This window comes from Dipodomys merriami, unplaced genomic scaffold, assembly GCF_024711535.1.
Source record: "Dipodomys merriami isolate MVZ:Mamm:240054 unplaced genomic scaffold, mDipMer1.0.p SCAF_271, whole genome shotgun sequence".
NCBI classification, from domain to species: Eukaryota; Metazoa; Chordata; class Mammalia; order Rodentia; family Heteromyidae; genus Dipodomys; species Dipodomys merriami.
Genome location: NW_027204171.1, coordinates 1,050,604 through 1,153,618, shown reverse-complemented (window position 1 = coordinate 1,153,618; position 103,015 = coordinate 1,050,604). Strand labels below are relative to the sequence as shown.

The window sequence follows — 103,015 nt, the reverse complement described above, 5'->3', positions numbered from 1 at the left end:
GGACAGTGCTCAGGTCCTGAGTTCAAGCCCCAGGAGTGGCACAATAAAAAGGGGGTTGGAGGCATGGTGCAGATGGTAGAGTGCCAGCCAATAAGCAAAAAATGTTGGCAAGTTTGAGTCCTGGTCTTGGACAAAACAGTGAAAGCCAGGCGCTGGTAGCTTCCACCTGTCATCCTAGCTACTCAGGAGGCTGAGATCTGAGGATCATGGTTCAAAGCCAGCCCGGGTAGGAAAGTCCAGGAGACCCATCACCACATTAACTACCAGAAAACCTGAAGTAGAGCTGTGGCTCAAAGTGGTAGAGAGGTAGCCTGGAGCAAAATAGATCAGGGATGGCTCCCAGGCCCTCAGTTCAAGCCCTACCAATGACCAAAAAAAAGTCTGAGTAAGAAGAGGTGTTTGGCCTGTCCTACCACATCCGATAGTGATGCTGGGTGGCTTTCAGGATTGCACACCTCTAAGGTGTGTGCAAGACCTCACATAAAGTGCACTCTCCCCAGCCTTTTTTGGCTTCAGTTATTTCTCCACCATCCATCCTACCTACCTACACCTTCTTCCCACACAGCTAGGATCATTGGGATCAGTTTGGATAACCCAGCTTATTTCATGAGGTAAGAGTCTCACTTTTTGCTCCACTGGCCTGGAACCAAGATTCCCTCCCATTCTCCCACCTATTCCCCTTTCCCCTGCTCAAGAGCAGAGAGGATTATGACTTAAGTAGATAGAAGGACTGAAACCACTCATCCCACACCCTGCCTTCCATCCTGTTTCAAAACACCTCACATGCCACCAGTTCAGGCAGGCCTGGTCTGAGGGGGGCCAGTCAGGCTGTTTGGGACCTCTCTGTGTAGCATAAGAGAGTGGTATGCAGCAGGGCGCTGGTAGCTCATGCCTGTCATCCTAGCTACTCTGGAGGCTGAGATCTGAGGATCACGGTTCAAAGCCAGCCTGAGCAGGAAAGTCATGAAACTCTAGAGGTAGAGGTGTGGATCAAGTGGTACAGCACTAGCCTTGAGTACAGGGACAGCATCCAGATCTGAGTTCAAGCCCCACAACCAACGGAAAAACAAAAACAAAAACAAAAAACAAAAAACAGGTATACACAGCTATCCTGGAGGAGGAGGTTTGGGGACCTGGGGTTCAGTTCAAGACAAAGCTAACACAATGAAGGAGGGCAGGGCCAGTAGCTGGCTCCTTCACTGGGCAGGAAGCAGAACTGATCTGGGGTGGGACCAGAAATACGAGTCAGACCATGATACACAGGCCAGGTCTCCCAGCAAGCTTTGGGAGGAGAGCAAGTGGAAATGCTATACAGAAAACCAAGGTAAGACAGCGATGGAGAAGAGCGAGGAGGCTGTACTACAAGAACATGCAAGCCGTGGCTAGTGCCATCAGGCAGGACCCTGCCCTGGCAGGGTTGGTATTCTGTGGCAGCTCCAGGGCGTGGCTGGGCTAGGTAAATCCAAAACCATCAGAGAAGCAAAATGTCCAGGTTGGAGGCGTGGCTCAGTTAGTAGAGCACCAGCCAATGAGCAAAAAGTGTCCGGAGGACTGAGTCTGAACACCAGTCTCAGACAAAAAGAAAAAAAAGATGAGGGCTGGGAAGGTGGCTCAGTGGTAGAGCGCTCGCCTTGCATGCCTGAGGCCCTGGGTTCGATTCCTCAGCACCACAGAAGCAAAAAGAAAAAAGCTGGAAGTGGCGCTGTGGCTCAAGTGGTAGAGTGCTAGCCTTGAGCTGAAGAGCTGAGGGACAGTGCCCAGGCCCAGAGTTCAGGCCTCAAGACCGGACCGAAAAAAATAATAAATAAAATTTAAAAATAGATAAAAGATGAGCAAAATGTCCATGGTTTTATTCTATGTACAGATTCTATTCAGGTAAGGCCACCTCTGTAAACACAGCCAAGTGTGGGCTTTTCTGAGACCCAGAGAATAGGGTAGTTACTCCTGTGTGTGTGTGCACCCCAATAATCTGATTCCACAGAATCCGACCAGTCTCATCTGCAGCTCTCCACTCCTTGCCTTAAAGCCTGATGCTGGCTTCTTTGGTGCAGAAGGCGTACAGGCACGAGCCGGTGAAAGCCAGTCACTCCACGTCCATCTTCCTATCCTGCAGAGACTCGCTGAAGGCTTGCCATTCCTCTGGGTAAAATCGCTTATAGACGTTGATCTTATTCCGAATCTGTTTGGGAGTGTCTTGATAGTAATTCTTCTCATCCCGGGCCATGGCCTAGGAAAGAAGGGGGACCATCACTGAGGAGAGCCGAACAGGCAAAGGATCAAACCCTAGTTTTACCTGAACTGAGTGAGTCACTTTTTAGCCTTGAGATCTGAATTCCTAGCCTCAAAGTCATGGTGCATGTGAACCACCAAGGCCCACCTAGCAATTTTCATTTAAAAAGAAAAAGGCTGGGCACTGGTGGCTAATGCCTATAATCTTATTCAGGAGGCTAGATCTGAGAATCGCAGTTCAAAGCCAGCCCAGGTCAAGTCCCAAGTCTCTTTATCACCAATTAACCACCAAAAAGCCAGAAGTGGAGCTGTGGTTCAAATGGTAAGAGTGCTAGCCTTGAGCAAAAAAGTTAAGGGACAGTGCCCAAACCCTGAGTTCAAGTCCCAAGACAAAAAAAAAAAAAAAAAAAGCCGAACATTGTGGCTCACGCCTGTAACCCTAGCTACTCAGGAGGCTGAGATCTGAAGACTGAGGTTCAAAGCCAGCCCAGGCAGGAAAGTCAGTGCCTCTTATCTCCAATAAACCACTAGAAAACCAGAAGCGGCGCTGTGGCTCAAGCAGTGAAATGCTCACTTTGAGCTGAAGACCTAAGTAAGGGACAGCACCCAGGCCCAGAGTTCAAGCCCCACGACTGACGAAAAATAAATAAATAAAAACATGGAAGGAAGATGGCCTCTGTGCGTGCTGGGAGCCTTGGGCCGCTCCCTCTGTCCCTGCTACCAGCCTGTGTTCACACTAGTTCCCTGTCAATGGTTCCAGGCTCCATTCCTGTCTTCCTCCTTTCTACTCAGTCTCCAGCAAGCAGACCCGGCCACAGCAGTCCTGTGTGTCTTTCCCAACAAGGCCCAGGGCTTCCCCCTGCCTGCCCCCAGCCGCTCACCTTATAGTCTTCTCCGTGGTTCTCTACCATGTAGCGGACATAGTCAATGAGATCCCGAGACAGCGTGTTTCCTTTCTTTTCTGGAAGGCTGGCTTCTGCCTCCAGATCTGAGGCAGGAGGAGAGCAGGAGACGGTGTGAGGCATTGCCTTCTAGCTTATCTGAACTGTCCAACATGCCACAAGAATCGCTACCCCAATCCATTCCCAAATTAACTTGAACCTTTCTCTTCAGCCCTAGATGTCTCCCTCCTAAGATCCAGTATATTATTTTAAGTGTGCTAGTTCTTGAAAAGGAAGTCACTTTCTCCACGCCTGGGAGGGTTTAAAAGGCAGACTCCTGAGCTGGCTGGGTGCTGGTGGCTCACACCTGTCATCTTAACTACTCAGGAGGCTGAGATCGGAGGATCATGGCTCAAAGTCAGCCCTAACAGGAAAGTCTATGAGACTCTTTATCTCCAACGAACCACCAAGAGAGTTGGAAGCAGAGCCGTGGCTCATGTGGTAGAGTGCCAGCCTCAAGCACAAAAGCTCAGGGACAGAGCCCAGGCCCTGAGTTCAAGCCCCAAGACCAGCAATAACGAATCAGTTCATATTTACTGGTTTCTTTTCCATCCTCCCAGGGACCTGGCTATGTCCTCCCTGAGTATCTCTGACCATAGCTCACATTTAGGTTCAGTCAGTTCTAGCCTGAAAATGTCTCAGCCAAGAACACAGACCTAATTGTGATCCCTGAACCAGCTCACGCCTCCTCTTTCAACCTTCCTCTCTACTGCTGTAAAATGAGGACACTGAGGACCCTTTTCCAGTGCCACTGGGACCGGAGAGCGAGGAATCTAGGCCACACCCACCATTTAGCACATAGGGCTTCCGCACAATGTCATTGGGCCTCTCCTTTCCATCCACCTCCATGGGCTTCACCTGCAGAGAACAAAGCCTGTGAGACCAGCAAACCACACAAAGGACCTTTGATCAGGGAGGAAGGTTTGACTGGGATCAGGGAGGGATCCTGTCCATCCCACTATAACTATACTACAAATAGGGTAACTGTATTATATAGTTTACAACTATGTTGTGTACATTATACAACTATATTATCCCTGAGAAGCCTTGCCTTTTGGTCAGGCAGAACTAGCTAACAGGGGACACGGAGCCCTGAAGGCTTCTACAACAAATATTCACAGTTGCCTTAAGAAAACACAGCAAGTAATTCGCTTCTCCAGTGACTACATATAAAATCCATGAACAAGCTGGGAGCGAGTCCGCTCACACCTATAATCCTAGGTATGCAGAAGGCTTGAGATCTCAAGGTCATGGTTCAAAGTCAGCCCCAAGCAGGAATGTCCATGAGACTCTTATCTCCAATTAGCCACCATAAGCCTGGAAGTGGAGGTGTAACTCAAGAACACCACCCTTGATTGAAAAAGCTAAGGGACAGGGCCCAAGCCCTGAGTTCAAGCCCCAATACCAGCAAAAACAAAGCACAGATAGCCAGTGGCATGTACTAAGGTGTGGACTCGGGGAGTAATGCTTTAACGCTTTTCCCCTTGCTCACTCCCTTGGGTTAACTGGGTGCAACAATCTTCACAGGAAGTGTTTGTACACTTCACTGAGGAAGAGATGTCAGGTATCTTCTCTGTGAGGAGTACTGGAAGTCCTACTGCTTTTCCCTCTACTTTCACATTTGTTTATGAAACTGTGCCAGGTGCTCATGGCTCATGCTTGCTCTAAATAGAGCAAGGGTGAGACCTGAGAATCGTGGTTTAAAGTGAGATTGAGCAAGAAAGTCTGTGAGACTCTTATCCCCAATGAGCCACCAAAAACTTGGAAATGGAACTGTAGCTCAAGTGGGAAGCGTTAGCTTTGAGTGGGAAAAGTTAAGGGATGGCATCTGAACTCTTGAGTTCAAGCCCCAATACCAGTAGGAGAAGAGGGAGGGGACAGGGAAGGAAAGTGAGGGGTACCAGTGTCCTCTGGTAGGAAGGCAAGAAAAGAAACTTGAATAAAGATAATTCATTCAGAAAGCCCCAGCAGCAGGTGAACTAACCTGGGAATTTAGCAATCATACCCAAGGAGATAGTAATCACCAAAGGAATTTATGTTGGGCTGTGAAGAGGCATAGATAAGAAGCAGATATGCAAATAAGCAACCCACCAGCATGAACTTAACAGCCACAAATTAAAGCAGGGAAGAGGTAACTGGGTGAAGTCAGAACAGAAGACTTCCTGGGGAGAAGCAGGGGTTAGAGAAGCTTCAGCCCAACAATGAATAGGAGGGCTGGGAAGGTGACTCAGTGGTAGAGAAAGCCAGAAAAAAAAAAAAAAAAAAAAAAGTAGAAAAAGCCTGAAGTGGCACTGTGACTCAAGTGGTAAGAGTGCTAGTAGCCTTGAGCTGAAGAGCGCAGGGACAGAGCCCAAGCCCAGAGTTCAAGCCCCACGACCAACCAAAAAAAAAAAAAAGGAAACAACAGTACAAGATCTCAAACTCCAAGGGTAGAAAAACATCAATTATGGAAGATCCTACTGAGATGCCAAGGTGTGAGGAAAAAGTATTTTCTGTCCAACTAAAGTGTATTTGGTATGGTCTACTGACATTTCCTGGAATTATTTGCTTTATTTACTTCAATTGTAACTATTATCTGTACTGCTGGTTCCGAGTGAGTGATGTTAGAGACATTAAGTTTTGTGTTGAAGAACTTAAAACAATAAACCGTAATTGTTAAATGAAAAAGAAAAAAGTAAGCCTTTGACAGGAATCAAAAAATGGTATCCTTTCTAACCTTGGTAGTCCATTATACTTAGACTATGAGTCTAACTCCTTGAGAAGGAAGAGGGATGGTTTGAATTGTAATCAAAGACTATTGAATTGCCCTGCCTAGCTCTGGATAGAGTAATGGCATTGCACCCTTTTGCGCCAAAGTAAATTGCCTTAGCCGGGCACCAGTGGCTCCCGCCTGTCACCCTAGCTCCTCAGGAGGCTGAGATCTGAGGATCGTGGTTCAAAGCCAGCCTGGGCAAGGAAAGTCCAAGAGACTCTGATCTCCAATGAACCACTCTGAAAACCAGAAGTGGTGCTGTGGCTCAAGTGGTAGAGCGTTCCCCTTGAGCTGAAGAGCTGAGGGACAGCGCCCAGGCCCAGAGTTCAGACCCCACGACCGACAAAAATACAAATAAAAAAAGCAACTAGTTTCAGAGGAAAAAATATTAGAGTGGAGAAGGAATGGAGACTCCAAATGCGGGCTGGGGGAGATGAGGTTGTCAAGAGAGCGTTGATCACAAGTCAATGAGAGAGAGAGGAAGAGAGGGAGAGAGGGAGGAAGAGTGGGAGGGAAGGAAGGAGGGAGGGAGGGAGGGAGGAAGAAAGGGAGGGAGGGAGGGAGGATGGATCAAGGTCTGAAACCCAGCCACTCACAGGAGGAAAGGGAGTTCGTCAGTACCTTTCTCTTCCGGAGGGGGACCGCCTTGTTGGGGTCCATGGCCAGCCCCATCTCCGCCAGGTTCTGCCGCACCGATTTGCTGTGGTCCCAGGCATGTCGGATGTGGGAGCTACCACCGGCCCAGGAGAGCGAGATCGAGGCCTGTCCGTGCCCGGTGGGCCGCCCGGCCCGAGATCCCCCCCCCCCCCGCCCCGCCTCGCCCTCCGCCCCCCGCCAGCGAGCACTGGGCCGAGACACGCCCCCCCCCAGGCCCAGGCCCAGGCCCAGGCCGCGCGCCCGGCCTCCCCCCCCCCCCAGGCCCAGGCCGCGCGCCCGGCCTCCCCCCCCCACCCCCAGGCCCAGGCCTAGGCCCAGGCCCAGGCCGCGCGCCCGGCCTCCCCCCCCCCCCCCAGGCCCAGGCCTAGGCCCAGGCCGCGCGCCGCTCCTCACCACTCGATGCGCGGCGCCGCCTTCCGCCGAGCATTGCGGTTCAGACGCTTGCGGTTGACATTGTAACCGAACTTCTGCCTGCGGGTCTTGCCCTTGGCCTTGGGCATGGCGAGGAACACGGCGGTTTCCCACCCGCCACGCGCTCCGCGCTCTCAGAACCGCGTGTTGAAGCGGACTTCTTCCGGTGGGCCAGGCCTCTTCTGCAAGGCTTCTTGGGAAACGTAGTCTTTCCCGGATGACTTTCCGCGCTGAGGACTACCACTCCCAGGATGCAACGGGAGCCGCCCCCCCCCACTCCACGCATGCGTACTCTGGTCAATTCGTTGCGTGTTTCTCTTGCTCCCGCCCCTTTCGTGACCTCATCAGGAGGCGGAGCGTGGCGTCCCGGTATTCTCCGACTTGGGTCCTCCAGGAACATGGCTACTCCGGGCCCTGTGAATCCGGAGATGCCCTTTGAACCCTCGCAGCCCCCCGTCATCGAGGGCTTCAAACCCACTGCGCACGGCCAGACGGAAAGCTTCAAGGAAAAGTTCATCCGCAAGACCCGCGAGAACCCAATGGTGCCCATAGGTAAGTGTGTGTCGTGGGAACCTTCGACCCGGAGCTGCCATCGTGTCCGGGGGGGAATGATATAGGGGCGGGCCGGAGGTGGGAAGGCTAGAGGTGTGGCGAAGGGGCGGGGCGATTAGGGATGGGACCAATCGGAACGGGAGTGGCGCGACCTTAGGGGCGGGCTTAGGGCGGAGGGGGCGGAGCCTGGGCCTAGGAAGACACACCCCCACCCGCTGCCCGGCCGCCGCGTCCCCGGCGCTGTCTGGAGGGGGCTCGGGCCCAGGGCGGTGGTGGGGATGGTTACATCCAGAAAGGATCCGGCAACCCGGCCTGTTGTCCCCTCCCCAGGATGCCTGGGCACCACGGCCGCCCTCTGCTACGGCCTCTACTGCTTCCACCGGGGCCAGCCCCACCGCTCCCAGCTCATGATGCGCACCCGGATCGCCGCCCAGGGCTTCACGATCGTGGCCATCTTGGTGGGTTTAGCTGCGTCCTCCGTGAAATCTCGGGCCTGAACTCACGCCCGAGCCTTGCAAGCTCCCACGGAGAGGATTCCAGAGTCTAGGAGCCAACCACCAGCCCCGATGGAAGACATCAAACAGGTCCCGTTGTGGAAGGATGTGGCCCGTTGTTGTCATCGACAGGTTTTTGGTTGTTGTTTTTGTTTTCTTCAGAAATCCCAGGTTTGGTTTAGTTTGGGTTTGCCATACTTGGGTTTGTGCCACATCCCCTCCACTCGCTACTGAATAAACTCTAATCCGCATGGAGTTTGGTGAATTCTATTCTCCACGAACTATAGGTTGGTGATCTTTTACAAGTCTAGTAGCCCATCTTCATAACTGTCACCTGGGGCATTGGGTCAAAGTACTGATTCCCAGATGCCCCTTCTTTAAATTCTAGTTCAGTGGTCCTGGTGCTATTTGGAGATCAGGGGGAGATCTATCATATCAGTAGCTTTCAAACTTCAGTAGCCTTCTGGGGAAGTCTGCCACCATTGTGTCAGAACAAGGGTGTTCTGGCCTTCCATCTCTTCACACCACTCCAAACCTCCTGAGAGGTTTGATCTAGACCATCCCACATTTTGTTGTTTTGTGCCAGTACTGGGGCTTGAACTTAGGGCCTGAGCGCTGTCCCTTAGCTTCTTTGCTCAAGGCTAGTGCTCTACCACTTCAGCCACATGCCTCCACTTCCAGCGTTTTCCTGGTTTATGGTGAATTTTTTTTTTTTCTAAGTCTGGGAGATTTCTCAGGCTGGCTATAAACCATGATCCTCAGATGTCAGCTCTTGAGTAGCTAGGCTTACAGGCATAAATCGCCGGCCCTAGGCTCCATTCCACGTTTTGAAGTCTTCAGCAGGTTTTCTTGGTCCTGCTGTGAATTTTTGGACCTAGGACCCTCCCATGGGTGACCCCTTTTGCAATACCAACTTCAGGTTGGCAGAAGGGAAGAGGGAATGAAGAAGATGATCCCCTCTTGAGGCCCTGACAGCCTAGATATGAGTGAAAAGTGTGTGTTCGAAGCCATCTAAGTTCCTTGACTCCTTTATGATCTCAGCTGGGAGACACTGCAAATGGAGAGCAGTGCATTGTGTTCACCCTAGACCTCAAGATACAAGGAAAGGCTGGGCACCAGTGGCTCATGCCTGTAATCCTAGCTACTCAGAAGGCTTGAGATCTGAGGATTGCAGTTGGAAGCCAGCCCAGACAGCAAAGTGCAGGAAAAAAAAGAATCATTGTCAACCAAGCAGGAAGTGGAGATGTGTGCCCAAGTGGTAGAATGCCGGCTTGAGTGTAAAAGGTGACAATGCCCAGACCCTGAGTTCAGTTCCCCAGCACACACACACACACAGATGAGGACTGGGGAACATTTAGAGGGGATAACCACTATTGGTTAAGTATTAGTTTTATGGTATCTTTCCCCAAAAAGTGCTTACTCCTTCCTGAAAATGTGACCATCTTTGGCAATAGGTAGTGTAGTTGAATGAGGTCATAAGGGTGAGCCTGAGTCCAATTTTCACAAGGGAGCAAGGGGCCAGTGGCTCACACCTGTAATCCTAGGATTACCCAGGAGGCTGAGATCTGAGGATCACATTTCAAAGCCAGCTCAGGCAGAAAAGTCTGTGAGACTCCTAGCTGCAATGAACCACCAAAAAAGCCAAAAAAAAAAAAAAAAAAAGGGTGTGGTAGAGTGACAGCCATGAGTGAAAAAGCTAAGTGAAAACTTGGCCACCGTTCCATATGAAGCCAAAGGACATGGGGACACCAAGAGGCCCTGGGGAGATGAAGGGGCCATGTGACAATGGAAATATCTGCAAATCCAGGAAAGCCTGAGCCACTGGAGCCAAGGAAAGAGCTAAGGATCCTTCCCTAAGGCCACCAGGGAGAATGGCCCTAATGACAACTCCATCTTACACTTGAAGCCTTCAGAACAGAGACAGTGTTGTGAGCCAACCAGCTTGTGATACTTTGTTACGACGGCTCTTGGGAATAAATACTGTTGGCAACTACTCAGACATTTTTTTTGACATGGTACAGATCACAATGGCTTCCTCATCCTGTTTACTGACTGTACTAAAGGAGAAGAAGGTGTGGTTGCTGATTGTTTATCCTAAATCTACAGGAGGACTCAGCTTGAAAGGGAGACAACTAGACACAGCTATAGACCTCCACATCTACAGGGTTCTGGCCAGCTCCAAACAGGAATCTGGCAAAAGCTACCTTCACCAGCCTCTCAACCCAGGCTTAGAAGCCACTACTAGGCACCTCTGGGTTTATCATTTCCTCTGGGGGACTCTTGTTGTCTTTGGCTGTATTTATTTGGTTTTTGTACTGGTACTAGGGCTTGAACATAGGGCCTGGGCACTGTCACTCAGCTTTTACCCTCAAGACTAGTATTCTAGGGGCTTGGGAATGTGGCTTAGTGGTAGAGTCCTTGTCTAGCAGAAAACACAGGAATTGCACTTTGGCTCAAGTGGTAGAGTGCTAACCTTGAGCAAAAGAAGCTCAGGGACAGTGCCTAGGACCTGAGTTCAAGCCCCAGGACTGGCAAAAAGAAAGGAAAGGAAGGAAGGAAGATTAGTATTCTACCACTTGAGCCACTGCTTCAGGCTTTTTGGTGGTTAATTGGAGACAAGAGTCACAGCTTTGTCTGCCTGGGCTGGCTTCAAATCAGCATCCTCAGATCTCAGCCTCTTGAGTAGCTAGAATGACAGGTGTGAGCCACCTGCACCCAGCTGTCTAGATTCAGTCTCTGGCTCACAGGTGGTTAAAAACCAGGCTGCAGTAAAGCATTCAGTACAAGGTGGGCTTTCTCCTGGGGAGAGAGGCTGCAGACATACACAGCCCGGGACTCCCCTTCGGGTTGTTGCCCAGGTTTCCAAGGGATACATCCTCACCTCTTAATGCCATGAAGCTGGGGGGGAGGGAGGGGGGAAATCTAAGCACAAACTGAACCCTGAGACCAGTTATGGCTTCCAGAGAAATGAGGATGATAATAAATACGTGTAAAAAGAGTTAACAACACACCCTTTAAGCCAAGAAGGAAAAAAAAAAAAATGTCAGGAAGGACAGTCACAACTGATCGGACTTGGGGGGAGGCATGGGGGCCAGAAAGGAGAGAGGGATGGGCCCCCCTTCCCGATCCCAGGAGATGGAGAGGAACCAAACCAGCTGTGCCCAGCAGCTGCCAGGGGAAGAACTTCCCCGGGGCCCCAAGCAACTGCTTCTCCTCTGGCCCTTTACAGCTCACACTCTATGGCCCAGCTACCCAGCGGGCACCTAGCGGGACAGCGGCGTCTGCTTCAGAGACATGAGCACCGAACGCAGCCGTGACACGTCTTTGCACTGCTTGCTACTCTTCGGGTTGAAGTCACACAGCTGGGCCACCTTCTCCCATTCTGTGCCGGGGGTCTCTTCCTTGGATTCCTTCACAAAAGCCTCTTCAGATGCCCTGTGGCGGGAGAAGAGACAGATTCCATGATGGGGGTGGGGGGTGGGAGGGGGCTGCCGGGTCAGTACCAACCTATAAGAGGACATTATTCCGTCCTTCCCTCCCAAACCCTGTAACCATCACATCTTTGTCAGCAAAGGAAACCCAAGTGGCTCATGTCTGTCATCCTAGCTACTCAGGAGGCTGAGATCTGAGGATCACGAAGCCAGCTGGGGCAGGAAAGTCGGTGAGACTCTATTCTCCAAGGAACCACAAAAGGCCGGAAGTGGAGATGTGGCTCATGTGGTAGAGTGCTAGACTTGAGCACTAAAGCTCAGGGACAGCTCCCAGGCCCTGAGTTCAAGCCCCACCAAGACTGGTACAGAACAACAAAAATAGAGGATTGTTAGGGTGAAAAGCTGGCTGTGTCCTCTTGGGTCAGCAAGGATCCCTGACGAGCCCTTTTTCTAGGAAGACTTCTATTTCACTTTTTATTTTTTAGTGCCAATCCTGGGGCTTGAACTTGGGGCTTGGGGCACTGACCCTTAGCTTTTTCACTCAAGGCTAGAGCTCCGCCGCTTAAGCCACAGCTGCATTTCTGCACATGTTTGGGGTGTTAAGTGGATAAAAGACTCTCAAACTTTCCTACCTGGGCTGGCTTTGAACTGCGATCTTCAGATCTCAGCCTCCTGAGGAGCTAAGATGACAGGCATAAGCCACCACTGCCTGATTCCTTCTCACACTTTGAAGTCCAGCTGGAGGTAACCGATCTTTTGGGTGGGCCCTGGGTGGTATCCAGAGCCCTGAATATCATCTCACGTGACTCTTAGCAGAATGCACTCCAGACCAAAGGAACGTGAGGTAGGGAACATGTGTATCTTATTCCTATTTGATCGGATAGTGGTACAGGGTCAGTACCAGCCCGGAGGAAGAGGGAGCAGAAGGAAGGAGAGGAAGATGCTGTGCTGTGCGCTAAGTTGTACAAGGGAAAGATGAGCTCAGAGGGCAGCAGAGGATGCTTGGAAGTACTGAGCACACATTCGTGTGTCCCACAACAATCAGAAATGCCTGCATTTCCCCTGCCAATTCAGAATCCCCAACACCACCCTCCAGACTGCCATAGCAAACAATGAGGCAGCACCGAGGAGACCTGTGTATCATCCCAGCTCGAAATAGTCACAGATGGGGTTGGGAAGGTGGCTCAGTGGTAGAGCGTTTGCCTTGCATGCATGAGGCCCTGGGTTCGATTCCTAAGCACCATATAAGCAGGGGAAGTGGTGCTGTGGCTCAAGTGGTAGAGTGCTAACCTTGAAGGAAAGAAGTTCAGGGACAGTGCCCAGGCCCTGAGTTCAAGCCCAAGGACTGGCAAAAAAAAAAGTCACAGTTGGAGCTGGACTTGAACCCATGTGAGTGAGGTTCCTGGTTGGGGGAGGGGGGAGGGCGGGTCCAAGTCAGTCTGTGCATTTGAGGATGGAAGGGAGGAACAGCAACCTGTTGCTAGGAGTCAGAGGCTCACACCGATCATCCTAACTACTCAAGGAGGCTGAGATCTGAGGATCCTGGTTCAAAACCAGCCTAGGCTGGGCACAGATGGCTCACACCTGTTCCTAGCTTCTCAGGAAGCTGAGATCTGAGGATCGTGGTTCAAAGCCAGCCTGGGCAAGAAAGTCCGTGAGACTCTTATCTCCAATAAACCACCAGAAAACCGGAAGTGGCGCTATGGCTCATGTAGTAGAGCGCTCGCCTTGAGCTGAAGAGCTGAGGGACAGCTCCCAGGCCCTGAGTTCAAGCCCCACACATGACCAAAAAATAATAATAAAAATGAAAGCATCTCTTAGCTTTTAGGCCTTCAGTGCCTCTTGCTCCGTATTTATTTTCTCCAATAAAAGATCCCTTTATCCCACCCACCCCCAAAGGCAGCTGAGACCAGGACCTGGGTGGCCCTGCCCTTTCCCTCTCCCACGTAGGGCTGACCAGCATATTCTTTTCTCTGCCCTTGCCCTGTGGTTGGATTCACAAAGCTGCTTCTAGATTGCTGGAGAACATAGAGGGACAGAGACCAGGATTCATGCCAGCGCTCATTCCGGGCCCTGGCTACATGCACTTGAACCGTACAAGCAGATTCCAGCCCCCTGTGTTAGCTGGGTGCCACACCTGTAAGCCTAGCTATTCAGGAAGCTGAGATCTGAAGACCAAGGTTCAAAGCCAACCTGGGCAGGAAAGGCCCTAAGATTCCTATCTCCAGCTAACCATCAAAAAGCCCAAAGTAGCCGGGCACTGGTGGTTCACGCCTGTCATCCTAACTACTCAGGAGGCTGAGATCTGAGGATCCCAGTTCAAAGCCAGCCCAGACAGGAACGTCTGTGAAACTCTTATCTCCAATGAACCACCAGAAAACCAAAAGTGGAGCTATGGCTCAAGTGGTAGAGCATTCTCCTTGAGCTAACAGCTCAGAGACAGCGCCCAGGCCCAGAGTTCAAGCCCAACGACTGACAAAAATAAATAAATAAATATAAGTAAGCAAACAAACCATGTACCACACCCCCACCCCCAGCTTCCTGTCCCCTTTTTGCAGCTCCCTGAACAGACGGCAAAGTAGTCACGTACACGTAGCCGATGATATCAGCATCTGGCTGCTGGTAGAATGCTTTGTCAGCGATCCTTGAGGGAAAGAGGTTAGGTGGGGGCAGACAGACATCAGGACAAGCAGACAGAGGGTTAAAGAGAAAGAGAGACAGCGTTAGTACCTCCAGTCAGTAACATGTTAGGAAGCATGGCTTGGGAAAATCAGCAACTCTCCAAGGCTCCAGAGATGAACATGGGAATCTTACTCTCTCCCCTGGCCATTGTGGCCTAGCTAGAACTTAGTTCTGATTGGACAACTCTCCTGTTGGAAACCTTTCAAGGCTCTCCATTGGCCAGGTCCCTCCCAAGAGGACGCCCCTCTTGACCTATCCTACTTTCTGATATCCTCCAATTCCTGTGGCCCAACACATATATTTTCTTTCCTACCAGGCCTGGAATGCACTCTTTTATACCCAGCCCTTTCCTTCAAATGCACTCCTACTCAGCTTTTAAAGCCCCAGTCTCCAAATGCATGCATTTCTCCCCAGCCTTCTCCTTTCTTCCCTTGCTTCTGTGGCCCCTCTGTTTCCAAGATCCACTTTACATGTTTGAGATTCTCCTCTCAGCCCTTTGAGGACATGGTGGGTACTCTTTATCTCTTGTTCCCTAGTGCCCAGTCCACAGCCCAGCATGCCACATTTCTGAAATACAACTGTGGCAAGTTCCTAGTCTTTCCAGAAAGATCTAGTACCATGAAGGTTGCACAGCCCCCACAATGGACAAAAAAAAAAAAAGTCAAAGGAAGTCAGGCAGTGGTGGTTCATGTCTGTAATCCTAGCTACTCAGGAGGCTGAAATATGAGGATCACAGTTCAAAGCCAGTCCAGAAAGGAAAGTCCATGAGACTCTTTTCTCCAATCAACAACCAAAAAAAACCAAGTGGAGCTGTGGCTCAAAGTGGTAGAGCAAGCCAGGCGTAGATGGCTCATACCTGTAATACTATCTACTCAGGAGGCCAAGATCTGAGGATCGCAGTTCAAAGCCAGCCCAGGCAGGAAATTCCATGAGACGCTTATCTCCAATTACCCACCAGAAAACCAGAAGTGACACTGTGGCTCAAGCGGCAGAACGCTTGCCTTGACCTGAAGAGCTCAGGGACAATGCTCAGGCCTAGAGTTCAAGCCCCACAACTGGCAAAAATAAAAATAAAAATGTGGTATAGCACTAGCCTTGAGCACCAAAGCTCCAGGGACAGTGCTCCAGACCCTGAATTTCAAGCACCATGACAGACAGACAGACAGACAGACAGACAGACAGACAGACACACACACACACACACACACACACACACACACAGCCAAAGCCAAAGAGTAGTGCCCAGGCCCTGAATTCAAATTCAAGCCCCATTATTGACACACACATACAATAATAATAATAATAATAATAATAATAATAATAATAATAATAATAATAATAATAATAGGGCTGGGAATGTGGCTTAGTGGTAGAGTGCTTGCCTAGCATGCATGAATCCCTGGGTTCGATTCCTCAGTACTTCACATACAGAAAAAGCCAGAACTGGCGCTGTGGCTCAAGTGGTGGAGTGCTAGCCTTGAGCAAAAGAAGCTCAGGGACAGCGCCCAGGCCCTGAGTTCAAACCCCAGGACTGGCTAAAAGTACTAAATCCTACATTCTCCCAGCCAGGCCTATGCCCACTCTGACCCTAACCAGGACACAGAGTGCCAGAGATAGATGGTGGGCTGCCCGAGGATCTGCCCACCCAACCCTGCTTCCTCCTGTGCCCCAAGGGCCCTGACCTCCACGGGCACACATGGCATTGACCCTGGGGCCCTGAGGGAGAATTTCCTCCCAAGATGCTCCTGCCTCCCCTGATCGCCTCCCCAACGCCATCCATCACGCCCCGCAATTCCTCCTGTCCCCGGGCCTCCTCTTACCGGTTATTAATCTTGTTCTTCTCCACTTGTTCGCTCTGGCGCTGGTTCCACTCCTCCAGGTCCTTCTTGGCTTTCTCCCGCCACTCCTGCTCGGTCACCTTCGAGGCCGCATCTGCCACCCAACCCGAGAATGAATGGCAGCTTCGCTGTGGGCACGGCTGCCCCGGTAATCATCCCTGAGCTCGCCCTCCCGCCACCCCCCATCCACACTAGGGCAGTGTGGGGTTCCACGACCCCCAAGCCTTGACCCAATAGCTAACCCCGCCGAGCCAGCTCTCCAGCCCCGCCCACTCCCAGCACACCAGCCAACCCGTGACGCCGGCTCTCACCAGCCCCGCCTACTCCCCAGCACACCAGCCAACCCGTGACGCCGGCTCTCACCAGCCCCGTCTACTCCCCAGCACACCAGCCAACCCGTGACGCCGGCTCTCACCAGCCCCGCCCACTCCAGCACATCAGCCAGCCCCGTGACGCCGGCTCTCACCAGCCCCGCCCACTCCCAGCACAGCAGCCAACCCGTGACGCCGGCTCTCACCAGCCCCGCCTACTCCCCCGCCCATCCCCAGCACACCAGCCAACCCGTGACGCCGGCTCTCACCAGCCCCGCCTACTCCCCATCCCCGCCCATTCCCAGCACACCAGCCAACCCGTGACGCCGGCTCTCACCAGCCCCGCCTACTCCCCCCGCCCATCCCCAGCACACCAGCCAACCCGTGACGCCGGCTCTCACCAGCCCCGCCTACTCCCCATCCCCGCCCATTCCCAGCACACCAGCCAACCCGTGACGCCGGCTCTCACCAGCCCCGCCCACTCCCAGCACACCAGCCAACCCGTGACGCCGGCTCTCACCAGCCCCGCCCACTCCCAGCACATCCAGTATCCCCGCCCTCACCCAGCTCTTGCAGGCGTTTCTTCTGTTCCTCCCTCCATTTGCGGATGCTCTCTGGCTCTTGAGTCAGTCGGTCCGCCTGGGCAATTGCAGCATAGCCATCTGCAGGGCCATTAGCCTCCTAGGACATAAATATACACAGTGAGCCCGGTCAGTCACACCTGCCCTGCTGTCCATTAGCTCCTGCTGGGGAACCAAGATGCCTCCCACATCAGGACAACGTGACAGCCGCAGATGACCTCTTGCTCCCCTGTAGCTGTACCTTTTGTCTTTCCTCTGCCAGCCAAAGTACACCCCAGAAGCCTGGGCTGGCTTCAGAGTAGAAGATGATCCTCAGATCTCAGCCTCCTGAGTAGCTAGGATTACAGGTGTGAACCAGTGGAGCCCAGCCTGGGAAGCATTTATTTATTTTTGCCAGGCCTGGGCCTTGAACACTTGGCCTGGGCACTGTCCTAAAGCTCAAGGTTAGTGATCTACCACTTGAGCTACAGCACCACTTCCAGTTTTCTGGTGGTTCATTGAAGATAAGAGTCTCACGGACTTTACTGCCTGGGCTGGCTTTGAACCGTGATCCTCAGATCTCAGCCTCCTGCGTAGTAGGATGACAGGTGTGAGCCACTGACACCCAGCCACTTCCTGCTTTTTCTGTGAATAATTGGAGATAAGGGTCTCAGGGACTTTCCTGTCCAGACTGGCAATCCTCAGATTTCAGCCTCCTGAGTACCTAGGATTATATGTGTGAGCCACCAGCATCTGGCTGGAAAGCTCTTTAAGTATAGATGCCACCAGATGGGGGAGGAGACGGTGGAAGAAGTTGGCTAGGAAACAGCTTTCTGTGTACTGTGTCCTAATGTTTACTCTCTCCAGGAAGCCTGCCTGACCTGAAATTATGATGGCACTTACAATTAAATAGGTAAGTGTCTTTGATCTTTATAATTCTTACATGGAGATTTTTATTACTCTTGTTTTATAGATAGAGAAACTCTACTTCCTGAGTGCCAAGGTCACTTGGCCAACAAGAAGCAGAGCCAGGATTCCAAGGGAATGACTGGGTACGAATATCCTCACTACAGAGTAAACAATACGGACCCAAATTGTTTGACTTGGGAATGGAACCTGGGAGCTTGTCCATGCTAGGAAAGAACTGCACTACTGAGCCACTCCACACCGTGGCCCTTCTTCTCTCCCTAGTCCCTGGTCCTGGGGCTTGAACTCTGGGCCCAGGTGTTGACCCTGAGCTTTTGTGCTCAAGGGCTAGCATTCTACCCTTTGAGTCACATCTCCACTTCTGGCATTTTGGGGCTAGTGGATTGGGGAGAAGAGTCTCATGAACTTTCCTGCCTGGGCTGCCTTCGAACCATGATCCTCAGAGCTCAGCCTCCTGAGTAGCTAGCATGACATGTAAGCCACCAACAATCATCAGAGACTGGGCTTTAAAAAGTCCCTATTTTACCACTCCCTGGGCGATAAGAGTTGAGAAAGTCTTTTCCTTGGCAGTTTGCATGTCAAGCATGGCAAATGAGAGTAATGACTATATTCCACTCCAGGAACATAGCAGGGAATCGCAAGAAGTGGCAGCCCACGGAACTCACAAATAAGCCTATGTGCGGGATGGTGTGGCTTTTGTGACTCAGAAAGCAGAAGGCCAAGCAGGACCAGGTAATGTTGGCCCAGCTTTCTGGGTCAGCTTCTGAGAGCCTCTGGGCTGGCCATGACCTAGAGAGCCACACCCCCCACACACACACACACACCATGGATCATGTTGGCCAAGCGTGTGCTATGGTGCCAGGGACAACCAGCAGGATTAATCCCCCCTCCACCCCACTCCCCCCCACCCCCCTCCAGGTTGACTAGCTCAGGCTAAGCCAGGCTGAGCTGTTGATTCCTCTAAGCAGCTCAGGGGATAATGGGAGCCTGGGAGAAAACAAGAGAATTATGCAGGGGGCCTGAGAATCAGGGGAAGTGTCCAGCAGGGGGCGTGCTATCTCTGTCCCTACCCTAGTCAGGGCCTAATGGATTTGGAATAAGTGTGGATCAACTTATTCTAAGGCCACTTTTTTTTTTTTTTTTGGGGGGGGGGGAGGGCAGGGTGGATAAAATTTGTAGTTGGATCATCCTAGTGGCGCACAGGCTGCCAGAAAAGACTGAAGCACAAAAACTGCCCAGGAGCCTGGTCTGGTGGCTTACACCCATAATCTAACTCCTCAGGAGGGCTGAGATCTGAGAATCCTGATTCAAAGCCAGTCCAGGTAGATAAATCCTAGAGACTCCAATCTCCAATCAACCAGTAAAAAATAAAATAAAAGCTGGAATTGGAGTGTGGTTCAAGGAGTAGAGCACCAGCCATGAGTAAAAAAAAAAAAAAAAAAAAAAAAAAAAAAAGCAGTACAATGAGCCACAATTTCACTTCTGGCTCTTTTGGTAACTAATTGGAGATAAGAGTCTCACAGACTCTCCTGCCCAAGCTGGCTTTAGAACTTCAATCCCCAGATCTGTCTCCTCTGTAGGATCTCAGGCATGAACTGTGCCCAGTTTTGGAGTCCATATTATTAGCAAAGAGAATTATCTGTGACTAGGAAGGGGTCCCGGGATCCTGCCCCATCTAGCAATTGTTATGTAGGGCTGGGTGGTGAGGGCAGGAAGAAGAAATCAGAGGAATCAAATTAACCAACGGAGGAAAAGTCCAGAAATGACTCATTTCCTTTGTGAATGCACAAGTCATTTTGCCTCTCTGAGTCTCAAGTTCCTAATCAATGGAAACATTAAAATAACCTGCTGACAGTGTTCTAGGTACTTCTGTGATTCTAAGAATATCTCCAGGTCTACTTTAGGACAGAGATTTTGGGTTTTTGTTTTTTTTGTTGGTCGTGGGGCTGTCCCTCAGCTCTTCAGCTCTAGGTGAGCACTCTACCACTTAAGCCACAGCTCCACTTCTGGTTTTCTGAGTGGTTTATTGGAGATAAGTCTCACAGACTTTTCCTGCCTGGGCTAGCTTTGAACCGCGATCCTCAGGTCTCAGCCTCCTGAGTAGCTAGGATGACAGGCATGAGCCACCGGTACCCAACTAGGTTTTGGTTTTTGTGAGTGTGTGTATATGCACCAGTCATGGGACTTGAACTTGGGGCCTGTGTACTGTCCCTGAACTTTTGTGTTCAAGGCTAGCACTCTTTTGGTTTGTTTTTTTGTTTGGTTGTTTTGTTTTTTTTTTTTAAAGGCTGTGTCCTGGGCTAGGAATGTGCTTAGTGGTAGAGTGCTTGCCTAGCATGCATGAAGCTCTGGGTTCGATTCCTCAGTACTTCATAAACAGAAAAAAGCAGAAGTGGCGCCATGGATCAGAGTGCTAGCCTTGAGCAACAGCAGCTCAGGGACAGGACAGTGCTCAGAACCTGTATTCAAGCCCCAGGACTGGAAAAAAAAAAAAAAAAGAACAGTGCTATGTAGTTTAGGTTAGTCTTATACTCAGAATCTTCCTACCTCAGTCTCCTCAGTGCTGGGAATTACAGGTACGTGTAACCACACTAGTCTGGAACTTGGACTCTTTGATGCCCAAACCCTGAGTTCAACGCGCGCACACACACAGAGTAACATTCATTCTTTGGCTTTGTTGGGCTCAACTGGTCAGGAAGCTGCTGAATGAAATCTTAGAGGTTGACTTTTCTAGCTTGCTTATACTTGAGTAATTTTCCAGAAATGGGACTTGGCCAGTTTTCCAGTGAAAGGTACCAGCCCATCCCAGTTACATAAGAATGCATTGTTTATTCTCTCCAAGATCCTGGAGGCCAACTCTTCCATAGGGTGGGGCTCTGGAGATGCAGCAGCCCCAGGGATCCAGAGTTTTCCACCTAAACTGGGTGAGAAATAAAGCTCACATAGGCTAAGAACACTGTATCTGTGGTGTACTGGAGATGTCATTATTGCTCTGGGTTTGCTCAGTTTATGCTTTTTTGTTGTTGCTGTTGTTGGTTTTTGTTTTGTTTTGTCACTCCTGGGGCTTGAACTCAGAGCCTGGGCATTTGCCCTGAGCTTCTTTTTGCTCAAAGTCAGTGCTTTACCACTTGAGCCACAGTGCCACTTCTGGCTTTTTCTGTGTATATGGTACTGAGGAACTGAATCCAAGGCTTCATGCATGTTAGGCAAGCATTCTACCACCAAGCCACCTTCCCAGCCCCTTGTTTTGTTTTTAATATAGTGTTGGGGACAAAAACCCAGAGCGCCACTGGCTCACACCTGTAATCCTAACTACTCAGGAGGCTGAGAGCTGAGGATTGATCATGTGGTTCAAAGCCAGACTGGATGGATAAATCCAAGAGACGCTGGTCTCTGATTAACCAGCAAAAAACCTGGAAGTGGAACTGTGGCTCAAATGGTATAGCACCAGCCTTGGGTGAAAAATTTAAGAGAACAGAAGGCCCTGAGTTTAAGCCTCTCTAATGGTAAGAGAAGAAATGAGGAGAGAGAGAGAGAGAGAGAGAGAGAGAGAGAGAGAGAGAGAGAGAGAGAGAGAGAGAGAGAGAGAGAGACAGAGAGAAGGGGGGAGGAGAAAAAAGTTCTTAAAAAATAAAATTTACTGGCTCATGCCTGTAATCCTAGCTATTCAGGAGGCTGAAATCTGAAGATCATAGTTCAAAGCCAGCCCAGGCAGAAAAGACCATGAGACTGTTCTCTCCCATGAACCATTTAAAAGCCAGAAGTGGAGCTGCGGCTCAAGTGGTAAAGCACCAGCCTTGAACAAAGAAATTCAGGCGCAGTGACCAGGCCCTGAGTTCAAGCCTCAGGATTGGCACAAAAATAAAAATAAAATAAAAGCCAGGCACTGGTGGCTCATGCCTATAATCCTAGCTACTCAGGAGGCTGAGATCTGAGGATCCCAGTTCAAAGCCAGCGCAGGCAAGAAAGTCCATGAGACTCTGATCTCCAATGAACCTCCAGAAAATGGGAAGCGGGGCTGTGGCTCAAGTGGTAGAGTGCTCGCCTTGAGCTGAAGAGCTGAGGGACAGCGCCCGGGCCCTGAGTTCAAGCCCCACAACCGATCGAAAAATAAATAAGCAAACAAATAAATGAAATCAAATCTCTGGATCAGAAGGCATGTATAACCATCACTCGTGGTGCCGGTCAGGTCAGCTCTACCCAGAGCCCTGCACTTACTTCACCCTATTTAATAGGAGCCATATTGGCCATTGTAGGCAAACATCATCTCTCCCTCTGGAGCCAGAGACCACCCCCAGACAACTTGAGGCTATTCCCCATCAGTGCCTGATGGGGACAAGAAAACACATCACCAGCTTCCTCCACACTCCCAACCCAAGGCTCACTGAGCAAGCTCTTGGAGCCCTAAGCGACCCAGGATACCAACTGTCAGTCACTGAGACCTACTTGGTGTGTCCCACCATGGCCACCGTAGGCTCTCCTTACCTGAAACACATCGCCATTGACTGTAGTCCCCATGTCTTCAGAACCTGCTGGAAAGAGAACAGAGATGGGTCAGCTGGTGAAGGGAGTTCACACCTGTCATCCTAGCTACTCAGGAGGCTGAGGTCTGTGGTTCATGGTTTGAAGGCAGTCCAGACAGGAAGGCCCGTGAGGCTCATCTCCAATGAATCACCCAAAAAGCCAGAAGTGGAGGTGTGGCTCGAGTGGTAGAGCACTAGCCTGGAGCGAAAAAGCCAAGGGACAGCAGCCTAAGTCCTGAGTTCAAGCCTCAATGCCAGCAAACAAAAAGAAACAGAGACACAGCAGGAAGGGGAGGGGGGGCGGAGGGGAAGCAGGTCTATCCTGTAGCAAGCACAGCATAGCTCTTCATTAGCATCTAGGGCCACCTTCTACATCTGCACACATGTACACTGATCTCCTTCTCTGTGAACATAACAGATGTATACACAGCTGGTCCTCGTTGGGTGCCAGTGGCTCACATCTGTCATCCTAGCTATTCATGAGGCTGAGATCTAAGGACCCTGGTTCAAAGCCATCTTGGTCAGAAAAAAAAAAAATCCATGAGACTCTTATTTCCAAGAAGCTACCCAAGAAAGCTAGAAGCAGTACTGTGGCTCAAGTGGTAGAGTGCTAGCTTTGAGCCAAAGAAGCTCAGGGAGAGTGTCCAGGCCCTGAGTTCAAATCCCAGGACTGGCATACCCACACGATACCCCCCAAACACACACACAGACACAGACACACACAAACCCTGGTTCTCAAATCTGGCCTGTTCACATTACATTGCCCAGCAATGATCACGAGTGATTTGCATCACTGCCCAAGGGTGACAATCTCTTCCACTCATCTGCAGAATCCCAAACTGAGTGGCCAGCGGTGATGGTCTCCAAGATCACCTGGCAAGTAATAGCGCCTTACCTAAGCCGGCGTGGCTGGAGCCTGCGTCTGGTGGGAAAGCAGAGGCGCTGCAGACTTGGGGTGCAGGCAACCAGGGCAAGACTCCCTGCGCGTCTCTGCCTGCCCCAGTCCAGCCTTGAGCAAACCGCCGCACCTGGTAGGACAGGACTCCAGGTCCTCCCTGGGCACCTGGCCTGTCTGGTCCATGCCCCTCCCATGGGGATTGGATTTCACCATCCGCTGGGACTCCTCCAGGTCCCTTCGCCTGACCTGCATCAGCCAGGTGTTCGTGGCTCAGGCCGGTCATCCCCACTCCTCAGGGAGGCTGAGATCTGAGGTTCTAAGTTCAAAGCCAAGCCAGCAGAAAAGTCCATGACATTCTCATCTCCAACTGAAGCACCAAAAAGCTGGAAGTGGAGTTGTGGCTCAAGTGGTAGAGTACCAGCCTTGAACAACAACAAAAAGCTTAGGAACTGGGCCCAGGCCCTGAGTTCTAGTGCGCGCCCACACACACACACACACACACAGGCCTCGCACACACACATACACACACACACACACACACACACACACACACACACACACACACACACGGCCTAGTGGATTTCTCAGTCCCAGACCTAACTCGGCTCTGGCTCTCCCATGCCATCAGCCTGCCATACTCACCGCAGCCCAACCTCTTCGGTTGTGTGCTTAGTACCTGTTTTCCTCATCACAGGCCGAGTACTTGGCGCACTGACTGGCACATAACAAGGGTTCAGGACATTCTTGCCAAATGAGCACTTCTAACCTTTCAAGTACAGGTTATGAAGAACGTTCAAGATCTGGCTCTGCCCTTTAATCCTGACCTGCTTCCTCTCACAACTCCCTTACATTCTGCTTCCGTCTCTGGAGATTATCATCATCATCATCATCGTCACCATTATTTAAGACAGGATTATTATTTAAGACAGGATTTGATTGATCCAAGTTCACCTCAGACTTATAATCTTCCACCTTAGATTCCTGAGTACTGGAAATTAGCACATACAGTCTTTTTTTTTTTTTTTTTTTTGTCGGTCGTGGGGCTTGAACTCTGGGCCTGGGTGCTGTCCCTCAGCTCTTCAGCTCAAGGCTAGCGTTCTACCACTTGAGCTACAACGCCACTTCTGGTTTTCTGGTGGTTTATTGGCGATAAGAGTTTCACAGACTTTCCTGCCCAGGCTGACTTTGAACCACGATCCTCAGATCTCAGCCTCCTGAGTAGCTAATATTACAGGCCCGAGCCACCAGCACGAGGCTTGGTCTTTTTTTTTTTTTTCTTTGCCAGCCCCGGGGCTTGAACTCAGAGCCTGGCACTGCCCCTGAGCTGCTTTTGCTCAAGTCTAGCACTCTACCACTTGAGCCACAGCACCACTTCCAGCTTTTTCTGTGTATGTGGTGCTGAGGAATCTAACCCAGGGCTTCATGCATGCTAGGCAAGCACTCTACCACTGAGCCACATTCCCAGCCCACACATACAGTCTTTTTGTTGTTGTTGTTGGTCATGGGGCTTGAACTCTGGGCCTGGGCGCTGTCTCTTAGCTCTTCAGCTCAAGGCTAGCCCTCTACCACTTGAGCCACAGTGCCACTTCCACTTTTTCTGCTTATGTGGTGCTGAGGAATCAAACCCAGGGCCTCATGCATGAAAGGCAATCACTCTACCACTGAGCCACCTTCCCAGCCCCCACACATACAAGCGTAAAGAATCTTTTTGTGTGGGTGTGGGTGTTGTTTTTCTTTTTCTTTCTTTCTTTTTTTTTTTTTCTGGTACTAGGGTTTTGAACTTGGGGCTTCACAATTCTTCAACTTGCTTGAATGGCTGGTGTTCTACCATTGAACCATCACTGTTTGCTATTTTTCTTTTCTTTTCTTTTTCAGTCATGGGGCTTGAACTCTGGGCCTGGGCTGACCCTGAGCTCTTCAGCTCCAGGTGAGTGCTCTACCAGTTGAGCCACAGCGCCACTTCCAGTTTTCTAGTGGTTTACTGGAGATAAGAGTCTCACAGACTTTCCTTTCTGGACTAGCTTTGAACCGCGATCCTCAGATCTCAGCCTCCTGAGTAGCTAGGATGACAGGCATAAGCCACCAGCACCCAGCTGCTGTGTTTTTCTTTTAAAAAATGTTTTTTTGTGTGTTTTGTTTTTGTTTGTGAGATGATTCTTCAGGACTTTTTTTTTTTTTTTTTTTTGTGCCAATCATGGTGCCTGAACTCTGGGCCTAGGCGCTGTCCCTTAGCTTTTCAGCTCAAGGCTAGTGTTCTACCACTTGAGCCACAGCACCACTTCCAGCTTTTTCTGCTTATGTGGTGCTGAGGATTCGAACCCAGGGTCTCATGCATGCAAGGCGAGCACTCTACCACTGAGCCACCTTCCCAGCCCCTCTTCAGGACTTTTCTACCCAGGCTGGCTTTGATTCTCTCCATCCTCTGTATCTCGGCCTCCTGAATAGCTAAAATCGGAAGCATGAAGGCAAGAATCATTTGTGGATCCATTCTTTCTCTGGACGGTCCAGTTCCCAAGTCACTTCCTCTAGAAAGCCTACACCTGCTTCTTCTTATTAGTGGAGTGTGTATGTGTGTGTGTGTGTGTGTGTGTGTGTGTGTGTGTGTGTGTGTGTGTGACTCAGGGCCTAGGCACTGTGTGTGTGTGTGTGTGTGTGTGTGTGTGTGTGTGTGTGTGTGTGACTCAGGGCCTAGGCACTGTCCCTTAGCTTTTCTGCTCATGAATGGTGCTCCACCACTTGAACCACAGCGTCACTTCCAGCCTTTTGGTGGTTCATTGGCTGCTCAGAAAGGCCTGCCCAAGCTGGCTTTGAACCATGATCTTCAGATCTCAACCTCCTGAATAGCTCAGATGACAGGCGTGAAGCACTGAAACCCGGCTGCACCTCTTTCGTCGACTTCCCTAGGTATGAAAAGACCTCACTTTTGGTGTAAATACTAGATGGCATGCCTTGTGTTGTCCCCGCCCACCCCTCACCCCCACCCCCCACCTTGTGTAATGACTTGTAAACCCTGGAGGCAGGTACCATGTCCTTGTCAGCTTGCTCCTTCACAGAATAAGGGAGCAGCTAAATGGTCATTGATTGCTCTTTGGGATCTATTCTAACTTTACAAGGCTTCTTAGCTCCTACAGTGCCTTCTACCAAATAGCCACAGGGCCAAGACACCCCACAGAGGGGTAACTAACCCTGCACCCTCAAATAGCTGAGACCTGAAGGCCCAGGGCCTAGAAAGACTGCAGTGAGGGAATCAGGAATCCCACAGCAAAAAATTCCCACCTGAGGGCTGGGAAGGTGGCTCAGTGATGGAGCGCTTGCCTAGCATGCATGGAGCCCTGGGTTCGATTCCTCAGCACCACAGACACAGAAAAAGCCGGAAGTAGCACTGTGGTTCAAATGGTAGAGTGCTAGACTTGAGCCAAAGAAGCTCAGGGTCAGTGCCTAGGCCCTGAGTTCAAGCCCCAAGACTGGCACAAAAATAACAATAATAATAATTCCCACCTGACATAAATCCTAATTGACTTTGCAGACAACCACAAAGGTGAATTCCAACCTGCCCTGTCACCTGCTCTCCCGTCTCCTGCGTGGGTTGTTTGCTCCCTAGGGCCCCGGGGTTTTGAATGGGACTGAGAGCTGGGTACTGGTGGCTCACACCTGTCATCCTAGCAACTCAGGAGGCTGAGATCTGAGGATGGCAGTTCAAATCCAGCCCAGGCAAGAAAGTCGGTGAGACTCTTATTACCAGAAAGTCAAAAGTGGGGCGATGTGGGTCAAGTGGTAGAGCAGCAGGGCCTGAGTTCAAGTTCCAGTGGCAGCACATGCGCACTGGAATGGGGTTGGAGAGGCAGGCTGACTCCTCTCAGGCTGATCAGCAACAGTCTCAGCCCCGTTGAGTACAGACAGCTCTGGGGATCCACATGCACCGTGCACAGATTTCTCCACGTGTGACGAACGCACATTTATCCTGTTGGGGTTGTAAGCAGAACCCAGCAGAGACAGCAGCAAGGCCACTAATACAAAGGGTTCTGAGTGTGTGGCTTCCTTCAGAGCAAGGGCAGATACATGAGTCCAGAACATTCCTAGGTGCTTACTAAAAAGCCCAGCAGGAGAAACAAGACTTGCCCAGAGCAAGTCAGAACCAGGCTTGCAGCCCAGAAAACTGGGTGTGAAAATGTAGCCCTTCTGGATCCTTCCCAAGGAATGGGGGGGGGGGGTGGGGAGGAGGAGAGGTAGGGGGGAATAAATAGAAACAAAGTAGCCAGCACCCAGGCTGGCCAGTGATCTAACCCAGGGGAGAAGCTTACTGTAGCTGAGACTGGGACACCTCTCTCCCCTTGGGGTACCCTGCACCCTCCCACCCCCAACCAGGTCCCCAGATGGCCATTCAGAAAGGTAGCAGAGAAGATCTTCCCCACACACACACCCAGCCGCCAAACACAGGTGGGAAGAAGAAAGCACATGATTGGTTGATCTTCCCTGTCACTTCAGGTCCAGGGCCAATCAGTGGCCCAACCTGCCAGAAAGGACCCCGCCCTTCCAGGCTGACTCTAACCAGCAGAGCTGCCCTCAGCCTGAATTCCTCTGGTCCTTCTTGTTGATGGGGTTCTGCAAACCTTAGGGAGGGGTGCCTGCACCCAGGGAGGCAGGGTTGGGCCAGGAGAGGTCTCAAGGGGGTGTGGATATATGGATACAGTGCAAGAACTTGGCCAGGGAGTTCCCAGAAATTCCCTGGGGCACAGGAAAGGGGGTGTCAGGCAAAGAGACGCTGTTTCAGAAGATCTATATTGTATCCAGTGGTACAGTGGCTCATGCCTGTAATCCTAGCTACTCAGGAGGCCTGAGATCTGAGGCTCATTCTTTGAAGCCAACCTGAGCAGGAAAGTCTATATGAGATTCTTATCCTCCAATGAACCATCAAAAAGCCAGAAGTGAAGGTGTGGGCCAAGTGATAGAGTGCCAGCCTTGAGTGCACAAATGCCACATTCAGGCATCTCCCAAGAGTAACACAACATTTGTGTATTTGTGTGTGTGTGTGTGTGTGTGTGTGTGTGTTCCAGGGCTTGAACTCATGGCCTTGAGCTCTAGCTTGGCTTTTTCACTCAAGGCTAGCTCTCTCCCACCTGCAGCCACACCTCCACTTCCAACTTTTTTCTGGTTGGTTGGAGATAAGAGTCTCATGGACTTTTCTATCCAGGCTAGCTTTGAACCTCAAACCCCTCAGATCTCAGATCCTGAGTAGCTAGGATCACTCCATTGCCTAGTTCAACACAGCATTTCAAAGACCATGGAGTCCAGAGCTGGAAAGCCTGGAATCAAAGTCACACATCAGTCCCTCATGTTACAATAAGGCTTGCTACATTTCTCATACGGAGTGGAGAGAGTTGCTTCAACCCCTCAGCCCTGGGAACTGTCTTTCTGTCTTTCATTTCTGCAACCCCCGCCCCCAGTGGGCACAGCATGAAGTAGGTGCTTAGTAAATGTCAAGTGAGTACAAACATGATGGCTGGATTATAAACATTATATATATATATATATATGCAATGAGTCCATAAACCCCTCCAAAAATGACAAAACAGGAAATAAGATCTATTTGCTTTCACCTATATATTACGTATGTATGTAACATATATTAGTATATATGTAAATAATTATATGTGATATATACCATATATGTAATATATAAATATATAATAAATATTACAGATATGAGTAATATATGACATAATATATAATATATAATAGTAGAATATATTATATATAGTATACATCTATACATATAAAAGGTAGTATATTACTATATATACCTATGTGTATATTGTGTTGGTACTGGGGCCTGGGTACTGTTCTTTAATTTTTTGCTCAGTCATGGTGCTCTATTTCATGAGCCACACCTCCATTTCTGGCTTTTTACTGGTTAATTGAACATAAGACGCTCACAGACTTTTCTGCCTGGGCTGGCTTCGAACCAAGATCCTCAGATTTCAACCTCCTAAGGAGCTAGGATGACAGGCGTGAGCCACCAGTGCCTGGCACTGCTAAAACATTTTAAGAAGTAATTCCTTCTAGCCAGAATCAGAGCAAGAACTTCACTGACAACAAACACATTATTATTGAGGGAGCCAGGTCCTGTACCCTGAGATCAGAAGCTAATCATGATAGTAGCCCTGCACCAACTTTGGGAAACCCCTAAGTTAATGGTTACAGAACCCTGAAAGTTCCTGTGTACCCCATTCCTGACCAGGCTGTAACTCAGACAGGCATGTGGAAGACTACAGTCCAGATGGGAAGAACTAGCTAGGTATCAGTGGCTCATGCCTGTCATCCTGGCTACTCAGGAAGTCGAGCTCTGAGGATCATGGTGCAAAACCAGTATGGGCAGGAAAGGCCATATGACTCCAAGAAACTATTCAGAAAAAGCCTGAAGTGGCGCTGTGGCTCAAGTGGTAGAGCGCTGGCCTTGAGCAAAAGAAGCTCAGGGATAGAGCCCAGGCCCAGAGTTCAAGCCCCAGGACTGGCAAAAACAAACAAACAAACAAACGAATAGATGGGAAGGACTTAGTGACTCAGACACATCGTGAAATGTCATGCACTAGTTATTAAATTGTGGCCATGTTGCTTGGTGCTGGTAGCTCATACCTTGAACCCTAGCTACTCAGGAGGCTGAGATCTCCCAATGGAGATTCAAAGCTTGGTGAACAGGAAAGTCCTTGAGACACTTATTTCCAAGGAACCAGTAAAAAGCCAGAAGTGGAGCTACGGCTCCAACAGGAGAGTGCTAGCCCTGAGCTAAAAAGCTCAGGGACAGTGCTTTTGCCCAGGATGGGTACCAGAAAAAAAAAGAAGAAGAAATGTACATGTTGAGCCTGTAGGTGAAACCACTGGATGTCATTAGCAGGTCCAGCCCAGTGGCCTGCAGGGTGGTCCCCAGGGGAGGATCTGGGGGCACCCAGTGTCCCCTACTTCCCCAGCCCCCCCCCCCCTGTACTGGATGAGAACTAAGTACCCAGGAGCAATGTGATCTGTCCACACCTAGGACACTTTAGGTGGGAGTCTGGGTCAGCCAGGCCATCAGAAGACTCTTAGAACTTGGGGGGGGGGGGGATTGGATTGACAGACAGACAGACAGGCCGTGTGGGAGCGGATGTGGGGATACAATGTCCCCAGAGTCAGCCCCAGGCCAGGCCTGGGCTCATGCCCCAGGTCGCTGGTGGTGGTGGAGATCTCCAAGCTTATGGCCCGGGGTAGGCCTCAGTGGGATCCCCGATCTCCCTCCGGGCTGGGTGGAGGTGGGGGGTCCTCCAGGCCGGGTCCCCCCCACCAGGTGAGGCCTTGGGTCCCCTCAGCCCCCCCCCTGCACTCACCGCCCCCGGTGGGTCCGGGCTGGGCCGAGGACACCTGGCCTGGGGCAGGTGCCCCGAAGGCCTCCTCATCGTCGTTCTCGATGCCGGCGATCTCGCTCTCCTGCTGGGCCAGGAAGGCGGCCGCCGGGTCCTCCTCGGCCGCCGCCGCCGTCGCCGCCTCGGGGACCCCGCTGTCGGACGACGAGAAGAAGCCGAAGTCATCAGCCATGTTGTCCGTCCCTCCCACCCCACCCCCGACACCGTGCGGGCCGGCGAGACTCTCGGCTGGCTACGCCCGGGCCTGGCGCGGGGACGGACAGACGGACGGACGGACAGACAGGCGGCGCTGGGGCTGGGGGGGGGGGGGGCGGAGGCCCCGCACTTCCTCCTCCTCCTCCTCCTCTGCCACCCGGGCCCGGCTCGCCTGTCACTGCGGCTGCAGGGCGGGAGGAGCCCGGGGACCGGAATGCGGTGATGTCACCGGCCGAGGGAGGGGGACCCGCGGGCACGGGGGGGGGGGGGGGCACCCCGGCTCCAGCGGCCCGGATCTGCTCCTGACTCATGCAGCTGCTGGATGGGACGGATCACCACCCCCCAGGCTCCCACCCCTCCCTGGGCCGGCCCCCCACCCCCACCCCGGGAACCCCACATCTGGAGGGGCCAGGTGGAGGGGAGGGTCACTGCATCTGCACACAGCGTCTGTGGAGGGTCACCCCGCCCCGGGTGGGAGACGGTTCTGACCCCTGGATCCTCAGGTCTCCAGGCTGCTGAGTAGCTAGGATGACTGACAATCTAGGCCACCAACACTTTGTCCGTTCATGAAGTCTTGAACTCAGGGCCTAGAGCGCCAGCCCTGAGATTTTCTCGCCCAAGACCAGTGCTCTACCACTGGAGTTCCGCCACTGCCTTTCTGCTTTTTAAACTCTGAAGCTGAGTTTAGGAACACCCAGTAGAACAAGACTTGGAATAGGAGTGGATGGGCGGATTGGTTTACATGTCACACGTCCCGTATGTTTACATTCTATTTTATGTACTTTTTGCAGTGCTGGGGTTTGAACTCGGGGCCTGGGCGCTGTCCCTGCGCTTCTTTTGCTCAAGGTGAGTGCTCTACCACTTGAGCCACAAGTGCCATTTTCTGGCTTTTTCTGTTTCTGTGGTACTGAGGAATCGAACCCAGGGCTTCGTGCATGCTGTCCAGGATGGCTTTGAACCACCACCTTTGGATTTCAACCTAGTGAGAAGCTTGAATGACAGTCACCGGGCACTGGGCGCAGGTGGCTCACACCTGTAATCCTAGCTACTCAGGAGGCTGAGATCTGAGGATCGAGGTTCAAAGCCAGCCCGAGCAGGAGAGACCGTGAGACTCCTATCTCCAATAAACCATCAGAAAACCGGAAGTGGTGCTGTAGCTCAAGTGGTAGAGTGCTCGCCTTGAGCTGAAGAGCTGAGGGATAGCGCCCAGGCCCCATGACCGACCAAAAAGAAAAAAGAAAAAAGAAACAAACAATACGGTCTCCCTAATTTACTTGCCTGGGGCTGGTCTTGAACTCAAGATTCTCCTGTCTTTGTGTCCACAGTATCTTATTCTCTGGGATTACAGATGTGTACCACTCTGCCATCATTGGGATTTTTTTTGTTGTTGTTGTTAGTCATGAGGCTTGAACTCTGACCTGGGCACTGTCCTTCAGCTCTTCAGCTCAAGGCAGGCTCTCTACCACTTGAGCCACAGCACCACTTCGGGTTTTCTAAGTTGTTTATTGGAGATAAGAGTCTCATGGACTTTCCTGCCCAGGCTGGCTTTGAACCGTGATCCTCAGATCTGAGCCTCCTGAGTGGCTAGGATTACAGGCGTGAGCCACCAGCACCTAGCTCATCATTGGGATTTTGATAGGGGCTTCGTTAAATCTATAGATCACTTTAAGTTGCATTGCTATGTTAACAATATTGTCTTTCAATATGTGAACATGGATGTCTATTTTTTGTCTTCTTAATTTCTCTCAGTGGTGTTTTACAGTTGTCATTGTACAAATCTGAGTAGAAAATCTGACAAAATACCTGAGCAAAACTTAGAAGAAAAGCTTTATTTGGGCTCACAGTTTCAGAATCTCCGTCCAGTCATTTGACTCTGTGGCTTCTAAGCCTGTGCATGCGTGCTGAGGCAGAATACCAGGGCACTGCGGGTAACAAAGTGGCCAATAGGAGGCAGAGTCCAGGAGCTATGACCTATTTCCTTGCACCAGGCCCCACCTCCATTGGATAAAATAATCAAAACTAGTCTGGCATTGATCTTATGCCTGTGATCTTAGCTACTCAGGAGGCTGAGACCTGAGGATCATGGTTCAAAGCCACCCTGGGCAGAAAAGTCTGTGTGACTCTTACCTCCAATTAACCACCAGAAAACCAGAAAGTGGTGCTATGGCTCAAAATGGTAGAGCTTTAACCTGGAGCAAAAAGTGTTTAGGAATAGTTCTCAGGCCTAAGTTCAAGCCCCACAAGCAAAAAAAAAAAAGAAAAACGAAACTGGGTACTGGTGTCTCATACCTATATTAGCTATATAGGAGTCTGAGATCTGAGGATTGAGGTTCAAAGCCAGCCCAAGCAGCCCAAGTCTATGAGACTTTTATCTCCTACTAACCAGAAAAAAGCTAAGGGACAATACCCAGTCCCTGAGTTCAAGCCCCAGTACTCACATACATACACAAAAATGCAAACATACGGAATGTGTAACATGTAATCAATTCATTCATCAACCCCTATTCCATGTCTTATTATTAATGTATTTCACTATGTTTTCACAAATGCAGCTTCAAACTTCAAGTAGATTTTTTTTTTTTTTTTTTGGTCAGTCATGGGGCCTGAACTGTGAGTTTGGGCGTTGTCCCTGTGCTCTTCAGCTCAAGGTGAGTGCTCTACTGCTTGAGCCACAGCTCCACTTCTGGTTTTCTGAGTGGTTTATTGGAGATAGGAGTTTCACGAACTTTCTTGCCTGGGCTGGCTTTGAACCGCGATCCTCAGATTTCAGCCTCCTCAGTAGCTAGGATTACAGGCATGAGCCACCAGCGCTTGGCCTTTCAAGTAGATTTATATATTCATTTCCAACAAGATATCTTTGGGCCACATGAGCTACATGTATGTTTCATTTATTTACTTATTTAATTTTTGGTTGGTTGTAGGACTGAACTCTGGGCTCAAGGCTGACAGCACTGTTCCTCTTTGAGACTAGAGCTCTACCACTTGAGCCACAGAGCCATTTCTGGCTTTTTCTGCTTATGTGGTACTGAGGAATCAAATCCAGGGTTTCATGCATGCTAGGCAAGCACTCTACCACTGAGCTACATTCCCACAAGTTTTATGTAGTACTGAGGAATCAAACCCAAAGCCTCATGCATGGTAGGTAAGCACTCTACCACTAAGCCACATTCCCTGCCCCTCATGTCCATTCTAAAAACTGTTAAGTACCAATATTCCCAGTGAGGCTTGGTGGTTCACATCTACAGACTCAGCTACATGGGAACCAGCAGTCAGGAGGATCATAGGATTTTGCTCTGAGGATAACTCAGGGAAAAAATAGCAAGATACTCATATCAACATATAAGCTGGGTATCCTAGTTCACACCTGTGGTCCTAGCTAAGCAGGAGGCCACAGGTAGAAGGATTACTATCCAAGATAGCAAACATGCAAGGAAGTTATTCAATGGTTACATTTGCCTCAGGTACCTTTTTAATTTCCCCCAGTCCTGGGGCTTGAACTCAGGGCCTGGGCACTGTCTCTGAGCTTCTTTTGTTGAGCCACAGTGCCACTTCCAGCCTTTTCTGTCTATGTGGTACTGAGGAACCGAACCCTGGACTTCATGCATGCTAGGCAAGCACTCTAACACTGAGCCACATTCCCAGCCCCTCAGATACCTTTTGATCTATTTCTCCCAGTGTGTGTGTGTGTGTGTGTGTGTGTGTGTGTGTGTGTGTGTGTGTGTGTGTGTGTGTGTGTGTGTGTGCTAGTTCAGGGGCTCCAACTCAGTGCCTCAAATCTCAGTCTGAGTAGATAGGATTACTGGCATGAGCCACCAACACTCAGCCTGCTTATAAGGATTGGAGGCTTTGAAGAATTGTGTGTGTGTGTGTGTGTTGGTTTTGCGCCTTAAACTCAGGGCTGTCTCTGAGTTTTTCTGCTTAAGTCTAGCGTTCTACCATGTGAGCCACAGCTCCACTTCCAGTTTTCTGGTGGTTCAATGGAGATAAGCGACTCATAGACTTTTCTGTCTCAGATGACTTGGAATTTCAAAACGCAGATCTCAGCCTCCTGAATAGCTAGAATGACAAGTGTCAGTCACCAGCGCCCCACTTATTATATATATATATATATATATATATATATATTTATTTATTTATTTATTTATCAGTTGTGGGGTTTGAACTCTGGGCCTGGGTGCTGTCCCTGTGCTCTTCACTATTGAGCCACAATGCCACTTCTGGTTTTCTGGTGGTTCATTGGAGATAAGAGTCTCACTGGCTTTCCTGCCTGGGATGGCTTTGAACTGTGATCCTCAGATCTCAGCCTCCTGAGTAGCTAGGATGACAGGTGTCAGCCACCGGCTTTGGGCTCATTTTAGATTTTCTTTGCATCTCCTGTGGCTCAGAGGTGGTTGCTATCTATCAGACAGCCTTTTTTGTGTGTGTGCTGGTACTGAAGCCCTGGGCACTGTACCTTAGCTGGTGCTCTATTACTAAAGCCACAGCTCCAGTTCTGGCTTTTTCTTGGTTAGCTGGAGATAAGCATCTCATGGACTTCTCTGTCCAGGCTGGCTTGGAACTACGATCCTCAAGTCTCAGCCTCCAGAGTTAACTAGATTACAGTCGAGAGCGGCCCAGTACCTGCTCCTCGGAGAAGAGTCTAGGGCGGTGTGTGGAGGATCCATAGAGGGGAATCTCATCCAACTCTTGGCCACATGGAGTTCGAGAGATCTGCCCACGGATGTCCAGCACTTGCAAGGCGGTAGCTAGGCCCGAACCCCATCACAGGGAGGGGACCCGTGGGCTAGGCTCTGAGGTCAGGTGCAGAATGACCTGAGGCCGGGTGCGGGCTCCCCACAGCCTCTGTGTCCTGGCTGGCTGGATCGATCACTTCAGTGTGGGAGAAGCATGGGAAGCCGGGTGCAAACGCTCCCAGGGAGTGACCCCAAGTCTCCGTGGCAGCTCCCCATCGCTTCTGGGTCCCAGGCTGTGTCTGGCATTCCAGGGGTTGGGGGGGGGGGAAACCTCCAGGGACAAAGTCAGAAGCTTCTGGAAACATCCAGGCCACCGGGATCGGGGGGCCTCGAAGCGCGGGGCCTGCGTTTCCCGCCAAATCTTGAGGCCTGTCATCAACAGCGGTCCTGGAAGGGAGCCTGCCCCGGGGAGTCTTCTAGAGAGATCTTTTCAAGCTCTCCGCAGGCATTGGTGGATGCTCTCTGAGGAGAGCTCGGGCGTCCCCGACGTCGTCCGGGCAACCGTGGTCTCCACGCGTCGCTCGGGCCATTTCCGGAATCGTCCGAGCGCGAAGGGAGGGCCCCCTAGCGGCCATCCCGCCCGCCATCCCGCCCGGGCGGCGGTTCGGGCGTCCGGAAGTGGTTGCGCCTGACGTCACTTCCGGCGGGTGACGGTGCGGACGGGTCAGGAGCGTAGAGGCGGCGGCAAGATGGCGGCGCCTGAGGAGCGGGATCTCACCCAGGAGCAGACGGAGAAGCTGCTGCAGTTTCAGGTGAGCGGCCGGGGCTGGGGGCCGCCGCGGGCTGGGGCGCGAGTCCTCGGCGCAGCAGCGTGGCGTCCTCCTCCTCCTCCTCCATGGCGGCGGCGGTGGGGGGGGGGTCGGGCTCGTCCTCCCCTCCCCCCCCGGACGCCAACTGCCCCCGATCCCCCCCACCCCCACCCCCCGGCCCTGGAACCTCTCTCTCTGGGTCGGTTCCCTCCGCCTTTTCCCGCCGTCGCCATCCGCCCACCCACCCCCCCCCCCCCCTTAGCGGGGCCATCCTCCCTTCCTCACCCCGGCGAGACCCTTCCTCTCTTCCTTCTCGGGAGAGGATGCCACGCAGGCCTTAATCCTACCCGACTTGGGGGCTCTCCCCCCCCCCCGCCACCTCCCCGATCACGCCCGGCCCCGACCCACGAGGGTACCATGGGGGGGGGACGGGGAGAGGGGGGGTGGGAATGTCCCAGAGCTTTGGGCGGGAGGGGTGTGTTTGGAGAGGGAAGCGGGCCTCTCCACCCACCACCAGGCCTGTCCCACGCCCACCCCCGGGGCCCCCTGAGGACAGATCGCCCCCCACCCCCCACTCCCGGGCCTCGGCCCCCGGGGTACTTGGGGGCGCACTCCTCCTGCTTGAGTTTTGGGGTTGGGTGGTTGGGGGGGGGAGCAGTAGGCCTGGTAGGAAATCTTGTCAGTGGCCTCAAGCGCTCAACCGGGATCTAATCTGGTCGGAGGAGACGAATCCCGGCTGGCAGCCCTGGTTTTGTTTTTTGTTTTTTTTTTTAAGGCCCATTCTGGGACTCGAACTCGCGGCCTGCACATTTTTACCATTGGAGCCACACACCTCCAGCCTTATTATATTATTACTATTTTTTTTTTTTTTTTTACTGGTTAGTTGGTATTCAGAGACTTAAAGATTCTATCTTGGATCCTCATCACACACGTCAGACTCCTGAGTAAGGCTTGAACTCTGGGGCCTGGGCGCTGCCCCTCAGCTCTTCAGCTCAAGGCGAGGGAGGGCTCTACCACTTGAGCCTCCTTCCCAGCCCTGAAGTACATACCTTCTGAAGGTTTCAGAGTTGGAGTGAATTTATGGGTGTGAACTGCAGAGTATTCAGAAATATACATACATATATATATGTATGTATGTATGTATATATATATATACATATATATATATACATATATATATATATATGTTGGTTGTGGGGCTTGAATGCTGGGCCTGGGCGCTGTTCCTGAGCTCTTCAGCTCAAAGCAAGCACTCTACCACTTGAGCCCCAGTGCCACTTCAGGTTTTCTAAGTTGTTTATTGGAGATAAGAGTCTCATGGACTTTCCTGCCTGGGCTGGCTTTGAACCATGATCCTCGGATCTCAGCCTCCTGAGTGGCTAGGATGACAGGCGTGAGCCACCAGCACCCCGCAGGAGTATTTCTTTTTAAGTATGTTCTTGGTACTGGGGCTCAAACTCAGGGCCTGGGTGCTGTCCCTTTGCTTTTTTCACTCTGGGCTGGTGCTCTACTACTTGAACCACAGCTCCACTTCCAGATCCTGGCTGGCTTCCAACCATGATCCCCAGATCTCAGTCTTCTGAGTGCCTAAGTTTTACAGGTATGAGCCACCGGAACTTAGCTTCAGCAGTATTTATGGAGAACCTTAGTATTCATGCATTACTATGTAGAACACCATTTATTACGTATTCATCATAGTGTAAGTACTCAGCTAGGCAAATAGCATACCCATCTCATTTATGACTAATAACTCTACCAAGTTCATACTATTACGTGTACAGATGAAGGATGTAAGTATGGATAGCATGCTTAGAGAACACGACTAGCAATCTAACGGTCTAAATGATGGCACTAGATTTAAAGCTAGGCCCATCTTTCCAGAAGCTTTCCTAAGCTTTTAACTTCTCTGCGGTACAGTCTTTGTAAGTATTATGGTATGATGTTGAGAATGGAATGTAAATGGTGCATTGTTAATTTCGTGTGTGTTCTCACCTTTCTGTAACTTTGTTAGATTTGGCTGTCAGTTTTGAGGTATCCCTCCTTGAATTGTGTTGGAAGTGTATAAATGGTAAAATGCTATTAGAGACATATAGTTAATATTGTTGTTTGTTGTTCATAGAAAGGTGATGTTCAGGGAGGTTACCATTTCATAAGTCAGGTAATGAGTACATTTCTTTTTGGACAACATCACTCCTCTCTTTCTATAGCTGATGTTTGGTTGGCATTTTCAGTAGAGAAATTGACCCAGCTCACTAAAATGAAATAGTTATGTAGAGAGCAGATAATCAGCTTCCACTCCTTGGAGATCACCAATTTCAGAGTTTTATTTAACTTTGGAGACCACTTTACCCCTTATGGCTATTCCGGATCAAGTCTGTGTTAGGAAAATATTTGTAAATCTTGTTGTACTTCCCCCGCACTCCCCTTGTTTTGGTCCCTGTGCTGGGATTTGAACCCAGGGTCTGGATGCTATCCTTTAGCGCTGTGTGTGTGTGTGTGTGTGTGTGTGTGTGTCTGTGTGTCTGTGTGTCTGTGTGTCTGTCTGTGTGTCTGTGTATATGTGTGTTTTGTGGGGCTTGAACTCAGGGCCTGGGCGCTGTCCCTGAGCTCTTCGGCTCAAGGCTAGCGCTCATCAACTTGAGCCACAGTGCCACTTCCAATTTTCTGGTCGTTCATTAGAGATAAGAGTCTCGTGGACTTTTCTGCCCAGGCTGGCTTTGAACTGTGATCCTCAGATCTCAGCCTCCAGAGTAGCTAGGATTACAGACGTGAGCCACCAATGCCTGGCTGTCCTTTAGCTTTTTTGCTTAAGGCTAGTGCTCTATCATTTGAGCCACAAAGTTAAGATTAATAAGGATCAATGAAGATTTATAAAATTGAACTTGTTGAACACTGTTATATAAACAGTCATGATGAGATTTATAAGACAGTCATTAAACTTGTGCATTAATATTCATTCATTCATTCATTCATTCTTTTCTGTGGGTACCAGGGCTTGAACTCTGGGCCTTGTACTTGCTGGACTTGCTCAGTTTGCTTGGCTTGCTTGGTTAACACTCTGCTACTTGAGCTGCACCTTCACTTCTGGCCTTATGCTGGTTAATTGGAGATAAGAGTCTCTTGGATTTTTCTGCCTGGGGTAGCTTTGCACCACACTTCTGCTATCTTAGCCTCCTGAGTAGCTAGAATTCCAGGCATGAGAGACCATTGCCTGCTCTTTGAAACCCCTTGGGAAGACTATCAAGAGTTAAGCACCATTTGTTTTTGTCGGTCATGGGGCTTGAACTCAGGGCCTGGGTGCTGTCCCTCAGCTCTTCAGCTTAAGGCTAGCGATCTACTACTTGACCCACAGCTCCACTTTGGTTTTCTGGTGGTTAACTGGAGATAAAAGTTTCAGGGACTTGGGCTGGGAAGGTGGCTCAGTGGTAGAGTGCTTGCCTTGCATACATTAGCCCTGGGTTCGATTCCTCAGCACCACATAAGCAAAAAGAAAAAAGCCGGAAGTGGCACTGTGGCTCAAGTGGTAGAGCACTAGTCTTGAGCTGAAGAGCTGAGGGACAGCGCCCAGGCCCAGAGTTCAGGCCCCATGACCGGACCCAAAAAATAATAATAAATAAATTAAATAAAATAATAAAAGTTTCAGGGATTTTCCTGCCCAGGCTGGTTTTGAACCACAAGCCTCATATCTCAGCCTCCTGAGTAACTAGGATTACAGGAGTGAGCCGCAGCACCATTTGTTAATGAAGAAATAGATATGACAGGTCCAATGGTTTGCACAAGTAGTATGTGCAGAGATTTACAAATCATTTTATCTATATCTATAACCATGTTATCTATAATTGTAAGAAGCCCAGATGTGTGACATGAACAATGAGAGTATCCCGGAAGACAGTGGGTGCATAGTGTAGTATAGTTGCTTCTTTTTTCTTTTTTCTTTTTCTTTTTTTGTCTGTCCTGTGGCTTGAACTCAGGGCCTGGGTGCTGTCCCTGAGCTGCTTTTGCTCAAGACTAGCACTCTACCACTAGAGCCACAGTACCACCTCTGGCTTTTTCTGTATGTAGTACTGAGGAATTGAACCCAGGGCTCCATTGCATGCTAGGCAAGCACTCTACCACTAAGCCACCTTCCCAGCCCCTTCTTTGCTTTTTTTTTTGTTGTTGTTGTTGAAGATATGAGAGCTTAGGGTAAGAGCAATAGGTGGAGGGTGAAGGATGGCTCAGTTACCAGTTGTTGAGTAGCTGCTATGCCTTAGGCATTGTGTTAGGTAATTCATAATCATTGCTTAGTTCATACAGTGGTCCTGTTGAGTATAGGCGATATGCCTGCTCTCAGGTGAGGGAACAGATCTATTGGTGGATTTGCTCAGGTTCCTTAAACTATCAAGTAGTTAACTGCTAGTGGGTCTGGGCTGGAGGCTTGGCACTCTCTACCTTAATGCTTTGAAGGAGGGAGATAATTTCAGCTGGTTGTGAGCAGGAGGGTGTGTAATGCTGACAAACACGTTGCACACTGGGGCAGAAGGGAATGTGTTGAGTGGGACTGTTGTGATGGATTTGGAGAATTGGGAGTAGACTGTTACACTGGATACTGGACACCAGTGGCTCGTGCTTGTAATCCTAGCTGAGATTTGAAGCTCTCTTGGGCCAGAAAGTCCATGAGACTCTTAACCTCCCATTAACCACCAAAAAGCCTGTAGTGGAGCTGTGGCTCAAAATGGCTAGAGTGCCGATCTTGAGTGGAGAAAAGTAAGGGGCAGCACTTAGGCCCTGTGACTGGACACAAGACGGGCACAAAAGGAAAATAACTAGAAAAGCAGACTGGAAGAGTAAACCAGCCCCAGCTTTTGGAGGCCTTTGAACTGAGCAAACACTTTCAGTATCATCCGGGGATATGAGGAGCCATGAGAGATTTTATTCAAGTCATGAGTGGCAACACCAGGTTTTTCTAGTGTGCTTCACTGACAGCAGCGAGCGTGTGCTCAGATTCTCCATACCCATCACGAGAGAACACCACCCTGCTAAGTTCTTCCCACTGTTTCTCATTGTGTATGTGCACTTGTGAAAGTCAAATATTTTGGAAATCTCAAGTTTCCACTGTTTCATCATCTTGTGACATGTGATTTGGATTGGAACTCCTGAGGGTTATTTGTTGTTTCTAGGCCCATCTGATGTTTATGAGGTGTTTTTTTTGGCCAGTCCTGGGGCTTGAACTCAGGGCCTGGGCACTGTCCCTGTACTTCTTTTTGGCTCAAGGCTAGCACTCTACCACTTGAGCCACAGCGCCACTTCTGGCTTTTCTGTGTATGTGGTACTGAGGAATCAAACCCAGGGCTTCGTGCATGCTAGGCAAGCGCTCTACCACTGAGCCACCTTCCCAGCCCTCGCTGATTTTAAATAACTAGTGAAGATGATTATTTTAGGCTACTTCGAGCTTTTAGATGTTTCCAGCTTTTTGTTGGTTAATTAGGGATAAAATCTCATGGATTTTCCTGCCTTGGCTAGCTTTGAACTGTGATCCTCAAATCTTAGCCTTCTGAGCAGCTGGGGATTATGGACCTGAGCCACTGGTACCCAGCTAGGGATATAGTTGTTGTTGTTTTTTTTGTGTGTGAGTGTGCCAGTCCTGGTGTTTGAATTCAGAGTCTGGGTGCTGACCCAGAGCTTTTTTGCTCAAGACTAGCTCTCTACTACTTGAGTCACAATTCTGCTTCTGACTTTTTTTCCTTTTTTTTAAATGTCAGTCGTGGGGCTTGAACTGAGGGCCTGGACTGTCCCTGAGCTCTTTTGCTCAAGGCAAGCTCTACCACTTTGAGCCGCAGTTCCATTTCCAGTTTTTCTGGTGCTTAATTGGAAATAAGAGTCTCACGGACTTTCCTTTCCAGGCTGGCTTTGAACAGTGGTCCTCAGATCTCAGCCTCTTGAGTAGCAAGGATTTCAGGTGTAAGCCACCAGCTCCCAGCTCGCTGAAATATTTTTCGATCTGGTTGAATTTGTGGATGTGGATAGTGTGCCAGCTGTTACTAGAATTACAGCTATACAGTTAGTAAAATCACCAGGACACAAACAGAGTTCAAAGAATGATAGGGATCCAGGAGCTAAAACTTTAGAGAATTAAATCTAGTGACTTGGGTAAGCAAATGACTCCTACAAGAGGAAAACTTTGGCTTATTAAGACTTAAGACACCACTTAAAACAATTGGGCATGTTTGCAAAGATGCATAGTGCTGTTGATACTGCACTGATGATGGGGTTGGGAGCAGGCTTTTTTTTTGGGCGGGGGGAGAGGTCCGGTTGTGGTGCTTGAACTCTGGGCCTGGGCGCTGTCCCTCAGCTCTTCAGCTCAAGGTGAGTGCTCTACCACTTGAGCCACAGCGCCACTTCTGGTTTTCTGGTGGTTTATTGGAGATAAGAGTCTCACAGACTTTCCTGCCTGGTCTGGCTTTGAACCTCGATCCTCAGATCTCAGCCTCCTGAGTAGCTAGGATGACAGGCGTGAGCCACCAGTGCTCAGCTTTTTAGTCTTTTATTAGCAGGCTAATAATGGGGACAGGCTTTTATGAGGTTACCAGGGAATTTGGTGAGCGGCCATCTCCCTTTCCATGGACCCTTTTGACTGGCTGTCTCTTTTTCCTTCCATGCTTTGAATTTAACACGTGTAGGTAAGCCTTGAGAGCCCAGTTTTTACATCTGTATTCCAGCTGGCCCGTTTCACAGGCTTGATTCGCTTCTGCATTTGACTTGGCTTGTTACATGCCCTTCTGGCAAGTATATCTAAAGCAATGGCTACTTTTGTTTGTTTTGTTTTTATTTTTGCTGGTCCCCTGGCTTAAACTTTGGGCCTGGGTGCTATGTCTGAGCTGCTTTTTTTTTTGGTTAGTCGTGGGGCCTGAACTCTGGGCCTGGGCGCTGTCCCTCAGCTCAAGGCGAGCGCTCTACCACTTGTGCCACAGCACCACTTCCAGCTTTTTCTACTTATGTGGAATGGAACCCAGGGCCTCATGCATGTAAGGCAAGCACTCTACCTCTTGAGCTACAGTGCCACTTCCAGCTTTTTTTTTTTTCTTAATAGTTGATTGGCGATAAGAATCTCACAGACTTTTCCTGCATGGGTTGGCTTGGAATCATGATCCTCAGATCTCAGTACCCAGAGTAGCTAGGATTACAGGCATGAGCCCCTGGCGCCTGACAGCATTGGCTACTTTGACAGGTCCCTAGCTCTTCAGCTCAAGGCAAGCACTCTACCACTTGAGCCATAGCACCACTTCTGGTTTTCTGGTGGTTATTTGGAGATCAGAGTCTCATGGACTTTCCTGCCTGAGCTGGCTTTGAACTGCAATCCTCTGATCTCAGCCTCCTGAGTAGCTAGGATGACAGACATGAGCCACTGGCGCCTGGCTGCTCTTTTGTTTTTAAGAGGCTGCGAATGTCCATTCATAGGGAGGGTTTTGTGCAGCTATAGACATACTTGGTGTTAGAAAGATGGAAATTCGCCAGGCACTGGTTCATGCTTGTATACATAAGCATGAATGCAATGCTAAAGCACAGGCCTGTCTACCTTCGTTCATACTTACAGATTCATGCTTATAGGCTATTTCTTTTTTGTATGCTGGTACTGGGGCTTGAACTTTCCATCTTTCGCAACTTTTTTGCTTACTACTGCTTTTCTGCCACTTGAGCCACACCTCCACTTAAGGATTTTTGCTGGTTAATTGGAGATAAGAATCTCTTGGAGGGGCTGGGAAGGTGGCTCAGTGCTAGAGCACTTGCCTTGCATGCCTGAGGCCCTGGGTTCGATTCCTCAGCACCACATAAGCAAAGAAGAAAAAAGCTGGAAGTGGCACTGTGGCTCAAGTGGTAGGGCACTAGCCTTGAGCTGAAGAGCTGAGGGACAGTGCTCAGGCCCAGAGTTCAGGCCCCACAACCGGACCAAAAAAAAAAAAGAATCTCTTGGACTACAGTTCTTAGATCTCAGCTTCTTGAGTAGCTACCAGCGCCCTGTTTTAAATTCTTTGTTTAAATAATCAAACTTTTAAGTCCTGTTTACAAGCCAAGACAATCACTCACATTTTAAAAAGACTACCTGTTCTTTCTTTAGTTCAGAAACTGAGAATTGCTGAAGTGCCTACATTTGAGTTAGGCCTGATTGAAATGTAACCAAGAACAGTTTTTATATATTAACTTTATAATAGCACTTTAAGAACCATCCTATCTAGGTACTGGTGGCTCACACCCGTAATCCTAGCTACTCACGAGGCTGAGATCTGAGAATCGCAGTTCAAAGTCAGCCCAGGCAGGAAATCCTGTCTGAGATTCTTATCTTCAGCGAACCACCAGAAAACCGGAAGTGGCGATGTGGCTCAAGTGGTAGAGTGCTTGCCTTGAGCTGAAGAGCTCAGGGACAGCACCCAGGCCCAGAGTTCAAACCCCATGACCGACCAAAAAAAAATTCTAAACACACATGCATACATCATAGATAGATAGATAGATAGATAGATAGATAGATAGATAGATAGATAGATAGATAGATAGATAAAAAATTCTAAACACACATGCATACATGATAGATAGATAGATAGATAGATAGATAGATAGATAGATAGATAAAAAATTCTAAACACACATGCATACATCATAGATAGATAGATAGATAGATAGATAGATAGATAGATAGATAAAAAATTCTAAACACATGCATACATCATAGATAGATAGATAGATAGATAGATATAGATAGATAGATAGATAGATAGATAGATAGATAGATACATACATACATACATACATACATACATACATACATACGTATGTATGCACACAAAGAGTTTTAAAGCAGGCCAGGCACCAGTGGCTCCCACATATAATCCCAGCTACTCAGGAGGCTGAGATCTGAGGATTGCAGTTCAAAGCCAGCTAGGGCAGGAAAGTCCTTGAAACTAATTGCCAGAGAATCACCAGAAAACTGGAAGTGGCGCTGTGGCTCAAGTGGTAGAGTGCTAGCTTTGAGCTAAAGAGCTGAGGGACAGCGCCCAGGCCTAGAGTTCGAGCCCCATGACTGACAAAAAAAAAAAACAAAAACAAAAATGGTGTGGTAGACAGAACAAAAGTTCCCCTATTTTATTTATTTATTGCCAGGTTTCTCTTTAGGAGTAGCTGAAAACAAAACTTATAGTATGCATCCTCGACAACTTGGCACCAACTAGACAACTGGGATTTAGAGCACTTGGATCTCTACTAAGATGGAAATACTTAGCCAGGTGTCGGTGGCTCACGCCTCTAATCCTAGCTACTCAGGAGACAGATCTGAGGATCATCGTTCAAAGCCAGCCTAGGTAGGAAAGTCCGTAAGACGTATTTCCAATAAACCACTAGAAAACCAGAAGTGGCGCTGTGGTTCAAGTGGTAGAGCACTATCCTTGAGCTGAAGAGCACAGGGACAGCACCCAAGCACAGAGTTCAAGCCCCACAACTGACCAAAAGAAAAAAAGGTGGAAATACTTAGATCTCTACTGAGATCATATATACTGACAATTCATGTCAGTATACATGGCTAAGATGTAGAAAGAGAATCTTGTTAGGAAACCAAGATGGCCCTAGTTTCCCAGTCTTTATCCAGATAGTTTTAAGACTTGAACAGCTACGCCATAAATATTGTTTATGATTCCTTCCTTGAATTATACTTTTTTTTTTTTTTTTGCCAGTCCTGAGCTTGAACTCAGGGCCTGGGCACTGTCCCTGACCTTCTTTTGCTCAAGGCTAGTGCTGTACCACTTGAGCCACAGTGCCACTTTCTGACTTTTTCTGTTTGTGTGGTACTGAGGAATTGAACCCAGGGCTTCATGCATGCTAGTCAAGCACTCTACCACTAAGCCACATCCCCAGCCCTGAATTATATTTTTAACAATGTCTAGATTGGGAATCACAGTATTTCTAAAGCTGGCTGCCCAGTGATTGGCATCCCCTTCCTGTCTTCTTATGAGTGTGGAGGAAGTTAGAACAGATTTGCATGGAGTAGAGTAGGGGTGAGGATAGGTCACTCTGTCCAGTACTCCCTATTCATTTGTGTCTGCTGATGTCATGTGCGCATGCCAGTTTTGGGGCTTGAACTCAGGGCCTGGGCACTGTCCCCAAGCTTCTTTTGTGCTCAAGGCCAGTGCTGTACCACTTCAGCCATAACTCCACTTCTGTTCTGTGTGTGTGTGTGTGTGTGTGTGTGTGTGTGTGTTAATTAGATAAGAGTCTCAGGGACTTTCCTGCTCAGGCTGTCTTTGAACTGCAATTTTTGATCTCAGCCTCCTGAGTAGCTAGGATTATGGGGTGAGCCACCAGCACCCAGCACCTAGCTCCCGGCTTTCCTGTGTGTTTTACTAGAATTTGGGACTCAGAATCTTTTCTGTTCCAAAGGTAAATATTGCCCTTCTCACTAGTACTGTTTTCAATTATTCTTTTGAATTGCTCCTAAGTCCTAAGGAATTAAATGATCTCTAAGGAGGGTTAAGGAAGGAGGAAAATGAGATAGGGCCATGGCTCAAGGCATAGGGCTTCGGCTAGGAAGGTGGGTCAGTGGTAGAGTGCTTGCCTTGCATGCATGAGGCCCTGGGTTCGATTCTTCAGCACCATATAAACAGAAAAGGCCAGAAGTGGCCTGTGGCTCAAGTGGTAGAGTGCTAGCCTTGAGCTGAAGAGCTGAGGGCAGCGCCCAGGCCCAGAGTTCAGGCCCCATGACTGACCAAAAAAGAAAAAAAAGACATAGGGCTTCTGCCAGCATGTATACCCTGGACTCAATTTCCAGTATAGGTGAAAAAGGAAGGACAAAGATCATAGAGCAAGGACTATTTCGCAGTAAGATATACTCAGTTGAACCTGCCTGATGGAGGATGGGTGATAACAATTGATAATATTGGACATGTGGCCCCAGGAGAATTGGGAGCTAAAGTTTAACATTTATATTTATATCTGATTGTAAACCAGATACACTATGAAGACCAAACCATTGCAATTGCAGACTTAGCTTGCTTGCTTGTTTGCTTGCTTGGCCTCCCTCCATCCCTCCCTCCCTTCTTTCCTTTGTCATGGGGGTTGAACTCTGGGCCTGGGGTCTTCAGCTCAAGGCAAGTGCTTTACCACTTGAGCCACAGTGTCACTTCCAGTTTTCTGATTGGAGATAAGAGTCTCATGGACTTTCCTGCCCAGGCTGGCTTTGAACTGCAGTCCTCAGATCTCAGCCTCCTGAGTAGCTAGGATTACAGGTGTGACCCACCAGCGCCAGGCCCAAGATTTAATTTTTATTGACATTAATCTTTTTTTTTTCTTTTTTTTTTTTTTGGGTCCGGTCGTGGGGCCTGAACTCTGGGCCTGGGCGCTGTCCCTCAGCTCTTCAGCTCAGGGCTAGCACTCTACCACTTGAGCCACAGTGCCACTTCCGGCTTTTTTCTTTTTGCTTATGTGGTGCTGAGGAATCGAACCCAGGGCCTCATGCATGTAAGGCAAGCATTCTACCACTGAGCCACCTTCCCAGCCCCTTGAGCATTAATCTTGTATCCCCTCACAGTAGGTGGTACTTCCTTGTAATTCTTTTAAAGGCCATTTTTGCTGCTCACATATCTGTCACACAACATTATACAGGAAGGTGGAGTGAAGATAGTTAATATAGGGGCTGGGCTGGTGGCTTAGTGGTAGATTGCTTGCTTAGCATGCAAGAAGCCTTGGGTTTAATTGCTAGGTACCACATAAATAGAAAAAGCCAGAAGTGGTGATATGGCTCAAGTGGTAGAGTGCTAGCCTTGAGCAAAAGAAGCTCAGGGACAGTGCCCAGGCCCTGAGTTCAAGCTGCAGGACTGGCAGAAAGGAACAAAACAAAAGATAGTTAATATAGTTTGCTACACAGAGTAGAAATAAATGAGTAATCATGAAAAAAAAACAATGCTTTAAGAAACTAGAAAAAGATGTAAAAAAAAAAATCAAGTTGTTGGGGTACAGGAATCATTCACTTAATCAGACATTTTTTTTTTTTTTTTTTTTTTTTTTGTCGGTCGTGGGGCTTGAACTCTGGGCCTGGGCGCTGTCCCTCAGCTCTTCAGCTCAAGGCGAGCGCTCTACCACTTGAGCCACAGCGCCACTTCCAGTTTTCTGGTGGTTTATTGGAGATAGGAGTCTCACGGTCTCTCCTGCCTGGGCTGGCTTTGAACCGCGATCCTCAGATCTCAGCCTCCTGAGTAGCTAGGATTACAGGCGTGAGCCACCAGCGCCCGGCTTCACTCAGACATTTTCTACTGTATGTAGACTGTACTGGGGATTGGGAGTAGAGGTAAATAGGTGTTTATTGTTGCTTGCTTGTTTTTTCAACATAAGGTTGGGGGTATAGTTTAGTGATAAAACAGACATGTATTTATTGCACTTAGGGTACAAGTGCCTTGCATTTGAAATCCTAGCTACTCAGGAGAGATATGAAAAGAGTGTGGTTCAAAGCCAGTCCAGGCAGAGAAGTCTGGGAACTCTTATTTCCAATTAACCACCAAAAAGTCGAAATGGAACTGTGGTTCAAGTGGTAGAGTGCCAGTTTTGAGCATGAAAGCTCAGGGAACAGTACCCAGGTCCAGAACATAATAAAATTACTTTAAAAATTATAAGGGGTGGGCTGGGAAGGTAGCTCAGTGGTAGAGTGCTTGCCTTGCATGCTCGAGGCCCTGGGTTCGATTCCTCAGCACCACATAAGCAAAAAGAAAAAAGCTGGAAGTGGCGCTGTGGCTCAAGTGGTAGAGCACTAGCCTTGAGCTGAAGAGCTGAGGGACAGTGCTCAGGCCCAGAGTTCAGGCCCCACGACCGGACCCAAAAACAAACAAACAAAAAATTATAAGGGGTGAAATTGTCCAAAAAGAAAATGAACTCATTATCTGACATATATAACTGTTACCCCTCTGTACATTGCCTTTATAGTAACAATAAAAAAGTAAAACTATAATCTCTTGTGTTGTAAAGAAATTACTTGCAAGGATCTGGAATGTGACTGTGGTTGTTACGCCTATTCTGTGTTTTTCCTCTTCCAGAAATGCTTGGTGGCCAAACATTATGTTACTGTGGAAGCAGAACCAGTAGCAAAGCTAACGGAGTGTCCCTGCCAAACCAGCAATACTCTTTCTGCTTGAACAAAGCTAGCATTCCTAAGCACTCATGATGGCACTGAAATAGAAATGAATGTTGGCTTGAGACACCCCACCTTTAGATTCCCATCGATACCTGCCCTGTGTAATGCAAATTAGAATAGTCCTTTCAAGATGCATTTGGCACTACATAGCAGGTTTAAAAGTGTACGTATTTCTTGGCCCAGTATCCTAACTGGGTCGTAAAGAAAACAATCCTAAAGTTCAGAGGAACTTTATTAGCAGAGCTGTTGTTGATCAGAGTGCTATTTTAATACTGAGAAATTGAAAGCAATTGTATGTAAATTGTTGGGGCTAGTTGAAATAACTACTAAATGGACTATGAAAGACAGGATATGAGGGAGCCCTCTATAAAGAGGTAGTGAGCTGGGCAGTGGTGGCTCAAGCCTGTAATCTTCGCTGCTCAGGAGGCTGAAATCTGAGGATCATGGTTTAAAGCCATGGTTAAAGGCCAGGCGGAAAAGTCCATGAGACTGTTATCTCCAATTAATCACAGAAAAAGCTGGAAGTGGAGCTGTGGCTCAAAGTGGTAGGACACTAGCCTTGAGCAAAAAGAGTTCAGAGACAAGTGCCCAGACCCCGTGTTGAAGCCCTATGATCGACAGAAAGTAAGAGTGAAGCCAGGCACCAGTGGCTCCATGCCTGTCATCCTAGCTACTCAGGAGGCTGAGATCTGAGGATCAAGGTTAAAAGCCAGCGCGGGCAGAAAAGTCTACGCGACTTGTATCTTCAGTTAACCACAAGAATACTGGAAGTGGCACTATGGCTCAAGTGGTAGAGCACTAGCCTTGAGCTGAAGAGCGCAGTGACAGCGCCCAGTCCCAGAGTTCAAGCCCCACAGCTTGGGGGTGGGGGGACTGATATATGTAAAGTAAGAATAAATAGAGTAGTATCACAAAGAAGAGAAAATTTAAAAAGACTCCCAATCTGGGTGCTAATGGCTGAGGCCTATAATACTGTCTATTCAGGAGGCTGAGATTTGAAGATAGGGTTCAAAGACAGCTCAGATTAAAATCCAAGAGATTTTAATTTCCAATTAACCAGCAAAAAGCCCAAAGTAGAGGTGTAGCTCAAGTGGTAAAGCACCACCCCTGAGCAGAAAAAAGCCAAATAAGAGCAATGGGCCCTGAGTTCAAATTCTAGTACCAAAAAAGTAAATAAGTAAAAATCCTCAAAATGTGACTGTGTAGTGATGTCCGGGTAGGATGGATGGGGAAGTTGGTTCCTCAACCAGGATAGAAAATACCGGTAGAGGGACTGGGAATGTAGCTAGTGGTAGAGTGCTTGCTTAGTATACATGAAGCTCTGGATTCCGAAATTTGTCAGTACCATCTACACAGAAAGATCCAGAAGTGTGGCACTGTGGCTCAAGTGGTAGAGTGCTAGCCTAGAGCAAAAGAAGCTCAGGGACAGTGCCCAGGCCCTGAGTTCAAGCCCAGGACTGGCAAAAAACAAAAAACACCAGTAGAGCACTATAGAGATCACAGGGAAAGGTAAATGTATTTCTGAGGCTTTTTACTGTCGGTAAAGGAGAAGGTAAAATCATTAGCCTGCTCCTCCCATAATTTAAATTAAAAAAAAAAAAAAGGGAAATGTAGTTGCATGAAAACTTAAACCCTAGCTGGGCGCTGGTAGCTCACGCCTGTTATCCTAGCTACTCAGGAGGCTGAGCTCTTGAGGATCACGGTTCAAAGCCAGCTCAGGCAGGAAAGGCTGTGAGACTCTTATCTGCAATTAACCACAAGAAAACCAGAAGTGGCATTGTGACTCATGTAGTAGAGGGCTCATCTTGAGCTGAAGAGCACAGGGACAGCGCCCAGGCCCAGAGTTCAAGCCCCACAACCAACAAAACAAACAAACAAAACCCCCAAAAAACAGCCAGGCGCTGGTGGCTCACACCTGTAATCCTAGCTACTCAGAAGGCTGAGATCTGAGGATCGCAGTTCAAAGCCAGCCTGGGCAGGAAAGTCCATGAAACTCTTTAATAAACCACTAGAAAACCGGAAGTGATGCTGTGGCTCAAGTGGTAGAGTGCTTGCCTTGAGCTGAAGAGCTGAGGGGCAGCGTCCAGGCCCAGAGTTCAAGCCTCACAACCAACAACAACAACAACAAAAACAACAAAAAAAAAAACAAACCTCTAAACCCCGTGGGTGCTGGTCGCTTACGCCTGTAATCCTAGCTACTCAGAAAGTTGAGATCTGAAGATCAAGGTTGGTAGCCAGGCCAGGCAGAAAAATCCAGGAAAATTAATCTCCAAATAACCAACAGAAGCCAGAACTACTCAGGTACCAGTGGCTCATTCCTGTAATCTTAGCTACTCTGAAGGCTGAGAACTGAGGATTGTAGTTCAAAGCCAGCTTGGGCAGAAAAGTCTGAGACTCTTTATCTCCAGTAAAATACTCAGAAAAAGTCAGAAGTGATGCTGTGGGTGCCCAGGCCCAGAGTTCAAGCCCCACGACCGACTAAAAAAAAAACCCTTTTAAGTTTTTCAAGGTACAAAAATTGGAGAGAGCTGGGAAGGTGGCTCAGTGGTAGAGCACTTGCCTTGCATGCCTGAGGCCCTGGGTTCGATTCCTCAGCACCACATAAACAAAAAGAAAAAAGCCGGAAGTGGCGCTGTGGCTCAAGTGGTAGAGCGCTCGCCTTGAGCTGAAGAGCTGAGGGACAGTGCCCAGGCCCAGAGTACAAGCCCTACGACTGGACCCAAAAAGAAAATTGTGGATAAAAATTGGAGAAGCCAGGTGCTGGTGGCTCATACCTGTAACCCTAGCTACTCAGGAGGCTGAGATTTGAGAATGAGGTTCAAAGCTAGCCTGGGCAGGAAAGTCCTTGAGACTCTTTTTGTTGTTTTGGTTGGTCGTGAGGGCTGAACTCTGGGCCTGGGCGCTGTCCCTCAGCTCTTTAGCTCAAGGCAAGTGCTCTACCACTGGAGCCACAGCATCACTTCTGGCTTTTTTCTACTTACAGTGTTGAGGAATCAAACCCAGGGCCTCATGCATGGGAGGCAAGCACTCTACCACTGAGCCACCTTCCCAGCCCTCCTTGAGTCTTCTGTCTCCAGTTAATCACCAGAAGACCAGAAGTAGGGTTGTGGCTTATAGTGGTGGAGCACTAGATTTGAGAGACAGCTCCTTGGTCCTGAGTTCAAGGCCCATGACCACCACCAACAAAAAGAAGAAACTGAGAAAACCCAGGTAGCCAACTCTATGATTATTGGCGCAACTATTTTCACAGGGAGAGCACTATGCAAGTACCATGTACTTGTTTAATGTGGTGCTGAGGAATCGAACCCAGGGCCTCAGGCATGGGAGGCGAGCGCTCTACCACTGAGCCACCTTCCCAACCCTGACTTTCCTTTCCTTTTCTTTTCTTTTCTTTTCTTTTCTTTTCTTTTCTTTTCTTTTCTGCCCTGAATGGCCAGAGTTGGTGGTTCCTACCTGTAATCCTAGCTACACAGGAGACTGAGACCTGAGGATTGGTTCAAAAAAGATATACTAGGCAGAAATAGATCTGTAAGACACTTATCTCTAAGTAAACACTAGAACAACAGAAGTAGAGCTGTGGCTCAAGTGGTAGAATGCTACTGTTGAGCACAAAAACTTAGAAACAGCACCCAGGCCTTGAGTTCAAGCCCCAGGACCAACACACACACAAAGAACCTTGCATGTGTCTCATGTAAAATGAAATTATTTCAGCACTTATTCTCAGTTAATGACACTCATTTAAAATATATTTTTCCCCCTGCTGGGTGCTGGTGGCTCACGCTTGTAATCCTAGCTACTCAGGAGGCTGAGATCTGAGGATCGAGGTTCAAAGCCAGCCCAGGCAGGAAAGTCCATGAGACTCTTATCTCCAATAAACCACCAGAAAACTGGAAGTGGCGCTGTAGGTCAAGTGGTAGAGTGCTCGCCTTGAGCTGAAGAGCTGAGGGACAGTGCTCAGGCCCAAAGTTCAAGCCCCACAGCTGACCAAAAAAAAAAATTTTTTTTTCACCCCATACCTCTCTTCAACTTGAACTCAGACCTTTGGCGCTAGGCTTTTTATTGTTGGTGGTGGTGGTTGTGGGCTTGAACTCTAGGCCTGAGCGATGTCCCTGAGCCTTTTTATGTTCAAGTCCACATTGCCACTTCTGGTGGTTAATTGGAGATGAGAATCTCACAGACTTTCCTGCCTGAGCTGGCTTTGAACCATGATCCTTAGATCTCCCCCTCCTGAGTAGCTAGGATTACAGGTGTGAGCCACTGGTGCCTAGCTGGTTAGGCTTTTTTACTCAGGGTTGATGCTCAACCACTTGAGCCACTTCTACTTCTCTACATCTGAGAATGACTTAAATAATGTACCTATGGTCACGTGACTTCCACTGACTAGAACTAAAGCTTTGGATTTCAGGACTGTCAGCCTTGAACTTCAGAGTCAAGTAGACTGACATTCCTCAGCCTTAGAGAAAATTACCTGAGCCTAGGCTCCACCATTAGAGACTGATTAAACTGCTTGGGAGGTAATCTGGGATCTATAAGGTGTTTTTAAAGTTACCTATATGCAGATAAGATTGAGAAATAGTCATTAGATGAGGGATTCTCCTGCCCTACATTTCACATCTTATCTGCCAACTTGCCAAGCATGCATGCAAGGCAAGCACTCTACCACTGAGCCACCTTCCCAGCCCTAGAGTTCATACTTTATTCAGATTTTCTTTCTTTCTTTCTCTTTCTCTCTTTCTTTCTTTCTTTCTTTCTTTCTTTCTTTCTTTCTTTCTTTCTTTCTTTCTTTCTTTCTTTCTTTCCTTCTTTCTTTCTTTCTTCCTTTCTTTCTTTCTTCCTTTCTTCCTTCCTTTCTTTCTTCCTTCCTTTCTTTCTCTCTCTTTCTTTCTTTCTTTCTTTCTTTCTTCCTTCCTTCCTTCCTTCCTTTCTTTCTTTCTTTCTTTCTTTCTTTCTTTCTTTCTTTCTTTCTTTCTTTCTATTTTTCTTTCTTTCTTCCTTTCTTTCTTCTTTGTGTTGGTTGTGGGGCTTGAACTCTCGGGGCTTGGGTGCTCTCCCCCAGCTCTTCTGCTCAAGGTACCACTTGAGCCACAGCACCAATTCCAGCTTTCTGGTGGGCAATTGGAGATAAGAGTCCAGGGACTTTCCTGCCTGAGCTGGCTTTGAACTGCTATCCTCAGATCTCAGTATCTGAGTAGCTAGGATTACAGACCTGAGCCACCAGTGCCCAAGCTGGATTTTTTTTTTTTTTTTAACTTTAGTGGAAATAAGAGTCTCACAGACTTTCCAGCCTGGACTGGCTTTGAACTGTGATCTTGAATCCTGAGTAGCCAGGATTACTAACCTGAGCCTGCTACTGACTTAGAAACAGTTTTATCTAAGCTCCTTTTGGATATGACAGTTTTTTTTTTTTTTGACTTTCCTTGTTTTTGATGATGTAGAATTTTCAGGATGGGTTTTGTGGAATGGTTCCCAAATGTGATTTGTCAGATGGATTTCTTATGATTGGGTGGCTGAGATTGTAGGTTTCAGGGAAGATGATCACAGATGTCTGGCAAGACTTTGATTACAAGTTTGATTGCCGGTATTAAGGGCACATACTACTCTTTTTTTTGTTGTTGTTGGTCGTGTGGCTTGAACTCTAGGCCTGGGCGCTATCCCTCAGCTATTCAGCTCAAGACAAGCACTCTATCACTTGAGCCACAGCACCACTTCCAGTTTTCTACTGGTTAGTTGGAGATAAGAGTCTCAGGAACTATCTTTCCTGGGCTGGCTTTGAACTGCGATCCTCAGATCTCAACCTCCTGAGTAGCTAGAATTACGAGCATGAGCCACCACCACCTGGCTCAAACTTTTTTTTTTTTGTATTTAGGACTTAGAATTTTAATCTTGTATTACTACATTTTATTCAAATTGTTCCAGCATTTTTTTTTTTATTTTTTGGCAGTTCTGGGGCTTGAACTCAGGGCCTGGGCTCTGTCCCTGAGCTTTGTGCTCAAGGTGAGTGCTCTACCACTTGAGCCACAGCACCACCTCTGGCTGCTTCTGTGTCTGTGGTACTGAGGAATTGAACCCAGGGCTTCCTGCATGCTAGGCGAGCATTCTACCACTGATCCACCTTCCCAGCCCATGTGCAATGTTTTTGCTTATGACAAAAGTCATGTCTTCAGTTCTGGCTGGTTCTGCTGGTTAAGTGGAAATAAGAATTTCAGGTTTGTTTGCCTGGGCTGACTTCCAGCTTCCATCCTCAGATTTCAGCCTCTGAGTCGTCCTGCTTATTATGAAATTTTAATATTTTTTTCTTCTTTTGATCACCCCTTTCCTTACAGTGTTTGCCTATTTGCTCTAGTCTGAGGATCAACTTTGCCCGAAAAGTCCTGCTTTCTTCAGTTGGAAAATGGTATCTGAAAACAAAAATGAGTCCTGAGTGTGTTTGTTACTAGCTTGGGGTGGTGTTGCTTGTAGCCCCTCTGAGCTGCCAGAGCTGCATAGTGACTGTAGGGAACTAGAGGTCTCTGTATTTAACTGCCTTTGAGTCTACTGTAAACAGTAGCTGATAGAGAGATCTCCAACTCTAATCCATTACCATGTGGGTCAGTTAGCCTCCCTTCTTAGTGACCTGGAACTCACACTTCTGCTGGCTCCCACATCTGTTTGGGTCCAGTGTATTATATTAATAAAGTGGCTTGAGGTTAATGCATACTCCGTGGAAAACAACTCTGTCAACTGGAGGTTATGTGCAATCCCTTTTGTCTTTGACCTTCTAGACTCCACTTACAGAAGAATGTGTGTATGTGTGGTTTGTTTTGGTCAAGAGCATTCAGTTACTTAGGTCAGCACCCCCCTTCCCCCGCCGCTGCCTTCTGTCTCTTTCAGGAGGTTCTTTCTTTTTTCCTTTTTTTTGGGGGGGGGGTAGGGGGGGTTCTGAGGCTTGAACTCTGGCCTTGGGCGCTGTCCCTGAGCTCCTTAGCTTAAAGCAAGTGCTCTACCATTTGAGCCACAGGCCCCACTTCCAGTTTTCTGAGTGTTTATTGGAGATCAGAATCTCACGGACTTTCCTGCCCAGGCTGGCTTTGAACCACGATCCTCAGATCTCAACCTCCTGAGTAGCTAGGATGACAGGCGTGAGCCACCAGTGCCTGGCCAGTCCAGCTTTTTCCTGGTTAATTGGAGATAGAATCTCTCAGACTTTCCCTCTGGGCTGGCTTTGGATCATGACCCTCAGATGTCAGCATCCTGAGATCCTGAGTAGCTACAATTGTAGGTATGAGTCACCCGCCTTTAAAGTTTTGTTTTGTTTTGTTTTTTTGCTGTGAAGTTCTGTGGGGTTTAATAAATGCATAATACCACATATCCATTTGTCTAAAACATTTTCTTGTTGCTATTTTGCTTCCTGGAATTCTCTTCCACATATTTCTCCATGGCCAGTCTCAGTCTATCATGCACACCTGCAGTATAATCTCCTTGAGGAGCCCTTCCTTTTTTTTTTTTTCTTTTTTTGTCAGTCTGAGGTTTGAACTCTGGGCCTGGATGCTGTCCTTCAGCTCTTCAGCTCAAGGCTAGCACTCTACTACTTGAGCCACAGCGCTACTTCCGGTTTTCTGGTGGTTCATTGGAGAGAAGAGTCTCACAGACTTTCCTGCTTGGGCTGGCTTTGAACCACGATCCTCAGATCTCAGCCTCCTGAGTAGCTAGGGTGACAGGCATGAGCCACCAGTGCCTGGCTGAGGAGGCCTTCCTTGAACATCCAATCTGAAGGACTTTCAGAACAAAATGAAAACTATTTCTTTTCTGTGTATGCATATGGTTTGTTTTGGTCAAGGGCATGCAGATTTACTGGGGGCAGGTACATTTATATTCTGGATATTTTACATACCAAGTCAGTTAATATATGTTGATGTATTATTGAATTATCCTGTCTTGGGTGTGTCTGGTCTGGTTTAAATACAGGTTTGTTCTGTTGGGCTTCCTGCTTAACTGCCTCCGTGTTTACGAAAGGGTTTTGCTTGCAAATTAGATTAGATTTCAGTATATTGAAAATGTGCAGTTATTCTGAATGGGCTCTCTACAATGTTTATAACTTTTTTAAAGATTATTTTTATTTTATTATTTTGTTGTTGTTGGTTGTGGAGTTTGAACTCTGGGCCTGGGCAGTATCCCTCAGCTCTTCAGCTTAAGGCTAGCAATCTACCACTTCCAGTTTTCTGGTTTATTGGAGATGAGTCTCACAGGGCTGGAAAGGTGCTTCACATGCATGAGGTACTGGGTTCAATTCCTCAGCACCACATAAATAGAAAAAGCTGGAAGTGTTGCTGTGGCTCAAATGGTAGAGTGCTAGCCTTGAACTGAAGAGCTGAGGGACAGCGCCCAGACTCAGAGTTTAATCCTCACAACGGACGAAAAAAAAAAAAAATGTCTACAGACTTTCCTGCCTAGGCAGGCTTTGAACCGTGATCCTCAGATCTCAGCCTCCTGAGTAGCTAGGATTACAGGCCTGAGCCACTGGTGCCTGGCTTTTTTTTTTTTTTTTTCTTGCCAGTCCTGGGGCTTGAACTCAGTGCCGGGGCACTGCTCCTGAGCTTCTTTTGCTCAAGGCTAGCACTTTATGGCGTGAAGCACAGCCTCACTTCTGGCTTTTTCTGCTTATGAGGTACTGAGGAATCGAACCCAGGGCTTCATGCACGCGAGGCAAGCGCTCTACCACTAAGCTACATTCCCACCCTGAAAATGTGCATTTTTAATCATCAGCCTGACATCTAATCATTTAGAGTTTGAAAATCCCAGTGGGGCTGGTGATGTAGCCTAGTGTTAGAGGAAGTGTTGACCTAGCATCCATTAGGTCCCAGGTTTTTATCCCCACCACCATAAACCAAAACAAACTCAGTGTGTTGATGCAGTGAGATTTCTGGAATAGTTTCTAGAGAATAGTCAGCTGAATCGGTGAAGTTTTGACATACTTTCACATCACCTTCAACACTTACTCATTAATGATTCCATTAGAGATAAATATAGTAAGTATTTTATTTCCCCCAAAGTAACATCTTGTCTTCATCCCTTTTTCAGGATCTGACTGGGATCGAGTCTATGGATCAGTGTCGGCATACCTTGGAACAGCATAACTGGAACATAGAGGTACACTAGGATTCATTCGAAGCTCATTTATTTTTCCTCTGCTCTGATAAAAGAATGAAATAGATTTTTTTCCCCATGACATATCTTTCAGCATTATGACTCCTTAGGTTTTAAAAATACTAGTATGAGAAATACAGAAGATGTGAAAATTTATGAAAATGCAGGACAAGTCTGATCCAAACTGTTTAATATAGTGCCTCCCTGTTTTCTTTTTTTAATAAAATATGGAACACCTCATGAGTTTGCCCATCATCCTTGCATCAAGGTTATGCTAATCTTTGTATAATTCCAATTTTAGGATATCTGCTACTGAAGTGAACACCCTTGTGTTTTCTTTTTCTTTCTTTCTTTCTTTTTTTTTTTTCCTTTTTCTTTTATTTTTTGTCAGTTGTGGAGCTTGAACTCTGGGCCTGGGCGCTGTCCCTGTGCTCTTCAGCTCAAGGCTAGCACTCTACCACTTGAGCCACTGTGCCCACGTTGGGCTTTTTCTGTGTATGTGGTGCTGAGGAATCAAACCCAGGGCCTCATGTGTGCAAGGAAAGCACTCTACCACTGAGCCACCTTCCTAGCACTCTTGTGTTTTCTTAATGGCTGTTTGGAAATTTTTCTTTTGGTTTTTAATATTTAGGAGTGTGTGTGTGTCTGTGTGTGTGTGTGTTAGTTGGAGTTTGAATGTTGTCTCTAGCTTTTTTGCTCAAGTCTAGTGCTCTTCCACTTGAGCCATACCTCTATGTCTGGCTTTGGATGTTTAATTGGAGATGAGAGTTTTATGAACCTTCCTGAGTGGATAGACTTTGAATTTTAATCCTCAGATCTCAGCCTCCTAAGTAGCTAGGATTATGGTCACGAGCCCCCAATGCTTGACTAATATTTAATTTTATCTAGAGCCTTAACAAGAGGCTTTTTACTGAATATTTTTGAGTTTATTCTTTGGGGGTTTCCTGGTAGTCTTTATTATCTTGCCACTCTATGTTTGTTTGTTTGTCAGTCCTGGGGCTTGAACTCATGGCCCGGGTGCTGTCCCTGAGCCTCTTTGTGCCCAAGGCTAGTCCTCTACCACTTGAACCACAGAACCGCTTGTGGCATTTTTGAGTAGTTTATTGGAGATAAGAGTCTCTTTGGACAGTGGTCCTCAGATCTCCTGAGTTGCTAGAATTACAGGCATAAGCCACTGGCGCCAGGCCTTTGTTTCTGCTTTTAGTAAGTGTTCTGCTCTCATGACCGCATCACTTCCCAAAGCTCCTGTTTCCCAACAACATAGCATTGGTTATAGATTTTTTTTTTTCTTGGTCCGTCGTGGGGCTTGAACTCTGTACCTGGGTGCTGTCCCTCAGATCTTCAGCTCAAGGCCAGTGTTCTACCCCTTGAGCCACAGTACCACTTCCAGTTTTCTTGTGGTTTATTGGAGATAAGAGTCTCATGGACTTTCCTGCCCGGCCTGGCTTTGAACCGTGGTCCTCAGGTCTCAGCCTCCTGAGTAGCTAGGATGATAGGTGTGAGCCACCAGCGCCCGGCAGATTATTTGCTTTTGAGAACAGGGTGTCATTATGTAGCTCAGACTGCCATGGGACTTACGAGGTCGGCGAGGCTGGCCTCAGGTTGGGGATCTTCCTGTCTTGGCCTCAGTTTAACATTGATTTGTAAAACTTCCTTGTTGAATCATAGGAAAATGGGCGCGGGTGGGGGGCTTCCTGAAATGAGTGAGATCACAAAGTTAAAAGCCAGCTATTAAGTTCAGAGGACTCCTGGCCCTCTCAAAGGCCAGCAACTCCCAAGTTCTGAGGGTTTCAAAAGCCACCCTCAGGATCATGGTTCACTAGAACTCACTGGCAGCTTTACATTCACGGCTGTAGTAGGCGATAGGGAAACGATGCAGTAGAGTGGAGTCTCCACTGTCCTCAGACATATAGCTGGCACACTGGTCTCTTATAGAGCCCTCCCGCCCCAGCTCTGTGACACTGTGCTTAACCTGTTGCTAACCAGAGACTGGTGCTTGAGCTCGAGTATCCTAAGGTTTTTTATTGGTTGTGGGGCTTGAGCTCTGGGCCTGGGCGCTGTCCCTCAGCTCTTCAGCTCAAGGCTAGTGCTCTACCACTTGAGCCACAGCACCACTTCCGGCTTTTTCTGCTTATGTGGTACTGAGGAATTGAACCCTGGGCCTCATGCATGCAAGGCAAGCGCTCTACCACTGAGCCACCTTCCCAGCCCTGTCCCTGAGCTCTTTTGTTCAAAGCTAGGGCTCTACCACTTGAGCCACATCTCTACTTCTGGCTCTTTTTGGTGGTTAATTAGAGATAAGAGTCTCACAGACTTTTCTGCCTGGGCTGGCTTTGAACCTTGCTCTTCAGATCTCAGCTTTCTGAGTAACTAGGATCATAGGCATGAGCCACCAGTGCCCAGTATATCTTGAGTTTTTTTTTTGTTTTTTTTTAAGCCCGGCGCACCGGGGGGGCCACTACCGGCTTCACACTGTCTACAGGCTGTATCCTGAGATTTTATTGGGGTTCATTCCATAGGCAAGATTGATAGTGATTCATTTGGCTTCCTATGTGTTTGACTCAGTCTCCAAGTTGACTATTACCAAGTCACTCGAAGTTCCCATTCTAAATCACGTAGCTGGTCTTTCTGGCATGGCCGTCTTCATCCTATGCCTTTTGGGTCAAGCAGCTCCAACTGTAATCCAGGAACAAAAAAGGCATCCAAATTGGCCATGAATAGGATATTTTGCAGAGGCTAAGGTCAGGCGTTTCTTTGGGTCTGGTCAGATTTTTTTTACTGTACTGAGCCAGACAGTCATTTTGAAGGGCAAAGTTGAAAAGAGAATGAGTTTTGCTTTAAATGAATGTTAGTGGTGTGTAGGAGGTGCGTTAGAATTTTTATGTGTGCACATCTCATTAAAGTTTCAAATTAACTCAGAGCTATTATTGTTCTTTTATTTTGCATATGAGGAACCTAAAGCTCACATGGTGAATGACTTTTCTGGGCAATGGAGCTAGGTAGAATTCTGAGCTACATTTCTGGATTTTTTTTTAGGTGTGTGTCTGCCAGTCCTAGGTGTTGAACTCGGGGCCTGGGTGCTCTCCGTGATCATTTTTTTTTTTGCTCAAGGCTAGTGCTTTTTGGACTCTCCTGCTCTAACTAGCTTGGAACCACAGTCCTCAGATCTCAGCTTCCTAAGAAGCTGTGGTGACAGGTGTGAGCCTGGCACCTGGCTTAGACCTACAATTCTTCGTAAGCCCTCTATCAGCCATCAATCATCAGGTCTGTTTCAGAGCAATTCCATGACCACTGTCCACATTTTGTCTCTGGACTGCTTTTTTTTTTTTTTTTTTTTTTTTGTTAGTCATGGGGCTTGAACTCAGGGACTGGTTACTGTCTCTGAGCTTTTTTGCTCAAGGCTAGAGCATCTACCACTTTGAGCCACAGCTCCACCTCTGGTGTTCTGGTGGTTCATTGGAGATAAGAGTCTCATGGACTTTCCAACCTGGGCTGGCTTTGAACCATGATCCTCAAATCTCAGCCTCTTGAGTATCTGGTGGCCTAAGCCACCAGCACTTGGCTGGACTGGGTTTTTTTTTTTTGTTGTTGTTGTTGTTCAACAAAGGACATCGTTTCCAGCACCCTAAGTAGTATACTCCCTGTGAATAAAAGCAGCATACTTGTGTAACTGTTGCTTCCAGACAAGTTCCCTGCTCTGTTCTACAAAAACAAGTTCACTGCTCTACTCTACAACGTGTGAATTCTCATTGCCTCTGATAAAGGAGCTTGAAAGGTCTGTGCAAATACACCTGTCAGTTTACCTTTGTGTAAAGCTCACCTTGTTTGGAGACACTGAGCAGTAGTACCTGCATCCCTTCTGGATTGATGTGAACATCACTGAAAATCTTACTCTTGTTTTCCCTCTCAGGCTGCTGTACAGGACAGACTGAACGAGCAAGAGGGAGTACCCAGTGTTTTCAACCCTCCTCCATCCCGACCCCTTCAGGTTAATACAGCTGACCACAGGATCTACAGCTATGTTGTCTCAAGACCACAACCAAGGGCAAGTTGTTTTGTAGCTGGAATTTCCCACTTTTTATTTTATAAGCTTATTCACCTGGGGGGAGGGGGTTGTATTGATCTCTGTATGATACGATCAAGAGAGATACTCAGAATGTAAATCTGCTAGCTAGGCCTGGGTGGACCCCTTGGTAGACTTAGTGTTTATATCAGTTTCCCTTGATTTCTTAATAAATTGTTATAGAAACCTTTTCTGTTCTTTGCTAGTTATTTGGAGAGTGTTTTCTGTGCCTTGTTTTGAGTACGTGGACAGTTTCATTTCTTTACATATCAAAATATATGATATATGTTTAATAGAGGGCCCCTCATTTCCGCCCCCCGCTCCCCCCCCCCCCAACTTTGCTAGTACTAAGGTTTGAACTTAGGGGCCTTGTTCTCTCACTTAAGCCATGCCTCCAGTCTGGCATTTTGCTAGTTAATTGGAGATGGATTCTCAAGGACTTCTCTGCCCAAGCTGATTTCAAATCCTAGTCCTCTGGACCTCAGCTTCCTGAGGAGCTAAGATTATAGACCTGAGCTACTGAGTCCAGCTAAAGCTCCTATTTTTAATAAGAATCTGTTGACTTTGCTTCAGTTTACTTAGTTTTAGCTATTTCTCTCTCTCTCTCTTCTCTCTCTCTTTCTCAGTATATTACTTGCACAAGTAATATAACAAGTAGGGGGGGGGTTCATTGTGTCATTTCCATATGCATGTACAATGTATTCCACCAAACTCTTCTGTCACTCTCCCTTTTCCTATACCTCTTCTAAAACAATGTCAGTGGGTTTTGTTGTTCTCTGTTCATATATGCAAGTGAAATATCCATCCTTGCTCACATTCTCCATTCACTGTCCCACTTAGGAGGAAGCCTGTGGTGCTTTCCTGTCTTTCTTTTCTTTTCTTTTTTCTATTTATTTATTTATTTATTTTATTTTATTTATTTATTTTATTTTATTTTATTTTTTGGGTCCAGTCATGGGGCCTGGGCGCTGTCCCTCAGCTCTTCAGCTCAAGGCTAGCGCTCTACCTCTTGAGCCACAGCGCCACTTCCAGATTTTTTTCTACCACTGAGCCACCTTCCCAGCCCTCCCTGAGCTTCTTTTGCTCAAGGCTAGCACTCTACTACTTGAGCCACTGTGCCACTTCCTGGCTTTTTTCTGTGTATGTAGTCCTGAGGAATCGAACCCAGGGCTTCACATATGCAGGGCAAGCGCTCTACCATTGAGCCACATTCCCAGCCCTGAATTGTTTTCTCTTTTCCTGTCCCCTCAACCCTCTATTGATGAACGGCTTTCAGAGATTCCTTATGCCATCTTCATACGTGAGTGCAGTTCTTATTGTAACTTACCCACTATCATTGTTTTTTTTTCCTCTCCCCTTACTCCTACTACCCTCAACAGTTAGAAGTGTGTGTGTGTGTGTGTGTGTGTGTGTGTGTGTGTGTGTGTGTGTGTGTGTGTGTGTGTGTCAATACATACATGTCCATAGATGTATATCTGGCTTTCACAAATGAGCAAGAAGCATGCAATATTTCCCTTTTTAAATTTGGCTTTTCTTGCTTTAGCATACTCTCCAAGCAGTTGTAGCTATGTTTGAGGAAGTACCTAGAGCCCTTTTGGGGTCTTATATGATGTTAGTCTTGAAGGCCTGATAGCAAAGAGGTGGTTTGCTTAAATTTAATATCATAGCACATTAGTAACAATGATATTTTGCCATTGGGCATCTAGAAATGAGGAAAGAGCTAGTCTGTTTTTCCTCTTTTTTGGGGGGAAAGGGGGTGCCAGTACTGGGGCTTGAACTCAGGGCCTGGGTGCTTTCTTTAGCTGTTTTTGCTCAAGGCTGGTGCTCTTAGCCATTTGAATCATAACTACAGCTCCATATCTGGCATTTTGGTAGTTATTGGAGATAAGGGTCTCATGGACTTTTCCTGCCTATGCTGACTTTGAACTGTGATCCTTAGATCTCAGCCTCCTGAGTCGCTAGGGTTACGGATATGAACTGCCAGTGCCCTGATTTTTATTTTTTTATTTAAAAATTTTTTTTTGCCAGTTGTGGGGCTTGAACTCTGGGCCTGCGCACTGTCCCTCAGCTCTTCAGCTCAAGGCTAATAATACCCTACTACTTGAGCCACAGCACCACTTCTGGCTTTTTTCTGCTTATGTAGTGCTGAGGAATCGAACCCAGGACCGCATGCATACAAGGCAAGCACTCTACCACTGAGCCACCTTCCCAGCCTTTCTTTTTTTTTAAGTTAGAGTTTCACTGGTTAGCTTAGGTAGGTTCAGATTCTCAACCCTTTAGCCCTAGACTCCTTATTTTAAATTTAGTTTTTTACAGTTAAAGAAATCAGACATATACACTGATAATGAATGCTAAAGATGTTGGACTTTATCTTTCTTAATCCTTGGAGTTATACTCACCTCTTATGCTTATATTTAGAATCCTAAGGGGATATTCCTTTAACTTTGGTGCAGTTAGAATTTACTCCATCATCTTGCTTTTTTTGTGTGTGGAGTATTTGATATTTGAAAAATGGAGTTAAAGCTCAGGCTGGACAGTCAGTCGTTTGAATCCAACGTAGTGAGATCCCTTCTCCAAATAAATAACCCAATTACACAATTCATTAAAAATGGAGTTTTAAGTACAGTAATCCACCTTTGTTTTTGGAGCATATGTTCTGATATCCCCACTAATGGCTGAAGCTACCAGTGGCACCAAACCTTGACTGCCTTTCCCTCCTAAGCAAGAACTGCAACTTTCACAGTTTGAGGTGCAGCAGGAAAACCAGCATACATTTCTTTTTTCTTCCTCATGATCTCATGAATAAAAGATTGTTCTTCTTGTAGGTCTTAGCAACTTCAGCATAATTTTTTTTTCCTTAAGGTGAGAACTTTCCTTTTTTTCACTTAAAGGACTTTTCTTTGCATCTTATAATTGCCAATATCATCATCGTTCTTATTTCCTGGGTCCATTATTACTTAGTAGGTTACTTAAGCACAATAGGGTACTGATAATCAAAATAGCTACTGTTGCATTGTGACCACTGAGCAGGTATCTTGGAGGGAATGCTGGACATCCTGGAAAGAAAGAATCAGGATGGTACAGATTTCATCATACTACTCAGCACAGTGTGGATTTTAAAACTCATGAATTGTTTATATTGGGAATTTTCCATTGAGTATGATCAGGCTTTTGATTGACTGTCGGTAACTGGAACTGAAGGTCAAGGGACAGAAGGGCTGCTACAATTGTTTGGGGTTTTCTGAAGTAAAAAAAGCTACAGATTTCTGGAGCAGGTCTATAACCCAGGGAGGGCTTCTGTAGGTACCTGGTACTTGCTTTTGGGTTTGACTTAGTGTTTGAGGCCCTGATGTCAGCTTCCTGGAGCTTTCTAGAGCTCCTCGTCATGGCTACAGAGAGGTCTCAGGTTAACACAATATGACATCTAAGTGGCACTGTGGAAATCAGAGAGCCTAAGTACAAATGATTTAGTAAGTGTTAATAATGTGTGTTACTCATAAGATTAGCTGCTATGTAGTATATTTACTGCTTTTATGCAAAAATTTCCAAGGTAATATTAATGGTTACCTTTTTTGCTATTTCTATGTGTGTAGTATTTTAATGCATAAGGGTAAAAAGAAGAGGATGCATGTTTATTATTTGGGGAGATGAACTTGCAATTGAACTTAACCATGAATAGAAGTAGCTGCAGCAAAAGTGTCAAAGGAGATTTAACACAAATGATGTGAAAGGGGAAAAAAAGATAATATTAGATGAAATGATATTGAAGGCAATAAGAACATTTAAGGTTGAAATGTCCAGGAAGAGGGAACTGTTGATCAGAGGGAGAAATCACAGGAAAGAATGCAAAAGCCTGAATAAAAGCTGAACTAGTTACTTGATGAAGTATTAGAGATTGAGAAAATGGGGTCTCTAACTTTGTTTTTGGAATTTCAGGGGCTGCTTGGATGGGGTTATTACTTGATAATGCTTCCATTCCGGTTTACCTATTACACGATACTTGATATATTTAGGTATGTACCTCTGCATTTATGTATCAATAGCAAGAGTAGACTTTGGAGCTGAAACATAACCAGAATAATTTTTAATATTCTACTAGTTTTGCCTTGCCAGTTTGTCATCATACTGAATATTCTTCCTGTACTGTCTTTTACTATAGTATGAAAAATAATTTAAATTGTTCAAGCATAGTGGCAGATTTTATAAATGAAATTGTTTTTAAATTAATCTTGCTTATTTGCAAATATACTATCAATCCACACCGGTCACTGTAATCTCAGCTGCTTAGGAGATAGACCTGGTGAGGATCATGGTTCAAGGTCAGCTCAAGCAAAGTGTTTGTGACATCCCATTTCGGCCAATAGCCTGGACATGGTGATGCCCACCTGTCATCCCAGCTGTGGTAGGAACATCAGTAAGAGGATCGCAGTCTGCTGGCTTAGGCAAAAAGTGAGACCCTATCTCAGAAATACAAGGGCTAGACAAGCTGGGCACCAGTGGCTAGTACCTGTAATGCTAACTATTCAGGAAGCTGAAATCTGCGGATTACACTTTGAAACCAGCCAGGGCAGGGGAAGTCCTAAGACTCTTATCCCCAGTTAATACCCCCTGCCAAAAAAAAAAAATTCCCAAATTGGAACTGTGGCTCAAGTGGTAGAGTGCTAGCCTGAAACAAAAAAGCTCAGGGATAGCTCTTAGGCCCTGAGTTCAAGCCCCAGGACCAGTGCATAAAACAACCACCAAAAGACCCAGGGCTGGACATGTAGCTCAAGTTGTAGGGCTCCTCCCTGGTAAGCACAACTGCGTTCAGACCCCAATTCAACCACCCCCCCAAAAAAAAATCAATCTGCCCATATGTATTGGTCTCCCCACTATTCCCCCCACCATATTTATTGTCTCTCCACCCCTTAGTTCAGGGGTGGGGAATCCTCAGTGCAACTGCAGGCAGGACTGGACATCCAGCAAATCCAAGAGCTTTTCCATAGCGAGACAAACCTCAGTAGCAGCTAACATCATGCACCAGTTAGCCCTTGGCAGGGAAAGGCCCCCTGGCCCTGTCCTAGGTGGTTAATCTCCACTCCCTTTTGTTTCTAACCACCCTCTTCTAACCTCATGCTTCAGGAACTGATACTCCAAAACCTCTTCGCTCTCTGACCACTCAGAATCCCAACTCAGTCTCTTGCTGTGAGGGTACCCACTTAGCTCTAGGTTTCTCCCATTGTAGTCACATGGACACTGTTTTGCATATTTCCCTTTGCCCTGGCAACCCGTTGGTTGCTGGTGCTGGAACCCAGCTCCTCCGTGTACCATTCAAAGAACTCCTCATTGGATCTACAGGGTCCAACAACAATACTGAGTAGAACCTGACTTCCTGGCGATCAGACTTGAGGTGTCCTATCTAGAGCTACACTTCAGCTTTTTGGGAAACTAAAATGTTTCGAGCATCTAGGCCAGCAGATAGAGCTTGACATGACATGTGATCTGTACCTTGCATACAGTGCAGCTTGTGTACAATCCTTGCAGATTCTGGGGTGGCTTTTTGGGTCGTACAGAGAAGACCTAGCTAGGTCTTGAGGAATTGCCTTGCTCCTGGTTGTTTTGGGGGACTGCGTGCTTAGTGGCTTCCTGGCTTCAGCAAAGCCACATCGCAGTGACCTGCTCCATACTCTTTCCATCCATGTTTTATTTAACTACTGGGCACATCAGAACCTTTAAAACCATAGTGAAGTCTAATTTGACATCTCTGTCTTAGATGACGCTGATCATAGGAATATACTGCAGTTAGAAACAAACGTTAGAAGTTTTTGTCTACTTCCTAAGGTTAAAGAGAAAATTCTGACATAGTTAATGTCAGAGAAAGTAGTCAAAATATTGGTCTTTTCAGGAATTGCTAACTACCTTCCCATGCATATAACTTCTTGTATTTTGTGTTAATTTGCTCTGGATGTTTGTGTCAGTGAATTGGGGTTGATTATTACTCAGGAGAAATTCAAGTGTAATTGTCTATACATGGGGAATTTGTGAAGAATTGGCTCAAGATTTAGCAGAGAAAGTATACTGGTTTATTTACCCTTTCTGTGCTGAGATGTCTTCAAGTAAATGAATTCTGTTTGCTTTCCTTGGGAAGTTATGCATGGCATGTGTTACTAATTTTAATGTAGCTGTATCATCAGGCCACATGTTCCATGTTCTGTAGCACATTGGCCTCTACCCCCTTGCCCTCTGGGGAAACCCAAAGCGTAAAGAAATGGACGATGCTAGACACACAGGATAGGGTGAGCTTGCTAGGAATCTATGTCAACTTTGGAGTAGCTAATGGTTCTCCAAACCTGCCAAGTATCTCCTCAGTCTGTTTTTAACTTCCTCCATTCATGCAGTCAGCCAGTCAGCCATCAAAAATAAATTATTTTTCAATTGTGGAATTTGAATTCAGGGCTTGGGTGCTCTCTGTCCTTAAGCTTTTTTTTGGGGGGGGGGGGCGGGGGTCCAGTCGTGGGGCCTGAACTCTGGGCCTGGGCACTGTCCCTCAGCTCTTCAACTCAAGGCTAGTGCTCTACCACTTGAGCCACAGCACCACTTCCGGCTTTTTTCTTTTTGCTTATGTGGTACTGAGGAATTGAACCCAGGGCCTCAAGGCATGCAAGGCAAGTGCTCTACCACTGAGCCAACTTCCCAGCCCCTCCTTAAGCTTTTTTGCTCAAAGTTAATTCTCTACCACTTTGAGCCACAGCACCACTTCTGGTTTTCTGGGGGTTCATTGGAGATAAGAGCCTCACAGACTTTTCTGCCCAGGCTGGCTTCAAACCGTGATCCTCAGGTCTCAGCCTCCTGAGTAGCCAGGATGACAGGCTTGAGCCACTGATGCTTGGCTAGAAAGCAAAACTTACCTGCCACTTGAAAGAACAAGTAACTTGTGATTGTAAATTTGTGTGTGAAGTGCCCCTATTCATAATTTGAATACTTTGGGAGCATGAACTAAACATTGAAAATCTCAAGAAGTCAGAAAGGGGAGTGAGAGGAACTTCCAGAAATAGATCTGTGCTGTGGGGCGGCCCTGGCCAGTAGTACTTCCTGTGAGGACAGACAGGTTCTGCTCCATGTTGCCCCCGTGCAAATTACTGTGGAGCACTTGCTGCAGTATGGCGAGTGACTAAGGTACCAGATGTTTAAGTTTACAAGACCAGGCACTGGGGGCTCATGCCAGAAACCCTAGCTACTCTAGAGGCTGAAATCTGAGGATCATGTTTCAAAGCCAGCCCTGGCAGGAAAGTCCATGAGACTCTTACCTGTTAACCCACCAACAAGCCAGAGTGGAGCTATGGCTCAAGTGGTAGAGTGCTAGCCTTGAGCAAATTAAAAAAAAAAAAAAGCTCAGGGACAGTGTACAGGCCCTGAGTTCAAGACCCAGTGTTTACATACACACAAAAGACATTTAATCAATTAATTTAGAATATTCACAATTGGCTAGTGTCTGCCCATGATCTTCCTTTCCCAGCCCTTCTGGCCCTCAGTTTTTCTGTGGAAAGACTGGAGGATTTGTGTAGGCCAGTGTTGGAATTTATAATCCTAGTAGTTTGCGTTCTTCTCGAGCAGCCCATGGAGCTTTGTGGCTCTTAAGCCAGACTTTGCTCTCAGGCTTGATGATCCACTACACAGTCTGGCTCTTTGCGGCCGTGTCGCATGGGCTCTGTTGACAGCGCCTGTATATACAAACTGGCCCGCTCCATATGCACTACAGTAAGCCAATTCATGTGATATTTATTCCTTCCTCCCCAGGTTTGCTCTTCGTTTTATACGGCCTGACCCTCGCAGCCGGGTCACTGACCCCGTTGGGGACATTGTTTCATTTATGCACTCTTTTGAAGAGAAATATGGGAGGGCACACCCTGTCTTCTACCAGGGAACGTACAGCCAGGTCAGTGCCACGAACCATATAGATGCCAACTTAACAATCTGAGTCTGTCCTCAAAGAAGAGCAGACGCTAGCCCTCATCGCTGTCATTCTTTTACTCAAAACCCTGCTTAGCTCTTCACTGCTTACAGCAATGAACAAGAGGCCAGACTTTCCTTGCTGTACTTGCCAGTCTTCCTCTAAATTCTGTTCTGCCCACTTGGTTCCTTCACTCTTGGTCCTACCTCAGAGCCTTTGGCTGGTGTGTGTCCCTCCCCCTGGAATGCCTTTCTTCCCCATTTTGCCCGGTGAGAACTTTGCCCATTCTTTAACGAGCTCACGTCCTTCATTCCCTCTTCCAGCCATTCTGATTACGTGCCCTTCTTGAATTGGAAACCCCATTTTGTCTTTTCCTGTTCTTCCCTCCTGGTTTTTTTGTCTGTAGCAATTTCACTTCCCTCCTTATGCTTGTTTGTGTTCGTCTTAACTTCCTTGATCAGGCCGCACATGTGGTGAAGACAGAGCCTCAATCTGATTTGATCCAGCCCAGAACTGAATGGCACATATAGGTCATAGACTCATTCAACGTAAGCTCAGCAGGTGAAGAACACTTACAGGTCTCTGGTTCGCAAGCATATCAAATTGCCAGAGAAAAATAAGGAATTAACACTGTGAGCATAGCTGAAAGGGTGGAATCCTAGAAGCTCCAGGATTCCCAAATCTTACCTGGGCAAGGATTCGGGGGAGCTAACCCTTGCTCCTGCCCAAATCCAGTATTTCTGTCTCCTGCTAGCTGCTGCCACCCCAGTTAAGAAATATCACATAGCTCTGTGTGGCAATAAGGCATGTGCTCAATGCTGGAGACCTAGGGATGAATAGAGGAGGACTTCTCTCTACCTTCCACCATGACCCTGAGGGTCAGCCACCGCTGGCCAATGAGGGAACACTAATTATAAAGCGGAAAGCACAGCTGGGCGCTGGTGGCTCACGCCTGTCATCCTAGCTATTTAAGGAGGCTGAGATCTGAGGATCGCGGTTCAAAGCCAGCCCGGGCAGGAATGTCCGTGAGACTCTGATCTCCAATGAACCACCAGAAAATAGGAAGTGGTGTTGTGGCTCAAAATGCTAGAGTGCTCGCCTTGAGCTGAAGAGCTGAGGGACAGCGCCCAGGCCCAGAGTTCAAGCCCCATGACCAACAGTAAAATAAAGTGGAAGGCGCTCAGGATACTCCTGTGCACAAGCCTGCACAAGAGGCTTAGACGCTAGCTTTGTCTTCAGTGGTCTAAACACTGGGCTCAGCATGGCTTTGATCTCATTCCTGCTCGCTGTGGGGGATCTGCCTCATCTATGCAGTTCTTTATTAAAGTCAGAATTTGGGAGCTGTGAAGTGGCAGAATTCTCAGCTCCCTTTCCACATGGTCAGAGTGTCCTGCTTTTAGCGTTCTTTCTACTGTGGGAATAGCTCACTTTTCTGTGACTTGTTGAGGAACCTGTATGTGTCAGCTTGTCTGCTTAACGTTCCTGACAGCATTTAGATCCTAACAACACTAAACCTTTTTGTTGAATTATTAGCCTAGATTTTCTATAGGGGAAAAAAAAAAAAAGCACCCTGGTGCCAAGGTTTCAATAGCCCAGTGTCTGTACTCTTGCTCACCTTTTCATTTCTTTTTGGTCATTAATAGATAGGTATATTAATGATGACTATTAGCCTAAGCTGAAGAATGGTGTTTATAATCACCAGTGACCTTGTGTCTCCCACAGGCACTCAATGATGCTAAGCGAGAGCTTCGCTTTCTCCTGGTTTATCTTCATGGAGATGACCACCAGGACTCGGATGAGTTCTGTCGGTAAGTCATGAGACATCATCTGACTTTCTCCTCATGGTTTGTAGTGACCAAGTTGTTCTTACGTTGTTTTCATCCCTTTCCACAGCAATACACTCTGTGCACCTGAAGTTATTTCACTAATAAACACTAGGATGCTCTTCTGGGCCTGTTCTACAAACAAACCTGAGGGATACAGGGGTATGTGTTTTTTTCTTTTGCCTCATTGACATGGTCAGGATGTTTTTGGTTGTTGTTGGTTTTTGGTTTTTGGTTTTGTTTTGTTTTGTTTTTTGTCGGTCTTGGAGCTTGAACTCTGGGCCTGGGCGCTGTCCCTCAGCTCTTCAGCTCAAGGTGAGCACTCTACCACTTGAGCCACAGCGCCACCTCTGGTTTTCTGAGTGATTTATTGGAGATAAGAGTTTCACTGAGTTTCCTGCCCTGGCTGGCTTTGAACCTGATCCTCAGATCTCAGCCTCCTAAGTGGCTAAGATTACAGGTGTGAGCCACTGACACCCGGCCCATCAGGATGTTTTTGGAAAGGTCTGGAAAGATATACTGCCACTTGCTATGTCAGTGTGCTAAACACAATGCCAGATGCTGTTTTTTACATCATTTAGTCTTGTCAGCAGGCCTTAGAAGTGAGGGTTGTGTTGCTTTTATTTATGATATAGAAAACAGACTCAAGGAGTTCAAGCCAGGATCACACAGTTCTTGGATTTTGGAGCAGGATCAGGTCTGATGGACTCTGAGGCCTGTGTGTTACATACAGAGAGCCATTGCCAGAAACAGGTTTATTTTTAAAGGCAGCTTGCTTTTAGTCTTTTTTTTTTTCTTCTTTTTTTGTCAGTCATGGGGCTTGAACTTGGACTAGGTGCTGTCCCTGAGCTCTTCAGCTCAAGGCCAGCACTCTACTATTTTGAGCCAAAGCGCCACTGCCACTTCTCTGCTGGTTAATTGGAGATAAGAGTCTTAGAACTTTCCTACCCGAGCTGACTTTGAAGTGCAATCCTCAGATTTCACACTCCTGAGTAGCTAGGATTACAGGTGTGAACCAATGCCTGGTTTGCCTTCAGTCTTTTTTTTTTTTTTTTGCCAGTCCTGGGGCTTGAACTCAGAGCCTGGGCGCTGTCCCTGAGCTGCTTTTGCTCAAGACTAGGACTCTACCACTTGAGTCACAGCACCACTTCCACCCTTTTCTGTTTATGTGGCACTGAGGAATTAAACCCAGAGCTTCATGCATTCTAGGCAAGCACTCTGCCGTTACGCCACATTTCCAGCCCTTGCCTTCAATCTTAATAAGCTTTTTTTCTTTGTCTGTCATGGGGCTTGAACTCAGGGCCTAGGCTCTGTCCCTGAGTACTTTTTGTACAAGGCTAGTGCTCTACCACTTTGAGCCACAGTGCCACTTCTGGTTTTCTGGTGGTTCATTGAAGATAGGAGCCTCATGGACTTTCTTGCCCAGGCTGACTTTGAACCATGATCCTCAGATCTCATCCTCCCGAGTTGCTAGGATGACAGGTGTGAGCCACCAGAGGGCCGGCCAATAACTAGATTCTTTATAGAGCCTTCTCTGCCATTAGGTAGAAGCATTATCTTTCGAGTTCTACAGGCTCTCCTAGCATCCTACCAGCCAGGAAAGCCTGGCCTATGGGTTTAGGAACACAAACTTTATCCAAAGTCTCCCCAAGAGAAAAGGAAGTAGAAAAGAAATGCACCTCCCTTTTTTCCCAAGTGGAATTAAAGTGCTTTTTTCTCCATGAAAGTCAGGGCTGATCCGTTTCATATCTGTCTTGCCCTTGATCTCTTGGGTGGTTTTGTCAGTCTCACAGGCTTTACGAGAAAATACCTATCCATTCCTGGCCATGATCATGCTGAAGGACCGGAGGATGACTGTGGTGGGTCGGCTAGAAGGCCTCATCCAACCCGATGACCTCATTAACCAGCTGATGTTTATTATGGATGCGAACCAGACATACCTGCTCTCAGAACGCCTGGAAAGGTACTAGGAAGGACCTTTCTGAAAGGAAAAGACTAGCTATATGTTTGGAAGGCCTCCACAAACCTAGGTTTTTGTTTTTATTTTTGTCTTGGACAACTTTAAGTGCCTTGCCCGTTTGGTGTCAGGACAATTGCATACTTAAGTTAGTCTGCATTAGATCATCCATTCTTAGAAATGCAAATCAATAAAGACAGGGCTCCATGTCTAAGAATGAGTATTCTATCAATTAAGATAGCTGACCATCATAGAAAGAACTTAAATATAAAAAATGTGCAATGTGCCAGGTACCGGTGGCTCAAACCTGTCATCCTAGCTACTCAGAAAGCTGAGATCTAAGGATTGAGGTTCAAAGCCAGCCCAGGCAGGAAAGTCCATGAGACTCTTAATCTCCAATAAACCACTAGAAAACCAGAAGTGGCGCTGTGGCTCAAGTGGTAGAGCACAAGCCTTGAGCTGAAGAGCTGAGGGACAGCGCCCAGGCCCAGAGTTCAAGCCCAGGACTAACCAAAAGAAAAAAGTTCAGTGGTAATAATGGCATCCTCCTGCCTCCATTACATGAATTGTGTACATTAATCTTAGAAAAGCTGAAAGGCACAGAAGGGAGCTGAGTGTGGTGGGGAACACCAGAATCCCAGTACTAGGGAAGCTAAGGCTGGAGGATTAGGAGTTTGAGGCTGGTCTGGGTCCCAGATGTAGGAGGTTTTATCCCAGCAGAGCAGGCCGGCAGTCAGTTGTGCAGCAGTGGACACAACTCATGGAAAGTCCGAGGGCCGATCTGTTTCATCTCCAGTCTGTCACTGTCTGCCTGGAGGTAGCTCAGATCCTACAGGTTGAGTGCTTGGTCCCCAAGACTGTCACCTATTCTCTGTGGATGCCAGTTACCCATTGTCTTACCTGAGTTTCTACATTGTAAATGAGGATTTCCCACATCCTCCATCTTTAATACTTGGTTTACATGGCTCAAAGAACTCAGCAATACACTTGCAGTTTATTTTAAAGGGCATCACACTGCTAAGAGCCAGTGGCCCACATCTGTAACCTAGCTATTTCAGAAGGTTTAGATATGAGGATTGTGGTTTCAGGCCTACCTAGGAAGACAAATCTGAGAAACCGATCTCTATATAACCAGCAAAAAGCTGGGAGCAGAGCTGTGGTTCAAGTGGTATAGCGCCAGCCTTGAGCAGAAAAGCTAAGGGACAGTGAGTGTGTGCCCAGGACCTGAGTTCAAGCCCCAATACTAGCACAATTTTTTTTTTTTAAAGCAATTCATTATATGAACTGGAGGCATGGCTTACGTGGTAGAGTGTTAACTGGGAGCAGGCAAGCTGGGAAAGAGTACAGTCCTGAATTCAAGCCCTAAAACCAGTCCAAATTTTTTTTTTCTTTTAAAAGAAAGAAAACTGCAAAGGCAAAAGCTATGAATATAAATAGGATTTTTTTTTTTTTTTTGAGTCGGGGCTTGAACTCGGGGCCTGGGCATCATCCATGTGCTCTTCAGCTCAAGGCCAGTGCTCTACCACTTGAGCCACGGCACCATTTCCAGTTTTCTGGTGGTTAATTGGAGATGAAAATCTCACAGATTTTCCTACCCAGGCTGGTTTTGAAGCACAAACCTCAGCTTCCTGAGTAGCTAGGATTACAGACGTGAGCCACCAGTGCCTGACTACAATAGGATTTTAGCCATGCCAGAAGTAGAACAGGGGTGTCTAGGGCTCACCCTGCATGCACAGGGCTCTGTTATGCTCCTCAGCAGCACAAAAAGAAAAGTGCATACTTAAGGAACTTTCTGGAGTGAGAGAAATGTTCTATCTTGATTGGAGGGGTGATTTCCAGGGTCACATTTATTAAAATTCATTGAATAGTGTATTTAAGATCTGTGCCTTGCAGACATTTTGAAGAAATATTTATCTGGGGGCTGGGAAGGTGGCTCAGTGGTAGAGCGCTTGCCTTGCATGCATGAGGCCCTGGGTTCCATTCCCCAGCACCACATAAGCAAAAAGAAAAAAAGCCGGAAGTGGCACTGTGGCTCAAGTGGTAGAGCGCTCGCCTTGAGCTGAAGAGCTGAGGGACAGCGCCCAGGCCTAGGGTTCAGGCCCCACAACTGGACTAAAAAAAAAAAAAGAAATATTTATCTGTTCAGTCTTCGGATGGTCCATGCAAAGAGAACATAAAACTTGGGCTGGAGCTGTGGCTTGATGTTGTAGTGCCTGCTGGGTAAGCTCAAGACTCTGGATCTCAAAGAGTAAGAGAGAGAACATAAGATTTCACTGGAGAAAAAAACATGTTATACACCAAAATGTTATGGTACCTTAGCTTTATCTATTATTTTGTTGTTGTTGTTGTACTGGTCTTGGGGCTTGAACTCAGGGCCTGGGCGCTGTCCCTGAACTGCTTCTGCTCAAGGCAAGTGCTCTGCCACTTTGAGGCACAGCACCACTTCCGGTTTTCTGGTGGTTCATTGGAGATAAGAGTCTCACATAGCTTCTTGCCTGGGCCGGCTTAGAACTGTGATCCTCAAATCTCAGCCTCCTGAGTAGCTAGGATTCTAAGTGTGAGCCGGGTGCCAGTGACTTAACGCCTGTCATCCTAGCTACTTAGGAGGCTGAGATCTGAGGATTGAGGTTCAAAGCCAGCTCAGAAAAGAAAGTCCATGAGACTCTTATCTCCAGTTAACCATCAGAAAACCGGAAGTGGCGCTGTGGTAGAGCGCTAGCCTTAAGCTGAAGAGCTGAGGGACAGTGCCCAGGCCCAGAGTTCAGGCCCCAGGACGCTGGGCTCCCACGTTCGTTTTGATGCTTTTGATCTGCCCGCAGGGAAGAAAGGAACCAGACCCAGGTGCTGAGGCAGCAGCAGGACGAGGCCTACCTGGCCTCTCTCAGGGCTGACCAGGAGAAAGAAAGGAAGAAGCGAGAGGAGCGGGAGCGGAAGAGGCGGAAGGAGGAGGAGGTGCAGCAGCAGAAGCTGGCGGAGGAGAGGCGGCGGCAGGTGATAGGGGGGGCCTTGCGCCCCTGAGTCACGACTCCTGACCTGGAGCCTGTGTGGGAAGGGACTGTGGGCAGCTTCTGCTTTTCCTGCCTTGTGCATTCTTGGTATTAGCTGATACTGAGCTGGCCTGGTCTTCCCTTTGTGATCTCCCCGCATTGGAGCCCTGGCCTCATCTTTGTGTTGTGTCTCCACAGAATCTACAGGAGGAAAAGGAAAGGAAGTTGGAGTGTCTGCCTCCTGAGCCCTCCCCTGACGACCCTGAAAGCGTCAAGATCATCTTCAAATTACCCAATGATTCTCGAGTAGAGAGACGATTCCACTTTTCACAGTCTCTAACAGTAAGGATCGCATGGGGTGCACGTGCTTGTGGGAGCATCTGGGCTGGAGGTGTGGCAGCTTGTCAGACTCCACAGTGTTGAACAGGAGGCATCCCAGAGAGATGGGGTCAGATGTCGGGGGACCCCAGGAAGGATGCCATGAGGTGCCACGGGTTCCTTCAGGCCGGGCTGTCACATCAAAGCCAGTTTTTTGTTTGTTTTGTTTTGTGCCCTGACTGGGGCTTGAACTCAGGGCCTGGGTACTGTCCCTTAGCTATTTTGCTCTACCACTTGAACAACAGTCCACATCCCACTTTTTGGTGGTTAGTTGGAGATAAGAGCCTGCCCAGGCTGGCTTTGAACCATGATCCTCAGATCTCAGCCTCCTGAGTACTAGGATGACAGGCGTGAGCCACCAGTGCCTGGTGTTTTCACAGTTTTCTTCTATCATAACGTTTGAATCCTGCTAAAAAAAACACATACCTTACAAAGAAGTTCCCCAAGAGCGTTGTGCTTCCGAGCCCCTTGATCTGCAGAGAGAGCACAAAGTGATGTCGAACAGAAGAGCAGATGCGGTGAGACTATTGTTCTCTCCTCTGCCCATGTTGCACAGAAGAAACCCCATTTCCTGAGGGTCCCTCGTGCATTTGAACGCACACAACAGTGCTTGTCATTCACATAGCAATAGACTCAGACTCTTACAGAAAGAAGACCAGTTTCTCATTCGTTCAGCCTAGATGGAGATCTTCCTGCTTTATGCATCTCCATATTGCTGGAATTTCAGGTACATATTACCATATAGCTGCCATTACTACAAGTCAGCTGCCATTACTGGCTTATTTGCTGAGACAGGGAATCTCACTTTTAGCCTTGGGCTGGCCTTGAACCAAGAGCTCCCTCATTTCTCTGCCTCCTGAGTAGCTGGTATTACAGGCATGAGTCATTGTACCCAGCTCTGATACAGCTTGATAAATTTCTTATTTATTTAGTTGTTTATTTCTGTCAGTCCTGGGACTTGAACTCTGGGCTTGGGTGCTGTCCCTCAGCTCTTCAGCTCAAGGCTAGTGCTCTGCTATTTGAGCCACAGCGCCACTTCTGGCTTTTTCTGTATATGTGGTACTGAGGAATCGAACCTAGGGCTTCATGTATGCTAGGCAAGCGCTCTACCACTGAGCCACCTTCCCAGCCCCAGTTCAGTCTGCTCTTTGTTTTTTTTTTTTAACTATGCCATTTTACCCCCTCAAGAGCTGATCTCATCTGCAGCTTCCTCCCTTGTTGAGGTGATGCTTAAAAGACTGAGCTCATGGGAAGATGACACAGGCTAGAGTATGCAAATGCTAAAATCCACTTTGTCATTTTTTTCCTGGTTGTTCAAGACCAGGCCAGCACTGTGCTTGCTTTTTTTTTTTTTTTTTTAAGGTCATGGGGCTTGAACTCTAGGCCTCCGTGCTCCCTCTGATCTTCCCCCCTCCCCACCCCAGGCTAGGGCTCTACCACTTTGAGCCACAGTACCTCTTCTAGTTTGGGGGTGGTTTATTGGTGATAAGAATCTCATGGCCTTTCCTGCTCAGGCTGACTTTGAACTGCAGAACTCAGCCTCCTGAGTAGTAGCCAGGATGATTTCCTCTCTCAGCCTGACAGTCATCATAGGGATTTTGTTTGGTTTTAAAGAATTCATGGTTATAATCCTAGCTACTTAGCATTAGCTAGTTTATTGTCAGCTAGCCAGGCAAAAGGAGAAGGTAGATGTGTGCCTCACATGGCAAAGCATCTGCCCTGAGCAAAAAAAGCAGAGAGAGAGAGTGAAAGGCCCTGTGAATTCAAGCCCCAGTACACCCCCCAAAAAAACAAAAAAACAAAAACCACACAAAAGACAACTGGCCCATTTTGAATGGAGTGGAAATCACAAAAGCCTGCAGCCCTCCGTATCATGAGCTCACATCCACAGATCAGAAATACTGGGAAAACATTAGCATCAGGATTTCTCATTATTCCCTAAATACTGCAGTGCAGGTGTTTTAAGTATGAGACAAAATGGAAACCTGGTTTAAAGGATGCAGGTGTGTGCTCTGCCACTTGAGACCAGGGACTTGTGCATCTATGGATCTGTGGATCTCCAGAGGTGTTTCTGGAACCAACTGCATGGATGCTGTGGGAATGACTGTGTTTACTGTATTGTGGAAATAACTTAGTGCTTACATTTGCTGACTTCAGTGTTAAGTAGAAAGCAGCCCTGGTTGTACGTCATACCCATGAGTGTTTAGGAGGTATGGAACTCAGAATGGCTGCTTACCTACATCTGGTCTAAGAAAAAGCTTCAATGCCCTGCACTTCCAGCTCTTCTGGAAGTTTGTGATTATTTCTTTTTGTCGTTTATGGTGGTGGTCGTGAGGCTTGAACTTTGGGCCTGGGCGCTAGCCTCAGCTCTTCAGCTCAAGGTGAGTGCTCTACCACTTGAGCCACAGTACCACTTCTGGTTTCCTAGTGGTTCATTGGAGATAAGAGTGCCATGGACTTTCCTGCCCTTGGCTCGCTTTGAACTGCGGTCCTCAGATCTCAGCCTCCCGAGTAGCTAGGATTGCAGGCGTGAGCCACTGGCACCCGACCTTTGTGATTATTTCTGTGTGAAAACATTTATCCAGGTGCTAGGAGCTCACCTGTCATCCTAGCTACTTATTCATGAGGCTGAGATCTGAGGATCATGTGATTTGAAGCCAGCCTGGGCAGGAAAGTCTGTGAGACTCTTATTGCCAATTAACCAGCAAAAAGCCAGAAGTGGAGCTGTGGCTCAAGTGGTAGAGCGCTAGCTAGCCTTGAGCACAAAAGTTCAGGGACGGTGCCCAGTTCAACTACCAAGACTGATTACCCTCCACCCCCCCAAAAAAAGCACATTATCAGAGTTGGTGTCGCGGCGGGCTTGTGATTCCTTTAAGCATTCCAGTAGGGCTTGCGTCTTCTCCACGTCCGCCGTCCTGGGGTGCACAGCCCTCTCACTGCCATTCTCTTTTCTCCACGCGACCTCCGCAGGTGATCCACGACTTCTTGTTCTCCTTGAAGGAAAGCCCAGAGAAGTTTCAGATTGAAGCCAACTTTCCCAGGCGGGTACTGCCGTGCGTCCCTTCGGAGGAGCTGCCCAACCCGCCCACGCTGCAGGAGGCGGGACTCAGCCACACAGAAGTTCTCTTTGTTCAGGACCTAACAGACGAATGACATTTGTCATCCTCCTCCCACCCCCTGCCCTGCCCCCTAAAGGAAATGGAAAGAGAGAGAGAGAAATTCCTATTATTATTATAATACAATATTTTTTTTAAAAGACTGCTGCATCCTAAGGAAGGATGAGAAACCATGCCACCTGCGAGTCATCGTGTGCGTGTGTGCGTGTGCGCGTGTGCGCGTGTGTGTATGTGTGTGGTTAGCCATGAACGCACCCTCGCTCGGCAAAGCTCGCTTCACCCTTCCAACGGCCTCTGCACCACGCAGCCTCCAGCCAGCGGACGCCCGTCCAGCCACCGGTGTCCCACTGGGGAAGGGGACATTCCCACTTGTTCTCATTCATTCTTGCTTTTATGGAGAATAAACGTGAAAGCGTCCAGCCAACAGCTCCATCTCCTGAAGACTACTTCCTTCTCCCGAGAAGCCTCGGGAGGAGCGGGGGGAGCAGAGACACGTTCCTTGAACTGCCTAGTTTCTGGATCACTTTTCCTTGTTTCTGTTGCTTTCTGATGACCAAAGGAATGAGGCTGTCATGGATGTATTTTTTTTTCTTCTTCTTCTTTATTTGATAAAGAGCCAATTCTTAAAAGCCGTGAGTTCGTGCCCTGGGCTCCTTAGCCCACAGTAGCATAATAAAGGTGCCTGGGCTGCTTTGTGCTTCTTTCGGCCATTGTCCCTCTCCTGCCCCCTCAACTGAGGGCGTTGGTTTTGGTCCAACCTGCTGTCCTTTCTTCCCACCTGTGCACCCCACTAAAACCTGAAGGGGTCTGAAGCAAAGGATGGCAGTTGTTCATTCCTCTTTCAGCTGCTTCAGCGTTCCCGAATTGCCAAGCCTAGTTAGTGCCTTTCCACAGACAGGGCCTGTGGTGGAGCCTCCGTGGGAGGCCCTAGTGTTTTTAAGGCATAGAGGGAACCCCCAGGCCCCGGGCAGTACGTGCAGGCTAGGCACACAAGTAGCAGATGCTGTTGAGTTCCTGCAAGTGGGAACATAGCCACAGTGCACTGGTAACGTATTTCCAAGTGTTGGTGGCCGATCTGCAAGGCTCAGAACTATAGCACGCTGTACAAGCAGGAAGGTCAGGTCAGGGTAAAGCGTGACTTATCTATCCTCCTCCAAAGCTCCTTGGCTTGGTGCAAACCTAAGGACCTCTCTGCGAAGTAGTAATATTAGGCATAAGGCTTTGTGCAGCCCTCTGTTGGAGTAAGGGCCACGGGGCTGAAGGGAGGCCTGTGGATTTTCCAGTGCCCTTGAACACCAGATCTGCTGCTATCCCAGCAAGCTTTGGAGAGGCGAACCTTGTTCTCCACTCAACCCAGGCAAAATTGGCTTCACCAACCAGCTGCAAGGAGTGTTTGATCCCTCCTGGGGCCTCCCTTCCTGTCCCAAGTCCCAGCTCTACCCGGGAGGGAGCTGGGGACCTGCGTTAGACAGGGTGTACTAGTGTCCCACTCCCAGGAAATGGTAGGATTTCTTCTCTGATAGCACGGTCTCTTCCAGTAACATGCCCTTCTAGTTAATGCCTCTTCCAGTAACTAACCGTTGGACAGAGGATGTGAGATGCGACAAGGTTAAGACCAGGTCCCTCAGGAAAGGTAACTCCTGAGCCCCCTGCCCATTTCCTGGAGGGACCTCTCTGGCCCCTTTGAAACAGTTATTTCTGCTTTCCTTCAACTCCATCCATGCCTGCTCCTTGCTAGCTTAGTGCCACCTCCAGGGTGCCAGTTCCCCCCCCTCACAGGTGACACGGGGCTGCATGCGTGTCACCATGCAAGTCCCATCTATGTGTCTCCTAAGGACCTCCAAGAGCTGCAAGGGAGAAACAGAAGCCGCATCTGCCAGGCTGTGCTGCTGTCTGCAAGTCACACCTGGAACAGTCCAGCTGTGCATTCCAAAAGGCACAGTGAGTGGAGCCATTTCAACTTCCGATCCGCACGCCCAAGATTGACATAGATTCAACTGCAGCGCTGTGGGAGAACCACCATGCTGACACCCAAGATGGAGGTCAGCTGAACAACTGTGCACTCTTCCTCAGCACGGCCCTTCTGGTCTTTTCCTCCTCCATCTGTAGGACTTCCTGCAACAAGTATTTCTCCTCACTTACCTCTACCGTGAGATTGGGGACAGACGGCAGAGGAGAATGAGTATCTGCCTCTCAAAAAGTAACTAAGAACCTAGGATCGTTTAACTGAGCAGTTATGATGACCCTTACTCATGGTGCCAAGGCTGAGGGGGAAAAGAGTCTCGGAAGATGAGCAGTTGGATGCAGATCATTTGCCTGGTGCTTGAACAAAAAGCTCCACTTATACCTGCTTCTGTACGATGGCGGAGGGGCGCAGCATCGGGAAGTTCACGCACTGCACCCCAATAGTTACAGGATGATCACTTCCGGGTGTGGGGAAACAAACCTAGTGTAAATTCTTTTTTTCATAAAGGTTTACATTGTATTGTAGGTGAACATTAAATGTTTTATAACGAACAAAACCGCCACCATGTGGGTGTTTCTGTCTAGAACGGGGACTGCAGGAAGGAGTCCAGGCAAGACATGGTTGCTTGGAAGGAGCCGAGTTCACGCAGGACCCACACCAGCTGTCACGTGTCACCAGAGGTGAGTTCTTGCATGCCGATGAGGCTAATGCCGTCTGCCCCAGGATCTACTTGGGACACTTAAAAGTAGCCACGTCACCAATGTCTGTTCCCTTCCACCCCCCCACGATGGAAGAGTTTGTCATCTGGAGATCGAATTTAACATGTTCGGGGCTCCTGCAACTCCCTGCCCCGACCTCCCCCTAAACTACCCATTTCTGGCGTGGTAGGCAGTACTGGCTCAAACCTGTCACCCTAGCTTACTCAGGAGGCTGAGATCTGAGGATCATGGCTCCAGACCAGCCTTAGCAAGAAAGCCCATGACACTTTAGCATCTCCAATTAACCACCAAAAAGCCCGAAGTGGAGCTGTGGCTTGAACAGTAGGGCACCAGCCTTGAGCCAGAAAGCTAAGGGGCAGTGCCCTGGCCCTGGGTTCAAGCACCAGTACTGGCAACCCCCCAAAAATATATACATAGCTATTGGGTTCTTTGGGGAAAATGTGATTTTCTCTGGGTATGATGGCATTTTAGACCTCATTAGGACAGACCCAAGTCCCAGATGCTAAAATAACCTACCTGTATGTATGCTGGGAATCGAACCCAGGGCCTGGCATCAGAGGAAAGCGCTCTACCTCTGAACCAGAGCCCAACCCTCTACTCAGAACCCCACGAGCCACGACCATTATTTCCCCCAAATGAGAGGAATCCTTTAATGTGCCAACAGTCTAGCTGAAGTGGCCACAAGATACATGACCTGACACCGCCTCCCCCTCCCCAAAGGAACCATGGGACTTTGCCAAGAAACCAAACCCCCAACAGTTCCATAGCAGAGAAACACATTATTCTGTCCCTCATACCTCCCTGTCTGAGCCCCAAGTTCCACTCAAAGAAAGGCTCAACCAAAAGCAGCTTGGACAGCACTTGGTATACATCATACATTTATTAGTGAATATTCCCTCTGAAATCAGCAACAATATTAAAAAAAATAATGATTGCACTACTTGGTCAAGCAGAACTAGCAACTTTCATTTTAAAAAAAGTACAAATCTGTTAAAAATTTCAATCAGTATACACATATATATAATACAACAGACTAGTTAGTTAAATGCTACAAACCAATGTGAACCGCTGAAATGGAGGAAAAAAACCACACATTGAAGCTTTAAGAACCATTTTTTTCTCTATATATTAGCATTTTTTTTCTCAAATACATACATGGGGAAAAATGAGGTAACTGTAAAATGTGCAAGGAACAGGGCCCCCCGAAATTACATATATTCAATCTATATGTAATTATATATATAGAAAACCTTTCTAACACGGAACCCAGGCGCTGGGGCCCAGCCAGGGCTGGGGAGAGAGCGGGTCCCCGCCCGGTCATGCCTCGGCCAGAGGTTGATAAATCGTAAACAATGACAAGCCCCCCACCACGGGAAATCATTGGTCACATGGCATCTAGTATATAGCAAGGTCGCAAATCACAAACATCCTAAATAATTGCTTCATAAATCATTTTTTTGTTGCTTTTTTTTTTTTTTTTAATGATTTTGTTGTTGTTAAATGCTGTGTTTCCCCAACCCCTCCCCGCTAGCTGCTAGTTGAAATCCCATGTCTGCAAGCGGATATACAGTCCATGAGCCATTTTCCACCTGCCCGCCCTCCCCCACCCCACCCCAAACCCCCTTGGCCCCCCCCCCAGGAAGCATGAAGGATTTGAAAACCTTGTTGTTGTTGTTGGGGTGGAGGGGGGGAAGGGGGGGGGGATCAGAGAAGATGGGTCTCTGTGTAAAACACGTGGGTTTTCAACACTGCTATAAATATAGAAACGTCACCTGGAGTTATATACAGTAAGACTTTGGGTTCTCCGTGGGATAGGCCCAGACTGCCGGGGCCCTGTGGCAGGCAGGGGTGCTGCGGGCAGAACGAGGGTGCTTGGAGCAACCCTGAGGCAGCAGGAGCCCGGGAGGCTGCCTGCTAGGATGTGCCAGCCCCACACGCGGTTCGTTCATCAGGGCAGCAACCCCTGGGGGGGGGGGGGGAGGGATGGGGGGGAGGGAGGGGGAGGGGGGAGAGCAGAGAGAGTAGGCTACAAGTCCAGGCTTTCCCTGGTCCCTGTCTCCTGGGATTCCTTGGGGGGGGAGGGGGGAAGGGGACAAAGTTGGGGGTGGGGGAGACTCACCCAGGCAGGTGGAAGATTGGGCCTGGCTGGGGGGGGGGGGGGAGAGGGAGAAATGCCCTGAAAAGCGTAGGGTCCCGATAGGCTCTAGGGACGTGTGCAGTACAGTGCGTGGCAGTTATCAGCTGAGCACAGCTCCCCAGCCCCCCAGCCCTCCCCCCCACCCCCCACCCCAGCGCCAGCCCCGCCCAGTGCAGCCCCGCCCCCCCCCACCTGCACACAAGCCTGCAGGCCAGACAGCACCACCCACACTGGGGCTCTGTCCCCCGCACCCCCCTTCTCTGGGCACCCCCCCCCCCCCCGGTCCTGGTTGGTCCCTGTATCTCACTAAACTTTAAAAAAAAAAAAAAAGAATTCCACCCCTCAAAAGAAGGCTTAAATATCCAACACCTCCAAACTCTACACGCAAGTTTTGGGGCTACAGGAAGAAAAAAAAAAAAAGTAGAAACGGCCAAAAAAAAAAAAAAAACCCACAAAAAAAAATCTCTCCAGAGGGGGGATCATCAGGCCAGGTCCAAACCCTGTGTGTCACCTTGGAGAAGCCGGGTCACCAGGAACACAGCCCTTGGTGGCGGTGGCTGGGGGGTGGGGGGATGGGGCTGTGCCCCAGCACAGATCCGCTTAAGGAACTAGACCACCACAGCCAAGCTGTCTGGGGGTGCAGCCAGGCAGGGACTCAGGAAGTGGCCGGTGGCCATCATCTGTCCTACACACCTGGCAAGGCCCCCTGGGTGGTGGGCACAGCGTTTCAGTGTAGAGTGACCCAGGATGGTGACCCCTTTGCCCATGGCTTGGGGGAGAGGGGGACGCGCCAAAGATTCCCACCGGGCACACTGGAGGAGGGGGTGGCGAGGGGAGACCTGCAGGTTCTCCAGTGCCAGCAGGGAGTCAGGAGGGAGGCTGGGGTGAGGGGGTAACACCCAGACAGCTCCATGGCGGGCGGGCGGGCAGACAGGCAGGCAGAGGGGGAAAGGAGTCTTTGGAGCTTGGCAAATGCAGGGGCTTATTGCAGGGGTTTCTCGCAGGGCTGGCCCTGGAGTTGTAGGTGGAACGGAGGCAGGCCTCGGCCCCTCCCTCCCCGTCTGTCCTCCCTGGATGTTTCCAGAGCTTCGGGCAGGGTTCTCGTGGCCAGCGGTGGCGCCTCACTCAGCCTCTCGGGGTACCTCAGAGGCGTCGGCCCGGCAGATGGGACACGTCCGGTTGGCCTGGGGTGGGGTGGGGTGGGGTGGGGAGTCAGGCAGGTTTTGATCCCACAGCCTGTATCCCACCGACTTTGATTTGGGTTGGCTGTGTGTGTGTGACAGACCTCAGGGCCTAGGGACCGTCCCTGAGCTTCTTCACTGGCGCTCTACCACTTGAGCCACAGCTCCACTTGGGGCTTTTTGGTGGTTCAGTGGAGACAAGAGTCTCCTGGACTTTCCTGCCCAGGCTGGCTTCGAACTGTGATCTTCAGATCTCAGCCTCCTGAGGAGCGAGGATTACCAAGGCAGGCAACTACTCACTTTTCGGGCTTTTTGCTGGTTAACTGGCGATGAGAGCCTTACAGACTTTGACTTTGAACCGCCATCCTAAGACCTCAGCCTCCTGAGTGGCTGGGATGACAGGCGTGAGCCACTGGCTCCAGCCAGCTCCGGCCATCTTACCTTCAACCATTTGTCCACACACTTGGCGTGAAACTCGTGGTTACAAGGGAGGACTCGTAGCAGCTGCCGTACCTCGAAGTCGCTGAAGCAGACCACGCATCTGGAAGGGTACAAAACAGCACCCCCATGCTGAGAATTCACCACAGAGGACCCCCCACCACCACCCCGCCATCCTCCCAGAGATCTCTGCAGCCCAGCCAATCAGGGAGCAGGACTTACAGCGTCTGCTCTGACTGGTGGCTGTCGGGGTTGAAGCGGTACGACGGGAGTTGTTCTATGTCTGCTTTGGTGAGACCCCGGGGCTTGGCATCTCCCAGCCGCTCGGCCAGATTCAGGAGGGCCTGGGCGGGACAGGATAGGGGGAGGGAGAGGGATCAGTGAACCCAGGGGGTGCTGGGACGCCCAACATCCCCAACCCTGGCCCCACCTCCTTGCCAGCACGGACCTCATAGTTCTCCATCTCCATATCATCCACTTCTAGGTCCAGGCTGATGGTGGGTCCCATAGCTGTGGGTGACATGGGCAGCATCGAGCTAGAGGACAGGTCAAAGGGCTCAGTGTCAACATCTCTAGGGACTGGAGGACACAGGATGCTTCCCTCTGTTCCACTGCCCTGGGAATCTGATCTTGGGACATGGCGAGGGGGAAGGGAGGGAAAAGGGGGGAATCGGTAACCCAACGAATCCCCATGTGTGGCTGCTATGTGTGTGTCCATCGTGTAGCACCTGGTGGGGTGGGGGTGGGGGTGGAGGTGCTCCAGGGACAATCAGGGTTCTAGGATCGCCGTGCGGGTACTTACAGGAAGTAGGGCAGGAAGCTGGGGTAGTAAGGTGGTGGAGGCGGCGGCGGCGGCGGTGGCGGTGGCGGTGGCAGCGGCTGTTGCAGGCGGTACCTCTGGGTGCTCAGTCTCCGTGGCATCATGTGAGAATAGGGCTGGAAGATGGGGCCAGTGGAGGTCAGAGGGGCAGGCCTCCCTCTGGTTCTAAATATGCTCTCCAAGAACCATTAAGAGTCACAACCGTCAGATACATAAAGGGATTGTCTCAGCAAGGCACAATGTACTTTTCGCAGCAAGCAAGCAGGCTTGCTCCCTTTTTACCCCTAACCCAGCAGGCCACGCCCCCCCCTGCTCAGATTGGTTGAGCTCAGATTCACCATCTGCTTGTGATTGGCTTTTTTTTTTCTTTTGTCTTTTGTGTGGCCTGAACTCTGGGCCTGGGCGCTGTCTGTCCCTCAGCTCTTCAGCTCAAGGCGAGCGCCCTACCATTTGAGCCACAGCACCACTTCCAGCTTTTTCTGCTTATGAAGTGCTCAGGATTCAAACCTAGGGCCTCATGCAAGCGAGGCAAGCACTCTACCACTGAGCCACCTTCCCAGCCTGGTGATTGGCTAATTTGAATAAGGGAAATATATTTATGTCAGATGATTTCTGAAGTAAGATGAACAGTATACAAAGTAATCTCAAAATAAACCCACAATCCTCTGCTAGTTCTTTTTTCTTGGCCAGTCCTGGGGCTTGAATTCAGGCGCTATCCCTGAGCTTCTTTTGCTCAAGCCTAGCACTCTACCACTTGAGCCACAGCGCCACTTCTGGCTTTTTCTGTGTATGTGGTGCTGAGGAATCGAACCTAGGGCTTCATGCATGCTAGGCAAGCACTCTACCACTGAGCCACCTTCCCAGCCCCTCAGATAGTTCCTGAATAATCTGAGGTGTCTTAATTCCATCTTGGAAAGAAACCACTTTCAGATAAAATCTAACATTTCAAAACTCCTTTCCTGTCCCAAAGCAGAAACATCTTCTCCTTAACAAGAGCCAAGCCACGAGGCCAAAGCAGGAACTCCCCCCCCCCCCCCCCCCCCCCCGGTCAATCATGGAGCTTGAATTCTGGGCCTGGGCGCTGCCCCTCAGCTCTTCAGCTCAAGGCTAGCGCTCTACCACTTGAGCCACTTCCGGTTTTCTGGTGGTTTATTGGAGATCAGAGTTTTCACAGCCTTTCCTGCCCGGGCTGGCTTTGAACCACGGTCCTCAGATCTCAGCCTCCTGAGTAGCTAAGAATGGCAGCAGGTGTGACCGCCTGGCTGAGCCCAGGAGGGGGGACAGATGAGGGGCACTCACCACCCCAAAGGACAGCTCCTGGTGCAGCGGATCGTGGGGCAGGTAGTTCAGGGGCACTGAAGGGGACAAGGCTGGACCGGGGGCGGAGGTGGGGTAGGTAAAGCTGCCCAGGGGGTGCTGGTCCCCACGCAGGTCCATGTCATTGTCCAGCCGCTGCAGAGGCTGCAGGAGGTAGAGGTGGGTTTGGTCATGGTCTGTGACAGGGAAGGCCCGACCTCCCCCCCCCTTCCTCCTCCAGCATCAGATCCGTTCCCAGACTCACCATCCGCGGGTGCTGGGTCTGCAGTGATACAAACTGCCCAAGAGGTGCCATGTGGGTGGGCTGGGGCGGTGGGGCGGGCGGTGGGGGGTGCAGAATGTAGGGGTCACCGGAGATGAGGTGGGGGTAGGCCTGGTAGGACACAGGGAGCTGTTGCATAGTGCATGCCTGGATCAGCTGCTGAGAGAAGGGGAAAAGGACGGCTGGGAGAGAGCCACAGAATGGTTTTCTGGGCTCTGGGCTGGGCCTCTTGCTTTCTTTTTTTGCCAGTCCTGGGGCTTGAACTCAGGGCCTGCTTGAACTCTGAGCTGCTTTTGCTCAAGGCGAGCACTCAACCACTTGAGCCACAGCGCCACGTCCGGTTTTCTGGTGGTTCATTGGAGATCAGAGTCTCACGGACTTTCCTGCCTGGGCTGGCTTTGAACCGCGATCCTCCGATCTCAGCCTCCTGAGTAGCTAGGATGGCGGGTGTGAGCCGCTGGGCCCTGCACAGGCTTTTGCAACTGTGGTCAAAGGGACACTGGGGCCTGCCCACTGCCTAGCGATGAGGGACGGCGGGGCCATGTCTGTGTATCCACCGAGCGCTGGCTACTCACCGGGGGCGGGAGGCAGCAGAGCGGGTAATGCTGCCCGCTGAACATCACGGAGCATGCTGGGAGTTGCTGGGCGCTGCAGCCGGGGATGTGTTGGCCTGCAGGCAAGGGGAAGCCTTGGGTGGTTACTGTGGTGACAGTGTAGGACAAAGGGACAGGTCCCTGGTGCACCTGTGAGGAGAGAGAGGGCCAGGGCGCTGTAGGGGGAAAGCGTGGTCGCCAGCTCAGCCCCCAGCCCAGCTGGACGCCTCCCCTGGGTACGCTGCAGACTCCCCCTCCCCCTCGGGGGCCTCCATCCCCCCGGGCCTCAGTTTACCTACCTATACCTAACAGTGCGTCGCTTGGGACATGTGAGGAGTAAAGCAATGGGGAGCCGGGTGGTCTTTGCCTACCTGCTCGTGGAGATCAACCATGAACGGGCTCTGCTGGGAGGCTTGGTGCAGCATTCGGGGGCTCCTGTGGGCAGGAGCCGAGGCCCGGCGCTCCTCTACGGGGAGGTGTGGGGGTTGGCGCGGTGGCTGCTGGGAGGGTAAGCTCTCATCCTGGGCAGGTGGACTGGCCAGGGGGCCCTGGCGGCCGAGGCTACACCACAGAGAGGAGGAATGAGGGGCCCCTACACATTCAGAGAGCGGGGAGAGGAGCCAGGGTCCCCAGCCCCGCCCTCCCCATCCAAGATGGCCACCCCATCCCATCCAAGTGGGGAGCGGGGGGGGGGTCCCCCTCTGTCCTACCTTCCCCAGAGCTGGCTTGGAGCGCTGCTGGGCCCCGCGGAGAATCGTCGCTGGGCTGTAGGAGCGGACGGTGGCCACCTAGTAACTGCTAGAGCCCATGGCCGCATCAGGGGAGCCGAGGGCTGGGGGGGCCAGGCCGGGGGTCACAACCCTAGGAGACAAGCAGAGCAGGATTCTGAGGCCTTGGAGAGACGCAGCCCCTTGCCCAATGAGGGGTTAAGAGGAGATGGATCTAATTCCAGCCGCGTGCATGGTACTCGGAGTCCAGTGCTCACAAGAGATCACACGGGCTCAAGCCTCAAGGAACCCAGGCCTCGGCTTCCGGCTGTGTCCAGTGGGATCACAGGGCCTGCAGGGCAACCGGGCGTTGGTGGCTCCCTCCTGCCATCCTAGGTGGAGGCTGAGATGTGAGGATCGAGGTTCCAAGCCAGCCCAGACAGTGAAGTCGACTGAGCCTGTCTTCTCTAGTTAACCACCAAAGAAAACCGGAAGTAGACACATGGCTCAAGTGATATAGGGTTAAAAAAAAAAAAAAAAAACACGCTGAAGGACAGTGCCCAGGCCGTGAGTCCAAGCTCCCAGTACCAACATTAAGAAAAAAGCTCCAGGTTACAATGTCCTGCTAAGAGGCGTGGGCAAGGCACTGCAGTGCGGCCTCCACACCACTAGGGGGCTCCCTGGAGACACCGCTTGGAGGTCTGGGATCCAGTTCTTTTTCCATCACATTGGGGCAAAAGTTTTTCCCACTGCTTCCTGCCCCGGGGAAGGGCTCAGTCCAAGACAAAGATGTATCTATCCTGTTCCTAAACATATTCCCCTGGTACACACAGGTGTGACTTCAACGTATTAAGGACAGTGTCATTATTATACCTTTTTTTTTTTTTTTAATTTTGGGGGTGCTGGACCTGGGCTTGCACTCTGTCCCTGAGCTTTTGTGCTCAAACTAGTACTAACTAGGCCACTTGAACCCCAGTTCTACTTCTGGTTTTCTGGTGGTTCACTGGAGATGCGTCTCACGGACTTTCCTGCCTAGGCTGGCTTCCAACGGCGATCCTCAGATCTCAGCCTCCTGAGTAGCGAGGATGACAGGCGTTGAGCCATGGGCAATAGGCTATTTTACTGAGGTTCAATTAGAGAGGAATCCTGGCTGTCCCAGGGGAAGGGGGGGGGCTTGCTCTGGGAGCCCTAACACAGCTCCCCAAATAAGAGGCGGGGGCCTGCTGAGAAATAAGGAGGAAGAATCTGAGAGGAAGTTGGGCAAGAATAGGGAGGGAAGGGGTGTCTCCTCCCTGTGGGTCAGACTCAGGGGTTCAGGTGAGGATCTGGCTCAACCCAGGCTTCCTTCTACCCACTAACTCCAGAGCTAGAAATAAGTTTGTGGCAGGAAATGTTCTGGACCAGCAAGGACCTATAAAGTTGAAAGGTACACATCACCTAGAGACCTCCCCCCACACACACTTGCTGTTCACATAGCCAAAGGAGCCCACCAACCTTCAGCTCAGAACCCCAGTCCTTCCTGCCAACAGTACAAGCTTGCTCCCCAAATTTCTGCACCGGGGGGGGGTCCTTCTCCACTTTTGCAGGCAAAATGGACACTCTTGCTAAGTCCAGACTCAGGCACTCAGCAAAAGGGGTTAGGCCACCATCTGGCAATGATGACACTGAATGCCAATGGTTGACACTTGGGGATCTTGCTGGGTGCTGGTGGCTCCCGCCTGTCATCCTAGCTACTTAGGAGGTTGAGATCTGAGGATCGCTGTTCAGAAGCCAGCTAGGGGGGCAGGAAAAGTCTCTGATATTCTCCAGCAAAGACCCGAGTGGCAGACCAGAGAGAAAAAAACTAAGGGACAGCGCCCAGGTCTTGAGTTCAGTCTCCAGGACCAGCACAAAACCACCCACCGTGAGGTATTATATTAACGAAACAACCCAGCCTCCTATGGGAAGAAAGAAGGGGGACACACTAGGCTTTGATCCCCCTCATTCAGTGCAAAAGCTTCCTCTCCAGGTCTACCCCCCCCCACCCATCCTCTGTCTCCCTAGGGTCTGTAATCCCCACCCCCCACCCCCAGCAGGCCAAGCGCACATCCTGCACATGTGTGCACACATCCCTCACTTCCTGCTGCTGATCTGACCACACAGAGAACAAGGGAAGCTTCAAGAAGAGCCCAAATAACCAAAAATGCATGCTCTGGTCCACCCCAGACCTTCTGGATGTGTGTGTGCACGCGCGCATGCCAGTACTGAGGCTTGAAATCAAGGCCTAGGTGTTGAAGTCTTCCCCTCAAGATCAGAGCTCTAACCACCTGGGCCACGGCTCCACTTTTGGCTTTTTGGTGGTTCACTGGAGATAAAGAATCTCACACTTTTCTGCCCAGACTGGCTTTGAACCCAGATCCTTAGATAGCAGACTCCAGTGACACTTGGATTTTCTTTCTTTCTTTTTTTGGCCAGGCCTGAGCACTGTCCCTAAGCTTCTTTTGCCCAAGCCTAGCGCTCTACCACTTGAGCCATAGCACCACTTCCAGCCTTTTCTGTTTAGGTGGTACTGAGGAATGGAACCCAGAGACAAACACTCTACCACGGAGCCACCTTCCCAGTCCTCCCCCAGCAGTTTCTAAGGCCCAGCCCAGTTTAGAAACCTCAGCCTTTGGCTGGGATCCTGGGAGAACTATGCTAACTCCTATGGACCAGCTTGGCAAGTTCTGACAGTAGCTCTTGCAGGTGAGAACACAGGCTGAGTGTCCAACCAAGGGCTAGAAATAAGCCGGTGGTCTCCACTGTTCCTGTGTATCTGGTTGTCTCCTGAGGCTAGGCAAGTGCCAAGACTCAGGGATGCTGATGCAGAGGCTCAGGGGTGTGGGAATCTGCAGATCCACTACAAAGGGACCCACTGCTCAGGGAAGGGAAAAGGTAAGGAGCTGAGAAACAGAATCAGCAGGCAGAGGGGCCTCTGGCTGGGAGGCGACGGTGGCAGAGGTGACAGTGTTGCCAAGTACAGTTCCACACTTAACACCCTCAGCTTCTGCCTAGAATCCTGGATGAAGACTTCAGACGGGAGATCTCTCCTGGCCTCAGTTTCCTCGTCTGTAAAATGGGAACAATGCACAATCTGTCTCCCCAGCCGGCGCTGGTGGGCCACACCTGTCATCTTGGCTACTCTGTAGACTGAGATTTGAGGATGGCTGAGATCAGACAATCATGGCTCAAAGCCAGCCTGGCCCGATCAATCTGAGAGACTCTCATTTCCAATGAACCAACTAACGGCCCAGAAGCGCAAGACCCTGAGTTCAAGTCCCCGTTTTGGCACATACACATGCAAAAGGATTTCCTCAAAAGGCACAACAGAATCCAACCAGTGGGGTGTGTGTGATCACTAGAAGCCATTCCCAAGCAGAAACAAAGCACCCCTTCTTTCAAGGCTGCAGGAAACAGTGGAAATATGCTGCCCTCATGAAGAGAACCTCTGAATTCTCTTAAGTCTGCCCAGGGTCTAGAAGGGCTGAAAGAACACACCCACTTTCCAGCTAACATAACTGAGATCCTAGGGAAGAAACTTGCTCTAGGCCACAAAACCAGAGAGGAACAGAACTGATCCGGGCAGGGACTTAGGCCCAGACTCCTCCAACCCCTGGCTCACACGCACTGACTGGCATTAAAGCCCAAGACAGAAGCCTTCTTTTCTCACCTGTAACCTAAGCTAAGGGAGGCAGGAGAGGGTGTTTGTTCTCTTTTAGGCACCTGTGAAGAACTCTGCCAGTGGATTCAAGGCGTGGGGTGAATCTAGCAACTTGTTCAAGGTCAAACAGCAAGGGGCGATCAGGAGGCCACCCCTGAACAGCGCTGCTTTTCCATGCCTGCACAGCGCCAGTGAGGTCTGCCAATGGCTCTTCAGAGACCCATCAGTGCAGGCAAGCAGAGCAATCCCAGCAGCCTGACCCTCCGCACCCACACCCCCTCCCATCAGCCAATTCCCAAGTTCAAGTACCCACTCTGACCCTAGCCAGGGCAGCCCCTGGCCTTGTCCTTTAGGCCTGGGGGGGGGGGGGGTGTCTGTCAACCAGGAAAGAGTGCTTCCTCTGGGCCAAGTCCAGAGCTAGGAAACAAGAGCAGGTTCAGGCCCCACTTCCGTCCTACCCTGGCCCGCCCTCACTCCACAGAGGAGCTCCCCCAAAAAGCAGGCGGGCGGGCGGGCGGGACCACCACACCCCCAAAGAAACCTAGACACCAGGATGACCTTGGCCAAGGAAATCCTCAGTCGCCACAACTGTAAAATGGGGGTTGGAGATCTCTGCTCCCCAGGGCACCTCTTTATAATGAGAAGGAGGGTGGGGGGTCAGAAAAGACAAGCAAGAAAGCCAGGTGGGCAGACTCCCCGGGGGGGGGGATAAGGCTGCCCTCCCTCCCCCGCCCCCCCCAGGGCAGGCCAGGCGCGGGTTGTGGGGGGGCCCCCAGGGAGCTCCCCAGAACCCCCGCCCCCTCCTCCGGGGATGGGGCTCAGGCTCGGACACCGGCCCAGCAGCTCCCGTCGCCCCGCGCTCGGAGGGGAAGGGCGCGGAGGGGGTGGAGGGAGGAGGCCGGGCTGCAGCCCCGGGGGGCGGGGGGGGGGGGGCGCCCCCGGAGCGCTGTGACTTTAAGAAGCGAGCAGCCCGGACCATGTGCTCGGCGTGAGACAAAAGCAACAACAAAGGAAGTGGCGGCCGCCGGGGGAGGGGGCGGCTCCTTCCTCCCCGACCGCAGCGCTCGGCCCCGGGAGGGGAGGGGGGGGGCCCGGCCCGGCCTGGGGAGGGGGGGGCACGGGGGAGAGGGGGTCCCCCCTCCCCGATCTGAGGGATCGGGACCGCCCTCCTTTAACCCCTGCGGGGCCAGCTGGCCACGGCCTCCCCCCATCCCCGTCCGCCCTTCCCGGGAGGGGGGGGGGGAGAGGAACTGGAGTTTCAGGGCCCCGGGGGAGGGAGGGTGTGGGGGGGGGTCGGGGAGGGGGGCGATCGGGAGTGGGGAGCCCCGGCCTCCACTCACCTGCGGCCGGCCGGCCTCACGACCGCTTCTTTGTTCGCGATCCGGGATGGTGGAGGCGGGCGGGGGGGGGGGGTGGGGGGAGCCCGGCCCGGACCCCTCGGCGAGTCCCCGCCCTGCGGAACAATGTGCTCCCTCTCCCCGCCCCGGGCCCGGGGGGGGGGTGGGGATCGCCGGCTCCTTCCGGGGGGGGGGGCCCCCCTCTCGTCTTTGTTGTCCGCCGGACGCCGTCCGCCGGCTCGGCGCGGGGCTCACGCGCGCTCGGCCGCACGGCCCGGGGCCTAAGGGGCGCGGGAGGCGGCGCTGGACGCCGCCGGGCTGCGCGGAGGCCGGCGCCTGGCCCTTTAAGAACTGTCCGCGGCGGCGGCGGAATGTAACAAACCCCACATTTGATTCACAACATTCGAGGCGGCGGGGTCGCGCGCCGGGGCGGGAGGGGGGCCGCGGGGGAGGGGGGGGCGCTCGCGGGGGCGCGCCCGGAGGCGCCCGCAAACAGTAGCCCCGGTGCGAGCCCGCGGCGGCCCGGCCCCGCCCCGCGCCGCACGCCCCGCCCCGCCGCGGCGCCGCCAGCCAATCGCGGCCCGCGCTCCGCCACGTGACCACGAGGCCGCCATCTTAAAAGCCAGACCCGGGGAGGGGGGGGGCGGGGCGGGCGGGGGGGAAAAAAAAAATCCCTCCGATTCGTTCCCCCCCACCTCACTTAAAGTCACCGCAGTCGCAGCCCAAGGCGAGGGGCGGGGCCTCGGGGCCCGAGCGGAGCCGCGAAGCCCCCCGCCGCGCCCGCCACCCCGCCTCCGGGGCTCAGCGGCCTCCCCGGGCGAGTTCCTCCAGCGGCAGCGCCGCCGGGCCGCACTCACCGTGTCATGGCCGCCTCCTCGGGGCCAGGGCGCCTCCGGGGACGCTTCCGTGCGACGGGCCGACCTCCGGTGCGGCGAGAGGGGGGGAAGGGGGGAAAGCTTCTCAAACTGGCGCGGGTGGCGAGGATGGTCCCACCAGCCCCTGAGCCCGCAACCTCCCCGGAGATGACGTCACCGCCCAGAGGTGCCGGACCGCGGTGACGTCATGGCCTCGCCGCCCCCCCCCTCCCCTCCCCTCCCCTCCCCTCCCCTCCCCCGGCGCGTCTTGTTGATACGCAGCGGCGCCTTTAACACGCCGGGACCGCCCGGATTGTCCGGCGGGCCAATGAGGGGCGGCCTATGCAAACGAGCTCAAGTCCACCGGGCCCCGGCGATTGGCCCGACGCGCGCTGACGTCACACACACACGCTTAACCGCCCCGCCCCCGGCGTGGAGGGCCGGCGGAAAGGGGCGGGGCGCGGATGCGGTGGAAGGCCGAGCCCGGGCTCGGGGGTCCCCCGGGGCTGGGCTGCGGGGGGGGGGGGGGCTCCCCCGGGGCTCCCCCCAGCGCTGCGCGACCCCCATCCCGGGAAACTGAGCTCACGGAGGCTTCTGGGCTTGAGACTGGGGATGATGGGTGTTTGAACCGCCAAACACCTGGCAGGAGTTGGTGGCTCAGGTGGAAGGGGGGGGGGGGTGTTAAGGGGCAGCAGCGCCTCCAGGTCCTGAGTTCGAGCCCCGGGGCAGGCAGCCTAGATAGAAGAGCCAGGGTCAAACCCTGGCCCCCCCCTCTTCCCCTTCCTGCTTTGTGGGAAACAGTGTCTTCCTCCTGCAACTGTATGTTAAATAGGCCTGGGGAGGGTGCACTTAACTTAGCAAGCTCTCCTGGTCAATCCTTTTGGGGTCCCCCCTCTGCCAGCTCCACTCCCACCACCCTTGCTGGGTGCCCTCTCTGGCTGTCCCTGACTGCCAGTCCTTCTTTTCCACCTGGATCCTCTTTCTTTTCCACCTTTTTCAAGCTGCTCTACCACACCAGTTTCCAAGAGCTGTGTATTCAGTTCCACACACACACACACCCATCTTTGCCTACCACCTAGATCCCCTGTCTTCCCCCCCCCCCAACTTCACCTCATGCTATTTAATCTGCCTGTTACTATCCCTCTGCCCCCCCCCCCCCCCCCGCAGGGAAAGTTCAGCCTTTTTATCTGTATTCATTTTCCTCATGGTCCTAGGGGCTTTTGAACTCAGGGCCTGGGGCCCTGGTTCCTTAGCTTTCACTACCCAAGACTGGTGTTCTAGCGCTCGAGCCACAGCTCTGACCGGGCTTCTTGGTGGTTTATTGGAGACAAAGAGTCTCATGGTCTTTCCTGCTTGACCTGGAATTGGAATCCTCATAGCTGGGATTAGAGATGTGAGCCATGGGTGCCCAGTACATATCTTGCTTTTTTTTTTTTTGAACCTGGTAGGATTAATCCCACCTTGCCAGTAAAAGCAGTAGAGTATTTCCATGGGGGCTCTTCTGCCATCTCTCCAGCCAGGCCATCACCTAGCCCTGGCCTGGCTCACTGGTACTGGATGCTCAAAGGAAAGGCTGTGGGAGGAGAGGCCCCTGGTCATAGTTGGTCAAGAGTTACCCTTCCCGGCCCCATACACGCTTTTCTCTTTCCCCATCCTTTCATTTCCCTAGGCTGGGCCCAGTCCTGGAAGTCCTCAATAAATCCCAGAGACCAGGGGCTGGGAAAGTAGCTCAGTGGTAGAGCGCTTGCCTTGCATGCATGAGGCCCTGGGTTCGATTCCTCAGCACCACATAAGCAGAAAAAGCTGGAAGTGGCGCTGTGGCTCAAGTGGTAGAGCACTATCCTTGAGCTGAAGAGCTGAGGGACAGCGCCTAGGCCCAGGGTTCAGGCCCCATGACTGGCAAAAAAAATAAAAAATAAAAAATAAATCCCAGAGACCAAAAGCTCTTGAGTGTATGCAAAACACAGAAGAGCCCAATTTTATCCAACTTCTGAATGTTTCCATAAAACCCAGAAATTCTAGACTTTGCTTCAAAATCCTGTACTTTGGACCCCCCCCCCCATGTGGAAATAGAAACTGGCACTCCCAGCTCCCACCTGCCCCCAGGAGGGAAAGTACCGTTCTCTTTCACCATAAAATGGGTCCAAGACGGGAAGTCTCTGCCCTTGCCACAGAACTCAGAAGCCTGGCTGGCCTCCTGAGCTCCAGAACCACATGTGTGATGTCCTGATTTTGCCACCGCCTCTTGCAAATCTGTGGTGGAAGGCAAGGAAGGCCCTAGTGTCTCCTGCCAGGTCTGATCATCTCAGTGACCTCCACGATAGGGAGAAACTGAGGCAAAAAGCCATATGTCTCTCTCTCTCTTTTTTTTTTTGGCAGTCATAAGTCTTGAACTCTGGGCCTGGGCGCTGTCCCTCAGCTCTTCAGCTCAAGGCGAGCGCTCTACCACTTGAGCCACAGCGCCACTTCCCGGGCTGGCTTTGAACCTCCATCCTCACATCTCAGCCTCCTGAGTAGCTAGGATGACAGGTGTGAGCCACCGACATTACGTGTCACTTTTTATCAAGGGGCAAACTTAGGGTCACATTTGTATGTGTGCCGGCACAGGGGCTTGAACTCAGGGCCTAGGCATTGTTTCTTAGCTTTTTCTGCTCAAGGCTAGTGTTCTACCACTTGAGCCAAACCTCTCCTGGCTTTTTTGCTGCTTAGTTAGAGGTCTCAGGGACTTTTCAGTTTTCCTGGCTCCAACCAGAAGTCCTCATATCTTACCCTTCCAAGTAGCTAGGACTACAGGTGTGAGCCAGAAGGTGCCTGACTTGTTGTTTGTTTTTTTTTTTGGGGGGGGGGGTCCAGTCGTGGAGCCTAAACTCTGGGCCTGGGCACTGTCCCTCAGCTCTTCAGCTCAAGGCTAGCGCTCTACCACTTGAGCCATAGCGCCACTTCCAGCTTTTTTTCTTTTTGCTTATATGGTGCTGAGGAATCGAACCCAGGGCCTCATGCATGCAAGGCAAGCGCTCTACCACTAAGCCACCTTCCCAGCCCCGTGCCTGACTTTTTAAGTTTGGGTCATACAATGCAAATAGCAACTCTGGATCTCTGGTGATCACTGAGGCTGCTCAAGAATCTGGAGCCACCCCAGGAGCTGGTGGCTCATGCCTGTCATCCTAGCTCCCCGGGAGGCTGAGATCTGAAGATCCCAGTTCAAAAGCAGCCCAGGCAGGAAAGTCTGTGAGACTCTTATCTCCAATGAGCCACCAGAAAACCAGAAGTGGCGCTGTGACTCAAAGTGGTAGAGAGCTAGCTGTGCGTGAAAAAGTTCAGGGACAGCACCCAGACCCTGAATTCAAGCCCCACAACCAAATCAGAAAGTAAAAGGAAAAATCCAAGGCCTAGATGTTGCCAGATCAGGAGAGAGACCCAAGCTCAGGGACTAGTGGATGGCTCCAGGTAACAAGGTGGAGGGTTTGCCCAGAGGGGATCTGGCTGTGACCCAAGTACAAAGCACTATTACCACACTCCAGCTTCCGCTGCCAGGCTGCCCCGGCAGATGGGAAGGGCTTGGGCAGGCCAAGACAGGAAGAAGAAGGTGTGGTCCTCATTTCCCAGGGGGCCCTGCTCAGCCAGGGTTTCCACCTCCCCCAGATCCTGCATGTCAGAAAATACTCCCCCTCAAACCTTCCTCCAAACAGGACACAGTAACTTTCCCAGGGTACACCACCTCAGGACACACAGCACAGCAAGACAGAGCCAGGGCTGGTCTCGACCTCCTGACATAGCACAGAGCACAGGGACAGAGCCTGGAGTCACCCCAGAGAAGGGACAGCTAGGCCCCCTGGCAGGCTTCTCTGCTCTGGGACGGATGGAATACACCTGAACCCCAAACTACCTTCATTCACAAGAAGTGACCCATGGCAGGAAAAGGGCGTGAGACTCTTTATCTCCAATGAACCAACAAAAAGCAGGAATTGCTTGAGCTGTGGCTCCAGTGGGTAGAGAATCATCCTTGAGGGGGGAAAAAGCCAAGTCGAGAGAGTCCAACCCTGAGTTCAAGCCCCAGTACCAGCAAACAAAAACATAAAAGTAAATAAACAAAGGCTCCCGCCAGTCATTCTGGCTACTCAGGAGGCTGAGATCTGAGGATCACGGTTCAAAGCCAGCCTGGGTAGGAAAGTTGGTGATACTCATCTCTAATGAACCACCAGAAAACCAGAAGGTTGGGCACATCTGTAAAGATGGGTCAGCCCGTGGCTCCCGCCTGTCATCCCAGCTACTCAGGAGGCTGAGATCTGAGGATCGCAGTTCAAAGCCAGCCCGGGCAGGAAAAGTGAGACTCTTTTATCTGCAATGAACCACTCAGAAAACCGGAAGTGGCGCTGCCTAGAGCGGATAAAGCTCAGGGAGAGGCCCCAGGCCCTGGGTTCGAGCCCTAGGAGGGCCACACTTACAAAGTATGCCACTCGTGGGGGGGGGGTGAGATGGGTGGGGATGTGGGGAGCAGCCGAAGCCCAGCCCCCAGTCCCCCCCAAGACGCGGGCCCGCCCCCGGAACCCGACGCGGGGGGGATCCAGCCGCAGGAGTGGCGATCGAGCATGCGCGCGGCGCAAGGCTCCCTGGGACTTGTAGTTCGCCGGGCACTGCCGGAGTCGGGACACGGCAGGGAAAACGGCGCGGCACTGCTTCTCCCGTGGGAGCCCCCCAGCGCTACTCTGCTTGCCCGGGCCGCCCATAGCCGCCATGTCCTCTCCGCACTCCAGGCGCTCCGAGTCTGGCGGCGCGGCGTTACCTGGGGGCCCGCGGCGGGGGCTCCACCCCCCACCGGGCGGCGGCGCGTCGCTTCCGCTGCAGCCAGCTGCGGCCCACCCCCCCCCTCGGTCCGTGCAGTGGAACCGTCCATGGACCTCACCACTCAGGCCGTGCGGGGGAGGCGGGGCCAGCAGAGGCGCGTCGGCTGCGCGGCCTCGGGCCGTGCTCCCCCTGCTCGCGCGAGAATGGATCTGCCTGGACTGTACCATGCACGCGGCGCGGGGGGGGGTGGGGAAAGGAGCTGGCGGCCACGCCCACTCGGGGGCTGGGCGGCCGAGGGCGCGCTCTAGGGCAACGCATTCCCACTTACTGCCTCGGTGACTTTTGGGGCTCTTCGCTCCCTGGAGTGTTTGGGAAGGAGATCGGGGGGGGGGGTTCCCACTCTGGCTCATTCTCTGAGTTCACGTCTGCCCCCCAGGGGAGCGAGGATACCTTCTGCAGGAGGACGAGGGGGCGAGTCCAGCGGCTCCAAGGCGTGACAGTTGGCGGGGACATCGGGAGGGTCCCCCGCCCCTCTCCGTACACCCCGCGTTTGCCCATCCTGGACCCCCCGAGCGCAGCGGGCGGATACCTTGCCCTTTCGCCGGGTTTCCTAACCCGGGCAGGGAGAGAGCCAGGCCACGCAGGACTACAACTCCCAGAGTGCCTCGCGCGGCCGGGTCACCCAGGGGCCGCGCGGTCCCGGGCAAGCCACGCCCCCGGGCGGCCTGGGAGGGAGGTTTCCAGTTTCTCCCCCCCGAGCATTTCTGAGCACACAGCTGTGTGGTGCTGAGGAATCGAACCCAGGGCCTCATGCATGCAAGACAATCTACCCCTGAGCCACCTTCCCAGCCCCACCAAGGATCCCGATCATAAACCTATGTATGCATCCGCAGTGGGACTTTGCAACCCATTTTACAGACCAGCATGCTAAGGCTCAGGGAGATGTGCTTTGTCTAAGACCGTTTCTCTCCTCCCTCCTCCCTCCTCAAAAGCTGGCAAGTTGTGCAAAGGGCATTTGGGATTTTTGTCTTCCTTCCAGTGAGCCTCCCAGGTCTTGGGGCAGGTGGGCAGGTGCCCTTGACATGGGGCACCCACCTGGTCACAGCTGGCTCATCCAGATGCTGTCCAAAGGTCTAGATGTGGGCGGGACACACCTGGTAACTAATGCACTGACTCAGAGCAAGGAAGGAGGGGCGTAGGGTCAGGGGTCAGGTTGGGCAGACCAATCAGGCTGACTAACCCTTTTGATGTCAGCTGGAGGCTGAGATGAGCTACTGGACTCTTCCTGACAGCAAGTTGTTTTGTTTGTTGGTTTAGTGTGTGTGTGGTGTGTGTGTGTGGTCCTGGGGCTTGAACTCTGGGCCCGGGCACTGTCTTTTAGCATTTTTTGTGCTCAAGGTTGGCACTCTTGAGCTCACCCCCTGC

At 49.9% G+C, this 103,015-nt stretch overlaps 5 protein-coding genes and 1 non-coding gene across 13 annotated transcripts; 2 read left to right on the top strand and 4 right to left on the bottom strand.

The window, feature by feature from the left end:
• Window positions 1–1,822: 1,822 nt before the first annotated feature.
• Nop16 (NOP16 nucleolar protein) lies at window positions 1,823–7,176 on the bottom strand. 2 transcript variants are annotated; one of them, XM_070036530.1, is made up of 5 exons: window positions 6,973–7,176; window positions 6,544–6,652; window positions 3,959–4,028; window positions 3,111–3,217; window positions 1,823–2,139 (listed from the first exon to the last, which is right to left on the bottom strand). In XM_070036530.1, the coding sequence occupies exons 1-5, from the start codon at window positions 7,077–7,079 to the stop codon at window positions 1,939–1,941; spliced, it is 594 nt and encodes a 197-aa protein (XP_069892631.1). In that variant the 5' UTR covers window positions 7,080–7,176; the 3' UTR covers window positions 1,823–1,938. The 2 variants fall into 2 exon arrangements, with proteins under 2 accessions (XP_069892631.1, XP_069892629.1); XM_070036528.1 differs by having other exon boundaries at window positions 1,993–2,227; window positions 6,973–7,172.
• Window positions 7,177–7,312: 136 nt separating this feature from the next.
• Window positions 7,313–8,291, top strand: Higd2a (HIG1 hypoxia inducible domain family member 2A). Its single transcript, XM_070036531.1, has 2 exons — window positions 7,313–7,542; window positions 7,873–8,291. Exons 1-2 carry the CDS (start codon window positions 7,389–7,391, stop codon window positions 8,037–8,039), a joined length of 321 nt encoding a protein of 106 aa, XP_069892632.1. The 5' UTR covers window positions 7,313–7,388; the 3' UTR covers window positions 8,040–8,291.
• A 2,739-nt stretch (window positions 8,292–11,030) lies between these two features.
• Window positions 11,031–30,986, bottom strand: Cltb (clathrin light chain B). Of its 3 annotated transcripts, none has more exons than XM_070036525.1 (6): window positions 30,565–30,986; window positions 22,271–22,317; window positions 16,862–16,979; window positions 15,970–16,081; window positions 14,058–14,111; window positions 11,031–11,471 (listed from the first exon to the last, which is right to left on the bottom strand). In XM_070036525.1, exons 1-6 carry the CDS (start codon window positions 30,770–30,772, stop codon window positions 11,300–11,302), a joined length of 711 nt encoding a protein of 236 aa, XP_069892626.1. In that variant the 5' UTR covers window positions 30,773–30,986; the 3' UTR covers window positions 11,031–11,299. The 3 variants fall into 3 exon arrangements, with proteins under 3 accessions (XP_069892626.1, XP_069892627.1, XP_069892628.1); XM_070036526.1 differs by having other exon boundaries at window positions 22,271–22,314; XM_070036527.1 differs by lacking the exon at window positions 14,058–14,111 and having other exon boundaries at window positions 30,565–30,978.
• Window positions 30,987–36,161: 5,175 nt separating this feature from the next.
• Faf2 (Fas associated factor family member 2) lies at window positions 36,162–81,496 on the top strand. 2 transcript variants are annotated; one of them, XM_070036516.1, is made up of 11 exons: window positions 36,162–36,280; window positions 58,476–58,544; window positions 62,452–62,586; window positions 66,541–66,617; window positions 70,381–70,519; window positions 72,257–72,342; window positions 72,428–72,519; window positions 74,143–74,320; window positions 77,134–77,305; window positions 77,500–77,643; window positions 80,650–81,496. In XM_070036516.1, the coding sequence occupies exons 1-11, from the start codon at window positions 36,218–36,220 to the stop codon at window positions 80,830–80,832; spliced, it is 1,338 nt and encodes a 445-aa protein (XP_069892617.1). In that variant the 5' UTR covers window positions 36,162–36,217; the 3' UTR covers window positions 80,833–81,496. The 2 variants fall into 2 exon arrangements, with proteins under 2 accessions (XP_069892617.1, XP_069892618.1); XM_070036517.1 differs by lacking the exon at window positions 36,162–36,280 and adding an exon at window positions 55,790–55,812.
• LOC138837616 (U6 spliceosomal RNA) lies at window positions 58,763–58,866 on the bottom strand. The gene has a single exon (XR_011375360.1). It is a non-coding gene; the product is annotated as a U6 spliceosomal RNA (small nuclear RNA).
• A 5,078-nt stretch (window positions 81,497–86,574) lies between the features above and the next one.
• Window positions 86,575–97,001, bottom strand: Rnf44 (ring finger protein 44). Of its 4 annotated transcripts, none has more exons than XM_070036512.1 (11): window positions 96,809–97,001; window positions 90,939–91,089; window positions 90,600–90,789; window positions 90,211–90,378; window positions 89,618–89,794; window positions 89,356–89,517; window positions 88,039–88,172; window positions 87,685–87,772; window positions 87,459–87,580; window positions 87,240–87,339; window positions 86,575–86,801 (listed from the first exon to the last, which is right to left on the bottom strand). In XM_070036512.1, exons 2-11 carry the CDS (start codon window positions 91,043–91,045, stop codon window positions 86,739–86,741), a joined length of 1,311 nt encoding a protein of 436 aa, XP_069892613.1. In that variant the 5' UTR covers window positions 91,046–91,089; window positions 96,809–97,001; the 3' UTR covers window positions 86,575–86,738. The 4 variants fall into 4 exon arrangements, with proteins under 4 accessions (XP_069892613.1, XP_069892615.1, XP_069892616.1 ...); XM_070036514.1 differs by having other exon boundaries at window positions 89,618–89,791; XM_070036515.1 differs by having other exon boundaries at window positions 89,618–89,746.
• Window positions 97,002–103,015: the final 6,014 nt, after the last annotated feature.

What these genes read in the sequence shown, in the direction of transcription:
- Rnf44 (XM_070036512.1), bottom strand. Translation starts at nt 91,045, where the DNA reads ATGCGGCCATGGGCTCTAGCAGTTACTAGGTGGCCACCGTCCGCTCCT. An exon ending in AGACCCAGCACCCGCGGATG is followed by an intron (nt 89,518 to 89,617) that starts GTGAGTCTGGGA and finishes TACCTCCTGCAG; the next exon opens with CCTCTGCAGCGGCTGGACAA. An exon ending in CACCAGTCAGAGCAGACGCT is followed by an intron (nt 87,340 to 87,458) that starts GTAAGTCCTGCT and finishes GTACCCTTCCAG; the next exon opens with ATGCGTGGTCTGCTTCAGCG.
- Higd2a (XM_070036531.1), top strand. Translation starts at nt 7,389, where the DNA reads ATGGCTACTCCGGGCCCTGTGAATCCGGAGATGCCCTTTGAACCCTCG. An exon ending in GAACCCAATGGTGCCCATAG is followed by an intron (nt 7,543 to 7,872) that starts GTAAGTGTGTGT and finishes TCCCCTCCCCAG; the next exon opens with GATGCCTGGGCACCACGGCC.
- Faf2 (XM_070036516.1), top strand. Translation starts at nt 36,218, where the DNA reads ATGGCGGCGCCTGAGGAGCGGGATCTCACCCAGGAGCAGACGGAGAAG. An exon ending in AGCATAACTGGAACATAGAG is followed by an intron (nt 58,545 to 62,451) that starts GTACACTAGGAT and finishes TTTCCCTCTCAG; the next exon opens with GCTGCTGTACAGGACAGACT. An exon ending in ACGATACTTGATATATTTAG is followed by an intron (nt 66,618 to 70,380) that starts GTATGTACCTCT and finishes CTTCCTCCCCAG; the next exon opens with GTTTGCTCTTCGTTTTATAC.
- Nop16 (XM_070036530.1), bottom strand. Translation starts at nt 7,079, where the DNA reads ATGCCCAAGGCCAAGGGCAAGACCCGCAGGCAGAAGTTCGGTTACAAT. An exon ending in GCGGCGCCGCGCATCGAGTG is followed by an intron (nt 6,653 to 6,972) that starts GTGAGGAGCGGC and finishes GGCCGGTGGTAG; the next exon opens with CTCCCACATCCGACATGCCT. An exon ending in ACCACGGAGAAGACTATAAG is followed by an intron (nt 2,140 to 3,110) that starts GTGAGCGGCTGG and finishes GATTTTACCCAG; the next exon opens with AGGAATGGCAAGCCTTCAGC.
- Cltb (XM_070036525.1), bottom strand. Translation starts at nt 30,772, where the DNA reads ATGGCTGATGACTTCGGCTTCTTCTCGTCGTCCGACAGCGGGGTCCCC. An exon ending in TCAATGGCGATGTGTTTCAG is followed by an intron (nt 16,980 to 22,270) that starts GTAAGGAGAGCC and finishes TTTATGTCCTAG; the next exon opens with GAGGCTAATGGCCCTGCAGA. An exon ending in GCTGATATCATCGGCTACGT is followed by an intron (nt 11,472 to 14,057) that starts GTACGTGACTAC and finishes CTCCCGCCACAG; the next exon opens with GGCATCTGAAGAGGCTTTTG.